The following is a 144,179-nucleotide window of genomic DNA, read 5'->3' as shown; positions in this document are numbered from 1 at the left end:
GTCCAAGGAGCTTCCCTGTAGGATAGAATGTCTCAATATCAGAGGAAACTGTTACGCAACAAAATTGCTGTGGGCCTCCTGAAGCCATGCAAAGATTTGTCCCTTCTAGGCCTAATGATGTTACTAAAGGATCAAGTCTGTCCATTTAATTTCCCTCATCATGAAGTGTAATGATCTTTTTATGAAAAGGGGCCACTGATTCTCCTCTGAGATATGGGTCAACATTATTTTTGCTTACTTTTAAGGAACAGAAGGCAGTATAAAGGTCTGTGCATGTGTTTCAAACCTGATCAGAAATGTTAGTATTGCTTCCATCTGGCTCTCACTGGGAACATAGCCACCATTCAGAACCAAGCCACCATGCCGTAAGGGAGCCACATGAAAAGTCAATATCAATGCCAGGTGTGGTTAACCACATCTTCAGATGATTCCAGCCCTCTCAGTTGATGCCAAGTGCAGCAGAGAGGAGCAGCAGTGGTGATTTCAGCCAAAATGACGGATGTGTGAACAAACCAAATGTAATTCATTTAATCCACTAAATTTCTGTATACTTATTATGTAGTGATGGATAGATGAAACAACACTAAAATAAATTGCAATTCAAACGTTAAGAACAACTTCTTAGATAAGCCTCCAACTCGATACAAATTTTGCTTTAGAACCACAAACCCAAAATGCTCTAATGAAGTGTGAAGAGCTGTGCCCGAAATTTACAACTGGATCGTGTTATCAGCAGAGCGCAAGATGCATAGAGATAGCCTAGAGCTTTTCCATGCTAAAGTATTTGCCAGTTACGGGCTTCTGGCTTCCTTTCCTGACCCCCGCATATTCTGTTCTTCATACAGCAGCCATAGAATATGTTTAAAATGTGAGTTAGGGGGCTGAAGAGATGGCTCAGTGGTTAAGAGGACTTCCAGAGGTGCTGAGTTCAATTCCCAGCAACCACATGGTGGCTCACAGCCATCTATAATGAGATCTGGTGCCTTCTTCTGGCCTGCAGGCACACATGGAAGGAATGTTGTATACATAATAAATAAATAAATCTTTAAAATGTGAGTTGGATTGTGACTTCTTGCCCCAGTGTCTTCAGCAGCTTTCGGGCTTACACAAAACATAATTCCAATCATTCCTCTGGCCAAATGCCTACACATGTTTGCTTCCCACCTACCCCGTTTCCTTTTTCCGAGTTCCACACTTGTTCTACTTCACCCAGCTGACATCCTGCCTGTCCCTAGAGCTTGCCAAGTATGTTTCTATCTTGGAATTTCCCTTGGCTCATTCCTGTCCATGTTCAAGATTACTTTAGTGCGGGAATTAAAAGATATCACATCAAAAAAAAAAAAAAACTCCCAAACTTTCTAGTACTTTTCTTCATAGTCAACCACCACTTGACATATTACATGCATATTATTACACATTACATGTTTATTTAAATATTCTTCCAATAGAATGTGGGTACCACAGAAGTGGGAACTTTGTTTAATGTTTGTCTGCAGGGCTTAGAACAGCATCTAGAACCCAATAACTATTGTTGGATTACAAATGAACATTTTTAAAAGAAAAGACAAACTAGGCATGGTGGTAACATAGAGTCATCTTAGAACTTTGTAGGTACAGGTCAGAAGATCAGGAACTTGAGACCTGGGCTATAGAGTGATTTTCAAGCCAGAGGCTCAACTACATAGCTATACCTTGCCCCCCCCAAAAAAAAAATAAAAAGAGGTACAAGATATAAACATTTTAAATCAAGTATCATTTACACTGAAGATCATGTGTGTGTTTGCATGTGTACTCATTCTCACTCTATTTATCAACAGGTATTATTAAGGGAGGTTAGTTGTATGATATAGGCTTCTGAATGCAAAACTTCAAAGACTACAAAAAATTGGGGATTTTTTATGAATCAAGTATTGCTTTTTAGAATTTTTTATACTTTATTGTTTTTAATGTTTTATACATTTTTCCTCACTCACCTTTCTCCTCCCCTCTCCTCTTCTACCCTCCATCCCTGCCCACCATGTTCCCAATTTATTCAGGAGATCTGTCTTTTTCTCCTTCCTAGGCAGATCTATGTATGTCTCTCTTAGGGTTTTCTTTGTTGTCTAGGTTCTCTGGGGTTGGGAACTATAGGCTTGTTATTCTTTGCTTTATGTCTAAAAGCCACTTATGAGTGAGTACATATGATATTTGCTTTTCTGAGTCTGAGTTACCTCACTCAGTAAGGTTTTTTTCTAGTTCCATCCATTTGCTAGCAAATTTCAAGATGTCTTTTTTTTTTTTTTTTTTTCCCGAGACAGGTTTTCTCTGTACCTTTGGAGCCTGTCCTGAAACTAGCTCTTGTAGACCAGGCTGGCCTCAAATTCACAAAGATCCGCCTCTGCCTCCCTTATTTTTTACAGCTGAGTAGTACTCCATTGTGTAAATGTACACATTTTCATTACCCATTCTTCAATTGAGGGGCATCTACTGTTGTTTCTAGGTATAGGCTATTACAGTTAATACTGCTATAAGATGGTTGAGCAAATGTCCTTGTAGCATCCTTTGGATATATGCCTAAGAGCGGTATTGCTGGGTCTTGAAGTAGATTGATTCCTAATTTTCTGAGAAATCGCCATACTGATATCCAAAGGGAGGGACTGTACCAGTTTGCACTACCACCAGCAATGAAGGAGTGTTCCCTTTACCCCACATCCTCTCCAGCATAAATTGTCATCAGAGTTTTTGATCTTGGCCATTCTTACAGGTGTAAGATGGAATCTCAGAGTTGTTTCGATTTGCATTTCTCTGATGGCTGAGGATGCTGAGCACTTCCTTAAGCATCTTTTGGCCATTTGAGACTCTTCTGTTGATATTTCTTTGTTTAAGTCAGTACCCCATTTATTTATTGGATTATTTGTTCTTATGATGTATAGTTTCTTGGTCCTTTGTATATTTTGGAAATCAGCCCTCTGTCTGATATGGGGTTGGTGAAGCTCTTTTCCCATTTGTAAGCTGCCTTTTTGTTTTGTTGATCATGTCCTTTGCTTTACAGAAGTTTCTCAGTTTCAAGAGGTCTCATTTATTAATTGTTGTTCTCAGTGTCTATGCTACTGGAGTTATATTTAGGAAGTGGTCTCCTGTGCCTATGTGTTCAAGGCTACTTCCTACTTTCTCTTCTACCAGGTTCAGTGTGGTTGGATTTATGTTGAGGCCTTTAACCCATTTGGAGTTGAGTTTTGTGCGTGATGATAGGTAGGAATCTATTTGCATTCTTCTAAACATCAATATCCAATTATGCCAACACCATTTATTGAAGATGTTTTCTTTTTTCCATTTCATAATTTTAACTTCTTTGTCAAAAATCAGGTGTTTATAGGTATGTGGATTGATATCCGGGTCTTAATTCGATTCCATTGGTCCTCCTGTCTGTTCTTATGCTAACTAATACCAAGCTGTTTTCATTACTGTAGCTCTATGGCAGAGTTTGAAGTCTGTTGTAGTTTGTTCCCAGCTGCTCAGACCACAAAATAATCACACAGAAAATATAATATTTAAATCACTGTTTGGACAAGCACTTAAGCATATTGATAGCTAGCTCTTACATCTTTAGCTAACCCATTTACATTATTTTATATTAAAATATGAAATAAATCTCTATATATCTAGAAAACCTAACTAAAATGACTACAAGCTTGACTATTATAGATGATTATCTAGTAACCAGTATTTCTTAACTATACATTACATTTTTAAATGAGCTGCACAAACACAATACCTTAATCAATATATATAACAAAATTAGCTTTAAATTTGTATCAATAAATCAAGATCCATACCAATGCAAGTCTCTATAGCAGAAGTCAGGGATTGTGATGCCTCCAGAAGTTCCTCTATTGTACAGAATTGTCTTGGCTATCCTGGGCTTTGTGAGTAGTTTGGGTATCACGGTAAATGTAGCCTCATAAAAAGAGTTTGGTAATGTTCCTTCTGTTTCTTTTTTTCTTTCTTTCTTTTTTTTTTTTTTTTGGAACAATTTGAGGAGTACTGGTATCAGTTCTTCTTTGAAAATCTGATAAAATTCTACACTGAAATTATTTGGTCCTGGGCTTTTTTTTGGCGGGGGGGGAGTTATTGATGACTGTTTCTGTTTCTACTTCCTTAGTGGTTATAGGTCTATATTGACAGAAGTTTCTGTCCTGCCTGGTACCACAGCCAATCAGTCCCAAAGAAACACACAGTGGCTTATATTAGTTATAAACTATTTGACCTATTATCTCAGGCTTATTTTTAACTAGCTCTTACAACTTAAACAATAATTTTTATCTATGTTTAGCCACATGACTTGATACTTTTCTCAATGCAGCATTCTCATCTTGCTTCCTCTGCATCTGGTTGGTAAACTGCGCCTCTGCCTTTCCTCTTTCCAGAATTCTTTTAGTCTGGTTGTGCCACCTATACTTCCTGCCTGACTACTGGCCAATCAGCATTTTGTTAAACCAATTCAAGAGACAAATCTTTAAAGTGTACAAAAGCATTATCCCACAACAGGTCTTTTTAATTTGCTTCCCTGGTCTTCCTTTAATTTTTGCATGTGGTACTTATGCAGAAAACTGCCCATTTCCTTTCATTTTTCCAATTTTGTGAAGTACAGGTTTTTTAAATAAACCTGATAATTCTCTGGATTTCCTCCATGTCTGTCATTATGTCTCTCTTTTCATTTCTGATTTTGTTAATTTGGATAGTCTCTCCCTGCCTTTTGGTTAGTTTGCATAAAGGTTTGTCTATTTTGTTGATTTTCTCAAAGAACCAACTCTTTGTCTCATTTATTCTTCATATTGTTTTTATTGTTTCTATTTTGTTGATTTTCAGCTCTCAATTTGGTTATTTCCTGTCATCTAGTCCTTATGGGTGAGTTTGATTCTTTTTGTTCTAGGGATTTCAAGTGTTCTGTTAATTCACTAGTGTGGGTTTGTTCCAGATTCTTTATGTAGACATTTAGTCCTATGAACTTTCCTCTTACCACTGCTTTCATTGTGTCCCATAAGTTTGAGTATGTTGTACAGTCATTTTTATTGAATTTTAAGAAGTCTTTAATTTCTTTCTTTTTTCTTCCTTTACCCAGTGGTGATTCAGTTGAGCATGGTTCAGTTTGCATGAGTTTGTGGGCTTTCGGTAATTAGTGTTGTTGTTAAATTCTAACTTTAAGCTATGATGGTCTGATAAGACACGGGAGTTATCCCAATTTTTTTATATCTGTTGAGATTTGTTTTGTTACCAAGTATGTGGTTGATTTTGGAGAAAGGTCCATGAGGTGCTCATAAGAAGGTATATTTTTTATGTTTGGGTGAAATGATCTATAGATGTCTGATAAGTCCATTTGAGTCATAACATGTTAGATCCTTGATTTCTCTGTTAAGTTTCTGTCTGACAGACCTGTCCAGTGGTGAGAGTGATGTGTTGATGTTTGCCACATACACATTAGTGTACGGGGCTTGATGTGTGATTTACAGCCCCCACTCCCACCCTGGATGCTTTGTGTGTCTGTTCCTCCTGCCCTCCCCTGCTGCCCCAGGCAGGTTTCCAGGACAAAGCAGTGCAGGATGCTGCAGTTCACTCTCTTACTATAATGCTATATAATCTCACTGAAGACATTTCCCCGAAGAATGCCCTACAAGGTAAATACTTGCTTCCTAAGAGAAAAGTCCATGCCCTAGGCCCTTTCAAGAATGTTTTTTCCATTCCTAACAACACACACAGGTGAATTGGTCTTATAAATTGAGTCACTTTAACAAACAGTTGGAAAGAAGTAAAAGAATCAAATTACACAAAATATACCGAAAAGAATTTCGATTGCTATAAATCGTATCCAGGGATGTTTAAGATTGAGTTCAAGCATGCTGTCTGTACTTGCATCACTCTAGGTGGAATTCCCAGTGTGTGGTCTTACAGTTGGAGCTATTCCCCACAGGGAAGAGCCTTTGATTTCTATATACACTTCAGGACAGAAAAACAACAATTAAAACAGCAATGCAGACAACCGTTTGTTTCAGCCACAGTGAAAGGAGGTAGGTCATGCAAACAACAGACCCGTAGCCTGAGCTACAACACCTCGTCTGCTCTTGGCTGCAAGCAAACTTGAAGCCCTCTCGCTAAAACCACAGAGTTGCTCAGTAGGAGCAGTTTCATCCCAAATCACTCCTGTAAATACACCTACTGATTATCCAAACAACCCTGATGCAGGAGAGCTGGGACTCGCTGTTCTGGGTGGTGCTTCCTGCTGCCAGGGGGTGGTGTGTTTTACCTAAAAGACAGCGAACCACGGTTCAATTACAGTTTTAGATCAAAACATTCAAGTGCATGAGACAACAAGAAAACATCCCGCTCGGGAGCAGCAACCTACTCTTCCTAAAATGTGTGTTGATTTGAATTCAAAAAGTCAGTACGAAAAGACTGGTCTGGAAAACTAATGAAAAGTATTTTAGTGGAGGTTTGACTGATGCTCCATTTAGAAACTTACTAGCACGGCTGACAGAACACGACGCTGGTAGTCAGGGGTGATGCTCTCCGCGCCTCGTGTGCTTAGTCTGAGCAATAACCTCATTGAAACTTATCCACCAGAAGTGATCAAGACCAAGGGCTAATTTGTTTTCAATCTGTTATATGAAAATCTGTAGCATTCACACCATAAATTAGAGGTATTAAGAGTCTCTAAGTATTCTAATATTTTTAAGAATTATGGACGATTCCAGAGAAAGCTAAGGAGAATAGGTACAGAACGTGTAAGGAGAAAAGACCATTAAAGGATGTATATTAGAAGTTGTTGCTATAACTGAATGCCTAAAAAGAAGCAACTTAGAAAAGGCGGGAGGTGGATTTCGTCTCACTGTTTGTTGAGACAAAGCCCATCAGGGCGGGGGAGGCAGCAGGAGAAGGCAGGCAGTCTGTCACACCTTGCCCTCAGGCAAGCAGCAAAGATCTTGGGGAGTAGGGCCCCCCACCCCCGCTATAGAACCTGAAGGTCCGCCTCCTCCAGAGATCTGCTTCCAGCAATGCGCAGCCTCCTAGAGGTTCTACAACATTTAAAAAGAGCACCACCAGAGGGACTTTCAAACCCGTGAGTCTAGGGGAAAGATTTCACATTCAAACTGACAAGCAGGTCTTTCAAAAAGGAAACTGAGATTTTAAAAAAGCAGGGGGCTGGAGAGATGGCTTAGTGGTGAAGAGCATTGCCTGCTCTTCCAAAGGTCCTGAGTTCAATTCCCAGCAACCACATGGTGGCTCACAACCATCTGTAAAAAGGTCTGGCGCCCTCTTCTGGCCTTCAGGCATACACACAGACAGAATATTGTATACATAATAAATAAATAAATAAATATTTTAAAAAATAAAATAAATAAAAGAGCAGTAATAAAGTCATGAATTGTGCAACCATGTCTGATGGGACCGGCAAAAGTCATAAAGCCAACACGGCGGCTTGACAGAGATCCGACAAAGCCGAGCCACATGACGGCTGTCGTGCCAGCTTTGGACTTCCTCTCCACCTGTTTCATATCTGGGTGACTTTTAATATTTGTACAGTTTGAAGATACTGGATTGATGGAATTTTCTTAGGAGACACTTATGACTTCCCCCAGCAGTTCTGCTTCTATGCTTCCCCAAGAAGCTACACCTGCTTTTAGCGAGGTATTCTTATCTACTCGAAGGTCTTCCTTACGCCTTGCAGGTTGTGACACACAGAAAGAAGCCAGAGGTCTCCTTATGAGGTGCTGAGATATTCTTGAAACATATGTCCCTGCACTTACTCAGAAACAAGACAATCAGAGCAAAGCAAACTTTGAAAGATCAACAAGATGGTGGGCCAGAGGAGTTGGCAGCAGATCAGGTTACAATCTCTTCCTCTTACACACTCAGGAGATTACGTGGCATATACAGCAACAGAGTTAGACTAGCTGAAGTCACCTCTGCCCTCCACAGTTCCGGTCCTGACTTCCTTAAATGATGGACAATGATGTGGAAGTATGAGCCAAATGATCCCTTTCCTCCCCAACTTGCTTTTAGTCATGGAGTTTCTTCACAGCAATAGAAACCCTAGCTAAGACAGGCACTGAAGGAGTGATGAAAGATCTTCCTCTCACCGGAGCAGTGGGGTATCGTGTTATCTGCATTGGGAGGCGGGGGGGGGGGGGGGGGGGGGAGAAGAAGCCATCTGAGGCTACAATATACATGTGCATTTGTGAGCAGTGGTAAATACTTGGTCAGCCTGTCGGTCACTAGGAGAAAAAAGATGGGACATGAAGACGGAAAGCAGGCATGCTGGGGGTTTGTCCAGAGAGAGTGAGGGGGTCAGAGGTGGGAAGAATCAAGATGTATGGTGTACATGTATAAAACTGTCAAAGAATAAATAAAGATCATTTTAAAGAAGGGAAGATTGCAATTCATGCTTTCGTTAGCAGAAATGTTTGTTAGTATACATTGTACAAAAGAATGGGTTTCGTTATGACGTTTCATGCAAGTACATATTGTATTTTGATCGTATTCCCAGCCCCGTTACTCTCTTTTGTCTCCCCTTCCATTTAAATGTTAATTTGTTTCATTATAGAGTCAATTCAGCCCAACTCTGACCTAAAATCATTTCCACTGAAGAAAAAAAAAACAGACTGAAGAGTTGTTTGCAATAACCAGTTCCAAGATGGTTACTGTCAAATTTGCTTTGAGCCATATTATTGTGATTATGACAAACGAATATTGGCTAAGAAACAACAACAAAAAAAAATCTGCATTTCAGTCCCCCATCTTACAGCAGACAGATCTGTTACGGCCCTGCCCGATTCCGTTTCGGAAAACTTGTAATTTTTTAGTCTGATTTTATAAATGGATTATTTCACGACCCACCACTCTGACCCATCCCCTTTTTGAGATCCCTACGAGGACCAAGCCACTTCAATTATTTTCTGTTTCTCCTGAGCCCTGGCGAGCCATGTAGAGGCTCAGATACACTTGAAGGTCCCTGGCCAGGACAGTTCTCTGGTGAAGTCAGAGTGTCTCCATCCCTCATTTGTCATCATCCACAGACATAGGAGACTACAGTTCCTCCAGGAACCTTTCTATCTCTACCTCAGAACCCTCAGAAGATTCTGCTGAGTCTCCACCACATCCCGTGCTTTCCAGCCACAGTGACCTTTCAGTGAGACCTAAATACCTCCCTGTTTGGGGGCTGGAAAGATGGCTCAGCAGTTAAGAGCACTGACTGCTCTTCCAGAAGTCCTGAGTTCAATTCCCAGCAACCACATGGTGGCTCACAACCACCTATAATGAGATCTGGTGCCCTCTTCTGGCCTGCAGGCAAGATACTGTATAAACAAACAAACAAACAAATAAATAAATAAATCTTTAAAAAAAATACCTCCCTGTTCTGGGTGCAGAAAACTCCCAGAGCTCTTAGCGATTAGGAGTCTGACCTCTTACAGATTCTTCTGTAGCTAAGTCTTCCTCCCCAGGCAACTGATGATCAGTCAAGGTGAATGGTGAGATTTTTGAAGGCCTAAAACAAAATGTCCACACTGGCCCATCAGGAAGAAAGGACTGTTTCCATCTCGGGTCTCAATCCCTAACCCCAACATGCAGCGGTAACAGGCTGCATCAGTTCATCCTGGACACTTCCATGCATGTTGCAGCAGATAGCTTCCTACACACCGTGGCATCCATTTTCCTTCTCTTCTGGCTGGCCCTCTTGAAAATGACAGCCTTCCTTGAGGACTTCCCAGAAAGAACTGGTGAGATGTCCACTTTCTAAAGCTTGACTCGACGTCAAGTGTTCTCCTCTTTCAACTGTTCTCCCTGTGCCAAGAAACCTTGCCGTACAGTGGAATGGTTCCTTTGAAAGTTGGTTCTGAGACCCTTCTGGATGCCTTGGACTCTTTCCCCCCAGAGAGATATACCCTAAGTATTAGAGGGACTTAAAAACAAAGAGTTAAAAAGCCAAATGACCCATTCACAATAAATTGGTATGCTTTGGGGGCTATAACATAATCTCCTTCTCCAAGAATTTGATCTTAGGAGGTTTCCATATCTCTGTTTTTACTCCATTGTTCAATAATCTTAGCCTCTTCTCTGAACCAGGTACTCTTGAGCCAGGCTCTAAAAGAGCTTTGCCCAACTCTCTCTACTCATTAGGGATAATTCTACTACAAACTGACCACGATTTTAATATTTCCTTCACAAAATGTGAAAGCATGCCATATGAGACTATTGCGTCCTTGAATCTCCTTAAATCTAACACTGCACAGGAATCCATTCAATTTTTACACAGCCTTCAGCATTTGACAATTTCTGTAAGGTTACTGGATATATTAAGGTTAGTTGTTTGAAAACCTTGGATTGTTTCTCTCTATTCTTATAATGCAAAACTGAAATTGATTCTCCATTAAATTCCTGTCTGAACTTGAATATCTCTATGATCTTTTTATTAAGTTTTTCTAAGGCCTGTATCTTAGCACTCAGATTAACCAACTTTTTTAGTGATAAAACAAAAATGATAATTCTGATAACGTTTACAATTGACATTATATAAATCCCATCTAAATTAGTTATCCTGTCATTTAATCATTCCATTTTCAAACTGTCTAGCGTATTACCATACAGAGACCCAAATCCCTCCATTGCAATGGTTTTTCCCATTTTTTTTTAATGTGGGAAAAGCTCTTTTTTTAAAATAATTCCTCCCTTTAAGCATTCCCAATTGTCTTACCAAATCTGCTGACAATATTGACAAAAATGTGAGGCTTATAGAACAGTAAAAGCCTGGATTTCAAGGTAGCTACCTAATTTGCCAGCAGCCTGAGAAGGGGGTTCAGGGAGAGCCCACCAAGAGAGAAGGAAGAAAACCCTAGCCAGTAGGGCAGTGACTCTGGTTGCATGTAGCTCTGGCCTATACCAGTGGCTATAAAGCCACAGGCAAAGAGTTTTTTCATGAATTCATACCTCAAATGTTGGGCCAAATGTAGTATGAATAATAAAAACCCAGAAACAGATATTGGAGTTCAAGATGAAGATCGGAAAAACAAAGCAGCTAACCACTAGACCGACCTTTTATCTCCACCAAATCCTCATACCAAAAGGGTGTGATACTGTCTCCACACTCCACTGTGTTCCTGTCTCTTCCCTTTTATGTTCCTCTCTCCGCCCAGCCATATCACTCTTGTCTTCATTTCTCTAGTGTTGGGATTAAAAGTGTGTGACTCCCAAACACTGGGATTAAAGATGTGAACCACCACCACCTGGGATCTGTTTCTAGATCAAACCAGGGTAGCCTTGAATGCACAGACATTTGTCTATCACTGTCTCCTGAGTGCAAGGATTAAAGGTGTGTGCCACACTGCCTGGCCTGTATGGCTGACTAGTGTGGCTGCTTTGCCCTCTGATCTTCAGGCAAGCTTTATTTATTAAAACACAAATAATACACCACTATATGGCAGTGTGGTTGCTAACCAATAGGGAGGAAGCTTCCTGCTTGCTTCTATGTTGGTTTTCTGTCTTCTGTGTTTGAAGTGTGTGGTGTCTTGAGCAATAAGATATGTCAGGCAACTGAACATAGCTTTGTTCCTCCGGTTTGGGGGCCTCTGTGGACTCCCTGGTTAACAATTTACAGGGAGTTATTTCATACCTGGACCTGGCAATCTAAAGATCAAATGGTTTCTGGGAGCAACAGTGGCAGCCCATGCAAGGTACCTCCTTTTGAACTCATTTTCCCTTATTTTTGAGATTTTTCACACATGTACACAATAAAATATGATCATATGTACCCCTTTTAAAATTAAAATTTTAGTTGAGCTACTAAGTTTCTATTTGCTTCCTTAAATCCTGAGTTTTGGACACCCCACCCTTCCGCCCCTACCTTTCCCCTCTTCAGGTACTCCCTTCCCTGCTAAACCTTTCTGTCTTACTGAGAGAAACAATAAATGGGCTCTCCTGAAACCGAAAAGCTTCTGTAAAGCAAAGGACATGGTCAACAAGACAAAACAGCAGGCTACAAAAAAGAATAGATCTTAACCAACCCCACATCAGACCGAAGACTGATCTCTAAAATATATGAAGAACTCAAGAAATTAGTCATCAAAAGAACAATTAATCCAATAAAAAAAAATGGGTACAGACCTAAACAGAGAACTCTCAACAGAGGAATCTAAAATTGCTGAAAGACACTTAAGGAAATGTTCAACATCCTTAGTCATCAGAGAAATACAAATCAAAACAACTTTGAGATTCCATTTTACACCTGTAAGAATGGCCAAGATCAAAAACACTGATGATGACTTATGCTGAAGAGGTTGTGGGGAAAAGGGAGCACTCCTGCATTGCTGGTGGGAGTGCAAACTGGTACAGCTGCTTTGGAAATCAGTATGGCAGTTTCTCAGAAAATTAGGAAACAACCTTCCTCAAGACCCAGCAATACCACTTTGGGGTGTATACCCAAAGGATGTTCAATCATACCACAAGGACGTGTGCTCAACTGTGTTTATAGGAGCATCGTTTGTCATAGCCAGAACCTGGAAGCAACCTAAATGTCCCTCGACTGAAGAATTGATAAGGAAAATGATACATTTACACAATGGAGTATTACACAGCAGAAAAAAACAATGACACCTTGAAATTTTTGGGAAAATGGATGGATCTTGAAAATATCATATTGAGTGAGTTAACCCAGATCCAGAAAGACAAATATCATATGTACTCACTCATAAGTGGCTTTTAGACATAAAGCAAAGAAATCCAGCGTACAACTCACAATCCCAGAGAACCTAGAAAACAACGAGGACCCTAAGAGAGACATACATGGATACAATCTACATGGGAAATAGAAGAAGACAAGATCTCCTGAGTAAATTGGGAACATGGGGACCATGAGAGCGGGTTAAAGGGGAGGGGAATGGCAGGAAGGGGAGCAGAGAAAAATATATAGCTTAATAAAATTAATAAAAAAAATTTAACTTAAAAAAAACTTTCTCTTTTTTGTATTCCTTCTGTCTAGTTTCATAACCTTTGGGCCTCACTGTCCTTCCTAGGACATATATCCTAAGGCTCCTTTCTTGCTTTCTGGCTGCTATAGATGTCCACTGCTAATTAAACACAGACATCTAAAACTTTGAAGCTAAAATCTGCAGGTGAGGCACAGCATATAGTGTTTCTCTTTCTTGGCTTGGGTTACCTCATTTAGCATAATTTTTTCCAATCCCATCCCATTCTTTCAAATCTCGCCTCCCTTACCGCTGAACAGAATCCTATTCCATAATATAAATGCCCACAATTCTCACCATCCTCTCATCAGCTAATGGATGTCTAGACTGAGTCCATGCCTAGCTACTAAGACTAGAACACCTACGCTGTGGATGTGTTGGTATCTCCACTATAGCACAGTCCTCTGGGTTTATGCTTCAGAGCGGTATAGCTGAACCATAAGGAATGTCTATTCTTAACTTGTTTCAGAACTCCTACACTGCTTCTCATAGTGGCTGAATTATTTTATACTCCCAGAAACAGTAAATAAAGGTCCCCCTTTCCCCACGTCCTTACCAGCGTTGTCACTCAAATCAGGGTGAGATGAAATATCAAAGCTTTACTTTACATTTCCCCATTGGCCACCAAAATTGAGCACTTTTAAAAATGTGTGTTAGACATTTGTATTTCTTTAGGGAACTCTGTTCAGATCCACAGTTCATTTTTTTTAATTGGGGTGGGGTTATTTTGATGCTTGTTTTTAAAAAGAAGTTGTGTTGATTATTGGCGTATGTGCATGCGTAGTGTCATAGCATACAATGGAAGTCAGAAGACAACCTCGTGGAGTTGGTTCTCTTCTCCTAAAACTTTTATGTGGGGTCTGGGGACTGAACTAAGGACTCTAGGCTGGCACCTCTTAGTGCCAAGCGCCTTTATCCTCTGAGTCATCTTGTCAGCTCTTAATTTTGAAACTCTTTATCTATTCTAGATATCAATAATCGGTCAGACATGTAGCTAGCAAAAGTGTATCTCCCGTCTTGTAAGCTGCTTCTTCCCTTAACTGACTCTTTGCTGTACAGAAAGAAATCAAGAAATGTAATTTCATGAGGTCTGATTTGTTATCTATTAACCTGATCTTATCAACAACTAGAGACCTATTTAGAAACTCCTCATCTGTAGCTATCTCTTGTATCGAACTCCCAATTTTTTTCCTATAGTGGCCTCAGAGTTTCAAGTTTCACATTAAGCTATCCGATTCATTTAGAGTTGATATTTGTGCAGACTGTAAGAAAGGGATCTATTTTTAATCTTTTACATGTAGATATTTAGTTTTCCCAAAACTATTTGATGTCTTTTATCCAGTGTGTACCTCTTGACAGCTTGTCAAAAATGCAGTTGTATGAACTCTATGCTATCTATTCTAATCCAGTTTATCTTTGTATTGATCTACATACCTATTTTGTGCCAAGCTGACTATCTACAACTCTGTGGTATAACTTGAAATCAGGCGTGGGAATACCTCCAACATTATCCTCTTCATTTGTGATTGTTCAATCACTGTGTGATATTTCGTGCCTGTGAATTTTAGGATTTTTTTTTCTTATTTCTGTAAAGAAGGACTCTAGAATTTCAGTTGAGATTGTACTGTATCTGTAGGTTGATTTTGGTTTATGATCATTTTCAAAATATTGATTCTTCTGATCAGTGAGCCCAGGAATATGTATTAGTTAATGTTTTATTACTGTAATAAAACACCATGGCAATGGCAACTCACAGAAGAGTTTTTTAGAGCTAACATTCCGAAGGGCTAGTGTCCATAACGGCAGAGACAGGCATGACAAAAGGCAGCAGGTATTTCAAACCACAAGAAGGAAGCACAGAGAGAAAAGTGTTAATGACATAAAGCTTTTAAACCTCAAGTAATACACTTCTCCCAGCAAGGAAACATCTCCTAAACCTACGCAAGTGGTACCACCAATTTAGGACCCAGTGTTCAGATTCCAACCCTATGAGGGATGTTTATTATTCAAACCAACACAGTCCACTTTGTGATCCCCATAGTCTTGTGGCCATATCATAACACAAAAAAGTTGCCTTCCAGGAACTGAAAATGCCTTATGCTCTCTTTCGTATGTTGGGATCTTAGTTGGGTGTTATGCTATCCTGAGGGAATCCTTTCCTTTATTACAATGAAGATCTGGCCTTCCTTTAATGGAGTACATTTCCTTAACAAGGACAGCCTCTTTTTATTTTATTTATTTATTAAAGATTTCTGCCTCCTCTCAGCCACCACCTCCCATTTCCCTCCCCCTTCCCCAATCAACTCCCCCTCCCTCAGCAGCCCCAAGAGCAGTCAGAGTTCCCTGCCCTGTGGGAAGTCCAAGGATCTCCCACCTCCTTCCAGGTCTAGTAAGGTGAGCATCCAAACTGCCCAGGCTCCCACAAAGCCAGTACGTGCAATAGGATCAAAACCCAGTGCCATTGTTCTTGACTTCTCAGCAGCCCTCATTGTCCGCTATGTTCAGCGAGTCAGGTTTTATCCCACACTTTTTCAGACCCAGTCCAGCTGTCTAGCCATAAATAAAGGACATTGAGCCTATAATTCGTGATCCTAGAGAAGCTAAATAAGAAGGTGAACCCAAAGAAAAACATATAGTTATTCTCCTAGATATTAACCTTCATCAGGCGATGAAAGGAGACAGAGACAGAGACCCACATTGGAGCACCGGACTGAAATCCCAAGGTCCAAATGAGGAGCAGAAGGAGAGAGAGCATGAGCAAGGAACTCAGGATCGCAAGGGGTGCACCCACACACTGAGACAATAGGGATGTTCTATCGGGAACTCACCAAGAACAGCCTCTTTTCAAACACAAGCCTTGACTGTAATAGAAGGCTTGCCAGTGTCCCTTTTCTCTCCAAACCGTACATTTTATATTTCTTTCTGACCCATTTTTTTATTGTACACCTATATATAAGTGATTCTTAATCATCACACAACAGAGTCAGTAGTAGGAGGTCTTGAAATCTCTTCTGTCAAAGAAATTAGTCCAATACTTGTACATTTAGCAACATGCAAATTCTTAGAACACAGGCAGAAAGCAACCACATATCTTTTTTGCCAAAATGCTACAGGATTAGTCTCAAGCCCAGTGGCTAATATGGTTCTCCTCTGAAAGCTCTTGAGTTAAGCCTCCATAGTTCTTGGCAGTACTGTCTCCCAAGCTCCAACAAAATAGCTCATAAAGTTCTGCTTACAACACTCAACTGGTTTTTAGGTCCATAGTTCCAAAGTCTTCCACATTTCTCAAAAACGAAAACAAACAAGAAAACAACAACAACAAAACAAACAACAAAAACCCAGCATGATCAGGTTTGTCATTGTGAGTTATCTAGTTTTATATCAACTTGACACACATTAGAGGTATCTGAAAGGAGGGAACCTCAATTGAGAAATGCCTCCACAGATTCAGATATAGGGCATTTTTATAATTAGTGATCACTGAGGAAGGGCCCAGCCCACTGAGGTTGGAGGTGCCCCTGGGTTGGTGGTCTTGGGTTCTATAAGAAGGTTGAGCAAGGCATGGGGACCAAGCATCCCTCCATGGCTTCTACATCATCTTCTGCCTCCAGGTTCCTTCCCTGTTGGAGTTTTTGTCCTTACTTTCTTCAATGATGAACAGAGTCATGGAGGGATAGCAAGGAACTTAGTGATAAAATTAACCAGCTCCAAATTCACATTAGCAGTTTAAAGAGTCCTAAGTGTGCCCTGGAAGAGAATCTTTTTTCCAGCAGCCACAGAGTTCAAGTTGTAGAAATCAAATCGAAGCTCTCATTTTAAGGTTGGCTGAATTACAGCAAAAAGTCAAGTCCCAGCCTCTGAGGGGATCATCAGTTAAAGTAAGGGTATTAATTGGGAGGGAATGGGATCATGTGACATGGCATGGGAGGCATGGGAGAACTTGCCTACTGAGGCTGAGAACTTGGAACCCTCAGACTCTCAAGGGTTTATCTCATTTGAGGAAGTAGTCTGTCCACCTCAGCAGAAGATGTCCTCCCAAGGTGGGAAGTGGTATCACACACCTTTAATCCCAGCACTCAGGAGGCAGAGGTAGGAGGATCTCTGTGAGTTCGAAGTCAGCCTGGTCTGCAGAGCTAGTTCCAAGACAGCCAGGGCTATGAGAGAAATTCTGTCAAAAATAAATAAATAAAATCATCATCATCATCATCAGATGTCCTCGCACCTCCATCCCCTGAAATATTATCTTTCCCACCTTTGACTGAGGACACTAGTCTGTCTCTCCCACAAAATACCACATTCGCCCACTATATTGACAACACGGGCTAACTGGATCAAGGGAGCAGCAGGGAGCAACCACTCTGGACTTGTTGCTAACACACATGCAAATCAGAGGACGGAGAATAAATTCAATCAAACTTCAAGGACCTTCTGCCTCACTGAAATTCTTAGGAGACGAGTGGAGGAGGCTTGCAGGAATATTCTTTTATTTATTTATGCATTTATTTATTTATTATTATGTGTACAGTATTGTCAGTATTCTGTATGTATGCCTGCAGGCCAGAAGAGGGCACCAGATCTCATTACAGATGGTTGTGAGCCACCATGTGGTTGCTGGGAATTGAACTCAGGACCTCTGGAAGAGCAGTCAGTGCTCTTAACCACTGAGCTGTCTCTCCAGCCCAGAAATATTCTTTCTAAGGTGAAGGTTCATTTATTCACCTGGCCCCTCCACCGCCAAGAAAGAAGCACGACATTCAGGGGAACTATCTGGATTCTGGGGATGGCACATTCCCTCACTTGGTGTGTCCCTTTGCCCCATAGATCAGGGACTTGGAAAGCTGCCAGCTTTGACTGGGGCCTGAAACAGGAAAAGGAGCCACAGGTTCAGGCTGCTGTGCAAGTTTCTTGGATGACATCATCCAACACGGCAGATGGGGTGTCAGTGGCAAACATCCCCAGGAGAAGCTACTAGAAACAGTAGAAAGCCCCATAGGTGAATCACAAAAGAGACCTTTAGGAGTTTGGAGCAAGGCTCTACCATTATCTGCAGACAACTATTCTCCCTTTGAGAGACAGCTCTTGGCCTGCTTTTGGGCCTTAGTAGAAACTGAACATTTGACACTGGACCATCAAGTCACTATATAACCACAGCTGTCCATCATGAGTTGGTTGTTATCTGATCCACCAAGTCATGGAGTAGGAAGTGCATAAAGCAATCTGTTATCTAACAGAAGTGGTATATATATGATTGGACTTGAGCAGGTCCCGAAGGCATAAGCAAGTTACATGAAGTTACCCAAACGCCTACAGTTTCGACTTCTGCTATAAAGTGGTCTACTGCCAAGAATGCACCTAGAGCCTCATAGATATGCAACATGATCTGTTGACTGAGGAAGGGAAGACTCGGGCCTGGCTTACTAATGGTTCTGTGTGTTTTTCAGACATCACCCAGAAGTAGACAATCTCCTCACTGCAACCCCTTTCTGGGCCAACCCTGAAATTGTCACAGTGGGCAGAACTTCAGGCAGTACACAGAATCCTACATTTTGTTTGGAAGGGAAAACGGCCAGATTGCTATTATTTGCTGATTCATGGGCTGATGGTCATGAACTTGGGATGAGTGCAGTTGGAAAACGGGTGAGAAAGACATCTGGGGAAGAAGTATATGGATAGAGATATATATCTTTCCTAACAGATTAAGAATATGAGGATACTTATGTCCCATATAAACACTCATCAACAGGTAACTTCAGCTGAGAAGGAGTTCAAGCATCAAGTAAGTAGGATGACATGTTCTGTTGACAGCCAGAATCTTTCCTCAGCCATTCTTGTCACTGCCCAAGAGGTCCATGAACAAGGAGGCCTGGTGGCCCAGATGGGGCCTATCCATGGGTTTGACGATATTCTACTCACCACTAGTGCCAGGTCTGCCAACAACAGAGCCCCAGCTAAGGCACTATTCCCCAGGGCGACCAGCCAGCCACCTAGTGGCAGGTTGAAAATATTGAATCAGTTCCTCTGTGGAAAAGACATTTTGTCCTTACTGGAGTAGATACATAGTCTGGCTATGGATTTCCCTCTCCTGCACATAATGCTTCTGCCAAAACCATCGAGGACTTACAGAAAGCCTGTCCACCATCGTGGTATTCCACAGAGTATTGCTTCTGACCAAGGAACTCACTCCACAACCAGAGAAGCATGACAGTGGACATACAATCACTAAACCTACGGTCTTAGCATGTTCCGACCATTCTGGAGCAACTGTCCTAATAGAAAGGTGGAATGGCCTTTTGAAGACACATATACAGTCCAAATTAGGTAGCAGCAGCCTGGATGACTGGGGCAAGGTTCTCCAGAAGGCAGTATACACTTTAAGTACAATTTATCTGATAGCCAGGATCCAAGGGTCCAGGAATCAGGGATAGAAAAAGGAATATTCTATTCACTATCACCCCTGTGATCCACTAGGAAAATTTTTGTTTCCTTTTCCCATGACCTTAAGTTCTGCTGGCCTAGAAGTTTTAGTTCCAGAGCAGGGAGAGCTCCTGCCAGGAACCACAATAAACATTCCATTGAGCTGGAAACTCAGACTTCCCTCCGGCAACCTTGGACTTCTGATGGCCCTAAACTAACAGGTTAAGATAGGAATAACAGTATTAGAAGAGGTGATAAACCCAGATTGCCATGGGAAATTGGATTGCTCCTCCAGAATTGAGGTGAGAGAGATAATGTCTGAAGTTCAGATCCTTTAGGGTGACTCTTGGGTCTACCATGACCTGTGATTAAAGTCAATGGGAAGCTACACCAGCCTAATGCTGGGAGGATGACAAAGAACACAGACCCTTTAGGAATGAAGGTGTGGGTCATTTCTCTGGGAGGAGTCAAGACCTGCTGAAATACTTGCCAAGCGTGAGGGAAATACAGAATGCAGTTATAAATACCAGCTAAGGCCCCTTAAACAGTTGCAAAAAAGGGATAATTGACATGAGTATGTCTGCTATATTTTGTTAATAATGTGTTAGTGCAATATTTTTTTCTTTCCTCAATTTCTTTTTTTTTTTTTTTTTTTTAGACAGGGTTCCTCTGTTGCTGTGGAGCCTGTCCTGAAACTCACTCTGTAGACCCAGCTGGCCTCGAATTCACAAAGATCCACCTGCCTCTGCCTCCCAAGTGCTGGGATTAAAGGTGTGCATACCACTGCCTGGCCTCAATTTCTTTATCATGTGATGTAACATCAATTAAGAGACCATCAATGGTTATCATAATTAAGTTTGAGATACTAAAAGAATGTCCTTCACAGGACATTATCACCTATTCTAAATTTATAATGCAATTGCGGTTGTATGAGGGTAGTTATACTACGTTAGCATAGTATAACCTAGTTAAATGTACAATGTGCTTGTGACTGTACATGGAATAGCTATGTTTAGTTGTTCTTACAACCTAATTATTGTGCCCCTCCTATTGTTTTACTTTGGAAATTAATTGACAAGAGGTGGGTTTGTGATGGCTCTACTTGGTTGTCAACTTGACTACTTCTGAAATAACTTAAAACACAGAAATGGGGGGCACACCTGCGAGGGATTTCTGCTTAATACGAAGTGGGAAGATCTTTGAAGTAGAAAGGCAAACTCTTAAACCAGATCTTTAGCCAAAATCTAATCTGGGCCACACCTTCTGCTTTGTAAGAACACAGAACAAGGAAGCTTTTGCTATTTTCCTGCTTGCTCTCACCTTGCTAGCAATTCCATTCCTTTATTGGCATTCTTTAGGATTCCAGCATATACTGTAGACCAGCTGAGATGTCCAGCTTTGTGGACCGAGAAACTACTGGATTCTCGGGCTTTCTGCTCATAGCCTGCAACTGTTGGATTAGTCAGAGCTCAGCCTGTAAATCATTCTAATAATGATTTACACACACACACACACACACACACACACACACACACACACACATATATATATATATATATATATAGAGAGAGAGAGAGAGAGAGAGAGAGAGAGAGATTCATTCTATAAATTCTGTTAGTCTAGAGAACCCTGGATATAAAACAGAGATCCAGGGAGCATTTTTTTTTCTTGATGGTGCCAGAGGTTAAACTTTAGACAAGCAATCTATCACAGTGAGAAATTTAGAGTTCCCTGGATGGGAGACAAGTAGGGGGTGGGCAGGCGTGAAGAGGAGGTAATAAAGGCAGTAAATTTCCAGCACCGTGGGCTTCTTCCCCACCCTCCTGACTTGAGACAAAAACCTGGCAGCTTAAAACAATGGCTTTGTAGGTTTCTGGCTCCCTCCAGCAGGCCCCCCGTTGCTGGACTGGCTCAGCAAGTTCAAGCCAAGATCACAACACGGTACACAACAGTCGTGGCCCAATCAACCATCCCATCCTTCGTCCAACTGACCAACTCTACATTAGGTGGAGGAAAACTCTTTTGAGAAACTTGTAATAAGCCAGCCCCAGAGAAGAGACATAATTTTTGGCTTAGGAGTAGAAGTCCCCTATTCTGCTTTCCAAAGGGCCTTTTTCTCTGTGTCTGTGCATACGTGTGTTTACACACACACACATACACACACACACACAGTAACTGCCTTTCTTCAATAGCTGATTCTGTCTGCTGCTGTCTATGGTGTTTGTTGAAATTTCTCTGATGTTATTTGTTGTGCTGGAGATTTTTCCTGCCTTCTAATTCTTTAACTGGCAGAGAAAATCAACCTATCAAGACCTCTAGATGGTAGCAACTGAACTAGCTCCACAAGAATATTGAACTTTGCCTGAAGGTTAGACTGAGGATTTTAATTCCTGTGAGAGATAAAACTTCCTGGAGAGAAGGTGCAAAGGTTTGTAAAATACACAGGAGAAAGCGTAATTAGTTTCTGCATTCAAGAACTACATATTTAATGAGCTTGTGATATTAATGTAGAACATTCAATAGTAAAACAGGAATAGCAAAATTTGTAGCTATATTTTTTTTCCATTTTACGTGTTTGGGTGTTTTGTCTGCCTGTATATACACCATGTGTATACAGTGCCTGAGGAGGCCAGAAGAAGCTAGATCCCCCTAGGGCTCTTTTTTCCATGTTGTGAGCCACCACGTGGGTGCTCGGAATTGAACCCAGAACTGTGTGGAAGAGCAGCCAGTGCTCTTAGCTGCTGCTCCCTGTGTCCAGCTCCTTAATCACTGATGACTGGATGTAAACAAGCCGGCCAACTACGATTCATGCATACATTATTTATGTACGCGCCTGTTTCTGTCTACAGAACGCCTTCAGTTTCTAACAATTTTCCTTTGAAAAACAAAATTGGCAGTGTCAAACACTCCTGATCTGAAGAATTCAGCCGGTTATAACGTTTTTAAAGCTCTCCCCTCTTTTGCCCTCCCTATCTGCCAAGCTCACTGCCAGAGATAACTGGTACGGTTTGTGGTTCCATCCCGAAACTTTGTATGCATATGCACGTACTTCCAAAGAAACGTCTTACAGTCCTTCTAAAGTAGACTTCTTAGCATTTCAACATCGCTGGTCTTTGAACTTTCAACACCTTCAGTATCAGTATATCGAATTCTAAAACATCACTTAATCTTTCTTTATTGGTGGACAGATTATTTCTCATTTCCCACTGTTAAAAACGTTACACCGGTTAACAAATAACTTTGTACCTTCATGCCAGGTATCTAGAACCCAGGAGTCTAGATTCTAGAAATCCAGCAAATCTTTTGTGACACTGACGAAAAGCTGTTTGGGGAAATCAAGTTCAAATCAGGGCTCTCAGGTATTAGCTGTTCACTATTGACCCCAGGTCTAATGTTTAGTCACCTGCCTAAAGGACCGAAATCCTTGTGGAAGTTTCTCAAACCTCTCAGATAGTATTTCCTTCTGAAACTCCAGACATTTGAAACAACAACAACAACAACAAAATCATCCTGGCTCTTGCTAAAAGGAACCGACACCCCCAGCGCCAAGCAAGAATTCTCCCAGGACAATAGGGAACTGTAATGTAAAAGAATCCCTGACGGGAGAGCGCAGCCAGCACGTGCATTCACTCGCGTCCTTAGTAGCATGGGGTATGCTGATTTTCAGTCCCAGCCTGGTGGGGGTGCCTGGAGCCCTGGGCAGGTCTCCGGGACGAACTCGCCGGCACCCGTCCCAGCTCACACCCCTCGTCAGATCACCCCAGAAGCCACGGCGCAGGCGCAGTCCCTCCTCCTCCCCACTTCCCCGGCGGCGGGGCGGGGCGGAGCGGAGCAGCCGTACCTTCCGGGTCGCAGACGGAAGTGGGCGAATTTGAATTCTGCGAGCCGTTGGATGGGGCCGTGCCGGGTGGGCGTACGGCAGCGCAGCGCTAGACGCGGGCGGTCACGCAGCGGCCCAGGGACATCTGCTCGGCGCCTGGTGAGGACCTGGCCGGGAGGGACGGAGGAGGGTCCCGGGCAATGTCGGCCGGGTGGGCGGACGCGGTGCGGACTTCTGTGTGCGCTGCACGCTGCGCACGGGCGCAGCTGCCGCCCCGCGCTGCCGTAGGTGGGCGAGCTGCCCTTTCGTAATGAAAGACAGGAGGTAGGGGGCGGGTGGCACGGAGGGATGCTCGACGTGGCTCCCAGTGGCTCCTCAGACCGGTCCCCCGCACCGCAGAAAAATGACAGCCTTGAAATGCCTCGTGGGGATTTAAGGTGAAATCTGAGTCTCCTTTGTGTTTCAAACCCGGGTATTTTTCTTTCACGGTTTGACAAGTCTCGTGTACCGCAAAAATCTGAGCCTCTTGGCTCATTTAAACTGGCTACAGTAACAGCGGTGGCTCACAGATGTGTTTGCTAACAATGGGGATAGGGGTCTAGCCTCTCCGCCTGCCTTTTCGCCCTCTTCATTCATTGACCGACTGTGTTATTATCGAATTATTTTAAGAGGAACTCAAGAATTGAGTTGTAGGGCGTTTTTGTTTGGGTTTTCTTTTTGTTCGTCTTTTATGGCGTACTGGACTCTTCACTAGCCCCGACGAAAACTCATACCTTTTTGAATAGCTCAGATGTGCACGGTAAATGTAAACTTTCAGCATTTCAGATGTATAGAAGTTTCTATATTTCAGCATTTCAGATGTATAGAAGTTTCTCTATTTCGCCTTGCTAAAAATTGTCAGATTAGTTTTTGTGATTTGTAGAAAAAAATACATAGAGATCCTTTCAAGGTTTTATTAGCAACTGGTTAGTGTATCATCAAAACATACATCTTTTTAAAAGTGCCACTGACATCTAAAATAAAATAATTTCTTCATCCTCTTCCATCCTTACTAAGGAGTGTTGTTTTCAGTGTTCACCAGGAAGAAAAAAATTTAAATAGTACAATCATTGAAATCTTTTTTTGTAAGGTTGCCACAAAGATACTGGCTCTCCTTTCCCAAAGATTGCAAACAAATCTTCTTCATACATGCTACCAGCAAGTTGCCTGTTCTAGATTTTCTGTGTCCTTAAAGTGCTTTTGCTCCCAGCCTCTTCCTTTGTTTTTCTTTTACGTGCATAGAGAAATGTCATACTTTACTGTGAGCATACTCCTATAAAGGCTCGGTGAATGCTGATGCCTGTACTTCACAGATTCTGACTGGTGGACTTGAATAATTGCATTTTAACAGAACAGTTAGAATATTCTGCAAGAGGTTTAAAAAACAGGTCTTCCTAGAAAAGCCTGGTAATGTTGCTTAAAGACATGCAGCAGGAACCAGACTTCTTTCTTAGTATGTCCATCGCTTCTTCCTTAGTTGTGTGACCTTGACTGATTCCAGTCTCCTCTGTGTAAAATGAGGATGAATACAAGCCTTCCTTGTGGGATTATTGTGGGAATTCAATGGACTGGTACATGTGTATGATACATGTAATTAAGACAGATGTCTAAAATATAGCTACTAAACATGGAACAACCATATTATATGTTTTTTCCTTAACCTTTAACAATGTCTATGAGGGTACCGACAGTCTTCAATAAGTAAACAAAGATTCAGTAGTTCTTATGTAACTAATTAAAGTTCCCAAAATAAATTTAACTAAGAAATTAAATTAGTGTGTGTCCACGTGTGCATGCGCTTGCTTTATGGAGGCCAGAGGCCTTGTGATCCAGTATGTAGAGACCAAGAGACCCTGTTTCCTGGGGATTGTCTGTCTTGAGAGTCATTTTTCTCCTACAACTCTGTCTCAGGCTTGGTGGCTGGAGCCTTCACAGCTGAGCCATCTTCCTGTCCTGAGATAAAAATTTCTGCAAGGACTGCTTCCTGTCTCCTGCTGCTTCGGCTTATAAAACTGTGGTTTCCCATTTTCTCCAATATATGATCCCAATCTCCACCTTCTTTAAAAAACAACAACAAAAAGAACTCTGCAGCCTGGCCACAGACAGCCTGATTCCAGACTGTTTTCAGGTGATACACAGTCTCTAAACAGCCAAATTTGAGACATAGTGGAGAACTTTCAAATAAGGAAAAAGATCATCAGTATGTGTTCACATTTATGACCTACTAGCTGTTTTATATGTATTCGCTCACTAAGCCTGATGACATTTTTTTAAAGATTTATTTATTTATTATGTGTATAGCATTCCTTCCATGTGTGCTTGAATGCCAGAAGGGGGCGCTGGGTCTCGTTATAGATGGCTGTGAGCCACCATGTGGTTGCTGGGAATTGAACTCAGGACCTCTGGAAGAGCAGTCAGTGCTCTTAACCACTGAGCCATTTCTCCAGCCCGCCTGATGACATTTTTGAACTGAGGTACCAAAAATATTTAATAATTTTTCAAATGTGTTCTTTTATATTTGATCTGTTTGTGAAAATGAGTGATGTACAGTATAACTAAATAAAGGGTGCGAGAGAGCTCCAAAGCAGCAGTTTGCTCTTCCTAACCACCTTGCCCACATTCTTTTCTGTAAAAACCTGTCCAATAATGTTGGGCAATCCTTCTAAAGATCGGGGGCGGGGTTATCTGGAGCATCAGATACCCCTTCTGCAGGCAAGGTGGTGTGCATTTTTTAATCAGAACTTGTGTACCTTAAACAGTCTAGATCATCCACATGATTTCTTCTTGAATTTTTGAGTTGGAATACTACAAGGTTTTGGAATGCAAACTGCAGAGATCCTTTTGTGAGTTAGGATGACATTAGAATCCCGAGCAGTGAGCATAATATGTAGAGACCAAGGGAAGCTGTTTGCCGAGAGCCGTTTGTATATGAAAATCAGGACACACTAGTACCTTGATTCATTTTCCTTTTAATTTAAAGAGATATCCCTAATACAAAATTTATGTGGTGATTCAGTTTGTAAGTAGTGAACATCGTCCTTCTTAGGGGTTCAGTTAAATGCAGTGTAGTGATCATATGCCATTGTACAAATATGCTTGCAATGTTTCAATCTGTCTTTGATGCATATTTAGGTCATTGGGTTTTTGGCCATTACAGAAAAAGCAACTCTGCTTCCATCCAATATTTGATAGAAATAGTTGTACATATAGCATTTTCTAGGTAAAATTCACATGAAATTAACCATTGTAAATACACAGTTCAGTGACAATGTGTTTATAAAGTAAAGCCATCACCTCAGCCTAGTTTAAAAACATACCATATCCCACCAGGGCAGGTGGCCAAGGTTTCATCCAGATGAGCCCCATTTCGTAGGTCTCATTAATTTTTGTTTTCTCTGTTGGTTACTCTGGCTAAGAGTGTCAATCATGTCGTTTCCAAGTAAATCATTTCTTTGAGTCTTTGAAGTGCATCATTGAGTTCTCTCTGTTTCTAATAATGTAAGCATGCATGGCCATGAGCTTTCCTCTGCCTTTCCTGTTTCTCTCTTAGGGACTAGAGACCCCCACAGGGCTTGGACCACGGAGCTAAAAAGCCTGACCTGCTTTTACTGTTTCTTAAAGCTTCTGATAAGTTATATTTTCATTTTTACTTGATTCTAATTTTTTTTGAGTTTTTAAATTTCATCATTCATCAATGATCTCGTGATTCAGCTTCATAATTTATGATCTTTCCTTTTTTTAAGATTTCTTCATGTATATGAATATTTTGCCTGCATATGTCTGTGCACCACATGCCTGCCCCGTGCTTGTAGAGGAGTTAAAGGTCGTTGTAAGCCTTTTTTGTGGGTGTTAGGAACTAAACTTGGATCTTCGACAAGAGCAGTGTTCTTAATTGTTGAGCCATCTTTCCAGCCCCCTCGCAAATCTTAATACAAGTTAACAAAGACTTTCTTGTTTTTTTCTAGAAATACACTTTTATTTTTTGAGACAGGATCTCACTGCAGTCTTGGCTGGCCGGGAGCTCACTGTGTAGACCAGTCTAGCCTTGAATTCACAGAAAGCCACCTTCCTCTACTTCCTGAGTGCTGTTAATAAAGATGTGCACCATCGTGCCCAGCCAAGATGTACGTTTAGATCTGTGATCCTGTTTTTGGCTTTTGATGGCATGATGTTATTAAGAACTAATCACACAGGTCAGGGCATCAGGCCTTGCCTACTGAAACATCAAAGTGAGGGTAAGCTGTGGGGGAGTCCTTACTTGGCCCTATGGAACTCCGTTAGATACTGATTCTTCAGAGAAGGGAAGAGTGACTGTTTTCTAAGACTGATCCTGGGAATGCTTTCGAGATACAACTAAAAATATGTGGGTAGACTTGTTGGAAATAAAGTGGTGGTGCAAGCCTGTAATAAGTAGTCTGTGGCAGGCTTGCACATTGGATGTTGCCTTGTCCAGTTTAGTCCCTTTCTCGGGACAAGGTGAAATGAACCCCATGGTAGAGCATTGGCCTAACATTTAGGGTGCCCAGGTTCTCGCCCTCATGTGAGAGGGAGATCCTAAATCTGGACTTAAAAAAGGAAAAGCATATTTCGGGATCAAAGAACAAAAATTCTAATGTTAGAAGTGTGTACTAGAGCTGGATGTCATTGCCGCACTGGGGACACAGAGGCAGGTGGATCTCTTGAGATTCCAGGGCCAGCCAAGGCTACATTGTAAGACCCTGTCTCTAAAATAAAAGTATAGACTATACAATTGGTATAATTTCTTCAAAATGTCAACTATTTGAGTAGCTGTTTTTACTTCAATCCTGGGGGGGAAAAGTCACAGGATTTTAAAAAAAAATAGCAAAAGCATACAACTTGTATATACCCTGTATCTTCATTCGTTTGCACGGACTGGCTTAAAAACACGAGTATTCTGACTCTGCAGTAGAAATACAAAGCGGAAGAACCAATAGGGTTTCTTACCGAACAAAACCAGATGACTGAAAGTACTGGTCTCCTGCTGGGTCCGATTGCATCTTTGGAGTAATGGCATTGATATGACTTGAAAAACTAAAGTTTGATACTGACATATACTGGGTAATCTTAGGCTACCTAGCAATGAACAGGGAACCTCTGACAGCTTTTTTTAAAGAAATTTAGGTAACATGACTGTTTAAAGAGTTGGTCAGACCTTTATGACATCATTCACCAAGAGAGATTCCATGAGTCTTTGTATTAGGAAAAGGCCAAAAATATGTAACCACAGAGAAATTGGGATCTCGTTATACAGAAATCGTGTTCTAGAATTACTATATAGTCGTATATACCAGTCACATTGAGCAAATAATGATTTGCAGCACACGGGATGATACGGTGATGCTACCCTCAGAAAAGGGCTGGGTCTCTCAGGTGCTGGTTTATTTTTTAATAAACCCAACAGTTAACAATAGCTGGCTGGGACTCTCAGGTGCTGGTTTATGTATTAATAAACCCAACAGTTAACAATAGCTGGCATCCATCACATTTGGGACAGGATAATGTAATTACAAGGGGACTTTAAAATTTTATTCTTACTGGTCTTTGTTTTACTTTTTAAACTACTTTAATATTTATTTAGGAATATGGGAATCCAGACAATTCTCTGTTAGGTGGAACTTTTAGGTGCACTGCAGGGCATCCCACAATCCTAGGATTTATTTTAATAATTAAATAGTCTTTCCAGTGCTAAAGAATCCTCAAATTCTTACACACTTTTTGATCTCTATTTGTTCTAAAAGTGAAAATTAACTACTATACTTTGAATGAAATGATTATAAATGACTTGATTGCAATCATGTACTGATTGAATTTAAGAAAAATGGTTAGAGATTTTTTTAAATTAAGATTAATGTTCTTACTTTCCTAGTAAAATGAATGAAAATAAGCCTGATGACTCACAAAATCTTGGTAAGTAACTATTTACAATATTTTTATTACAATAAAATTCATTTGAATAATGTCTAGCTATAAGAATGACTATTCTGATCATGCTTAGTATGTTCTATTATGATTGTCTTCATTTCCACATACTGAATGTGCTACCAGAGACATTTTTTCAGATTTATTTTTGTATATATTATGTGATTTGTCAGGCTTTGAATCTGTGAAAATTATTGTTTAAATTTTTCATGGTTTTTTCTTTGAAAATGAGGACAGTATAAGCAATAGACAAAAGTCTTTTTTTTTTTTTTTTTTTTTTTTTTTTGGTTTTTCGAGACAGGGTTTCTCTGTAGCTTTTGTGCCCGTCCCAGAACTAGCTCTTGTAGACCAGGCTGGCCTCGAACTCACAGAGATCCGCCTGCCTCTGCCTCCCGAGTGCTGGGATTAAAGGTGTGCGCTGCCACCGCCTGGCCTTTTTTTTTTTTTTTTTTTTTTTTTTTTTTGAGATGCGTCATCTTACTGAATATTGAACTCATTCATTTGACTCAACTGTCTAGCAAGGAATCCACCAGTTTCTGCCTCCTTGGTGTAGGAATTATGTACAACTGAGTCTGACTTTTTACAGGTGTTAGAGATTCAAACTTAGATTCTCATGTGTGTGTGATAAATATTATACCAAACGAGCCAACTCTCTAGTTACCTTAATATCCATCCTCTTGACGATCACTTTTAGTCTCTACCTTACTTTGAACAAGGAAATTTGTTCCTACCAATCCTCTATCCCCACATACCTTTGTCTTTTCTTGCTATGCCTCCTGAGTTATATCAGCAATGCCAGTAGTTTAGAAATTGTAGTGATTTATGTAATAATACTATTGTACACTTGCTTAATATACCCTTACTCTGACTTGGTTTCCCCTTGGATGAATACCTCTGGTTTTTTATTTAAATCAGTGTGCTTAATAGAAACCAGTATTTGTTCTGGTAAAGGTAATTTTTAAAAAGTAAATTTAATGAAGTAGCACAGTTTTAATGGATTTTAGTCTGCTATAAAAATGAATGCTTAATGGAGTATATTGGCCTTCTGGGCCCTTATCAATTCGACATCTTTCTAATGTATTGGTTATGAATGCACTCAAGGCCTCCAGCAGTCAGTTTTTGTTTTCTTGGGTCATCATGAGCATGGGCATGTCCATGGGTGCACACCTGACCCCTACTCTGCGGTATATATGTGAGCTTTTTAAGACCCTAACTCTTGTATATATCCATTGTCCTCCACTTCTTTCCTAGTTCTTTAGTCTGTCGATTGCTTGCCCTAGACTTCTGCAGCTAATGTTCTTATTTTAACCATAAGAGAATTCTGAGGCTGGCAAAAACAAACAGGCATTTGACACCATCCCTTCAGGAGCTACTACATAGATCAAAACATAATCACACTTATTTGAGAATGAGGTCTGTATCACTTTCTTTTGGACTGCCCTCTGAAACCATAGACATGAACTACCCAAGACCCTTGTCCAACTGGACAAAATTCTGCAGCTGGGGATTTGCAGTAGTGGGTAAAGTATTTGCTGTGCTCGTTCTGAACGCCAGAACTCACATGAAGTTAAGCATGGTGGCACATTGCTGTGCTCCTGGTGTCCCTACAAGAGGATGCGAGGCAGAGACGGCCTGGTGTGTGCAGCAGCCGATGGCAGAAGGTCCCTGCCATAAGCAAACTGGAAAGGGAGAGCTGAAGCACCCGAGGTTGTCCTCTGACCACCATTCACACGTGGACACACATCAAAGAAGCACTGATTCTATAAATTATTTTGTAATTTTAAGATAAATTTTATATTTACCTACTTTTTTGCTATTAGCTTGTATTTTCTGCCGAAAAAGTGATGACTGTCCCAATAAATACGGAGAAAAGAAAACTTACGAGAAATGGAATTTCAGTGTCCATTACTACTGTTTGGTAAGTAGACGCTCGTTCTAGAAGTGTGCACTAGAGAGGAAATAGATGACACTGACTTCTGAGAATTAGGTACATCACTTAGCTTCTGGAGCTTTTCCATATCTATATAAAATATCATTTTTATATTGGATTTTAAGGTCCTGAGATTACTTGGTGCATATAAAGACTTATCCTTACCTGTTTTATCTTTCTATTAAAAAGGAGAGAATGGTTAGAGCTCTAAGGGAAGTACCTTTTTACCACTTTTTGTTTCCTTTGTTGCTAGTGATCTGTCTCAGAAAAGACTTGTTAGACGGCTCAGGGGGTAGAAGAAAAGTATTTCATTTCATAGAGCAACTGGAAGGAGAAGCTCTGACCAAAGGCCATTAATATTAGTAGAAAAGAAATAGGCGGTAATGGGATTTGCTCAGGGGAAGAGCAAAGACTTCACTCGTAGATGGCTTCCCTTTGTTCCCCTTCGCTCTGCTGGCTTCCCATTTCAGAGAACCTGAAATGAAGCAAGTTCCTGGTGCCTTAGACCGTTAGCTTGCTATGGCTGCATTGAAACCAAGTTAGTTCTTTGTGAGTGCTATAGAAATTATTCCGAAATTTAACAGAAAAGCAATATTTATTCTCTGAATAGTTTTTGGCTGAGTCATTAATGTGACTCCAATTTAGATGTCACCCAGATACGTCTGAAGGCTTTACTAAGAAGCTGGAGAATCTCCCTCCAATGGCCGCTCATGCTTTTGGTCGTAGTTCCTTCTAGCTCCTTACTGCTAGACTTCTTAGAAGGACTGCTCACGGTACATCGTACAGGGGATGGGGGAGAGAGACCCTAGATGAAACCATTACCTGTCTAGTTTTCATTGTCATCATCACTTCTGCTTTATTGTCTGTGTTATATCCAAGACAGTGGTTGTTTCAGGTGCTTTTTCTGTTGCTGTGCTGTGTCCTGAGCAACTTGAAGGAGGCGACTGTGTTCTGGCCCCCAGTCCAGCCACAGTCTGTTATGGTGGAGAAGGCACAGTGGCAGGGCTTGAGAGCTGATCAGCAGAGAACAGAGAATACATACATACGTACGTACATGCACAGAGCTCAGCTCACTTGAGTTCTTCAGGGTCCCAGCCAGGGAACATTAACTCCCAATGCACAGGTCTTCCCACCCATGTTAGAGCTGTCACCATAATCGTCCCCGTTGACATGCAGGTTCTGTGACTGACAGTTAGCACCAGCCACTGTACTCTAGGAGTTCAGTATACTGGTAGATTCGTCTAAGAATCTAATCATTTCATACTGTGCCTTAAGAGAAAATTTCCACTTAACCTTTTTGTTTGTTTGTTTTGTTTTGTTTTGTTTTTTTTGTTTTGTTTTTCAAGACAGGGTTTCTCTGGTTTTGGAGCCTGTCCTGGAACTAGCTCTTGTAGACCAGGCTGGTCTCGAACTCACAAAGATCCGCCTGCCTCTGCCTCCCAAGTGCTGGGATTAAAGGTGTGCGCCACCACCACCCGGCACCTTTTATTTTTTTTATAAAGACTTTAGGAATTGTTTCTGTTAGTCATTTTCTTATACCCAAGTCTTAGACAAATATGTACTAGTTGTATTTCAGGATATTATTGAGACTAAAACTACTAATTGCAAACTCTGCTTTTATTGATGTGTTTTATATAGCATATTTACTAATATTAAAGCTTTAATTATAGTCTGACTTTTTTTTTTAAAGATTTATTTATTTATTTATTTATTTATTTATACAGTATCCTGCCTGTAGGCCAGAAGAGGGCACCAGATCTCATTATAGGTGGTTGTGAGCCACTACGTGGTTGCTGGGAATTGAACTCAGGACCTCTGGAAGAGCAGTCAGTGCTCTTAACCTCTGAGCCATCTCTCCAGCTCCTATAGTCTGACTTTTAATATAATTCTTCAAAAGAGTACTGTCTTAGTCACTGCTCTACTGCTGTGAAGAAATGCCATGAGAAAGGGAGCTCTTAGAAGAAAAAGCATTTAATTGGAAGCTTATTTACAGTTTCTAGGTTTAGTCCATAATCATGGCAGGGTACATGGTGGCAGGAAGTCAACGAGGTGTAGAGAAGTACCTGAGAGCTACACCCTGATCTGAAACCAGCCATGCACTTGGCTTGGGCTTTTTTTTTTTTTTTTTTAAATATTTATTTATTTATTATGGATACAATATTCTTTCTATGTGTATGCCTGCAGGCCAGAAGAGGGCACCAGACCCCATTAGATGGTTGTGAGCCACCATGTGGGTAGCTGGGATTGAACTCAGGTCCTTTGGAAGAGCAGGAAATGCTCTTAACCGCTGAGCCATCTCTCCAGCCCCCCTGGCTTGAGCTTTTGAAACCTCACAGCTCACCCCCAGTGACACACTTCCTCCAATGAGGCCACACCTCCTAATCCTTGTAATCCTTTCAAATAGTTCACTTCCACGTTGACTAAGAGTTCAAATAAATATATGAGCCATTCTTATTCAAACCACCACAAATGCTGATCTAGACTTAACCTTATTAAAATTGTATTTTGTTATGAACAGTATGAAAATCCTCCAGCACTACAGCGGACTGGAGTGCCAGGGTGTGGCTGATAAGGCTCTGACTGTCTGTTACTCAGATGTATACACCGTTAACATTCAGTGTCTTCAAAGTCAAGTGCTGTTAATTGCCTCTTATTGGCCATGAAAAAAATAGTAATGTATACATTTATTAATTCCAACCTTGTTTCTTGGAGTGCATTTCCTAATTGAGTATATATTCATAGTTAATGTCAAGTGGAATTTGGCAGAGAGGTAAAGAAGAAGAAGGAGTTTATGGCTTCCTAGTAGAAGACATCAAGAAGGAAGTCCATAGAGCTTCTAAACTGGTAAGTCATTGTTTTATTCCTTACACTAAGTTCCACAGATGCTGCTAGTGTTGCCTTGGAAAGTTTCTTTTATCAGTTCCTGTACTAGAAATTTATGGGTAAGGTATTTTATTCTAGTGGACATTTTTATCTAATATAAATTTTGATAAAACATTTTTATATTTTTGTAGAAGAAAGTCTAACCTACACTGATTAAAACTTAGCAGTAGGGAATTTCTAGTCGTCTTTTCTGTTATTTCGTTGACTTTTGGTTTTATTTCTAGTTTTTGAAGGAGGCCCACATGCTTTGCTCTTAGTCTCTTTCCCCCCAGCCCTCTTGTCTGCTTTCATTTATTCTATTAAAATTATTTTTATTGGCATATGTTAATTATGCATACATTGTGGAATTTTGGTTCATATATAATGTATTTGCCTCCATTTCCCTTGTATTCATGTGGGTCCCTTTTCACCAGTCCTTTATATTCATGTTCTTACTTATTCTTGTTTTTCCTGTTTACCTACTGCATTTTATTAAGATTACATAAAGCATCCGGGGTAAAGTTTATTTACAGGAGTTTGGGCTCCTTACAGTGGTATTACCACAAAAGAAAATCTTCCTTCTTCCTACTAACCATTAACTGCCTCTAGATACTCAGAAATGTATCCAAACTCCCTAGCTGCCTAAACACGCAGGGCATTGTAAGACCTACGAACTCCTCTCTCACACCATGGTAGGATGTTGACAGACCAGGCTTGTGCTGTGTGCTGATGGTCACAATTGCTGTGAGCGCGAGGACATGAGCAATGCCATGTTCCAAAGGTACCATTGTACCACAGTCTCCATCCGTCTTATGTCCCCGTGTTCTGTGATGTTCCCTGAGCCCACCCCCCTCTGGAACTATCTCTTACGGTTCCTGTCTTAGGGTTACTATTCCTGTTATGAAACATAACCAAAAGCAACTTGGAGAGGAAAGGGTTCATTGGGCTTATTCTCCCACATCAGTGTTCATTCAAAGAAGTCAGGATAGTGACTCAAAACAGGGCCAGAACATGGGGGCAGGAGAACAATGCAGGAGCCATGGAGGGGACCTGTGGGAGCATTCAGGCAGGAGGTAAGAATGCAGGGGCCATGGAGGATTGCTGCTTACTAGTGTGCTCTGTAACAATGAGGATGCCTGCTTGTAGGCGTTTCTGTCCCGCCTGGTACCCCAAAGCCGGCAAGCCCCAAAGAAAATCACACAGAGAGTCTGCATTACTTATAAACTGATTGGCCTATTAGCTCAGGCTACTTATTAGCTCTTGTAGCTTATATTAACCCATTATTCTGATCTATGCTAACCATGTGGCTTAGTACCTTTCACAGCCAGGGCAGATCACATGTTGCTTCTTCGGAGTCTGGGCAGGAGTGGGGGAATGGGCTTCCTCCTTCCTAGCTACATCCTGTCTGGTTGACCCACCTATACTTCCTGCCTGGCCAATCAGCGTTTATTTAAAACATGATTGACAGAATATAGACAATTCTCCCACACTAGCGCTCCTTCTGGCTTGCTGCAGCCTGCTGTTTTTATAGAACCCAGCATCACTAACCCTGAGGTGGCCCCACCCACATCAATCACTAATTAAGAAAATGCCCCATAAACTTCTCTACAGCTTGATTTTTCTGGAGGCCTTTTCTCCGTTAGGTTCCCTCCTCTCTAGCTTGTGTTGAGTTGGCATGACAGTAGCAGTTCCCTTTCTTTCATTTCTGTCGCTTTCATACACACTAAAATGAAGGATTTGCGTGTAAGAGAAAACACGCTGCAGTATGTATTTGCAGTTGACTTGTTTTGCTTAATGCAGTGGTTTCCATTTCTATCTATTTTTGTGCCAATGACAACAGTTTAGTTCTGCTAATCTGCAGTCCTTTAATGCAGATTCTCCTCACCCATGTACCTCAGTTGCTGAGACTGGAATGATGCTAAGGTAGAAATTACACAACTGTGTGGACTGGTGATTTTTTTTTTTTTGTCTCTGTAACTCTAATGATCTTTCTTTATGTGTCCTAAATTTAACTTCTTGCTTATTCAGTTGTTTTCGAAGCTTCCATATGATAACTATGGTATCTGCAAGGGAAAACCTAGTCTGTATTTGCTCTGAGTAGAAATAATGGCAGTTGAAGACTGAAAAGTTGAAAATACGAGAAGTTCTGAATGTGACACTTGAAATAATGATTTCCATAGTGAATAGCTTAGAAGATGTGATAATTTATCATTTTTTTCAAGTGGGGGCAAAGAACATTAAAATATTCAGGAACTCAGAGGTTGATACAAAAAATGCTGAAGCCACGAGTTGAAGTACAGAAAAAGCCTTTGATTGGGGTTCCAAAGTCTTGAGATGGAGGAATGTGTGCCATATGTGAAAATAAGGTGGATGGGAAGGTAAGGCAGTGTCATTCATGAAGGCTTGCAGAGGAAGCACACAAAAGCATTTATTGTAGTGGTGATAGTCACTGTTGGTGGTGAGTGGTTGGAATAAAAGGAGTTGATGGTAAAATAGAGTATCATGGGCTCTAGAGAAACATTGTGTGGTGGTTAGCATGAGCCAAAAGATCAAGGGTGCTGTAGGAGTTCCTACAGCCAGCAGCCTTTAAGTTACCCACCCACTTGGGCATGGCCTCTTATACTATATATGCTGATGTAAAACACACGTCCAACGTCTCTTCCGACTGAGGGATTTGGTTGCTTTCCCCGTTCTAGCAGAGAACTGTGATCTGTGAGTTTACCCCTAAATAAATAACCCTTTATTGTACTTAATTCTGAGCTAGTGTGGGAATTTTTTTTTTAGCGTCCATCTTCACAAGGGAGGATGCTATTATCAAAATTCCTTTACCTCTTAACAGCAAACTTGGAATTAGGGTAGTTTCCGTTGCATGTTTCTTTAGCTACCTATTTTCTTAAAACATCAAAATCCTCTGAGTACATTGGGCCTTTGAAAGCATCTTGACCTGAGCAGGAGTCCTCCCAACCCCATGTACTGTAAGCAGAGGTTTCTCTCCAGCCTGCCAGTTCCTGGATAACTTCTCAGACTTGATACTAATTAGAAATATTTGGCTGATGGCTCATGCTTATTACTAGCTAGCTCTTACATCTTAAATTAACCTGTGTTTATTAATCTATGTATTGCCACATGGCCAAGGTGTTTTCTCCCTGTCTTGCTTCCTCTTGAGTGGCTGGTGTCTCCCAGACTCCACCCTTCTTTGCCTGTATCTCTGCCAGGATTTCCCGCCTGGTTCTGTCCTGCTTTGCCATAGGCCAAAGCAGCTTTATTAACTAAAGAGAACAACACATTCACAGTGTACTGAAAGACCATCCCACAGCAACCTACCGTAGGATCCTCTCCAGGATCGTTCATATGGCCTGGATGAACCTATGAGATGGCAGTGAGTCTATAATCCCTCAATCATTGACCATTATCAGGGTTTCCAAGGTATTTTTAGGCTCAGATATATACTCGAATTACTATCTTCTGCATGTGCCACTATTATGGCACTTTTAGTGACTTTGGTCTTATTTCCCGGGACTGTCATAAGAAATTACAGAAATACAGTTCCTCACGAGTTTAGAGTTGAATGTTACAAAGTATAGTGTTGGGAGATTGGGAGCTTGCTAAAGATTATGAAGTGAATTCCTCCTGAGTGTTTATTCCCCTCCCTCCTGATGGTTGCTGGTAGCTTTCCATGTCCCTTGTTCACAAATAGTGTAACCCCAGGTCATCTTTTGTCTTCATATAGCCTGTTTTATTAGTGTCTGGTGTAGATGGAAGTTTTTGTCCTACCTGGTCCCAGAGACATTCAGTCCCAAAGAAACACACAGGTTTATATCAATTATAAACTATTTGACCTCTTAGTTCAGGCTTATTGTTAATAGCTCTTACAACTTAAATTAACCTGTAGTTCTCATCTGTGTTTAGCCACATGGTTTGGTACCTTTTCTCAGTAAGGCATTCTTACCTTGCTTCCTCTGTGTCTGACTAGTGACTGACTCTCTGCCTTTCCTTCTTCTCAAAATTCTGTAGTTTGGTTGCCCTGCCTATACTTCCTGCCTAGCTACTGGCCAGTCAGTGTTTTATTAAACCAATATGAATGACAAAACTCTACAGTATACAAGAGCATTATTCCACAGTACTTCCCCTTTTTTTCTTTTCAAAACAAGAGCCCTGAATCTAATCTCATTTGTTTAGCCTTTTTTCTGACCATTATCTGTTGTAAGAGGAGCGGGTCCTTTTGTTCCATCCTGCCCTGCTAGTTTACATCCAAAATAATCACACAGAAACTGTATTCATTTAAACACTGCCTGGCCCATTATTTCTAGCCTTTTACTGGCTAAGTCTCACATCTTAGTTTAACCCATCTCCATTAATGTGTATCGCCACTTGACTGTGGCTTACCGGCAGCATGAGTCTAACCAGTGTCCGTCCTGGGCAGGAGAACCATGGCGTCTGCCACATTGCCCTTCCCAGCCAGCATCCTGTTCCATCTACTCCACCTATCTAAATTTTGCCCTATCAAAAGGCCAAGGCAGTTTCTTTATCCAACCAATGAAAGCAATGCAAATACAGAAGGACCTCCTACACCAATTATCCATAACAACTTGTAACCAACACATGAAACAATGACAAACATCCATAATCCATTTTGGGGGGAATGTGTGCCTAGTTTTCTAGGCTACTACCTGATGATTGGGGACGCTAGTAATACTATGGGGACCCAAAGAAAATTTAGGACTATGGTCAAGTTCTGACTGGGGTATTCTGTGAGACTAGATCCTCTCAGTCAGCCTTGAAGTTGTTCTAGAACTCTGAAGACTACTGCAACAGAGATAACTCTGAAATGTTGGCTCATCTGGGCCATCTATTCCTATTGGAGATTTTTCACGGGGTCTTTCTTGATAAAACCTTACTATTTTTTTAACCCAGAATGAATCCACAGCGTATCATTTCCTGTGGAAGCAAAAGCAAAACAAAACCTCTTCAATGTAATATTCTTTTGACTTAAATTTTGAAGTCAAGGCATCAAAACAAAGGTTTGATTAATCCGGCAGCGTTAATAATAAAATGTCGTTTAGCAGCTATTGCTCCTTCCTCAGCAGTCAAGCAATTCAAAGACAATACAATAACATGCAGTAGCCATATTCTCTGTGTAGTTTCCATCTTTATGTGGCTTTTAAAAACTCTAAGTCTTTTATTTTTGTTTTTTAATTTTTGGTTCTTGATACAATGTTTCTCAGTGTATCTTTGGTTGCCCTGGAACTCACTCTGTAGACCAGACTGGCCTCTAACTCACAGAGATCCACCTGCCTCTGCCTCCCAAGTGCTGGGATTAAAGGCATACACCATCACACCTGGCTATTCTATTTGTTTTTTAGGACTTTCTCTGTCCTTTTTCTTTTCTCTACCAAGCCTACATATACTTTTTTAAATACTGTATAAACCATTTAGAGGGTTTTTGGGGCTTTATTTAGTCTTTATTGTATATCTCTTACCCTTTTGTGGCCGTATGAATCTTTAATGTGCTAAACAACATGGCTAGGATTAGTGGCAACTTTGGCGGCTGGCTCCACCACTCCTTGACTTCTTGAGAGTCTAGCTTCATGGTAGAGGTACTGGCAGGAGACACATTTATTGCCATAACTCTATGGAATTTCTAGGTCCATGCCAACACTAAGAAGCATGCTGCCAACTGCTCATAAACATCATTTAACTGTTTGGTAGCGGGGTCTCTTTAAAGAACTGTGCAGTTTTTTGCCACTGATGCTGAGTCAGGAAGTCTCTCTTAAAGGAGGTGTGCCTCTAACAGAGCCTACCTGAGAAAATGCTGCTACCAAGAAACCGTGCTTGACTTTATTCTTTTGTGTCTAGAATCCCTTCTCAAACTCTCTCAGGTTTTATGTAGGCGTAGTTTCCAAATGTTGGGCGACATTTGTAGATGGAAGTCCTGTAGCCATTCAGTCCCAAAGAAACACACAGAGGCTAATATTAATTATATAAACTCTTTAGCCTATTATTAGCTCAGGCTTATTAATTAGCTCTTACAACTTAAATTAACCCATAGTTTTTTGTTGTTGTTGTTGTTGTTTTTGGTTTTGGTTTTTCGAGACAGGGTTTTGTGGTTTTGGAGCCTGTCCTGGAACTAGCTCTTATAGACCAGGCTGGTCTTGAACTCACAGAGATCCACCTGCCTTTGCCTCCTGAGTGCTGGGATTAAAGGCATCACTACCGTGGCCCGGCTAACCCATAGTTCTTCTCTATGTTTAGCCATTGGCTTGGCATTCTTTTCTTGCTTCCTCTGCATCTGGCTGGTGACTGACTCTCTGCGTTTGCTCTTTCCAGTATTCTCTAGTCTGGTTGCCCAGCCTATACTTCCTGCCTAGCTACTGGCTAACAGCATTTTATCAAACCAGTATGAGTGACAAAACTTTACATTATACAAGAACATTATCCCACAGCAGTCTTGTGTTTTAACTCTGCCTTCATAAAGACACTAGTCAAAGGAGACCTTAAGATCTTGAATAATTATGTCTATAAGAACTGTGTTTCCATTTCCACTTCAGTTCACAGATACTGGCTTTTCTTTTTTTTTCTTTTTTCTTTTTTTTTTTTTTTTTTTTTTTTTTTTGGTTTTTCGAGACAGGGTTTCTCTGTAGTTTTGGTGCCCGTCCTGGAACTAGCTCTTGTAGACCAGGCTGGCCTCGAACTCCCAGAGATCCACCTGCCTCTGCCTCCCGAGTGCTAGGATTAAAGGCGTGTGCCACCACCGCCCGGCCAGATACTGGCTTTTCTAAATTTTAACATCCCTTAGGTGAGCAAGCCACGCCAATTTCCTTTCCAGTGCTGTAAGAAACGCCATAGTCAAAAACAGCGTGGAAGGGTTTCTTCTCTGTTAGCCCCGGCTGATCTCGAACTCAGAGATCCACTTGTCTATGCCTCCTGAGTGCTGGGATTAAAGGTGTGTGATAGTCATCGTCCCCGGCCAGTATATTTTACCTAAATTTCCATGTCACAGTCCAACTTGAGGGAAGGAACTCAAACAGAAACCTAGAAAAAGGAACAGAAGCCGAGTCCATGGAGGAATGCTGCTTACTGACTTGCTCTGCCTGCTTTCCTATACAACCCAGGATTACCTGCCCAGCCACCATAGGCTGATCCCCCAACACCAATCTCTGATAGTGAAAATGCCCCCAGAGTCTTGCCTGCAGGTCAATCTGATGGAGGCGTTTACCTCAATTGAATGAAGCTCCTTTTCTCTGAGCACTCTTAACGTCAAATTGACTAAAAAGAAAAGACCTACACAGCACATATCTTAGAATTTTTTCATTTGGATTAGGATAGAATATATTATCACTATGGCAATAATCTTCTGTCTCTCTACAAGGAATACTCATTAACTATTTGATTATGCTATTGTACTGATAATTTTAATATTCTCCTGTTTTTATATTTCTTTTAGAAGTGTGCAGTTTGCAAGAAAAATGGTGCTTCAATTGGATGTGTTGTGCCCAGATGTAAACGAAGTTACCACTTTCCCTGTGGACTTCAGAATGAATGTATTTTCCAGTTCACTGACAATTTTGCGTGAGTTATTTAACTGTTAATTAAGTGTTAAATATGAGGGGCTGGAATGATGAGTCAGCACTGTCTGCTCTTCCACGGGACCCAGATTTTATACCCAGCACCCAAGTGGCAGCTCACAACTCTCTGATACTTCAGTTCCAATGGATCCAGCTTTCTCTTAATGGCTTTTGGTGTCACCTAGCCTGTAATTGGTACAGAGATGTATATACTGGCAAAACATCTTGAAAACATTTAAAATTTTTTTAAGTAAGAAAATATAAATGTTAATAAATGTTAAAGAACAATGGTATAGCCGGGCGGTGGTGGCGCATGACTTTAATCCCAGCACTCGGGAGGCAGAGGCAGGTGGATCTCTGTGAGTTCAAAGCCAACTTGGTCTACAAGAGCTAGTTCCAGGATAGGCACCAAAGCTACAGAGAGACCCTGTCTCGAAAAAACAAAAAAAAAAAAAAAAAGAACAATGGTATATAAATAGCCCATGTAAATTTGCTTTTTAAAACTGTGCTAAATTTATAATACATACATAATATATATGTAAGATACATGATGTATTTGTATATAATATTGTATTGTATAATGCATGACTTCTTGGAGTAATTCCATCTGATCAAACTGCAGAGTTGCCATGTCTACAAAGGTCCTGAGGTTATTCACATCCAGCTTTCAACTCTAGAATGTACTAGGGCGCACATTTGTTTTAGATGTATTTGTAAAACAAAGGAATTTTCTGTAAATTACAGTGTTAACTGATTTATGGTTTTCTCCTCCTTATATATTCTTAAATAATTTCCATTTTTAGGTCATTTTGCTGGAAACATAGGCCAGTTCAAGCAATGACCTCCAATATGTATAGAGACTCTTTACCTTGTACCATCTGTTTGGAGTTCATCGATCCTATTCCTACTTACAGTGTCCTGCGAAGCCCCTGTTGTAAGAATGCTTGGTTTCACAGAGACTGTTTACAGGTAATGCAACTTTGCAGTTTTTGTTTCTATAATATAAAATCTGTTGCTTGCTTATTTGAATTTAAATCTGGTGCTGTCAATGTTATAGAATATCATAAAATATCAGAGTTACTGTCTTAGAGCCTATTTTACTATTGAGAGTTCTCAGTTTCCCTTAATAAATCTGTATTCGCTCTACTCAAATAAACAGTATAATAAAAACTGAAAATGGGGTCAGAGGTGTAGTTCAATGGTAGATTGCTTGCCAAGAGTGCACAAGGCCCCTGGGTTGAATGCGCATTAGAAGCCACCAGAATGCTAAACATTCAGTGTAATTGTAATGTCTTTATTTGGGGAAAATTCTTAAATATTTTGAAAGCGATACCAATTATTTAGTATTTTATATCTAATATACATATATTTGACATATATTTAGACAAAACAGTGCCAAATAACAAAAATTTACTTTTTAAAAATTGTTTTATAGAGCTGGGTGGTGGTGGTGCAGGCCTTAACTCCCAGCACTTGGGAGGCAGAGGCAGGCTCTAAAGCTACCCAGAGAAACCCTGTCTCACAAAACATAACAAAACAAAATATTGTTTATAAAGCTTAAATTTTATTTTATTTAGTAAAGTAAAATGTTTCTGGTCATTGTCCTTAATTCTTTTGAAAGGTATCAGGTATTAAATTACCCTATATTTACAAAAAAACTTAAAAGTACTAGAGTAATGAGGTATTGCAGCTTGACTGGTTTCTGCTTTTTTAAAAAATGTTCTCTTGAACGTTAATACTTAGGTTATTTAGTTAAAAGTGGTAAGTTGGAGCCTATTTTGTTGGAAATGGTTGTAAGTTTGTTCATTCTCAAACACAGATGTGTGTTAGTAGCAGGAAGTGCATTAATGAATGCCATCATGTTAGTAATAAAGCACAGAGAGGTCCTAGATTTGACCTAATGTTTTCATGAGTTTTAATAAAGACTTTGTCGTTGAAAAGTAGAAGCAGGGGCCTGGGATCTAGCGGTCTGTAGAGCTCTCTCTCACCCACCCCCAAGCTTGTCTGTGGTGAGATGTAAGACAGACCTTAGAAATAATGCTGCTAACAAAAACCATACTGCTGTTTTTAAAAAACGCATTTAGAATTCTATCCACATAGAAACTTGACTATTATCTGTCAATAAAGAGTTACTATTATAATTAGTTGCACACTAACTCTTCAGTCACTTTCTCTAAAAGGATCTATAGAGACTCTTGATTCTAGAGCTAAAATCAGAAATAGACCCGCTCTAGCTTACAGCACATGGTTAAACAATATCACTTCTAACTACTTGGATTGTCACATAGAGAAATTTGGTGAAAAGAGACTGGATATTAAAATGGCAAGAATGGTGTTTACTCAGTTTGTATTTCTCATCAGAGTCCAGGTGTCCTCCACGCGTTCTGTGCTTGCTGGTCAGTTTTGTCTCTGGTTTCTTTCCTTTTCTACCAGGTACTTTGTATCAGATCCCATGGTTAGTAAGACAGCATCTTCTCTCTGCACTAATTGAGGTATCCTAGCAACATGATTGTTCCCTCTCCCGTATTTCCTGTGTGTGCCCAACATGTGCTAGGCATCCAAGCTTCAGTCTTCTTCCTCTATTTCTTCTCCATCCTTCATCTGTCCCGCAGCCTTATCAGTCCAACTCCTATTTTTGTGTCTTTTTCTGTTGTAACCGCTGTCTCGCTGCTATAAGCTATTTATTGTTCCAGATACTGTATTTCTTATCAGTTTATGCTATCATTGAAGCTTTTCTTCTCCAGGATTTGATGCACCTGTTTAGTCTTATTACCTAGTTCAGTTTGGCCAGAATGTCATATCAAACATATTATTAATTACAGTATTCCTAATATCATGTTCTCTGTCTTGCCATGGAGACTTCTCTTAAAATGTCAGTACTTCCCTTTTAGGGGAGAAACAACACAGTTACAAATAAAAATAGTAATGCTTACATAATAATAAGCACTAGTTAAGTAACTGAAGATTTTTATTGTTTCTTCTTCTACTATGGAGGATAAAGCAATATTTAGGAAATGAAATTGTATTAACCGTCTGTGCTGGTTAGCTTTGGCAACATAACACAAGCTAGGTACACCTGGGAAGAGAGAGCCTCAGTTGTGGCTTCGCCTTCAACAGATTGGGCTATGAGCATGTCTATGGGGCATTGAGCACAGATGGTGGAGGAGGGTCCAGGCTACTGTTGACAGGGGCTACCCAAGCACACTTGCCCTGGGTTGTCCAGATCCTCTAGGCTCCTGCCCTGGATTTCTTCCCTCAGTGATGTGGGACCTGGGAATTGAAGACAAAATTCAACTCTTGTGAGTTGTTCTCACCCCTCTTTAATCATAGCAGCAGAAAGCAAGCTAGAAGAGTATTCAAGTTGCAGGAAATAAATCGGGGACTGCTGAAAGGTTAAGAATTAAGTGTTTGTGAGATGATTTTTAAACAGAAGGAAGTGCTCTCCATGTTGAAGGTGGTTGCTTATAGTTCTAAGAGCCATTGGCAGAGAAAATATTTTCATGCTAGAGTAAGGGAAAGATAGCATATGTTCTGTTAGTTATATGATTCACATCCTGATGAGAGATGCATTGCTAACAATAGATTTTCCATTTTCTGCTGTAGGTTCAAGCATTAAGTGCAGGAGTGTTTTTCTTTAGGTGTACACTATGCAATAATACCGACATCTTTCAGAAAGAGATGTTGAGAATGGGAATTCATATTCCTGAAAAGTGAGTAACATTTGGCTTTTTGACCAAAAACATTTAAATGTAGTATTTATTAATATTAAAAATAATTAATTTATATTTTAATAGTGATTGTGGCTAAGTAGCCATGTCACATGGTCAAGTGCCTTCTCCCAGGTGGCCAGTCTTGAAGAACAGGCACTGTGGTATCAGTGTCTTATTAGCTGCTGTGTTTCTTAGTTTCTCAGTTAAGTCCAGTTCTGCTGATTTATATAGCACCTTTAAGTTGGTATTCATAGATGACCTAAGACTGACTAAATGGGTTTAAAATGGAAAAGAATATTAGTAATGTCATACGACAAGAAATCCCAAGTAGTGGTTATAAACTTGAGAGGGGATCCCAGTCCTTGGGAGGCGGTAGGTGTGCAGGCGAGCATGGGCGGGAGTGAGAGGGAAAAAAGATCAAAACAAACACACTTCGTAATCCCAGCACTTGAGAAACTGGGGAAAGGTACTTTAGTTTGAAGCTAGCCTAGGGTATAACAACAAAATTAGAAATGAAATACTAGAAAAAATGCTAATACTAGGTCTTAAAAAGATTCTGTTTAACTTCTCACGTAGTGTTTGAAAGTTAGCTGTGAAACTGACTGTAAGGTAAAGTAGCAGTGGATTTCTATGTTCAGAAGATCAGCCTAAGAAGGCTAACTTTTGTCCTTGTTTCGAAATTATCAATTTCGTTAGACTAACACCTTTTTATATCTTACTTCATTATAGAGATGCATCCTGGGAATTAGAAGAAAATGCCTATGAAGATCTGTTACAGAGCCATAACCGCTGTGATGTTCGAAGATGTCATTGCAAAAAGGGACGAGACTATAATGAACCTAATAGGTATTTCCGCTGCGAGTTGCATTGCCTTTAGTTCTAACTAATACTGTAGATTATCTCAATAGTGAAATAGTTTTCCTCTTAGGATGTTTGAAGTTTTAGCTTAAGATCAAGTATGTTTATTAAGTACATATGTTTACAGAGAAATTTCTGTAATCAATATATTAACTTTTTTTAGTAAAATTTCATGAGTCTGTTCCAAGTTGAGGGGGTGCTATCAATGTAAATTACATACCACTCCTGTAACCAAGTGAAGACTGGGTGCTTCTTTAGAGCTAGAAGTCCAAGACCTAGGGACCTCTGACATCATCTTTAGAAGCTTTCCCTGGAGGTGATGCAGGTGGTTCCTCCTCATGTGTCCTCATTGTTGTCTCTATTATCTGTGGCCTAATCATGCAATAGTAAAAATATGTTCTTGTTCCTGCTAATGTAGTCTCCCTTAACATAGAAAGCTTAGGATGCTGAGAATTGTTTATCATGAAGTGATTCTCTTGTATCGACTCTTGCTTGTGAAGAATCATTGAGCACTGGCCAGCCTTTGAAGCTTCCTGTATATCGCAGGCCCCCAATCTACATCTCCTACCTGAGATTGCTATCCTTTTTTTACCTTCCCTCGTGGGACACATAAAGCTGTTCCCTGGATGCTTGCTTTATATTTAATTGTACTCCTTTCATCCTACTAAGACAAAGGTGGTATTGGTAAAAGCCAGCTTAGTGTGGTGTGGAGCGTGGGTCTAAAGCCAAGGTGACCTGGGTTGGAAACTTCACTCTAAGTATGAGCTTAGAAAAATTAGCCTATGTGATTAGTTTCCTCTTAAAGAATATACGTGACAGTGTTCTTTCCACTTTCAAAGTTGTAAAAGCTCAACATGTTATGTAAAGACTGAGAAGAGGGCCTGGTCTGTTATAAACTCTTCTTTTAGAGGCATGAGTATGACTGATGGTTTGAGGAGGGGTCAGGTACCAGTGCCCACACATACATGGGTTAGAAGACAGCTCCCTGACTTGACACCCATGTTTCCATATATTCAGGGAATGTATTTGTTTCTGCATTCTCGTAGCCACACAGTGTGAAAGAAGCTTTGTGTCCAATACCTTTGCTTTCTACTGTGTGCTGGCCAGTTTTATGTCAGCATGACAGAAAATACTCTTGAGAAGGGAGAACTCCATAAGTTTTCTTAATTAGTAATTGATCTGAGAGACCCACCCCATTGTGGGTGGTGTCATCCCTGTACTGGTAGTTCTGGGTTCTCTACGAGGCTGAACAAGTCACGAGGAGCAGTCCAGTAAGCAACACCCCTCTATGGCCTCTGCATCAGTTCCTGCCTCCAGGTTCCTGCCTGGTTCTCTCAGTGATGGTCCTATAAACACTTTCCTCCCCAAGTTAGTTTTGATCTTGGTTTTATCACAGCAGTCAAAACCCCTAATTTGTAGACCTATGTGGAGACAAGGAGAGGGGAACAGAGATGAGAGAGAATATGAATATGAGCCAGGAACAAACTCTAGATTTGACTGCAGTGCACGAAACCTGATGTCAGAGTAATACTTATTTGTTTGGTTTTGTTTGGTTTTGGAAATACTGAACAGTAGTTTGTTTCTTTGAATGTAATCTATCTCCAAATGTAAAGGAAAATGTTTGAGCCCTATTATAAATCTTTCTGATATTTGTATTCTTTCTGTGTGTGTGTGTGTATGCATGTTTTCATTTAGGTTTTTAAGTTCAGGATGTGTAGTGGAAGAGATTATAAACATTTAATGAAAGAGAGAAAATATTTTAGAGTCAGATGTGATAGGGCATTCTAGAACCCAGCACTAGGGAGGATGAGGTTGGAAGATCACTGGACCTGGAGTGCCTCGCTAGACCCTGCCTAAGTCACTCAGTACTTTGTGGAAGAAATGAAATCTTACAGGTGTAGTCTTTCCTTCCGTTGATAGGCTGGTATGGTGTCTGACTGGGCTGGACTTGAGGTGGTAATCGAATGGCATCCGGTCTCCCAGACATGCAAATAGACTTTTCTTTGTGTCCTCAGCAAATGGGAAGTAAAGCGCTGCCAGTGTTGTGGCTCTAGCGGAACACATGTAGCCTGCTCCTCGTTGCAGTTACTGGAACAAAACTGGGAGTGTTTGGACTGTAGAAGAATCAGCTACAGTGCAGGTAAAATCTTGTCTTTTTGAATAAAGTTGCTTTTGTTTAAGTGCATGTTGTTGAAAACGTTTGCCTGTGTATCTGTTAAGCTAACCTCAGGATTTAAATATGTAGATTTCCGAAAGGCCCCCAAACACCCATTAGCCAACTCTACTAATGTGACAGTTACTGATTGCCTGTTGGAAGAGCCGTCATCTAAGCTCCCCAGACAGTCAGCTGGAACCCATCATAAAGAATTACAGAGGTATGCGTTTTAATTTTAGAAAAATACAAAAATCGCTATGAAGGAAATTATGACTTCAGGTGCCACACACACTTAGGATATTAGCTGATTATACAGTTGTTTAGAAAAATGATTTTTCAAGGGTAGGACCAAACATGGGATGGATAAAGTCAGGAAAGGTGGGAGGAAACAGAATACCTCGGCATGGTCACATACTAGGGTCTCAGCTGCGTAATGAGTTTGAGACCATCCTGGGATACCTGAGGACACATATCATAAAGGAAGGGAGGAGTGAGTGGGGGAGGAAAAACAGAAAGCAAGGTAGCAGGCTACATTAATCAATTTTAGTAATTTTCTTATTTTATACTTTATACTATAAATTAATTTTAAAGATATAAACTGGAAAATATCTTTACAACATTATTTGATTTCAGACTAAAGCAAGACGTTCCGTTTTTAAGCGCACAGCGTCCCTCTGTAACAAAGTCGTGTTTAACACCAAGGTTGGTTTCTTGATGTTACAGCCATTGTTTACGTCATACACAGTTAATGGCAGGATACTCAGGCCAATAATTTCTCTTTGCTAATTCAACTGAAAAGCTCTCTCTAATAATTTGTTACTTTTAAATGAAAATGATTCATTGTGTTGTATTTATATAGTTTGAAAATAATTTTAATATTTAGATTTGCAAAGATGTTGCAGTACAGATAATTGATTGCTTGTTTCTGTTCCAATGTCCAGTCATGGCTTGAGGAGCAGCATTGACATTCCCAAGGATCAAGGAATCAGCTGCAATAATAAAATACGGCTACAGTCTTTGAGCAGGACAGTGTTAGAGAGATGATCCGTGCACATTGAGTTCTCCCTGCCGATGGAAAGCATAACTCGTGTGCTTCACATGCACGCTAACCCACAGAGGTTCTGATTGTGCAGACTTCACATGCACGCTAACCCACGGAGGTTCTGATTGATTGTACAGACTTCACATGCACACTAACCCACGGAGGTTCTGATTGTGCAGACTTGCCTTGGGGCTCACGCATTTGCCTTTTAATTAGTTCATAAATGATGCTATTGGTCTAGGTCTAGATACATAAGGGAGTGTGAGTTCTGTTGATAATTTCAGCTATATTATCAATTATAGCTGTACTATGGAAAGAACATTATTGCTGCAATCAGGTTGTTTTAGCTACTGGCCAGGAAGTAAAAATTTGAACTTCATACCCTTAAATTTGAGTCCACTGAATTAGATATTCAAATAATCATCAGTATTCTTGCAAACAATTATAAATTATTAGATGATTAGATTGGTGGAATTTAAAAGTAGGTAATCAGATTAACATTTTTGGATTTGGTTCTAGTATCATCAAAAGACTATCTCTTTGAACTTAAAAACAGAACAAACAAAAAGAACTGCAACTTTAATGTCTATCTGTTGTTTCACATAAACTGCTTTAAAGTAATGTTCTTTATTCAAATTTGTGTTTTCTAGGCAAGGCAGCAAGTTTAAGAGAGACATTTCAACAATATTGGTAGAATTAGGATTTCAAATTAAAAAGAAAACTAAGAGATTATGGATCAACAAAGCCAGTGTGTGGAGGAGTGCCTTAGAGCAGTTCCAGAGTCAGAAGTTTAACCCTTCATACACCATTGAAGTAGTATATATTAATGAAAATGAAAAATTTGGAAGAGAACATCCTGTATCAAAGCAGGAATTTCTGAGTCACTTAATGGAACATCTTGAAAATTCATCTTTGTTTGAAGGGTCTTTGTCAAAGAACTTGTCTCTCAATTCTCAAGGTAATTATTTATTATTATATGATGGTGAAACTCTGTCAACCAGTCACATCTAGTTAAGGTGTGGCTACCTGGAGCCCAGGAAAGAAAACTGGGAGGACCCAGATGCGCGCTCTTCCTGCCCACTCCCTCCGGACAGATAGGAAGTCGGACCTCCCACTCTTCCAGCATGAGTTTCCCCTTATAACCATTAAAATATAATTGTTATTCTTGAGCTGGCCTGGTTATTTATCGTACTGACCTAATTCTCAACACTTATACATACTGAAGATAGCTTGTATAGCCAAAACCAGAGAGTTGGTTTTAATTATGATTCTTTAGGTATATCTGGAATAAATAATTTCCATTTGTTGGTGAATGAGAATTTGATATTTTTAAAATAAAGATTTCAGAATATCTGGTTGGAGAAATGGCTCAGTGATTAAGAATGCTTGCTTTGCTTGCAGAGGACCTGAGTGTATTCCCAGCACCCACATCAAGCCAGTCATAACTACCAGAAAGTCCTGCTTCAGGTGGTCCAGCACCTGTGCCCTCTTCGGGCACCCTCTACCCTTATGCACACATGTAGACAGCATATAATTTTAAAAAAGCAATTCTTTTATCTGTATTATAGTAATCTGTTTAATGATTTCGTAACTATGTTAAACTTTATTTCCTGAATATCATTTGATTAGTGTCAGCAGATGAAATGGATAACTATTTGGAGTCTTCTTGTACATTTTGGTTTTTTGAGACAAGGGTCCTTAATGTAGCCTTGGCTGTCCTGCACTTTCTCTGTAGACCAGGCCGGTCTCATTTAGAGATCGGCCTGCCTCTGCCTCCCAAGTGTTGGGATTAACGGTGTGTGCCACCACACCTAGCCTTTGTTCTTTTTTATAATTAAGCATTGTGTGTGTGTGTGTGTGTGTCTGTTTACAACATGGAATTTGTGTTTAATTTTTATTATTCATGTGTAACTTGATTTTTTTTTTAATGCACTGAGAGGCATAGCCTAGAGTCTTGGAAACGCGAAGCAAGTGTGGGGCTGTTACCTTGGGATTGAGTCTTATATGTATTTTGTATATAAGGTTCCTCCCCCTTTGCTTTTTGTTGTTGTTGTTTGGTTTGGTTTTGTTTTGCTTTTTTGTTTTGTTTTGAGACAGGGTTTCTCTGTGTAGCCCTGGCTATACTAGAACTCCTCTGTAGACATGATTGGTCCTCAAACCCATCACAGAGATCTGGCTGCCTCTGTCTCTAAAGTGCTGCAATTAAAGGTTTTCTTTCAAAGATTTCTTATGTTCCTTTCTGCCTTTGCTGTTGGTAAAGATGTATTTTGGTTGAAATAAACACTTGAAAACAACAATTCCGTGTTCTTAAGAGTTTTTCCTACAACAAGGAAATTGAAAAGGAGTAAGATTTATTACATTTCAGTTTCTTCCTTTATCATTAACTGAAGCATAATTATTTTTTCTATTTATAGTGTAAATTTAGTTCTTTGCCCTCCCCCATACAGTGCTAAATAGTTATGTTAACTCTCAAGGTAGCTTTGGCACAGCGTAAAGCACAGAAATGTACTCTAAATCCTGATTCAAGTCTGCATGTAGCGACCTAGTAGCTTTCATTTCATTACCCTCTGTGCATATAAGTCTTTTCAGCTGTGGACTGTAGCTACAAATATGATTATTGTCAAAAATATACTTTAAGTGTTAGTTATTAATAAATTGTTTTAAAGAACTATTAAAGTATAAGCTAGCATTTATATATCTTTCTCAACCATCATAGTTGCTAACACATTGTAAATAACCTATTTAAAAGGTACTTAATGCTGTAACTGTGTGATATGGGAGTAAATCTATAAACAACCTTAAAAATGTTCATATCCTTTGATTCCCTAATGCCATATATATGAATTGATCTGATCAGATGATGTATTTGAGCAAGAATACGTAAACCGATAGTGATTGCAACATTATGTCTCACAGTTAAAAATGCCATAACCTGGATAGTCACAAGTAAGGGATGCTTTGTACTGCAGTCTATTCTAGTTTCATGCATCTAATAGCTATACTTTTTAACTTATTCAAGTTTCAGATCTAATATAGCAGAACCCAACTATGTATAAATTTAATGACAGACAAAAGTAAGCCAGAGGATTTACATTTATTGTGATACAATTAACTGTAATCACATTTTTAAAGATTGTATTTTTTATTTCATGTGAATGAGTATTTTGCTTGAATGTATGTGTGTATACCACTTGTGTCTGGTGCCTTCAAAGGTCAGAAAAGGATGCCAGGTCCCGTTGAATTGGAGTTACAGGTTATTGCGAACCACCTTGTGTGTGCAGAAAGTAAAGTCGTGTCCTCTGCAAGTGTCTTAACCGCTGAGCCATCACTGCAGCCCCTGGTTATAGGTAGTTTACTTTCCCCGTAGATTTACACTTTGTTCTATAGTTGGTTATCTATATCCAGGGTGAAGCTATTCAACAGAGTTCTTGGGAAGGTCCATATATAGGATGGTAGTTTCTTATGGTTATTTTACAAGTGCTTAGATTTTTAAATTAATTTTTAGCTATTATCTATGTCTTCATTTTAAATGATGGATTTTTTTTTACTTTATTGAGTTATTTTTTTTATCTGTATTTACAGCTCTGAAAGAGAACCTTTACTATGAAGCTGGCAAAATGCTTGCCATTTCCTTAGTTCATGGTGGTCCTTCTCCTGGTTTCTTTTCTGAGACTTTGTTCAACTGTCTTGTTTATGGACCAGAAAATACCCTACCAATTTTAGATGATGTTTCAGACTTTGAAGTGACACAGATTATATTCAAGGTAAAAAAAAAAAAAAAGATCTGTTTATTAAAATATAAGTTATATTCTAGCTGCATTTTAATATAAGTGATGGCTCTGTTATGTTTACCCAAAGAGCTCAGAACCAATTCAGAAATCAGTCTGGCCTCTGCATGGTTGAACATGTCTATACAAATTTCACCATTTAAGAGTTCAATTTTAAGAGCTACAACTTGAGATCCTGTCTTGTAACAAAAAAGAAAGGTAAGAGTCAGCTAGATAGAGATGAACATTGTGATAGGTTCCATGTTATTTAATATTACATAGATTTACAGTCAGAGTGGCCAAGACTGGACAGATAGTCTGGCAAGTTCCATAATGCGTCCTAGAAGCAGATAAACTTTCCTTTGTAAGGGGAGACCTGAGGATAAGGGTTTGTCTGACCAGTTGGTGTTTGTCATTCCTCGTGTATGTGATGAGGAGAAATCATATGATTCACTAAAGGAACTGAAGTGATAGAGTGAGTATTTATGTTTTTTTTTTTTTTTCCTGGTTGTTTCGCTCTTGATGGGCAGCCCTTGATGACTTTGAAGAGTAGGCTGGCCTCAAAATCAGAGACCCACCTGTCTCTGCTTTCCTGAGTGCCGGAACTGGAGTGCTGGCATGTCTAGTGGGCCTTGAATATAGCATTTTAAAAGGAGATGCAGTTCCATTTGCTTGCCAGGTGATGTCCAACTCATTTAACAGTGAATGTCTCACTTGAGAGGCAGCAAATCCTTTCGTTGTTCCGTACAGAAAGGTTGATGCCTTAGTCATCGCTATAGTCATCTGATACTAGAGTCCTTTTGGTTTTATTTTTGATCTAGGTCCTCTGTAGCCCAGGCTGGTCTGACCTCTTAATCTTTTCCTCAGCCTCCCAAGTGATGGAATTTTAGATAGGTATGTGCCACCAGGCCTTGCTAAAATCACAAGTATTTTTTCCAAAGATTTCCTTTTATGTTATATGTGTGTATCTCTGTGTATGTGCCACCCAGTGTGGGCACTGAGAGCAGAACTCCCACCCTGAAACAGCAATAAGTACTCTTTACTGCTATACCTATCCTTTGTAAATTTTAGAGTGAGGTTGCCAAGCCCGGCATGTTTCTGTTTTTACATATATGTGTATGTTGCGTGCTGTCGTGGCACACATGTGGAGGTAAGCAGTCGATACAGCTTTTGGGAGTCAGTTTTCTCCCTGTACCCTGGGACTCGGGATGGGATTCACGTCTTTATCCTTGTGTGGCAAAAGATTCTATCTGCTGAGCCTTCTTGCTGTTATAAGACAAAAGCTAATTACTTTCCCCCAGTCCAAAGATTTTCTTTGCTTTTTTCTCAAATACTTATTTATAAGAAAAGGGAGCATTTTCATTCTTTAATATTATATTTTCCCAAGTATATCCTAGTTATTAGTATATAAAAGTGGCATGTCTGACTTTCATTATTTCTAGTGAGACTATATCAAACTCAGATTTTTTTCTAATATTTCTTCTACTGATTCTTCCAAAAGTTCCATTTTGACTATATCCTGTTTGCTCATTCATTTAGTTATTAAATGCTATGTGTGCTGAACTGGTTTATCATTAAAGACAGAATGCTGAATTAATAATATCTTGATCTCTGGCCGGGCGGTGGTGGCGCACGCCTTTAATCCCAGCACTCGGGAGGCAGAGACAGGCGGATCTCTGTGAGTTCGAGACCAGCCTGGTCTACAAGAGCTAGTTCCAGGACAGGTTCCAAAACCACAGAGAAACCCTGTCTCAAAAAACCAAAAAAAATAAATAAATAAAAAAATAATATCTTGATCTCTGAATTAAAGTTGTAGAAAAAGCACAGAAGATGAGCATTAATGTAGTATACCGCCATACAGTTTGACAATGTTTAGGGTATGTATACGATGCATAGATGTGCCGGGCAGTGGTGGCGCACGCCTTTAATCCCAGCACTCGGGAGGCAGAGGCAGGCGGATCTCTGGGAGTTCGAGACCAGCCTGGTCTACAAGAGCTAGTTCCAGGACAGGCTCCAAAACCACAGAGAAACCCTGTCTCGAAAAACCAAAAAAAAAAAAAAAAAAAAAAAAAAAGAATGCATAGATGTTTGAAATCTGCACATGATAGCCTGTAGTACTTGTTGGATGTGGCATGTGTTCATGCCATAGTGCACATGTGGGTGTCAGAAGGCAACCTGTGCGTGTTAATTTTTTCTTTTTTTCTCTTTCCATCATATGGCTTCCAGGGTGGTAAAGGACTTCTCTAATTTATTTCTGGGTATAATTTTATTCCACCCTGTTGTCCTAAAGAGTTGAGTACAGGACTGGACGGGTGGTCCAGTAATTAGAGTGCAGGCTGTGGTTTGGAGCAGTCGCTGCACACCTTCAGTTCCAGCTCTTGGGAGGCCGAGGTGGGCACATTCTGTACTCATGACCAGCTGCTCTGCATAGAGAAGTCTAGGCTAGCCAAGGTCTCCAGTTAGACATTGTCTCAAAAGACACATAAAAAGACATGGTGCTGTTTTTAGCAGAAGATCCAGATTAATTCCCAACATTCATGGCAGGCAAGTCACAACCACTTTAAACTCCAGATCCCCATCGGCATCTGTATTCATAGAAACCCACATACGTACCCATTTTTAAATGGAATATAGAATATGTATCATCTTAAATTTGGTCTCATTCAGAATAAATGTTTCTTCTCCTATTACAGATAAATGCTGCAGCCGATATGAACAGCTTAAAGTCAGCAATAAATGAATGCTATAGCTACCTAGAGAATATTGGATGCTTAAGACTTATAACAACATTAAGTGATAAATACATGCTGGTAAAAGACATCCTTTTCTACCATGTTATTAAGAGAGTCCAAGAACCCTTGAAGAGGTAAGTGGTTTCTATGTTAAAGATTCTATTAAATTTAATTTAAAGTGGTTTTTGGTAATAAACATGAAATTTCTAATTTCAGAGAATGTTAATGCTATTTAAAATGACACTTTGTAAAGCTTAGCCTCCCACCAGAAGTTCCGCTCTAATTCTGTTCAGAACTCATGAATGCGATCGTCAAGGAGAAACAATCAGCACTTGAATTAGTTGCAGTTTTCTAATGGAAACTCACTGTAACCACTTGAACTGCTCTCTCTACTCATCCATGTGATGACGGTTGGACTCTGTCATCTTCTGGTAACAGTACTAACCATTCTTTGATTGAAATACTGAGCTGATTCTTGCTCTTTCTAAGGGGATTTACACACACACACACACACACACACACACACACACACACCATATATGGGTGTTTCCTTGCATGTATGTCTGGTGCCCACAGAAGCCAGAGGAGGGAATGAAGTTTCAGACAGTTGTAGTCTGCTGCCCTGTGTGTATTGGGAATTAAGCCTGGTTCTCTGGAAGAGCCATCTCTCTAATTCACTCTTCAGAGCATTATTCTTAACCCTTTGTACTTTCAAAAACTTGAGAGTTCTCAAGCTCTTCCCAACCTCCTCCTTTTTCCGATAGGATCTTTACTTGTTATGTTGTGTGTGTAGAGTAGACTGCCCTCAAACTCAGATCCCTCCACCTCTGCTAACGTTTAAGGAAATGTGCTTCTACACCTGGCCAGAATTCCTTTTGTATTTGTTCTTCCCTCATGTGTCCTGACTGCAGTTCCCTTCCTCCTCTCCTCCCTGTCCTTCCCCATCTCCCCTCTCCCCCAGATCTTCTACTCTTCTTCCCTTCATAAAAAAGCAGCCCTCTCACAGATAACAACCAAACACAACAAGTAACAATAAGACTAGGTACATACCTCATATCAAGGCTGGATAATGCAACTCAGTAGGAGGAAAAGGGTCCCAAAAGCAGGCAAAGGAGTCAGAGACAGCCCTGCTCCCACTGTTAGGAGTCCCACAGCAGCACCAAGCTGCACAACTACAAAATGTTTGCAGAGGACCTCGCTCAGACCTATTTAGGCTTCCTGATTGTCAATTCAGTCTCTGTGAGCCCCTGTGAACCCTGATTAGTTGATTTTTGTGAATCTCGCAGGATTGCCTGAACTTCGCCCAGCATTTGGCTGTGGGTCTCTGCTTGTGCTCCCATCAGTTGCTGGATGAAGGCTCTGTGACAATTATCCTAGACTCTGCTCTGTGCCTAGAAAAGTGGGAAAGCATTCGGAATCATTTGTTCTGTCGTAGGTCTCTGGGCTGTTCAGCCTCTGGTTCCTGGCCCTCCAGGCAGTGTCAGGTGTGGGCTCCCAATCCCGGTGTGGTCTCCAGGTGGACCGTTCTTTGGTGGCCACTTCTAGAAATTCTGTGCCACCTTTATCCGCACACTTTTTGCAGGCAGGGCAACTGCAGGCCCAGATTTTGTGCCTGGGTCGGGGTTTCAGTCTCTCCCCTAGAAGCCTTGCCTGGTCCCTGCAGATGCAGGTTCAGGCTGCATACCCGAATTACTAGAGTCTTCTAGAGTCGCCTTTGTAGATTTTAGGGGCTTTCCATTGCACTAGTTCTACGGCACTTCTAAAATGTCCCCCAATTCTGGTCGTCTCTCCCAGAATTCTCTCTCCAACCCCCCTCACCTAATCCCTTCTGTTTCCATCTCAACCCACCCTCGTAAAAATATTTATATGGATGTTCCTGAGAGTACATTTGTGTACCATTTGTGTACAAGAGCCACAGAGGTCAGAAGAGGATTTTAGATCCCCTGGATTTGGTGTCATGAGTGCTGGGGACCAAACCCAGGTCCTTTGCAAGAACAGTAAGTCTTCTTAACTGCTGAGCCATCTCTCCAACTCCTTCATTTAAAAAAAAAAAAAGTAAATATATTTATTACACACACACACACAACCACCCAAATCAATCTTGTTCAGCTTTACCATTCTTTTTGTATTGAGTCTAGTATTGGTTTTAAACAAATATGTGATGTATCTTAATCAGTATAAATATGTTTGTTTATATTTTGAAGCTATTCCTAGGATTACAGGTATGTTCCACCATGTCCCTCTAAGCTTGCTTCTTTTGAGCTCTTTTAATGTTTGATGCTTGCTTTTCTAGCCAATGTGACAAGATTCTTCCTTCTTTGCTTCTTTTAATGCATCATAGCATCAAGGTGTGAGCCAATACATTTGGCTTTAGCTACTTTTCCTTCCTTCCTTCCTTCCTTCCTTCCTTCCTTCCTTCCTTCCTTCCTTCCTACCTACCTACCTACCTACCTACCTACCTACCTACAATTTGGACTGGGGACTGGAGAGATGGCTCAGTGGTTAAGAGCACTGGCTGCTCTTCCGGAGAACCCAGGTTCAATTCCCAGCACCCATATGACAGCATATAACTGTCTGTAACTCCAGTTCCATGGTTCTGACACTGTCACACCAAGACACATAAAATAACAACAACAAAAGCTTGGCTGGTCTCCAACTCCTTACATTGGATGACTTTGAACTGTGTTACTCTTTCTTCTACCTACAAAGTGCCAAGATTACAGATATGTGCTGTCAAATCTGGCTAATAATCCCAATTCAATCCTAATTCTTAAGGATACTATAGTATTATGGGCTAGAGCATTGATTCTTAACTTTTCCTGATACTGCAACCCTTTAATACAGTTCGTCATATTGTGTGTTATGACCATGTCACAGAGTCCCCCCAAAACCAGCTAGGAGACCAAGTCCTGTATATAAAAGCTAAGATCATTTATTCTTTTTTTTAATTTTTTTTAATTTTTATTCTTTTTTAATTAAAATTTCCACCTGTCCCCGTTTCCCATTTCCCTCCCCCTCCTCCCAAATATTGCCCCTCCCCCCACTCCCCTTTCCCTATCCCCACTCCTCTTCTCCTCCCCCCACTCCATTCCCCCTCCCTCTCGATACTGAAGAGCAGTACAAATAAGATCATTTATTCTTACACAAGTTCTTGAACTTGGACTCTCCATGTGTTCAATGTATTAGCTTGATCGAAGAGCCCCTACTCAGTTGGGGTGGGGTTTTTATAATAAGCAGAGGTTGGGGTGAGGGATTTCTAAGATTCAGAACCCCTGATTGGCTGACATTTGTTAGGGGTTTCCTGGTGAAAAGGGAATGGGTGTGTGCTGGCAGTTGATCCTATCTACAAGGTTTGGAACATCAGGAATTTCCTTTGGATGGTCTGATGGTTCCTAGATGATCTCAGTTTGTGGTCTTTCTTGGAACCAGGTATTGCCTTAGGGTAAGCTACTGAGACTCTATTGAACTTGTCATGGCTGGGTCCTACATTGGTGACCTCCAAAGAAAATTATTTCACTGCTACTTCATAGCTAATTTTGCTATTGTTATGAATTGTAATGTCAGTATCTGATATGTAGGATGTCTGACATTTGACCCTCAAGGGTGGCAATTCACAGGTTGAAATTGCTAGATTAGAGACATGATTCAGCACTGGCCCCTGAGCACTGTGCTTGTATGGTGGACAGACATGCATTGAAGCAAAGCAAGCCATACACAACAAAAGAAATCTTTTTGAGATTTTTTGTTGTTTGTTTGTTTTTAAATGGATACTGGAGAAGTAACAGTACAAAATAATTACTTGCTTGATTTAATTCAACATTTCATAAACAGAAGTCTCAGAAACAATAACATGCTTCTGATGTGAAGACCTGCTTTGCAAACTCTAGCTTCATCTCATATATGTATATGGGGGGATGACCTTATCTCAGCTCCAGAAATGTGCTGTGTTAACAGAATTTGAACAGATACCCTGAAAATAGTCAATTAAAGAGCTTGGGAACAGGACCATAAAATTTAACAAGGTCCAGATACTCCTAGGTGATACCTTGAAGATACCTTGTCAGTAATTTGTGGCTCTTTGTTAGGTTTTTGTGCCCAAAACAGACCAATAGTTTCAGAAACTACCTTATCCTATGCTATCTTTATCCAGTCCCTAGACGACAGACATGAACTTCCCTGATTACGGCGTTTCCCCTTTAAAAGTTCTACCTTCCCAGGGCTCCCCGCCACACTTTCTGCACCCACCATGCTGGAGTGCTCAAAGGTGTTGGTCCAAACTTGAGTTTACCTTTGTTGTGGTGCCATTTATTCTACGTGTATTTTGAAGATATCTAAACTTCCCTCTTGTCCCAGCTTGTTTTTTGTTTTTTGGGTTTGGGTTCTTAAAATTTTATAGTCCTGGTGATCTACCCTAGGATCTCAAGCATGCTAAGCAAGGTGTATGTGTGTGTGCAACCGAGAGCAATGTCAAGAGTCACCCTATGTACAGGGAATTACTCAGGATTTTCCATTAACAACCATATTATAAAGGAGCAGTTTGTCAAACTATGATATTTGCCACTTTGAATAAAATACAGTTTTTAAGATAGTGATTTAAAATCATCATTAATGCATTTCTTCTTGATGAGAAAGTATATTCTAGTAGTTTATCTTATATCTAAATGCATGTAGTTTTGTGGGACTGTTTTCTTTTTTTAATCAGTTTTTTATAAAATGCCAGATAGATTTATTATAAAACTTATATGTATATATGTATGTATGTTTGTTGTTTGCTCATTACTTTTTTTCTCCAGTTTTAAGCAGGGTCTGAAAATACTTGGTGTTTTAGAGAAGATTCACGCTTACCCAGACGTATTTCATAAAATCCTCTGTCGTAAACCTGAGAATCTCTCTGCAAAAACCCTTAGTGATCTTTTCACAGTCCGTGGATTGCCCAATGGACAGACCTTGAGGTTCTGGAACAGTTACTTACAGGCTGTAGAGGGTATGTGAATTCTTTGCAATATGTTTATTAGGGTTTTGTTCTTGCCATTAAGATGACTTAATAAGCTGTTATTTGTGTTTGCAAAGGAAACAAGTTATTCCATACACGTCTAACACACACACATATAGTTTAAGCTGGAAAGTGATTTTCTTTAAAAACAAAAAACAAGCAAAGAGCAGGCTTAAACATCTCTACTTAATCTTTTTCAATTTAAAGTCAAATTGGTGATTATAAACTCTCTGCTTTATCCACTGCATCATTAGTATTTGTCAACATTAACTGTATTATTCCATTCTTTAAAGGGAATTTTAACTTTCAAGTTGTAATTTTCTTACATATAGTGTTTGCTTCAGCATCTGTTAATTATTACATAAATGAGGGTGGGCTGATTGATTTTCCTACACTGAGATTCAGCTGATTGATTTTCCTACACTGAGATTCACTTGCTGACTGTACTGCTTAGCATGCTTGTCCTTGGTGGACGCCGGACTATTACTGTCAGTCCTCGTAGTCTGATTGAGAACGTGTCTATTCGACAATAATATGTTTTGCAGATTTAATTTTCTTTTCTCTTTAATTGCTAACTTTTCAGATGGTAAATCTACAACTACAATAAAAGACATTCTTATTTTTGCAACCGGCTGTAGTTCCGTTCCGCCTGCTGGGTTTAAACCCCTTCCTTCAATTGAATGTCTCCACGTGGATTTTCCTGTTGGAAACAAATGTGATAACTGCTTAGCTCTGCCGATCACCAACACATTTCAGGAGTTTCAAGAAAGTATGGATTTTGCCATAAGAGACACTCTAAGACTAGAAAAGGAAGAAGGGTCTCGCTCACTACCTTGGACATAAATGAAGAGATGTTTCTTTAAAGGCTGCTATTGATAAAGTTATTGCTATTAATCATCGCTTTTGAACATTCTGGCCAGCTTCTTGGCTCACTAAAATTTATGACTCTCTTATAAAGGGATGTTTTGGCTTCTGAACCACTGAAGGTTCGGTCAAGACATTCTAGTATCCAGTGATAGCTTCCTATGACTATGCTTTCTTCATAACTTCAATATGAATCTTTTTTGAATGGTTGTACAAACTATTCTGCTGTACAGGTGCTCGGCTATATTAGCATGACATAAGAAAAACCTGTTCCCTTGCTTTTTCAATTAGGATTCACCTTTATAGAATGACACAACTTTTGGAGTTTTCATTTTTTTTTTTTGTCTGTTCCGTTTGTTGTATGGTATTTGTTTCTCTGTGTTGTCTGCTTTCCTGGAGTTGATCATGTAGAAAGGCTGCCACATTTCTATATTTTAAAGCATTGAGTAGAAAAGTTAGAAAGTCATCTCATAAATCAGAGCTATGCATATGCTTTTCTTGGATTTAAGTTTTAAATGTTTTTGTATTATTTTGTATTTTGTGAACAATACAACAAACAAGGACTCATTGAAGGTCCTATATAAGAAGCAGAGCTAGACAAATAACTCTGGAGTCTATGGGTGCTCCGTAGGCTTACAAGCACTGCTGCTGGCTCTTCAGTTGTACTTCTAAGTACGTTAGGATGTACATCTCATTCTGTATGTCTCTTGACTGTCGGGTTTGGCTAAATTACAGCTATTTATTATCAAGATTGTCTTAGGACTGGTAAGATCTCACCACAGCATTTCGTAGTTAACCTTCTTTGCTTTCAAAAGATACATTGTATAAGCAATGAATAAATTATAATTTAAAACTACAAATAGTTTAAAAAAAACACTCTAATTTTGCCACATAGATATAAGTAATGTATTTTGTATATTCTTTATAAACTATTTATTTTTCAATCTTTTATTGCTTTGCGGTAGGGTCTGTCTATAGAGCCCCACCTGTTATAAATTTGCAATCCTCATGCCTTAGTCACTTGGGTGTTGGGGTCATGTTGTACACCAATGTCCCCAGCAGTGGTTATCTTTTGATTGTATGAATCTGCCACGAGCAACAGGGAATCATGTTCTTAATCAGTTCAAGGTGTAGAGAGTCTCTAGCAAGGTATCATGGCACACACCTGTAATCCATGCTCGGGGGGGGGCTGGGAGCTGAGGCAGGAGGGTCAGGAGTGACAGAGCAAGGTCAAGACCATTCTTAGCTACATGAGACCCTGCCTTGACAAACAACTAAGCAGAGGAGCCCCTCATAGGACCATTTTTATGTCTGTGGCTTTGCAAATCTAGTGCCTGAATCTATTAGCAAGGATAGGGAAGACAAAGCCCCAAGTTTCAGTCCGAAAAATCATGGGAGGTTAAGGAAAAAAAAGTCAATTTTTTCTTGATAGACACAGCAGGTGTCTGCTCTTGGTCATGTACTGTTAACCCCGGGAAACACCCTTAAATAACAGGATCTTAATGCCAAAGGAAAAAGCCCAAATGTAATCACAGTGTCATTTTTGCTTGTTGCTTCAGTACGCTTCAAGTTGTACTTAACAGAACTAATAAAGTTCCTTTCTTTTTTTTAAACGAGCATTTAGTCTTAAGGCATTTCTTTATTTTGTGTTACATTTTGCTAGATTTTCAAAAGTAATTTAGTGACCCATTATCAGATAGTTCAAACCTCATCTCAGCAGGCAGCTTTCATTCCAAGTGTGTTGATTGATAAATGGGATCTTTACATCTTAACCTATTTAGTTCTCATGACGTTTTTAAGACTGTTAAATCCATGTAACGTAAATGCTATTTTGAGTTAATATTTTTCCTAGGATAGTAACGAGGCTAGCAGCCCTCATACTGTGTTGTGTTGGGGTCTGGAGGTATACTGTACTGAGATAGTTTGGGCTGCCTACAAGTAAAAGTAGTGTTTCGCTTCCGTAAATGTGGTCTTAGTTGTGAGATGGTATCATTAACAACAGGATATTTATTTCTTAAAGTGAAACAATCAGATTTTCAAAGATATTCTAGTTAGTGTGGTCTGTAGGTTAATCTTTACACTTGAGGCTTATTAGAGAAACATCAGTGTTACTGTGTTGTGCTTATAGCATGTTTTATAGCATAGTTCTTACATTGAATTTTTAAATACATAGTTTCAACATTATGAAGCAACAGTTTTTTTTAGTTGAGTAAAAAGAGTGCACTATCATGGTCTCTGTTATCTATGTTCCCCCTATTTAATTATATTGGAAGCTTTAGGAACCTGTACATTTAATGTTGAGATGCTATATAAAGGGACATATAATGGTAGGCTTTCCCAGTGACTTTGGTTTAGCATTCGGTCATATTAAAATAGTAATACCTAGAGTCTGTTGATAAACATTACCATTATGTCATTGTTACAAATTAATGTTGTGCTTCAGATAATGCAGTAAAGCATGAAACACTTGATCTTGAATTACTTGAATGTATATTATCTATAACCTAGAAATTGTATAGCCCCTGAAAGAGACCCCATGTTTAGTTCTGTTTTTGACCATTTTCAAATATCCAAATATACCTACTGCACACCAGATACCGTACTGAGATAGTTTATAAATTTGTCTATTTAAAATATAACCAAATCACATAGTGCTGAGGATGCAGCCCAGCGGCAGAGTGGTTTTCCTGGCGGCCTGTGTTAGGACCTTGGGTTTCATCCATAGTGTCACCATGATTTTAAGAAAAAAGTTTACAATAAAGTTTCTCAATGTTTTTGTGCCACCAAATGTGAAGTGCTCATAAATGAAGGCTTCCTGAGATCTACCTCGGGGTCACTATTGACTTCCTGGCATCCACCTCGGGGTCACTATTGACTTCCTGGCATCCATCTCGGGGTCACTATTGACTTCCTGGCATCCACCTCGGGGTCACTATTGTGGTAATGAAACACCATGGCCAAAAGCGCCTGGTGAGGACGGGGCTTATTTTGCTTACACTTCCATGTTTCTCATGGATGGAAGTCAAGGCAGGAACCTGGAGGCAGGAGCAGATTCAGAGGCCATGGGTAGGTGCTGCTCCCCGGCTTGCTCTCCATGATTTGCCATTTGCTTTCTCACAGAACCTAAGACCTCCAGCCCAGGGGTGGCGGCAAGCACAAAGGGCTGGGCCCTCCCCAACCAATCACTCATCAAGATGTCCTGCAGGCCTGCCCACGTTCTCAATTGGGAGTCCTTTCCTTGGATGTCTCCAGCTGTGTCAAGAATCAAATAAGTACTCAACTCTCTATTATAATTCATTTCTCATTTTTCTTTTTTTCTGGTTTTCCAAGAGAGGGTTTCTCTGTGTAATGGAACCTGTCCTGGAACTCACTATCCTTGAAATCACAGAGATCCGCTTGCCTCTGCCTCCCCAGAGGATTAAAGGCGTGTGTCACCACTGCCCAGCTCATTTTTCTTTCTTATTAGCTTATAATAATTGTACAAAGCAATGTTTATCATGACATATCTATACATGTATGTAATAAACTTGGGTCACTTTTTTTCCCTTATTGCCTCATACTTAACCCCATCCCCTTCTCTTGCTAGTCTCTTTTTTTTTTTTTTTTTTTTTTTTTTTTTGGTTTTTTGAGACAGGGTCTCTCTGTAGCTTTGGTGCCTGTCCCGGAACTAGCTCTTGTAGACCAGGCTGGCCTCGAACTCCCAGAGATCCACCTGCCTCTGCCTCCCGAGTGCTGGGATTAAAGGCGTGCGCCACCACCGCCCGGCCTCTCGCTAGTCTCTTAACCTAATAGTCCATTTACAAGGTTAATATTCTTATTAAGTGGGTAAAATCCAAGATCTTTTATTTTCCAAGCTTGAGAAATCTTGGAACTCCTAAGAAATGAATTGGTTTGGGCTATTCTATGATAAAACTATCACCTAATGTTTAATTATTTAAGCCAAAAAAATTGAAGTCATATATATACAGTTAGTAAATTAACACTCTGAAAACATGGTTTTTACTCTGTAATCATGCAAGGTAAGTTTAAAACCAAGATAAAATATTCGTATTAGCTTTGCAAGGATTTTTTTTTATATAGCTACTCTTCTGTGGGGTGTATTTTGCTATCCCCCACTACACACTCGACAGAAACACTATGAATGTTAGCATTGTCTTGGTGTTTTATGTTAATGTGCCTTATAGTCTTGGAAGGAGTTTGTGGTGGAAGTTAAATGATTAAATTGTAAATTTGTATTTAAAAGTGGGAATGCTCATGTGACTAAAATTGAACTCACTGGAAGATGGAAAAGCCATTATGCTTCATAGTTCATGGATACTAGAATCCAGAATACTTCCCTCAAGGCAGAAACTGTTAATTTCACATTACAAGCTAGGTTGTGGGAGATCCCTTTAAAATATTAGAGCTGGAGAGATAGCTCAGCGGTTAAGAGGACTGACTCTTCTTCCAGAGGTCCTGAGTTCAATTCCCAGCAACCACATGGTGGCTCACAACCATCTACAATGAGATCTGGTGCCCTCTTCAGGGGTGCAGGTACACATGCAGGCAGAGTATTGTATTCACAATAAATAAATAAATAAACAAATAAATAAATCTAAAACAAATTAGTGATGGCACTGAAGAAAACCCCAGTAAACATTCTATTTGATTTCTTAATGCATGTGTCAGCCATAAAGTAAAAGATAATGTAATTCTTGCAGAATCCTGATTGTAGGTTAAGGTATTTTCTGGTAGATTAAAATATAAAATAGCCTGTTTTCATCTTACAAAATTAAATCTTTCTATCTTTCCAGTGGAGCGCATGTTTTTGTTATAAAATGTAATCTTGACTTTAAAAAAAATAGGAAAAAATTTACTTATGTAATCTTGAAGGCCAAATTATTGAAGGTTTGATTTTTATCACAATCTGATTGTTCAAAATTAACCCCTTAATGAAATGTCATCAGTGAACTCATCGAATTGGTAATAAGTTGTCATTGTATATATTTTTGACAATAAAATTTATTATATATAGATGGCCGCTATGGGATTTATTTCATACTCACGGAGTTTAAAATGTACCACCAGAATCATGGTGGTGGCGGCTTTTATTTTTATTGTGACCCCAGCCTTTAACGGCTGAGCCATCTCTCCAGCCCTAGTGGTAGTTTTTAATTTGCACTAAAAGCAAGAAATTCTGTAATTTGGCTCCAAGTTGATTTTATAGCCTAGCCGATCAAACCCATAAAGCTAGGTCGCTATGCTGTAGAAATGGGGCTGAGAATTTTGCAGCGTTTGTAGGGAAGTTTTTGTTTTCATAGAAATAGGGAACGGACACTTCTGCTGTAATGCTTATCAAGAAAACGGTGTCCAGCGTTCAGGTTAGTCCTGAGTTTTGCGAGGTTTTAAAGCCCGTCGAAAGAGCGCAGCAGTCACTCTGGAGCCCCGTTGCACACGCCCCCGCCCAGAGAGGCGAATGTCAGGAGCCTCGGTCCGATTGGTCGGAAACACTCCTGGGAAATCGGAAAACACCAATGGCTGGGACGAAGGGCGTGGTCTGGGACGCAGGAGGCGGGTCGATCCTCCGGTCCCGCCCCCTGATTCTGCTTCCGGGGCGGGAGGGTGGGCCACGTCATCTTCGGGCTCCCAGTGCCAGCCGGGCAGTGGATGTTGGGAAGCAAGATGGCGTCCACGGCCAGCATTCGGGAGAGGCAAACAGGTACTCGTTATTTCCTTCTCTGCAGCTTGGGCCTGAGCAAAGCAGCGACCTGTCTCTTGGCCGCCTTCGCTGGTTGTTCGTGCAGCTCGAAATTGAGCTTCTTGAGCTGCTCCACTTTGAGGTGAAAGGAAGAAATGACTTTAGTTTTACAGCTTTTCCTGTGGTACAGAGCGGCTTCAGTGGGCTGGTTCTGCATTACTGAGCTCCAGGAGGCCATCCCGGCAAGGGCTGGCAGTTGGTCTTTCCTTTCCTACGTTGTCATTTGACGAGGACTCTAGATTCACGTTTATTCATAGTTCAAGTCTCGCAGGATGGCTTGGTTTTCACTTTCAGGTCTGATGGTTTTTTTAAAAAACCGACATTTGCGCCGTAATTACAAAATCTGAGTATTCTTCTCAGAGCTCCTTACTTTATGCCGTGTTCTTTGTACCAGTCTCGGGAGAACCTGAAGAAAAATGATAATCACTTCCTCCTGCAGCTTGCTTTAAGGGAGTGGAGACTGTCAAATTAGCAGCGCCCCGTTTCAGTTGTTCCACAGATTAGTAATCTCAAAGTGGTATAATTGTATATTAAGTGAAGCACATTCATACAGCTTCCACTTAATTCACAAAATATAAAGGTACACACTACTTCCCTTGGCTTCTTTATTAATATGAGATACTCCTAATTTTCTCTAAGCAACTCTAGTAACTTGATAATTGCGCATTGGTCCCCAAATAATGATTTATAAATAGCTATATACAATATAGTTATGTTATATTTGATTTATATATACTACTTGTGGAGCCCAAATAATGATTTATAAATAGCTATATACAATATAGTTATGTTATATTTGATTTATATATACTACTTGTGGAGAAACCTTATGCCAAAGAAAATAGAAATAGGCCACGAACCATCAAGAATGTTTATAGTTTAATTCTCTTAAAATTATGCTTATTTGTATGAAAAATATTTGGTTACAATCAATACAGCATTCCAGAAGAATTTAAACTGTACCTGATTCCCTTGTCTTAAAAGGAAGAAAGAAAGAAAAGAAAAATAAGATAAAACTTCGTAGACTTGAATGTAGCATACTGAAATGTGCTTTACGTTTCTCAGTAGATATTAGTAAAACCTGTGAGGCACACTAAGGCATAACTTAAATATGGGAAAGTCAACAATGGTTTAAGCAGTGCTTAAGAATTCATCTTATTTGCAAAGAAATAGAAGTCCAGGTTTTCTTAGCACTTCGGGTCCAAGAGCTTAATAAAACTAAATGATTTTACTACCCAGCAGCAAAACTGTCCTGAATAAAGGGAGCCTTTTAAAAGTTGAATTTATGTAACAGTACATTTTAATATGCACTGTAAAACATTAAAATCTACTATTACATTTTGTCTTTCAGTGGAAATTAATTTCACTGCAGCAAGAGTCCACATTTTTACTATATTGCTTATGCTACATCAGTTATTAAATTTGTTCCCTAAGTGGATTGTTTCTTATTTTCAGAAGAATAAAATCTTTTGTGTTACAACAGTAGAAGTAGCATTTCCTTGATTTCTATTGAGAATATTTTGGAATAACAATCCTCAAATATTCTAAGTAGAATGCTCTGATACAAAGTAGTTTGTAGTCAATTTGGATGGATAAGATAGTAGTTTGTGCACTGAGAACTTATTATTGTTTTAGGTGGTTTCTGTTGTTTCCTAATTTCACAGATGAAGAAACTAAGGTACAAAGGTGTTAAATAACATACCTGTTTCTTGCTTTGTCCTCCTGAAATACCTCTGTAACCTCAGATACCACCGCTTTGTGAAAGCTTCCTTGATGACTTTCTTCTCTTTTCTATCCTCAATTCAACAGTCAGAATAAGTTGCTTGTTGCTGTTGCAGGTTCTTGCCTATCTTCTCAGTGTTGCACAGCCCAAATCAACTGCTTTTTCTCTTATTGTGACCCCATCTGGCCTCTTAATTTTAATTATTATATATGCTGGTATCTTGATCAGTGTTCTGTTGCTTTGAAGAGGCACCACGACTAAGGAAACGCTTATAAATAAAACATTTAATTTTGGCTTGCTTATAATTTCAGAGGTTTAGTCTGTTATCATGACAGGGGCAGTGGCAGCATGCAGGCTGACATGGTGCTGGAGAAGTAGCTGCCAGTTGTGCATCCAGATTCCCATGTAGCAGGAACAGAGAGTCTCTGGACGTGAAGTGGGCTTTTTGATACCTCAAGGCCCAACCCCAGTGACAGACTTCAGCCAGCAAGGCCACACCTCCAATCCTTTCATATAGTGCTGCTCTCTAGTGTCCAAGTATTCAGATCCCTGAGCCTAAGGGGCCACTTTCCTTCAAACCTCCACAGCTGGTGATTCCCAGGTAGAGGGCTCTGAATGCAGGCCACTTGGTTCTTTGTGTTGCTTATGGAAAACTCCTGTGACTGTCTCTTTTTTTTCTTTTACTTTAACTCAGTTCAGGTTTGTCCGTAAGTCATTCCATTTTTCTTTAACTCCGGTTGTTGTTGTCGTCCTCCAGCGCAGTCTCCTTGAGTTTGCACGATAACTTTCTGTCTGTAGTTTTTGCTTTTACAACCTTGTTCCCTTTCATTCTTTACAGACGCCACCTGCACTAAACATGGCACACATTTGCCTAAAACTTTCTAATAGTGTCTTCTTTTCATTGTGGTATAGTTGATCTCCAAAGTTCACATATGACCTAGGTTCTGCTTACTTTGCCCACTGTGTTACCTTCCTTGACCCCTCACCTGGATGTTCCTACCCTTTGTGTTTGTCTCTTGGTAAGTAACTTGTATGGCTCACTTCCTCCAGGTCTTTACTCAAAAGTGTTTCTCAGGAGGCCTTCCTAATCACTATTTATGATTACCCCACCTCTCTTTTCTCCTTTCGTGGTCCCATTCTTCTTCACAGCATTTAGTATGAGCTCATACATTACATGTTTTATTTATTTTGTAAATGGCCCTCATCCTCAACAAGGATGAAATGAAAACTGAGGACAGGCCATTCTTATCCATCTGTTTGCCTCTGTGTGATTGATCCCCTATATTTAGGGCAGAATCTAGTACATAAGCATTGTCCCTTAATGCAGTACAACAAATGGCCTGCCATTTCCATTTGTCTAGGTATTAATAGCTAATCTAACCATGACTTAAGGGAGTCCCCTTAATGGTCTATAGCAAATACTATATACCATTTTGTTTTTAAAAATATTATCAAAAAAATTTATAATTAAGTGAGAGAGACTTGAGCATCCAAGAAAATTTGGTATCTAAGGAAGCTTCTGATGGTGGTTGCCAAACCACCATTTGAAGTAAACTTTTTTCAGTACTAGTGCTGAGCAGTATCTCAACCTTTACGTGTTTATTAGCTGTTCTTTCAAAGGCGAATGTGCTCCGAGGTTATTTGTGTATTATATAGTACTGTATTCTTAGTTTGTTGTAGACAGAGACTGCGCTTTGGTTTCCCGGCCACCCAGACCCGAATAATCACACAGAAGCTATATTAATTACAACACTGTTTGATTACTGGCTCAAGCATATTTCTAGCTAGCTCTTTAGTCTTAAATTAACCCATTTCTATTAATCTATGTATTGCTACAAGACTGTAGCTTACCGATAAGGTTCCAGCATCTTTCTTCTTCAGCAGCTGCATGGTGTCTCCCTGACTCCGCCTTCTTTCTCTCTGCATTCAGTTTAGTTTTCCTGCCTAGTTCTATTCTGCCCTGCCATAGGCCAAAGCAGCTTCTTTATTAACCAGTGATAATAAAGCATACAGCATACAGAGGGGAATACCACATCATCTTGGATTGCAGATTATTCTGTATTACCTAAAATTCAAATGCATTTAAAAGTCAAAGTAGCCTGGCATGGTGGCACATGTCTTTAATCAGGAGGCAGAGGCAGGCCGAGCTCTGTGAGCCCTGTGTACATAGTGTGTTCTAAGGCAACCAGGGCTACATAGTAAGACCCAGGTAGATTTTAAGGTAATCAGGTTTTTTTTCTTTTATTTATGTCTTTTATATCGTGTGTCTTGATCCCATTCATTTCCCATCCCTTCACATCCATCCTCCGCCCCTGCACCCCCATCCAACAAAGCAAAATTAAGAGAAAAAGGAAAAAATTTAAAAGGGGGGAAATTAAAAGCCTGGTCATGGAAGCTTGTGACACAGTGAGTCACCCCATAAACCCCTTTGCCCGTACATCTTAACTTGTAAGTGTTCATTGCAAAGAGTCACTAGTCGGGTTCGGGGCCTCTGCTTTCTATTACACTATCGATAACCTAGTCTTGCCCTGGGTTGTGGAGATCCTACAGCTGTGGGTCTGTGAGTCAGGCCCCTTCACATGCTCCAGCAGATCATAGATGGCGTGGATGCTGGGTCTTGGCCTGGGCAGCTGTAGGGTCGGTCTACCAGCCAGTTCTCCCCTGTCCTCACCACCAGGGTGAGCTCTCCAGTGTTGCAGCAGTGAGCTGGGAGTGGGGCCAGTTCTCATGCCCTCAGGGTCGGTGCTCTCACACTTGCACCCTTGGGGCCAGCTCTAGTGTGTTGCCCAGGCGAGGTACAGGGGCTACTGCAGCTGGTGAGAGGTAGGGACAGTCCTTCCACTCTTAGGACCCCAGGGCCAGCTCCTCCACTCTCTCAGGCTTTGATGGACGGGAGGAAGGGGAAGGGCATCTCTTGTCCACCCATGAGTAGCCGGTCTTAAATCATCTGATTTATACATTTTCTTGAATACTTGGCCGGCTCAATTTCAGGTGCTTGCATGCAGGAAGTCAGGTTTACTCTCCAGCACCACTTACAAACTAGGAGGGATGGGCAATGCATGCCTACCTGTATCCCAGTATTTAGGAGGCATAGGCATGGTATTAGAAGGTCAAGATTATCCTCTTGAGACTGACTTAATGAGACTATAGCTAAAAAAACTCACACAGATACATGCACACACAGAGAACACCAGCATAGTAGAGTTTCATTTTCCTTAGAAAATGTTTATCTGCTGTGGTCAATGAACACATGAGCAATAAAAGCCACGTAGCACTGTAACATATAAAGCATGGCTGCTCTGGTTTTTGAAAGTGAATAACTTCAGTCATTATCTAGTACATTATGAAGTCTCATTTTCCCCTAGGACTATAAACTAATTAAACTGTATAACCTTTGAGTGGATTTATTGGCTTATACTCTGGAGTAACTAAAAAACAGACCTACTGTAGTGGGTTTCCATATGAAACAGTTAAGCATGCTATAGACAATCTTTGTAAAGATTGTTCTTACCTTTGCTTTCAGCCAAATAGTAGACAACAGTAGCGGTTAGCTATTAAGACTGTCGCAAGTTCACGGTCAAAGCGATTTCTTTTGACTTTTGTATAAAAGGCAATGTGGGGTTGTCAGGAGGAACAGAAAGTGCCTTTTCAGGAATGTGTGGGGTTTTTTTGGTTTGTTTTGCTTTTGTTTTCGGTAATTTGAGACAGGGTTTCTCTGGGTATCTCTGGCTGTCCTGCAATTTGCTCTGTAGACCAGGCTGGCCTGGAACACACAGAGATCCCCCTTCTCCCTCCCCGAGTGTTCGGATTAAAGGTATGCACCCTCGTTGCCCGCACAGTGTCAAGAATCAAACCCATGTGGTCTGAGTAAGAGCTGTACCACTGAGCTACGCCCCAGACCCCGGGCACTTTTCACCACTTATTTTGGGACAGGTGCCTTTTTTTTCTTGCTTCGTAATGGATGCCAATTGGCTGTTGACGAAATTGTCTTACAAGATCTGAGCCTAGCTTTACACATTCAGTCATGTCGTTAGTCAGTTTTGTTAGCATTCATTTATGTATTTTGTTTGTAGTGAGGAAACAAACAAAAGCCTGCTCTAGATAACTGATGTTGTAAACTTTGGTTTTCAGTGGCTCTGAAGCGAATGTTGAACTTCAATGTGCCTCATGTTAAAAACAGCACCGGAGAGCCAGTATGGAAGGTAAGAGCTGCGTGGTACGAACTGTGACCTTTCTCTGAACCCTAAAATGATCGTAAGTGGAAGAAGTTTCTTGTAAATCTAAAATTAGTCTGTTTTAATTAGAATTTATGAATATTTTTATTCTCTTTATTATCCCCTAGACAATATAGTTATTTACATAGAAGTGTAGCATTCAAGAGGATCATGTAGGACATGTACAGTGCTCTGTCATTTTGTAGAAGGACAATCCTTGATTGTCCAAGGATTTGGTACCTTGGAGGGTCCTGGAACCAAACCCAAGACTGTGTATGTATGTGCCTCCCCTCCCTATGTATGTCTAGTGGTAGATGAGGTACAGAAGACATTACCAGTAGTAACTACTGTCAGCGACTCTGCTCCTGTGTTTTCAAGGATTGAAAAGTAAGCAAAGGTCACGGGAAAGTAAGCACTATGGTAGCGTGGCAGTTGATCTGATAACGACAGCTCTGGGTGACTGAGGAGTGGAGAGGCGCAGTGGACACAGAGGTTGTCCGTGCCGTGGGCAGTGTAGAGCAGAACTGCAGAGCCGCTGGTGGAGTGGAATAGGACGTAGGAAACTTCACGCTGGGTGTGGGGGAGTTACATTACGGGATATTTATTACTGTAATTCTCCATTTAGTATTTCCTGACCGCGGTTTCTACAGATAACAGACTGCAGAAGTAGAAACTGGGTAAGGGACTACTCTGTATTTAAGGTTTAAATAGAAAGAGTCTTGAAAGATTGAGCACCTTTTAGAGCCACAGCAGAAAAATTGTAGCTTCTCTTAAGGAAATTTCTGGCATTTAAAAATAGCATGTACTAAGCCGGGCGGTGGTGGCGCACGCCTTTAATCCCAGCACTCGGGAGGCAGAGGCAGGCGGATCTCTGAGTTCGAGGCCAGCCTGGTCTACAAGAGCTAGTTCCAGGACGGGAACCAAAAAAGCTACGGAGAAACCCTGTCTCGAAAAATAAAAAAAATAAAAAATAAAAAAATAGCATGTACTAACAGTAGCAGAATTCATTTCACCCCAAGCAGTTTCTTTCTCTTTAAAGAGTCACTTCGGACAGTTGGAAACCTAACCATTGAAGATCTCATTTGTTAGCCCAACCTCCACAGCTAACAGAGTTAGGCTGACATGGAGTTCTATATTCAGGAACATTGGTTTTATTTGTGGTTGATATTATTAAGACATTGCTTTGAACTGTAGGCTAAGCTGGCCTCAGACTCACTGTGGTCCCCCTCGGTCCCTGAGTGTGCTGTTACAGGTGTGAGCCACTGTATCTGGCTTAGGGACTTCACTTTTTAAGTCAATATCTATTTTACCTAAGATGCTTAAATTCCTAAATTGTCTTTATAATGTTGGAACTTGTGATATTTTAGGGGTTTTATTTTATTTATTTTTTTTTTTTTTTTTGGTTTTTCGAGACAGGGTTTCTCTGTGGTTTTGAAGCCTGTCCTGGAACTAGCTCTTGTAGACCAGGCTGGTCTCGAACTCACAGAGATCCGCCTGCCTCTGCCTCCCGAGTGCTGGGATTAAAGGCATGCGCCACCACCGCCCAGCCTAGGGGTTTTATTTTACGTGTATGGGTGCTTTCCCTACATATATATGTGTGTACCATGTGAGTGCCTGGTGGTTGCCGAGGTCAGAAAAGGATGTTGGATCCCCTGGAACTAGATTTGCAGATGGTTGTGAGCTGCCATGTGAATGCTGCGAATCAGACCTGGGTCCTCTGAAGAGCAGCCAGTCTCTTAGCACTGAACCAAACCTCCAGCCCTGTACTGTAGTTTTAAAGGGGGCTAAGTTTTTTAATCTCATCTTTACAGGGTCTTAGAAAGGATATATATGGACTAATATGAAAAAAATAAGTCAAGTATGAATTTGCTGTATGTTCAAAGTTCTTTTTTTTTGTTTGTTTGTTTTTTTTTTTTTTTTTTTTTTTTGGTTTTTCGAGACAGGGTTTCTCTGTGGTTTTGGCTCGAACTCACAGAGATCCGCCTGCCTCTGCCTCTGCCTCCCGAGTGCTGGGATTAAAGGCGTGCGCCACCACCGCCCGGCTTTCTTTTGGTTTTTTGAGACAGGGTTTCTCTGTGGTTTTGGAGCCTGTCCTGGAACTAGCTCTTGTAGACCAGACTGGCCTCGAAGTCACAGAGATCCACCTGCCTCTACCTTCCGAGTGCTGGGATTAAAGGCATGCACCACCACTGCCTGGCTCAAAATTCTTTCTTAAAGGCTAAAATAAGCACTTTGTAGTCTGATATTTTTGGTTTTTCAAGACAGGGTTTCTCTGTAGCTTTGAAGCCTGTCCTGGAACTAGCTCTTGTAGACCAGGCTGACTTCAAACTCAAAGAGATCCACCTGCCTCTGCCTCCCAAGTGCTGGGATTAAAGGCGTGCACCACTGCCACCTGGCTGTAGTTTGATTTTTAAACTTAGAATATTTTATAAAAAGTTTCTAAAATTGTTGCTTTATTTAAAGCTAACTAGTAATAATGTCTTAAAGACTACATAACTATATGGATAGTCGTTTGAGTAGTGGTGGAAGTACGAAACTAAACATGGAAAAGAATTCAGTATACTGATTACTAAATGAAATTGACTTCAATGTTATCTTAATGTGGGTTCTCAGTTGACTGTTCATTAATAACAATGTTTAAACATACCATTTTTTTAAAGGTACTCATTTATGACAGATTTGGCCAAGACATCATCTCTCCTCTGCTGTCTGTGAAGGAGCTGAGAGACATGGGGATCACTCTGCATCTGTGAGTGTTCGCAGGTTTCTAACAGTGCATTTATCTTCACATTTATTGAGAAAAATTTATTTCTTTGGTCACCTTGAAGTGAAATTTTTAAGGTCTGTTTGCAGAGAAAATTAATGTTAGGCCACAGTACCTATGCAACCTTCTAAAGTTAAAAATAGTCTCAGTTTGAGGCCATATAACTCCAGAATTTAAATGTTTTTATTTCCCAGTATGTCTGGCTGCTCTCTGAAGAAGAAGAGCGAGTGCTCTTTGGCATCCCACAACCTCTAAAAGATTTCACCTAATTTAAATGTACTTCAAAAGAATCTAAATTAGTTCATCAGTAACGTGAGCATTCTAAGTGTTTAAATGAAGTAATAGCCATCAAATCATTGCTTTCTTGATTGCTAAGTTTAATTGTTTGATACATTTGATGATAAATTGCACTACTTTATAGACACCCTGCCTCTGCTTCCCAAGTGCTGGGATTAAAAGCGTGCTCCACCACCGCCCGGCTCTTAAACTGACTTTTTTAAAAGCATCTGAGGGGAGACAGTGATTTGTTGTCATTTCTGTATTCTAGCCTTTTGCACTCGGACCGGGATCCCATTCCAGATGTTCCTGCAGTGTACTTTGTGATGCCGACTGAAGAAAATATTGACAGGATGTGCCAGGTGACAGAGGGAAGAGGGCACCAGATCTCATTACAGATGGCTGTGAGCCACCGTGTGGATGTGCTCTTAACCTCTGAGCCATCTCTCCAGTCTGACCAAGGGATTCTTATTTTAGCTGAAACCTAAGATTACCTGATTGTTTGAATATCAAAACAGACTTATTTCTTTTAAAAACACAAATCTTAGATGTTCATTATAGAGAATCATTAATTCCTTTACCAGCTTCCACTTTGATTTTTTTATACTATCTTTTAATTTTAATAGAGTAGATTCATGTTTTTTGACTGGAGAATACTTTATCAGTAAATACTAAGTCTGGCCTTTATAAATCTCCTTTCTCTGACAGTGACAAGCATGGTTCCCGACAGTGATATTTTATATATGTTTTAATAAATGAAGCTTGCCTGAAGATCAGAGGGTAAAACTAAGCCACCTGAGGCCAGGCAGTGGTGTCACACGCCTTTAATCCCAGCACTAAAGGGGAATATAAGACTAGAGGAGACAGGCTAGGGACTCAGTCTGCAGTCACCTAGTCTTGGTAGAGGGAAGACTTCTCTAGTGGCTTGGCTCTTTTGCTTTTCTGATCTTCAGGCAAGCTTTATTTATTAAAACATGACTAAAGTATCGCTGTAGTTCCCGGTAGCAGTTACTCTGTCTGCCCCTCGGCTTGAACACTCTTCACCTTTGCTACATCACTTGTCCTCACACATACTCCAGCTCGCAGTAGACATCTTAAAATTGGTCACATAAAATTGTAATAACATTAAATCTTTTTTTTTTTTAAAGATTTATTTATTTATTATGTATACAACATTCTGCCTCCATATATGTCCGCATGCCAGAGGAGGGCGCCAGATCTCATTACAGATGGTTGTGAGCCACCATGTGGTTGCTGGGAATTGAACTCAGGACCTCTGGAAGAACAGCCAGTGCTCTTAACCTCTGAGCCATCTCTCCAGCCCATAACATTAAATCTTAATGTACATTCATATATGCTTGAAAATGCCTACTACATCTTATATGTGTGGACGTATTTAGATATCCATACCTAATGTCTAAAAATATTTTAAAAACTGATTACGAAATTGTACAAATTAATTCTGCTTTTGGGTGAAAATAAATACTTCTAGAGTAAGTATTTGGAATGAACACATCTGTACAATGAAAGAATTACTTCTTAGGTTATATGATCAAAGAAATCCAAATATAATCAGCATTTAATTATGTTAGCTAGTATATTAGCTACTTATAGATTTAAAATAAAACAGCTTGAGACAGGATTTTTCCATGTTTCCCAGCTGGCCACACTCCTGTGATGTCCTCAGCCTCCTTAGTACCTGGTTCTGGGGCTGCCACATGGTGCTGTGTACTTCTGTGTATCAGAAAACTGCAGATTGAAGGTGTCAGTTTTGTACTATATATAGCTAATGGGATTTGGTTGATAATATACTTGTATAACATAGATTATTAAGCTATATTTCAGTGGCCAAGTAGCTGGCTTGTCATTACTTTATTCTCATATTTTGTTATTATCATTTATTTATTCTGTCTTTCAAATGTGTGTCATCTGCTCCAAAGCCTGGCGTTTAGTATAAGAGCTTTGTATTTACTGGTTCCCTGTCTACTCTCAGAGTGACGAATTCATTCATTATATTTATAGGATCTTCGAAATCAGCTCTACGAATCCTATTATCTAAATTTTATTTCTGCAATTTCAAGAAGTAAACTGGAAGACATTGCAAATGCAGCATTGGCAGCGAGTGCAGTGACGCAAGTCGCCAAGGTAAGAGTCACTTGACTGAGTGCATTTTTAGTGTAAGAGCCAGCCGTGTCCGAGAGCTTCTGACTGTTACAGCTAACCTACGAAATAGTTAGACTTAAGTCTTCAAAAATGAGTTTATTTAAATTGTCTTTAAAGTAGGGAAAGTAAAGCAGAGTAGAAGAATTTACTGCTCACTGACTTGTGAGACAGAAATGAGAAGTAGATCCAGATTTGTGTCCGGCTGAGATTCAAGGGATCCTTGGAGCTCACTTTAGAAATAAGTTGGCAGCCTTGTTTTACATTGCTTGTGTTCACTACAGTCCGTCCCCACATCATCTCCAGATCTTCTTATTTAGGAAAGCAGGTCCAGAGAGTCCAGAGAGCGTCCTAGAAGGGTGAAAATGTGCAGCAGGCCAGCGTTCCCGCGACGTCCTCCTCAGCTCCCATTGGGGTTAACAAGCGCACTCTCAGATAACCCTGGCCTTACCCTGCTGCTCTGTGTGCCTCTTGAGTTTTGAGAGGGCACAAGTTAAAGTTGTGGACAGGAGGGATGAAATCACACCCTCAGTACATCTTAGAGAGAGCCTGTTACTGTTCGTGAGTGCCTTTGAAGGCTCCTTCCTGTGTTCTCATTCATTTCATACAGAATCATAGGAACTCTTTTCAGTTTTTAGCTAAATTTAATATCTTTCAGGTAGTTTTTTAGAATATTTTTAAAATTTTATTTATGTGTCTCTATGTATGTATGTATAGATGTAGGTAGGGACCAGAAGAGGGTATCAGATCTCCTGGAACTGAAGTTACGAGCAGCTGTGAGCCACCTAATGTGGGTGCTGGAACACTAGCTCTGGTCCTCTGGGTAAACAGCTTGGCGTCTTAACTGCTGAGCCGTCTGTCCAGCCCTTGGTAGTTTTTTACCTTCTGGACTTGTCCAGAGCTGCAGTAACTTCCCTGGTGTGTGTGTAAAGGCTGTGGTGCAGAAACAGCTGCTGTGTGGGTGTGAAGGACACCTGGTCACAGAATAGAGGAAGATACATTCCTATCACAACCACGGTTTTTGTTTTCTGAAAATAATGCTCTCTTTATTGCCCCAAATTTGTTTTCATTGTTTAAAAATGTTTTTGTTTCTTTGTTTTTTGTCTTTATTATTCTTAACCCCCTTTAAAAAAAAAAAGACATTTTAATTTGTGTCTGTGTGTGTGAATGTGTGCCGCATGTGTGTGGGTGCAAGTGGAGGCCAGAGGAAGGCAGGAGCTATAGACAGCAGTGAGCCGCCGGCCATGGGTGCTAGGAGTGAACCCTGGTGCTCTGGAAGAGCAAGCAAGCACACTTAGCCACTGAGCCATCGCTCCAGCTCCTGTGGCTAATTCTTTACATTTATGTAGGCAGGCATCCTGCTACACGTATAATTTTTAATTATAACTTTTACTATTTTTGTCATTCAGTGATTCAGCCAAACTAAATTTTTAGTATTGCTATATACTAAAGTTGGTTCATAAGGCTTTTGTTTGTTTGTTTCTAGGTTTTTGACCAGTATCTCAATTTTATTACTTTGGAAGATGACATGTTTGTATTATGTAATCAAAATAAGGAGCTTGTTTCGTATCGTGGTATGTAAAGACACAAATACTACAAGTCATTTGTAATGTTACAAAGTGAGTGGCGTGATGGGAGAGAACAGTGATTCTGAATGTGTTTACAGTAGTGTATCCTAAAGTACAGAGGAGAGAGAGCCTCAGCCTAAATTGTCGTAGATAAATAAGACAATAAATTTGTTTTGTAATGCAAGTAAGTACCAGTTCTTTGACCTGCGAGGAATCCCCAGAACAGCTTGTCAAATGAGACAGTGTTTCCATGCAGGGAAAGCTAGCACTCCAGTAGCTTGACCTTAGACAAAAGTCACGTGCTTACTTCTCTGTACTTCCTTCAGTTCTGGCCCAGATTGTGAGCTTTCTGAGACAAGGCAGCATCATTCTTTTGGCTCACTGAGAACTCTCATTTGTTTTCTTATTGAGATTAAAGAAAAATTTTAAGAGAGTATATCTATTTTGGAGACAGGGTCTTGTTTTGTAGTGTAGGCTGACCTCAGAGTGGGCTTCTCCTTCCTCAGCCTTCCAAAGGACTTGCAGGCGTCTGCACTGCCATCCTGGGCTTCTGTGAGATTTCTGACGGTGGTTTTTATTCACAGAAGTCTGTTTGTATTGTGTTCATTTTTCAGACTAATTACCACCTAACCTTGTATTTGAAATCTCGTTTCCTTATAGCCTTTACATTAAACTTAGGAATTTTATTTATAAATCTAATAAAAATTAAAACAGATGTCTTCAATTTTTTCCTTGGACAATTAAATTGCCCAGACGAGCCTGCTGTCGGTCCTGCTTATCAAGCGTGGTTAGAACACATCACTGCTTAGTTCCACTAAGTACTCACCATTGCGCTTATCAATATGTACGTCATTCTTCCTTTAAAAGTGATTCAGCCCATCCAGGCAAATTTACAAGTCTATTAAGTAAGACTGCTGAACATTAAGTCATTAAAAATAACTAAATTTGAATAAATATGAAGTCCCTTAAATACTTGTACAGTAACACTGAATAGAATTTCATTCCTGTCTTTTTACTTCTAATGGATGCTAGCATTCTTACCCAATACAATAAGCGCACATCTCAGTCAAATGGAAATCATCCAAGACACGGAAGCTGGAAGTCATTCATCGGGTTGGCATTCCTGATGGGACTTCTGCCAGCTGCTCAGGTTGCTTCTTGCTCATAGACATGGCCCTGGCTTTTAGGACCCAAGGGCTGTGCTTCTGCAGAGATTTGACTCCTGCTTGACGATGGCGCAGAGTTCATGCTCAAGTGTTCTCCAGAGCACTTGTTTCATGCAGTTTGACTGGATGACAGTCCGCGACACCTCAGCGAGAGTGTGTTTTCTTGGTTCTTGTATGGCCTGGTGGAGTTGCTGTCTTTATCTTCTCTGCTTGGGCAGTTCCTTAGGGACTTGGGTACCCAATTTCCTCTGATGCTGATCACATTACATGGTTTTTATAATTCGGGTCGGTATCTGCTTGTTGTTCTATATGTGCAAGCTTTTTAAAGGTGTAAATTTTGATTGCCTGTGTTGTCCTCTCTCTTTTAGCCATTAATAGGCCAGATATCACAGACACAGAAATGGAAACTGTTATGGACACTATTGTTGACAGCCTCTTCTGCTTTTTTGTTACATTAGGTACGTTTTTAAGTCTGTTCCTTCAAAGTAACTAATCACTTAACTCATTTGGAAATATTATGTACTGCAGATATTTTATTTTTTATTTTTGAAGTCAGGGTCTCATTATGTAGTTCTGGCTGTCTTGGAACTCACAGAGATCAGCCTGCCCCTGCCTCCCCATAATGAAGTAAAAGGTGTGCAGGATCACGTCTGGCTATAATACTGTTCTAGCCTGTTATGTAGAGAAGTTTCTCTGAAGTTGAGAGAAAGCATGCATTCTATAATAGGAAAATAAAATGCTTCTTCTAATAACAATATGAGTTAGCGTTCAGATTTATTTTATTTTCTTAAGATGAGTTCTCATAAGCCTAGGCTGGCGTCTATGTAACCTAGGCTAGCCTCCCAAGTGCTGAGCTTACAGACACATATCACCATACCCAGCTCAGCAGACCTTCTGAATTAGCTCCCTAGATACTGTTGGTAATGCAGCTCCTTACCGTATTGTTAAGGTGGTTTGTTGATGGTTCCTCCCTATTGTCGGCCATTTTCTAGTTGTCTTTAGTTTCTATCAAGAAGCTTTCAAACATACTTCTGAATAGACAGGTCTGTGCATGGTAATTATCAAGACAAGTGCAAAAGCTTTCAGAAAACACGGAGGAAAACTTGTACAAATTCTTGGGCTCCTTCCTTGTAGAGATCCACCCCCCCACACACACACCCCACCCCCCCCACCCCCGTTACATCTTAGCCAGCAAGTTCCTGTGTTTTCTGTTTTCAATCTACCTATCGATTGATAGATAAATTTTTGGTTTTTTGAGACAGGGTTTCTCTGTAGCTTTGGAGCCTGTCCTGGAACTAGCTCTTGTAGAACAGGCTGGTCTCAAACTCACAGAGATCCCCCTGCCTCTGCTTCCCGAGTGCTGGGATTAAAGGCATGAGCCATCACCACCCAGCTTGTTTTGTATTTCTTTGTAGCCATATATCTCTGTTTTGTTTTGTTTTTTTCCAAGAGTGTTACCTCCATTAGGTTTTAAATGTATTCTCACTACCCTGCAGGGGACTCAGGTCTTGGTTGTTTGTTGGTTGACTAGATTTTATGTATTGAGTGTGAAATCCGAGGCTGCACCAGGTAGACAGTGGCCCCCAGGGCTGCGTCTCCAGCCTTTGTTTGCTCTCATTGTTAAGAAAACTGCAGGTGTGTTACCTGTAGTCCTGCTGTCCTGAGCTCTCCAGTCTGATCTGTGGTTGTGGTTATTGTTAACAGATAGCAGGAGTTATGCTTTAAACCACTAGAGTGGAACAGATGTACAAATGATAATTTTTAGGACACTCTTAATAATATCCAATTTTTGCCTTAATACATACTAAACAGTAAATAGAAAACAATCTAAAGAAATTGTTGTTGATTTTGTTTTGTTTTTTTTCTCAGAGACAGGTCTTCCTATGTAGCTTGAGCCCATTTTGAAGCTCTGTCACCTCGCTCCTGCCTTCTGAGTGCTGGAATTGCAGCCTCCTTGCCCAGATGGCTAATTCTTTTTATTATTATTATTAAAATTTTTTTATTAAAAATTTCTGCCTCCTCCCCGCCTCCCTTTTCCCTCCCCCTCCCCCCACTTCCCACGCCCCACTCCCCTTCCCCTCCCTCTCCAGATAGCTAATTCTGTACTTCTTCCTTTTTTTTGTTTTTGGTTGGGCATGATTCTGTTGAGGTACAGGATCTCATATAGCCCAGTCTACCTGGTCTGGAATTCTTGAATTTCTTGTCTCAACTTCCCAAGGGCTGGGATAAAGGCATATGTCACCATGCCCAGAATTTGTACAAGTATTTTTTAATTTTTATAACAAGCTTGCATAATCCAGGCCATCAGAGGAGAAGTTTTTAAAAATTAATCAGTATTACACATTTTCACTTGACAGTCTGCTTCCCTGGAAAATGAAATGCTGCCATGGCAACACATGGGGACCGCAGAAGATAGTCTGTCTGTCTCCATGCGTGAAGTCTTCCTAGAGGGGTTGAGCCTTAGGTAGATCCTTTACTATGTCATAAGGAAAGAAATGAGGAGGTCCAGTGAGTTGACGTGGACATGGGAAGAGACATTGAGGGTCTTCACAATAGTAAAGAATGTGTTTGCTGTAATCATTTAAGTTGGTTTTACAAAGGGATAACCATCATTTGCTATTAAATAATTATTATTATTATTATTATTATTATTATCATCATTATTATTATTATAGTCCCAAACTGTTGTAGTTCCTAACCTCTTTTTATTATTTTAAAACAAATTAAAGTAACTTCTGTGACTAGAGGGTCGACTCATCCTTGGAAACTGCAGTTGGAGGTCCACGTGCTGGCGTAGTCCATCCCTGCTCCAGTTTAAAATCCTCCTCTTCTGGCTCTGCTTATTGTTACAGAGAAGGTTAATTTCTGAAATCTTGCTTTCAGTCTTGAGATTTCCCAGTCCTGTGTTTGCATCTTCACATCTGCTAATTTAAAGTATACATTTTAATTTGTAGCCAAGGTCATTGCTAACATTTTTTGTTAAAATAGGTGCTGTTCCCATTATCCGGTGCTCAAGAGGAACTGCCGCAGAAATGGTGGCAGTGGTGAGTCTCGGCCTGAGTGCACAAACACAGCCGTGTGAGCTGCTCTCTCCCAAGAGTCTGGACAGTGGTGTCATATGTGGCGAACCAATGCAGAGATTTGGTTACTTTGGGACTCCTCATCCCCACCTCCCCAAATGAAAGGCCACCTCTGTGCATGTCTCTGCAGCAGAGTAAAACCGCCAACTGTGCGTGCTGTCCTAGTCCGCACGCACTTTTGCAGGTTATTTTACTCTTAACTTCCCCCAAATTATTCTGCATTTAGCTTCTTTTAGTAAGTGCTTATTAGCAACAAACACAGCTTTAATATTGAATTAAAGAGAATTTTCTTTAAAGATTAAAAGAGGGATTAGGAGAAACAAAGAATTCCTTCAAACAAACAAACAAGCCTGCAGTGTACACAGCATGGAAAGATGAAGTATAATGAGCTGGGCTTTCCGTACCCTACACTTCTTGCCATCCCCACCCTTCCAGACCAGACTTTTCTCTTTACTTCAGTCGTGCTAAGAGAGTGCTGGTCATACTGAAGAATGTTTATTAGTGGTACCAGGGCTGAAGTACATTTTTTTAAAAAAAAAAAAAAAAAGAAAAAATTGGTTTTTTTGAGTGCAAATTATGATGGTATTGAAATAGTTAAAATATTTAGGTTCTGAATTACCACTTTATAAAGAAAGTCAAAGTTTCTTGATTATGTACTGAAAAGTTGAATATTTAATATTATATTTCGTATTTAATGTCATATGAAAGTATTAACAGTTCATCTAAAATTTGATTTTCAGAAACTAGATAAGAAACTTCGGGAAAATCTACGGGATGCAAGAAACAGCCTCTTTACAGGTGACCCACTTGGGACTGGCCAGTTCAGGTGTGTGGCTGTTAGTTTCTATTTTGATTTCCTTGTGTGATAAGAATGCTTTTATCATCAAAGAATGATTTCTTACTTTTTCATCTGGTGTCAGAATCAAGGTTTTGACTTAACTTGAAGCATAAATAGATACAGATAGAAATTACCTTCTTTCAGTAGACATGTCTTCATGCGCTTCCGCTGTAGAAGGCTTTCTGTTTACATGGCTTCCAAGGTTTGAGGCTACTTCCTCTCAGGGATCAATCTTCTTGGTTATAAGGAAAATGAACATTCTGTAGTTCTAATAACTTGCAAGGTATTTCTGTCTTCGGCTGAGCAAGTAATGCCAAAGTCGCTGACTGTTCACCGCCTATTGAGTAGGAATGCTAAACCCATGCATAGCAGAGTGCATTTTGATTTTGTCAGTGGGAAACATTGTTGAAAGAAGTAGAGAAACTTGCTACAATGTCTAAGAATTATTTAAAGAAGAGACAAGTGAATTCTTACCTACAGATTTGGCTAATTAGTAAGACCTGTCAAGGCAGAAATAGCTGTCTCTAGCAATGAAAGCATCATCTGCTTGTTCATATGCAGTAACTCTGAGTTCTTAGCCTTGTGCACCGCTGTGCTGTCAGTACTGCCCACGCCGGCCGGCTCTGTGTTACTTGTTTGGCAGTCTCAGCCCTCCACTCCCTCACGCCTCATCTGCCTTCCTTGACCGTCCTGAGCGTCGTTCATCTGTTCTCATTGTTTGTTCTTCACACTCATACCGTACTGTTACTGTTAAGTCTCCTTTTATGCTATGCTGTGTACCCTAGGAACCAATAAAAGGGCACTGCTTTATTTTGTCAAATTTGGTTTCTTCACACTATTATGGCATTTTATCATGGTTGAATATATTTTGAGTTAGCAGTTTGTTGGATGGGTGTTAGTTATGTTTAAATCCAACCATAGACTAGTGGTTGTCAGCCATCTTGATTCTGCTGCCTGTAGACATGTGGTGAAGTCTGGAGACATGTTTAGTAGTCTTAACCAGGTGTGTGCCTCCAGAATCTAGTGGTGTGTGTTGTAGCATGTCGAGAAGCATCTTAGAATGCTAGACTTGACCATGCACACCACAAACCATGGTGAGCAAATTATGTCAGCAGTGCCACAGTGAAGAAACCCTGCTGTAAGCCATCTTCCTCCCTCTCCACGTGCTCTGGAATAATAAACTGCACTCAATAGTAAGGGCATCGCTAACGTTTAGTCTGGAGTCAGTGCAGTTAGGAAGGCCCCTAGCCTACGCCTGTGGGGCAGAGAGGCACTAATGTGGACCTGCGTAGCTAGTATGACAGCTGAGGTGCCCGCAGCTGACTGTAGTAGAGGTGTTACGTGTTCCACAGCTGTAGTAGCCGCTGCTCGTATCACAGTGGCACACTGGAAGGTACTAGGAAGTTTGAAATGTGTACGTTACTTTCACGTTTATATGATGTTCTGACACATTTGCAGCTTCCAGAGGCCCTTGTTAGTCCTTGTCGACAGAAACATTGATTTGGCGACGCCCTTGCACCACACGTGGACATACCAAGCCCTGGTACATGATGTGCTGGTAAGAGGCTGCATACAGCACTTTTTATTGGAATGTGGTAAATTCAGTAGTTTCCTTCATTGTAAACTAACATTGTGGCTACAGACACAAAGTTAAGTGGGATAAAACTGAAAAATACAGCTAAAAATAGTGCTGTAGATGCTAGAGAAGTAGGGCTGAATCCATGGTCTCTAAGTATGGGGTAAATCAGTGCATTGTTGGCAGGGATGGGGAAGAAGCAATGAAGAAAGTTAAGCGGCCATATTTTCATGTTAAGTAAGTAAAATTTAAAATTTGAAATCATTTCCTTTAGAAAGAAAAACTAATTCCTTCTTCAGTTAAACTTCATTTAATAGTAAAATTGAACAGCATTTTTGTTATGCATTATGTTTTCTGAAAAAATTTTAATTGCATGCTTAAAATTTGGTATTTGACTATGTTCACAATCATCCACTAAATGTTTGTTATGTAATGTATAGAAATAAAGCACAGCCCAACCTTCGTAAATTCATGCATACGTAATTTCTAGAAAAACCAATAGTAAGACCACAGTCTCCACTTTATAGACAGAGGAGGTGAGATGCAAGAGAATACAACCTTGACGTTCAAGGCCTGCATGGGCTAAGTAGTCCAGGACAACCTGCAGCCACAAATGAGACCTGAAAGAAAGAGAGTTGAGAGAATTTGAACCCAGAACATTAGCTTTAAGACAAGCATGCTAGTTGACAAGCTTCCAGGGCCATAGCCTAGCATCCTCAACACAAGGTTCCATATAATGTCATATGAAGAAGAAATGAGGGCACATAGCAGTGCATTTCCTTGAAACCAAGATAGTTTAAAGCATCTGCTTAAATCATATGCAGGAGTGTCGGTAGAAACTGTCAGTTCTACCTGTGCCACAACTTGGGAGAAGGTCAAGGGAATACTGGTTAGCCATTCAATACAGAAAGCAAAAGAAACCAGAGAGCCTCGGAAATGAGACAAGAATGCCTATCATAAGAGGCCAAGTGAGAGGGTGAGTGAATGGACAGATGTTTTGGACCCAGGCTTCAGCAGTGATTAAACACACACACACACACACACACACATATTCCTGTCTTCCTGCAGTTGCATTCTAGCGAGAAGAGACAGGTGATAAATAAACAAAATACGTAACATTAAGAAAGTAGAAAGTACTCTAGATGAGTATAAAGTGCTGATGAACAGGACTGAGATTTTTAAACCAGACAGATCTCACATATAAAATGACAGGTAATGATGATCTAATATAATAATATAAGGAATATAATAAACTGTATAGCTTCATGGGGACAGAGCACTCTAGGTAGAAAGGTTCAGGTGTGTCTGAAAAGTGGCATGGTAGCCTAGTAGCCACGGTGAAGTAGTTAGTATGGGGGCCAAGTAAAAGGAAGCAGAAGAGTACAGATCGTCGACTTAATTTGAGGAGCATGAGAAGTCACGCATCAATTTGAGCCAAAGCTATTTACACAGTCATGCTAACTGTTTTGTTGGGGGTGGGAGAATTGGGAGTTCAGGCTCATTCTCAGCTACACAGTATGTCCTAGGAAGCTTTAGATACATGAGACCCAGTCTAAAAAAACTTAAGCAAGAAAGAAGGAAGAAAGAAAAACAAAAGATGTTTAGGGTCAAAACCTGTTGAAGCAAGTTTAAGACAGATTTCAAAGAGAATAGTTTTAATTCCATATTTTTTTTCTTGACTAGAGAGTTGGAAAGGAGAGTGATTGCTGGAAGGATAATGTGAGGTCCAGAAAAGTGAGGGAAAGTCATCATATTTGTGACCCAATCAATAGTTAATGATGTAGAAAGACTGTCCAGCAGGGGGCAGTAGCGAGTAGTATAGCCCTTGGTATTAACATTTGGGGCTTATCATTCTTTGTTGTGGGGAATTCTTAGACATTATGTTTGCCATCATCCCTGGCCTTGGTCATTCCTCCATACACCTGTAATACTCCCTCAATTTAACAACCAGAGTTTCTTAGCACCGTACCAAATGAACCCTGGGGAGAAGAGGTGGGAAACAGCAGTATCTGCCTCTGATGGGGAGCAACTGTTCCTGACTAGCCCAGTGAGTTTCCAGATTGGAGTGCGTCTAGGGAGGAGGACAAGTAAACCAGTTGGAAATAGCGAAGAAGACAGTCCCAGGTCCAAAACTGTGGAGCGGGGGAGGGGGAGAAAATTATCTCCAACTGAAAGAGGTAGCTGTTTGCAGTTCAAATAGAGAACAAAACCACAGGTGTTTAGAGCGATGTTCAGAATGGCTGTGGTGGGGACCCAGAAGTGAATGGTCTTAGTAAAAGCAGGCCCTTTAGGGGTCACCTCGTCACCTCTTCTCTCCTGCATCCAATGGTGTGGAAGCTCTCTAGAGCTCTGAGATATCTTGTGATCTTATTTTATTTTTGGTTTTGGTTTTGTTGTTAAGACAGGGTTTCTATGTATAGTCCTGGCTGTCCTGGAACTCACTCTGTAGAATAGGCTGGTCTTGAACTCAGAGATCTGCCTGTTTTGCCTCCTGAGTGCTGGGATTTAAGGCATGGCCACCACCGCCCTGCTGGGATCATTTCCAATTTGATGCGTTCCTAGGTTCCTTGACTCTCCTAGGTGTAGGAAATTGAAATACAAAGTCCTGTGAGTTTGAGAAGTAAGACATAGATGCCCATAATTTCAGCAGGAAAGATTACTGCCCAGTCCTCGTTAGAAGACAGGAGCGTAGACCTGAGCAAGGCTAACACGGGTTCCTAACGAGATTTCCTCATCCACGAGGAACAGATTTTTTGTGCTGCCCACTGCTGCACTTGTTTCCCGCATGTCCTGTAGTCACTATTGGATTGCTGAGAGCCTGGGGACAAAGCAGACATGGTGCCTCCCACTCTTATTCTAGCACTTCAGAGGGAGAGGCAGAGAGGAGTGGGTGGCCAGCTTAGTTTTTCTAGGGTCATCTTGTGAGAAAGTTGCAGTCCCGTAGAGATTGCTTAATAAACTACACAAGTTTCAGGGACCTACTTCTGTGCATGTTATTGTAGTTTTTAAATTTTTATTTGTTTAGTTTTTTGAAGCAGTCTCACATCATAGGTTGATCTGGACTTAACTGACAGCCATCCTCCTGCCGTCAGCCTCCCAAGTGCCAAGGGTGCACATACGCACTACACCCCAGCTTAATACCATCTCAAATATGAGCAGACTGTAAACACGTGCCACAGGTTAACAGATTATAACTGTGCCATTATCTGGCCTAAAGGGAAACCCTCCAGTGAACATGCACTATAAATCTTGACAGCGCCCAGAGACACTAACGGAGAAGAAAAGAAAGCCTTGCCTGGAGAGTTAAGTTGGCATGGTGTCAGCCACATGATGGGGAGCCCCTGTATCAGAAAAAGCACTTGGGCTCTGGCTGGCATCTGCTGGGAGACAGAAAAGAAGAAGGAAAACTCAGAAAGATAAGACTGACCCAATGGAACACCATGGCAGCTTGGAGGGACTCTTATTTATTGAATTTTTTTAAAAACTACTCACTTTGTATTTTTCTTCAGAGTTTTCAGAAGTCTTTTTTTTTTCTTTTTTCCCATTTCCCTCCCCCAGAAGTCTTAATAATTAATACCCATTGTCTCCACAAGATGGAGTAAAACTTCTAGTTTGCAAACAGAGTTGAAGTTTGATTTTTTTTTTTTTTTAATCATTTCTGTTTGTCTGGAATAACCTAAGCCACTGATAATTATTTATATATTAGATCTTGGAAACAACTGTGGTAATTGAGAAAGCTTCCCTGCGTGTTAAAATGGTTAGTTTTTAAATTTAATTTTTTTTAATGGGAAATATACTCTTAAGACAAAAAAACCTTTGTAATATCCCTTCCCTTTGTGAGAATATAAGAACCAAATAAATGATTAGGCAGTTGGGGGTTCGTTGAGCCTCAGCACTTGGCAGGTGGATATAGCTGTCGTCCTGGGGCGAGTGCTCACCAGGGTCAGCAGGGGCAGGATTCAGCATGGCAGCTTCTCCTTCACAGAGCTTTGTTCTCACCTTTTACACACCACTCCTGATCTAACTTTCTGTGCCGTTTCTGTCTTCTAATCACTTAGTGAAAACATTGTTAAATTTGTTTTATTGCTGTTTTGCTCCTCTTATTTCCTAGTTGCTTAGAAATATCATGTAAGAGTTATCTATATGTGATAATAGAGCATTTTACAAAGGTTTTCTTTTTTTACTTTTAATTCTTTTCTTTAATTAAATTTTCCTATCCCTGTTTTGAGTCATAGCCTTCATCCTCGCTAGCATTGAACTCTTGGAAATCCTCCTGCCTCAGTCTCCTAAGTGCCGGGATCATGCTCATCTCATTATTTTCTGCGTTTATTTCCTCTTCCTACTTGTCATCATTGACCAAGGTTTTATAGTTCTAAAACAATACTTTATAATCAATATATTATCAGCTGCCAATGTAAATTTGTGGTTTTCTAGTAGTCCCACTAAAAAGATAAAAATAAAAAGCTGAAATTCATTTTAAGATTATGTTTTATATAATCTTGCCAATACAAATTTTAGCTTTCAAAACACAATTAATTTAACATTAATATTTTATATTTCCTCCTTTATTTATGAAATTCTTTAAATTCAGATTTAATAATTTATCACATCTCAGTTCTGACTAACTGTATTCCAGGTATTTTATTTCACTAGGGACAATAGTATTGTACAGTATACTTCTTTATCATAAGTTTTAAGACTGAATAAAATGCCTCTTAAGTTGTCAAATATCTTCATATTGCCAGCAGTGTATCTATGGAATAGGGTCCATCCAGTTCTCAGATCCTAGGGTTATGAGGAACTCTTAAGAGTAAGCAAGCTCCCTAGAGACACTGCTGACACAAGATACCTTGGGTTCTGAACTAAGATAACTAGATTGTGCTCACCATCCTAATCACCGTTCAGATCCCAGTGGCTTAGTTAAGGCTCTGTTGTTGGAGACCGCTAATGTGAGCATTCCATCTGTATCGCCCTCTTTTTATCTAACTCTTCTCTCTCTCTCTCTCTCTCTCTCTCTCTCTCTCTCTCTCTCTCTCTCTCTCTTTCTCTCTTTCTCTGTGTGTGTGTGTGTTTTTCGAGACAAGGTTTCTCTGTCTCAGCCTTGGCTATCCTGGAACTCACTTTGTAGACCAGGCTGGCCTCAGACCCTGAGATCACCCTGCCTTTGCCTAATGTTGCCATCTATATCTCTTAACAGGTGATAGGCTTAAATACATTTCCTTACTAACTGCTGAAAAGAAATGTTGAGTCTGTTCCTTTACTTGCCAGTTTAGAAAATGAATTCATGTCTTAGCAATCTGCAGAAACAGTTAACAGTGTTGTTAGATTTTATGGGATAATGGATTTTCATATTTGAGATGTCACCATCTGATTATAGTCATTCATTTTGATATTCACATCATCGCATCTTTGCCCTATCATTTGGCCAGGGCATCTATTCAACATGACCCTATTATCTGACAGTGTCCTGGTTTTCAACCGTCAGCATTTTCTGTCCACTATGTCCGTTTTTCTGTCTCAAGCCTACCTGCAGTCATTTCTCTAGAAGCCATGGTTCCTATTTAAAGAGCATCATGTCATGTGCTGGGTCTATTGCTTCTACTGGGTATCTTTGCTTGTAGACATTTTCAGTGGTGAGAAAGATCATTCTGAGAGTGAAGAATGTGTTTTGCAATGATTTACTGCAGTAATATTAAACTTGTAACATTACATTAGGCAACCATTGGTTTTCTGTACATTTTCAAAACATCAGTGTGATCTCATTTTTTCTTTCTTTTGAGTATGTTGTTTTGCTTGAGTTTTATTTGACAACCTGATTTGAACCAAGGAAAACTTATATGGCTCTTATAAAAATAAACTATATGAATTTCAGTTGTAAGACAATTTAAAATCTGAGAAATAACATAACAATAATAATAATTTTAAGTTAAAAAATAGCTTAAAATCTTCATATCGTTATTCTGATATTGTTTTATCTGCTTATTCAAGAGAAGAGTATGGTTGTAGATAGATATTTATATAACTTTATCTGGAAACTCAACTTCTGTAACGTGGATGCATTTGTTCTGAAGGTATTTGGGGCCTGGTGTGTAACTTCAGGTTCTCTCCCATCTTGTGGGCTCTTACTCAGCAGTGTAGGCAGAAGACGGCTTACAAATGCATAATTGAGTTCTCAGAAGTAGAGTGCAGTGCCTCACACTTCCTGGTGTTCAAGGCGTTGTCCCCGAGTCACACAGCACAGAGCAGTGTAAATGTGCACAGCCTTCCTTCTGCTAGAACTTGGTGTCTAAAGTTTACCCTCACTGGACTTAGTTTGGGGGAAGACCTTTGAAGATTTTGTTCTTTGGATGATGCTTTAATCTTTCAAGAATGAGCGGAAGCTCTTGTAAATGTTGCCGTGAGATTGAAAACCTCATGTGTTCACCTGTTTAATTTTTTGGAGATTGTCTCTTCTCTTTTCACTGCCTTTGGAAAAAAATGATAAAACTCAGCTTTTATGTAACTAGTAAATCTTGTCTGAAGGAATAGCTGTGGTTTGCAGGAGAGGCGCTCACCCACTCTGCATGTGAATCATCATTTCCTTTCCAAAGGGTGGCGCCCGGTCCCCAAACAACATCCCTCTCTGGGGAGCTCCGCTCGAGCACATGGAGTTCTTAGGCTCATGGGCGACACATTTCTTCTGTCCTAGAGGGCAGCGCCAGGGTAGGAGCCAGAGCCTTGCAGACACGGAGCTCTTAGGTGCTGTCTCACATGCCTGTGTTGTGTCCACTTCCACCATGACCAGGAAGCTGTACTTCCCCATCATCGGTTAGTAGGGGCAAGTCAGGGGTCTCTCAGTGGGATTTTTAGTATGAAACCTTTGGTTGTTGACATTTTATTTTTGACTCCAAAGTACATCAGATATTCAGTGAACTAGTTATTCGGTAATGGCATTTAAAGTTAAAAAGTTGTAAATTCAGTTCCAGGACAGCTACAAAGCTACAGAGAAATGCTGTCTCGAACAACAACAACAAAAAAAGTGATAAATTCTTTCCAAAATAAAAATTATTTGTGTTCTTCTTTGCTTTTGTTACATTGGATATAAATCTTAGTTCTGAATACATAGGTGTCATCTATAATTTTGCTCACATGAGCTGTCTTTGGCTGTAGAGATAGATTTCCTTAGCTTGTGAGAGAGGACAAGGTCACTGAAGGCTTCTTGGTGGTTTTTGGCACTTCCTTGAGGGGTTTATTTATATCTGGTAATTTTGAGGCACCATTGTCTAGCCTTTCAGATCTGTCCGTGGAAACAGCTTAACTTCTGCTGTGTGGTTTTTGATGTTGGTGTCCAAGTGTTGTTTCTTTCGTATGGTTGAGTAGAGTACAAACTGTTTTAGCCTCCCAGTTTTGGAGATGAAAATGAGCTTTTTTATTTGCCTTGCTGTTATGTAAGCAGTGGAAATGTTCTTTCTGCTGTTGTTACTTCTCAGAACTCTTGGCATCATTCGTCCCCTGGTCTTGTGTGTGAGATGCTCTTTCCGTCTCCAGTGAGACTGTGCTCTCGGGTTCTTAGAGCAGCGTCTTCCTAACCAGGCGCCTGTGCTTGAGTGCGCTGTGCGCTGCCGTGGGCATAGTGCTCACTGGAAGTTCAGGCAACAAAGCTTAGCTGTTTAAAGACGGGTCCCTGCTGTTTTCAGGGGTGACTTTCAAAAACTGCGCTTCTCACATGCAACTCTTCATGTTTATTCACTGTTGGAGTGTTCAGAGTGTGCTTTACTCTGTGTGGATGACTTTTATGCAAAGTGCAGATTAAATATTAGAGTGGGAAACTGAGAAGAATTTAAACCAGTCCCTAGTTGTTCTTGAACTTGTCATGTGGGTAGTCTTTCAAAAATCGATTAAAGGTTGAAATGTAAAACTTTATTCTTTGGTTTTTGAGGCAGGATTTCTCTGTGTAGCAGCCCTGATTGTCTTGGAAGCCTGGTGTTGAATTTACAGAGATCCTTCTGCCTCTGCTTCCTGAGTGTTGAGATTAAAGGCGTGCGCTGCCACCACCCGGCCAACAGTTTATTCCTCTTTATCATCCTGGACATTCATTGTCACTCTTTCTAGCCTTTATAGTAAAGGATCTGACTTCGAGTACCTGTGCTCTGTGATAGACAGTTGTGTGGTAGAGTTAGCACGTTAAAGTCAAACTGGCTGGAGTTTGTATGACTTGTAAGGGTTCTGGTAAGGATATATATCTGGTACAGTACAGTCCCGAGAATAACACCTTCCGTATGCAAGGAAGCTGTTGTATGTGGTCCCTCTCTTTGATGGATTTCATGTAACAGTAAGAGAAGGCCGCTTCGTTGATTCTGTGATTTATTTAAGAGAAAATAGACATGTTTCTCCGCCTGGCAGTTTAGGCATCTTTATTTCACCCTTTCTTTGTATCAGAAGGACAGTAGGCTTCAATAAGCTGTGGTGAAGAATCAATTTGTAAAAGTGAGAAAGTGCCCTTGAGGATCCCAAGTCAGCACCGATGGCTGTTTTATCTAGAAGAGGTCAAATTGTGCTCCGTCGACTTGCTCAAACCTAGAAAAATCATTGCTACTTCAAAACCAAGATAACTGCATCACAGTAATACCTGATAATTCCCTTCTGGTCACCATTCCTTCTGTCACCTTCAAACAGCCATGTCTTGTTTTTCCTCCTCCCCAGCCCATAGAAGGGGTGGATTTATTTGGCTTGTGGTTTGAGGGGGTACAGTCCATGGAGGCAGCGAAGGTGACAGGACCTGCTTCTGCCATGGCATCTGCTTGCCGCATCATGTCAGCATCTAGGAAACAGAAGGAACTGAAGCCGTAGCCACGGGTAGACCCACTTCCTTCAGCATTTTGACCTTATCCCCCCAATGTTTCACAGTCTGACAAAGCAGAACCACTAGCCAGGGACCAAGCATTCAAATATGTGAGCTTGTGGGGGACATTTGATATCAAACCATGTTTCATCTCTTAACTCACTGCTGTTGAACAAAGTGGACTCTAAGATGTGAAAGAAGCCACAGGCATAGTGTGAAAGGGGAAGAGAGGGTAGCAGAGAGTTACTTTAGTTTTACCTGTTGTGTGGATGAATTTTGGAAAATAAAGCGGGATGAGGGGGAGCTATTAAGCCTCACATTAGTAAAATTAGCCCAGAGCAGAGAAATTTAGACAGTGCTAGTCTGACCCACTCTTAGGATTTATGTGAAAAGAGGCACAATTATTCTTGTAGCTTTAACCTTTATTGTGTTTTAACCTTTTTTTATATTTATTATGTATACAATATTCTGTTTGTGTGTATGTCTGCAGGCCAGAAGAGGGCACCAGACCTCATTACAGATGGTTGTGAGCCACCATGTGGTTGCCGGGAATTGAACTCAGAACCTTTGGAAGAGCAGGCAATGCTCTTAACTGCTGAGCCATCTCTCCAACCTTTTAAAAACAATCATAGCTATAAAAACATAACCAAATATGAGAGAATATTATGAAATGTGTTTGAAACTGACAAAGGAGATACAAAGGATGCACTTGCAATGTAATTCTATTCTTAAAGGAAATGTTCTCTATAAAGAAGTCTGTTTTTCTTGGAGAAACTTAATAGGACTTTTCTCTGTGTTTGAGATTTTGATTGCTTCCATTAAACTCATGAACAGTGAGCATCTGTGGATGGACGAGGGCAGGAAGGGTACCTGTGAAACCTTAGTCTGTGTTGCACGTGGAAATTCTGGGAAGGCCAGCATGACTGGTTATTTTCCTTGTCTAGGAAGAGTTGTGGCTCTTAAACCCAGAAGGCAGTTACTTTAAACTCGTTTACTGTTTCCTAGGACTTCCACTTAAACAGAGTAAATTTGGAAGAATCTGCAGGAATGGAAAATTCTCCAGCTGGTGCTAGACCAAAGAGGAAAAACAAGAAGTCTTACGATTTAACTCCAGTTGATAAATTTTGGCAGAAACATAAAGGAAGGTAAATGAGAAATATTAGTAATTAAAAATGTTTATTCTTTAAACAGAACTGAAACGCTGCCTGACCTAGGATGCAGTCAACACAATCAGTGATTTTTTTTTAAAAAAAATAATGATCCTCATTGATGAGTGTCAATATTGCTCCATTTCTTTCTTTTCTTTTTTTCTTTTTAACTCGGGATGTATTTAGAGAATTTTGAATACCAATGGTTTTTCACAGATACTATGTATGAAAGAAGAATACATAGTATTCTTTTGTTACGAAAGTCATCGTTATTCTCTCATATTTTACTTTGATCATGAATCAAAACTGAAGAAACAAATGAACTCCCATATGCCGAGCTGTACTACTCAAGTTTCATACCCAAATGATTCCATTCTTACCACAAAGACCTCTGCATCCCTGTTATCCATACAGCAACCACAGTAGCAGGGAAACACGAGATTACACATCCACCAGTAGATGAATGGATGATGCTAACATCGTGTATTCTACATGCTGGGAACATACTCAACCATAAAGAAAACATTTTTCTTGATTCCTCTGGCTTCCTTAGATGTTCGTAGGACCATGTCTCTTCAGACGCTCACCCTGAACACTGCACAGGTCTTTCTGACCTTGAGTCTGACACACGGACCTGTCTTTCATTTGATTGTATGATAGAAAAACTTTGGGGCCATATTTTTGTTCATGTTGTCCCTTATACTAACCCCATCCTATATACATGGGGAGGCCAAGCCTGTGTCTGAAGTCCAGAGATTTGTTCAGTCATAGGAAACAAGGAGTGACAAGATTACCGCGATTTGCCTCATGGCGTAGGCAAGTGTGGACATCCCATTATTATGTCCTTTTCAAGTACCTTATGGGTCAGTAAATGCTGTAAAAATTACCTAGTTGTCGTTGTATCCAAAGAAGTTCTAAACAAAGAAAATTATTTCTCTAAGAAATAACACAATGTTTTTCATTAATGATTTTGCAAGTATTTTAAATGTGTGTCTGTAAAGACACAGGTGTGTCTCTGTCCTTGATCTGTGTGCTTTGTGGCCTCATCGTCCATTGTATTTAAAGAGAGTAGAATATAGCTGTACTTTAACATGCTGGAGGGTTTTGTGTGTTTACGGTTTTTTTTTTCTTTTTACTTAACACTTAAAAAAAAAAAAAGCCGGGTGGTGGTGGCGCACGCCTTTAATCCCAGCACTTGGGAGGCAGAGGCAGGCGGATCTCTGTGAGTTCGAGACCAGCCTGGTCTACAAGAGCTAGTTCCAGGACAGGCTCTAAAACCACAGAGAAACCCTGTCTCGAAAAACCAAAAAAAAAAAAAAAAAAAAAAATGTAAAGAAAGCCATGTGGCTGTAACAAGGATTTGGCTTCTCAGCAGGAAGCTGTTACTGTCTCTTTTTTTTTGACTATGGTAGTTTGAGATACTATTAAAATTTTTAAGTAATATCTTTACTTTGGAATTGGTGTCTGTTTTCTGCGCTATGGTGGCATATCATCAGAGAGGCCTTCAGAGAGTGTAGAGAGTTAGGAGTGCTCTTCACCGGAGCACACTAAGAGCGCTGAACTAAGGGTGCTGTTTTTAAAATTACGCTGGAGTAGTCCTCTGATATTGCTAATTTCAGTAGCAATGTTTATTTAATGCTTAAATATACTTGTCTTCCTTTGGTTTCAGTCCTGTAATTAAATAATAAGATATATTTTGTTTAAACAATTTATAATTGAAGAGAAAATGTGATTTCATTAATGAGAAGGCTGGAAGTAAAATTTAAGTTTGTTTAGACTTCTGATCTTGATACAAACTTAAAATTACATAGCTTTATTTATGTTCGCTGTTTTCTACGCAAGGTATATATAAAATATATTCAAAACTATGTGCTTTTAAAGTAATACTCTTGTATGTATTTCAAAATACACTTGCAAAACATGAATCTTTTACTTTTACAGTTAATCTAGTGCAATGTCGTTTCAGCCCCTTCCCAGAAGTTGCAGAATCAGTCCAGCAAGAGCTAGAATCGTACAGAGCCCAGGAGGATGAGGTGAAACGGCTGAAGAGCATTATGGTAAGATCCTGTTTGCATCCCGGAGCAAAGGTGGAGGAAGGACAGCTTCAGGGGGTTAGCAAAAGTGTTCACTTCCTTTTCCCTTGGAAAAGTTCAAGGCCATTTATTACCTGAATAACAAGATAGTCTTCATCTACTCAAGGGTGATGTTTTTGAGGGACTGCCTCACCGTAGCACAGACTAGCCTCAGACTCATGGCAGTCCTGCCTAAGCTGCCACAACCAGCCTTAATATTCTTTTTCAAAAACAAATTAAATATTAAGAAGAAACTGTATTTTAAGGCATGGATTGTGATTTGAAATAATACAAGTAATATTACTTTTAGAGATGTGTACACCAGGGTTGCTTGTTCTTCCCTACTGTGGACAGAATTCAGCTGTGAGCCTGAGTCCTGTGTCTCGGCAGCCAGCGTCTGGGCATTTCCTGTTTGGCAGTGCCAGCTGATCCTTTACACACTCCTGCTAAACTGGTGGCCACTAGAACCTTTCTGTAGTTGTCAAAGCGGGTGTGCTTACACCCCCAAAAGGATACTGTTCATGCAGGTGGCCCAATTTATTATTACTTATCTTTATCATTATCTTTGAGGTGTGTTGACTTTTCTGCTTGGGCCTGGTGATGGTACAGTTCTAAGAGCTTTTTCCTCCCTTCACAGGGTCTAGAAGGAGAAGACGAGGGAGCTATCAGCATGCTCTCTGATAACACTGCCAAGCTCACGTCAGCTGTCAGGTGAGTGCATATGTCCCCTTTGCAGTCTTCCCCATGGTGGGCTTTACTTTGGAAGATAAAAATCGTGAATAACTTCCACAATAGGAAACAGTAGGCATCAGCAGCTGCGCCTCGGAGTCTGAAGACGTGAAGGCTTTGAGCACATTTAAGCTGATCTCTGTTCCTCAGCCACAGTAGAGAAACTGCCTCTGTGAATAGTTAGCAATTTCCAACTCAGGTAATTTTACTAGGAAAACAGTATTAGTAATGAGTGGAATCAGTCATTGTTATTTTTTGCTATTGCTACCACTATTAATTCAGTTGGAACAGGTTTTCAATACTTTTAGAACTATAGGTAAAAGCATGTTTCTATTAATCTCGTTTTATTCTAAACCCCGAAACGTCGGAAGCAGAATGTGCAGCTGTAGAAGTAATGAGTTGGCAGCAGGCTATTGTAAGCTAGTGTTCACCTGTGTTACTAGAGTGATGCATATGGTCTGGGGTCAAGCCAGGGCTCTAGTTGAGTGGATAGCTTAACTTGTCACTTTGGTTCAGTGTTCTGAGTTTCCTCATGAGCACCAGACAGGGGTTTTGTTGAGGTCTGTGTTACTTTCTTAGAAATTTTGTGGTTAATTTTCGATTTTTTGTAACTTATAGTTCTTTGCCAGAACTCCTTGAAAAAAAAAGACTTATTGATCTCCATACAAATGTTGCCACTGCTGTTTTAGAACACATAAAGGTAAATGTAACTTTTTCCCTCCACAATCCACTGATATCTGTTTCTCATTGAGCGTCTCTTAACATTGTAAGGTATAATTACAGGAGGCAGCAGGGCTGTGTTCGTGTTCTGCAAATGAACCTCAGAATCCAGGAAGACCACTTACTAACTAGTGGTTGGGCTGCAGAATCGCAATACTAGCTCTACATTGACTGTTCTTACCGGTAATAAACAGCCATGTATCTAACCATCGGCAGTGCAGATTTTTAATTCTGCATTGGTGGTTGTTCTTTGTGTTGGGCATGGTTTCACAGTGTGACTTGGGCTGACCTCAACCTTAGTATATCCTTTTCTGTTGTGTTCGTGTTGTTACTTCCCTTCTTGTCATCATGGACCGAGGGTCAGTGTCTAAAGCAGTGTTTCTAACCATAATATAATATCAGCTGCCAGTGTCATTTTAGATTTTTCTAATAGTCACATTAAAAGGGCAAAATAAGGAAAATTTGAGTATATTGTACATAACCATAATGTCCATAATATTAGTATTTCAACATACATTCTGTTTATAACATGAAATTTTATATCCTCTTTTATATATGATATCTGATAAGTTCATAGTATCTTTATGGGCATATCACATCTTAATTCATATCAGCCTCAAACTCCGGATCTCCCTGACTTCACCTCCCAGGTACTGAGACTATGCACTAAAGTGCCCAGCATAGGAATCCTTTTTGATGTGATACTGCTTAAAATACACTAAAGTACACTAATTACATGACTCATTTGTGTAACTTGATTCTGAAGTTTTTGCTTTAGACATCAAAACACTTTGCTTTCTCTCATAAGACAGTGACTTTTGAAACAAATACATTGGAGCTGATCAGTATTGTCTTCATAGCTCTTTTCTTACTTATAGTTACCACACATGAGCTTGTTTGAGTTCTTCAGTATTCTGCTGTTGTTAGTTCTCAAGACATCCAGTTAAATCCTGTGGCCAGACAGACAGACTTGCTTTCCACTCCGTGTGATGCATTTGAAACGCTGAAAGATGAGAGTATGTGCTGTGTTGGGGGCTGCAGACCACCAGACCCTGAATTCCTGTCAACAACTTGTTTTCCTCTGCTCTGTGCAGCCTGCAGCTGCTCTGAGCAGGAGACCCTGATGGCAGGGGAATGGGTTCTGATGAGTCTGCAGCTGAAAATCCCGAGAGCAGGGGCATGGCCAGAGCCTATATAAGCTGTCCCTGAACACAGTAAAGGGGCATTCTTGTTTCAAGGATGGCCATGTCTCTGTGTGTTTAAATCTCCAGGCCCTTGCCCGAGGCTCACAAACTGTCTCTTATAGTGCAGGTGCCATAGTGCAGGCAAACAGTGCAGTGCTGCTCACCAGAGATGCAGAGAGTACTTTGATTGGTTTTGTTTTTGTTTTGAGAAGGGACTTAGACATTTTATTTGTTAATCATTTATAAAGCCAAAAAGCACTAGAAAATAATTGATACATAGATAATGGACATTGTGCAGTATGGAATTGAGCCTGTATAATTTCTGTTCAGCTGACACTTTGATATTTTTGATACTCAGTATTTTTCACATTCTTATAGATATGAACTGTAGCTGTGAAGTCAGTGTTTCTGTTAGTGTCTTCACTTCCGTATGTTGCTCCTCTATTAACTGGAAAAACCTTTTTCACCAGTTTCAGTGAGGTCATTGTCTGCTGCAGAGATAACACAGTGTGTACAACCAGGGAGAGTTATTCTTTTCTCCTGGCTTATGTATTCTTCCACCATGTGTCTTTATGAATATGCTCTTTAACAGTAGGCCAGGCTAGAACTTCTGGTTTTAGAACATTTTGGTTAAAAAAGCTTACTTATAGTATTCAGTCATGTTTATGGATGTGACTATATCTTTGGTCATGCTCTAAAAATCTCTAGTAAATATAACAATTTCTTCTTTCTAATAGAGTTTATATTACAATGAAAATAAAGTAAATATCATGGAAAAAAGATGTCAAGAAGTGATGTTAGAACAGCAAAGAAGACGAATAAGAGGCAACAAAGAGCAACTGTCAGGCCAGGTCTGAGGTTAAGTGGTTAAGGAAGTAAGTCAGCCTTGATGGATGCCAGGTTAGTGGAGTTCTGAATCACTAGAAGCAGCCAGTTAGTGGAGATCTCAGAGACGGCCATTCTAGGCAGGAGTAATAGCTGTAAAGTAACGGGCATGTTTGAGAACCTGGAGCCTGCTGGGCTTTACTGAGGAGACAGTGGTAGAATAGGGAGTCCAAAAGGTAAGGATTTCATTATGATGGAGTCATGTGATGTATGTTTCAAATGGCAAGTATGTTGAGGGAGAGGTGGAGATTCTGAAAATAAGCTTGAAGTAGAAAACTATAAGAAAACGGTGCCGTGTAAAGTACACTTTGCATGTGATAGCCCTTGTGATTGTCTTTTCACGCTATGATTTGGATGCATTTATGCCAGTGGACGGTGTCTGTGTAAGATAGTTTACTATGCCATCACTCCTGGCCTAAGCAGTTCTACCTGAATGACCCTATGCTTTTGGGAAAGTGCTTTGTCTAGGATTGTTGATTCTTTAGAAAGGACATCTTAGGCTAGAAGCTAATTTGTCACTCAAGAACTAGCATGCTTTTATATGTAAAAGACTTGTGTGCAAGTAAACTGGTTGATCAGCCATCAGGAAGTAGGAGAGCCATGTGTGTTAACAAAGAAAACCATCACTCAGAGCTTTAAAATACAGAGTCTGTAAAATAAATGAGCATTCAACAATAATTCTTTATTAAATCAAAGTGAACTACTAGCGCCACTTAAACCCTCAGAAGATTAGTAAACTTCATTGAGAATATTTCCCCAGTCCTTATCCAGCTGAAGTGCCTTTTAATGTTCCACTGAAACATCGATTAGAGGTGATGGCTAGGACTTCTAAAGAAATCAGTTTCCTTGTGTCCTGCCTCAGAAAATGAACAAAGGGGATATATAAAGCAACTGTACTCTAAACGTGTGTGTGTGTGTGTGCGCGCATATGTACATACACATACATATTTATAAGTAAAATAGCGACAGGCAGCTGTTGAAAACAATGCTCTGTGTAGTTTCTTCAGATGGGGGCAGGAGGGCTTTGAGAAGGAATAGTCATGTATTGGCTTCCTGGTCCTGCTTAGTTGTTCTAGGTGCATATTTATTTTCCATGTCTACAGATGAATTACAGTCCTGTTGAGTACATCACATATGTACAAGTTATCCTGATGTAACAAATTCTATTAAAATACACGTATAGCAAAATTTAAATTTTTTTGGTCTGTCAAGAGCCCTTTTTTAATGTTGGCCATCTTTTTTATGTTCCTAACCAGTAAATATTTTTTATTGTCAAAACATTATGATTTTTATGTAGAGTTCTCAGCGCATTCTATAATTGAGATCTAGAAATTGCTCATAACTAAGCATGCATACCACTCAGTAGACAATGCCCCATTCCCCTACACATGGTTACTACTCTTCTGGCCTGTTTCCATTAAGTTTGACTTTTTAGAGTTCACATATAAGTGACACGTGTTAGGTTGTCTCCCTGGTTTATCTGACAGCATCGTGTTCTCAGTTCCATTCATTATATATGGTTTTTCTGTACCTCCTGTGCTTGTTGTAAATGCAGGGCTTCATACTCCTAACAGTATATTTTAAGCACACACAAAGTGTACTCTTTTCTTTTGACATTGTTCTATATCATAAACATGAAGGAATAAGAAGGGAAGTTTCAAAGGACATCACATATGCCTTTATTAACTATAGCCCTCTGTTTATTGTCCTTTTTTAAAATATGTCTTTTTTTTAAGTTATTCTTATTTATGTATTTGTGTGTATGAGCACATCCATGCTGGTGTTGTCAGCTGCCAGAAGAAGATGTCAGATCTCTGGGAAGTGGAGTTGCAAGTAGCTGTGAGCAGTTGGGTGTAGGTGCTGGAAACTGAACTTGATCCTCTGCAAGAGCAGCGGACACGCATGCTTGCTGAGCCATCTCTCCAGTGCTGTGTCTTTGGGGTTTAATTATGAGCCTTCGTTTATTTTAGAGTAGTTTTAAGTTTAAATTGGAAAAAAAGAAAAAAGATTGAGCTTGCCTAGCATGTGTAAGGCCATAGGTTCAATCAGTTGTACCACGGTGTGGGATTAGATTGAAATATAAAAACAGTTTCTGCATACCCTGCCACTCTCATCTAATATAATATTACTGATAGTTTCTCCCACTAGTAAGAGTTTGCATTAGTGTAGCATGTTTGGTAAATCAGTATTAATATTTATGCATTCTTGTTAGCTTGAGTCCTCAATTTACCTTGGAGTTTATTTTTGTGATATATATTAACTTTAAGTTTTGATGACTGTAGGATGAATTATATCTACAATTACAGTACCAGATTGGGTAGTCTCAGGATCCTCAAATCACCCCTGTTCCACTGTTCATCTTTGCTTCTCCCTGCAGCCTCATCTTCCGCTGGAGACCTAACAGCCGTTGATCACTGTGCTGTTTTTATACTATCACATTTTCTAAGATGCGTGTCAGAATCATGTAGTGCACAGACTTTTCACATTGGCTTCCTGGTTCAGTCCTTGCAGTGGCTGTCTGTGTCTTTGGGAACTGTTCTTTCTCTGCTCTGTACTGTCACTGTCTTGTGTCTCAGGGAGCCACTGAGGTCTCTCTTGGCCTGCTCTTTTTTTTCTATTTTTTAAAATGATTTTATTAAGCTATACATTTTTCTCTACTCCCCTCCCTTCCTCCCACCTCCCCTTCAGCCCTCTCTTATGGTCCCCATGCTCCCAATTAACTCAGGAGATCTTGTCTTTTTCTACTTCCCATGTATGTCTCTATTAGGGTCCTTATTGTTGTCTAGGTTCTCTGGGATTGTGATTTGTAGGCTGGTTTTCTTTCTTTTATGTTTAAAAACCACTTATGAGTGAGTACATGTGATAATTGTCTTTCTGAGTCTGGGTTACCTCACTCAAAATGATGTTTTCTACATCCGTTTGTCTGCAAATCTCAAGATGTCATTATTTTTTCTGCTGTGTAGTACTCCGTTGTGTAAATATACCACATTTTCCTTATCCATTCTTTGGTTGAGGGGCATTTAGGTTGTTTCCAGGTTCTGGCTATGACAAATACTGCTATGAACATAGCTGAGCACATGTCTTTCTGACACGATTGAGCATCCTTTGGATATATACCCAAAAGTGGTATTACTGGGTCTTGAGGAAGGTTGTTTCCTAATTTTCTGAGAAATCGCCACACTGACATCCAAAGGGGCTGTACCGGCTTGCATTCCCACCAACAATGCAGAAGTGTTCCCTTTTCCCCACAACCTCTCCAGCATAAGTTGTCATCAGTGTTTTTGATCTTGGCCATTCTTACAGGTGTAAGATGGAATCTCAGAGTTGTTTTGATTTGTATTTCTCTGATGGCTAAGGATGTTGAGCATTTCCTTAAGTGTCTTTCAGCCATTTGAGATTCCTCTGTTGAGAGTTCTCTGTTTAGGTCTGTACTCCATTTTTTAATTGGATTATTTGTTCTTTTGATGACCAATTTCTTGAGTTCTTTGTGTATTTTGGAGATCAGATCTCTGTCTGATATGGGGTTGGTGAAGATTTTTTTCCATTCTGTAGGCTGTCGTTTTGTCTTGTTGACCATGTCCTTTGCTTTACAGAAGCTTTTCAGTTTCAGGAGGTCCCATTTATTGTTTCTCTCAATGTCTGTGCTACTGGGGTTACATTTAGGAAGTGGTCTCCTGTTTGGCCTGCTCTCTTGGTCCTCTCTATGTAGTAGCAGGCTGTATTTCAGAGTTCCACTGAGGTTGCGAGGGATAAGAGGGTTTGGGGACAGAGTGGGGCTTAACAGCTTTCAAGGTCCAATGGATGGAATAGGGCTGTTGGAGCAGCCTACCTGCAGGAAACTCACCTGCTGGCTGGCTAGAGAAGCCGAGCCATTTCCGTTTTCTATGGCACATCTTTTCTTACTTTTCTGGTAAGGTATCATTCATGGATCTTGTCTTTGGTAATGTATCTGACAACTATAACCATATCCAAGACTCTCTAATTTCTTGTAATAAACAAGGTTTTTCTCCTTCTAGTTGTTTTAGATGTTACTATATATATGGTCCCTTCCAGTCTGTGCCTAGCTTGTGTATGTGACTGTTTTACTTTTCCTAACACCATTTATTGAAAAGAGTGTCTCAGTTGTGTTGTTTTTATCAAAATTTGATTAACTATATTTCTTTGAGTCCTTTTGGTGGGATTTCTTTTCTCTTAGAATGAAGTGTTGGTCAATTATTTGATCAATACCACAGTCAAATGATTATGGTAGCCTCTCAAATCTTGTAGTCAAGTAATGCCATTCTTTCAAATTTAATCTCCTTCCTTAATTTGTTGGCTATCATACATCTCTTGCCACTCCATGTCATCACAAAATTATTTGTCAATACCTACACAATAACTGACTAAGCTTTGTATTAGGACTCTTGGGTCTTTGTGTCAAACCAGAAAGGACTGGCAAACTGACAGTGTTCGATGTTTTTCTCTGTGATCCTTTCTTGAAGTTTTTGATGCTAATATAATTGGTAGTTGTACTTTAGGCATTCAGTTGTTCATGGTGCTATATAACTTATATCCTACAATTTTGCCAATATTTACTTTTTAGTTCCAAGACTTTTTTCATGTTACTTATTTGGGCAGTTTTGTCCTCTGCAACAGAAAGTTGTCTTGTTCCTACTTATTCAGTATGCCTTTATTTCCATCTCTAGTTGACTGACTTGCTAGGCCGTACAGTCAATGGCAGTGCTAAGACATTCTTGCCTTGCTCTGGACCTTCTCATCACTACCGTCCTGTTTTTTTAGAAAAGACTACAGATATTTGTTTTTTTGTTTGTATGTTTGTTTGTTTGTTTAGTTGGTTGCTTTGGATTTTATGTTGCAGTTTTTGTTGTTGTTATTTTGTAAATGTTTAGTCAAATTTAATAGTATACTAGTGTTCCCTTCAGTTTCCAATGTCACAATGGGTGGGTGCACCCCTCGTGGTCCTGACTTCCTTGCTCATGTTCTCCCTCCTTCTGCTCCTCATTTGGACCTTAAGAGCTCAGATCGTTGCTCCAAATTGAGTCTCTGATTATATCTTTTTGAGTTTGTGGATACACAGTTGTTCAAAATTCATTTTTATCTCCTTAATGTTATTGATCCCTGAGAATAACCTTTCCTTTATCATTTCTGGTCTTAGGAATCTGTCCAGTTTCTTGGATTTCTTGTATATGACTATAGGAACATCAGTTTAATTGGTCTTTTCAAATAATTAGCTTTTAGTTCCTATGCTTTTTGTCTTCATTTCTTGTTTGTTTGTTTTTCCCTAGGTCTTCTGCTGCTTTGGTTGTGATTTTCTGTTCATTTTCTAGGTTTACCTTTAAGTGTTCAATACATTGCTTGAATATATTTAAACCAAACAGTTTCTGAAAGCCTTAGCAGTTTATATGTTTTCATAAAACAGTATCGATAATTAATATTTATTATTGTTCTCTCAAACAAGACAGTGCATTTCTAGAAAGTCAAGCCCAATGAAGAATGTCTAACTTCAACTTCTGTTACCTAACTTCTGTTAAGAGCCTTACTGAAAATCTGTTGTTATTATTATTATTTAAAGAATAGGCAATCTTTCTACCTTAGGGACCCAAAATCCTGTTCTTAGTTTAAGAATAATTGGAAGGCTATAAACTTAGACCATACTACCTTAATAAATCATGGGACTGCTCTCATTAAATTGTATTTTAATGTCATATCTTGGCCATTAAAGTTGCCTCACAGAACAGCCACATGAAATCCATAAATGTGAATAGCACTAAATACTGCGTTCTTACACTAAACAGTTCACTCTAGCTTAAGACACAATGTAAGTAAAATATATATATGTAGCATACAAATATATATATTTAAAGGCAGTGTTTCACTATGTAGCCTGGCTGGTCTGGAACAGGTTGTGTAGGCAGGGCTGGCTTCAGGCACACTGACATCTACCGTCTCTGCCTCTCTAGTGCTGAAATCAAAAGCATGCAATCACCATGTTGGCTAAGTGGTAGTTTTTATAATGTGTCATAAAGTAAAGCTTTTTAGAAAACCTTTCTGACAGGAATTTTCTTCAGTTGTACTACTCTCTACCCTGAGAAAAGTGAGGTAACGAAGAGAGGATTAATTTTATTCAACAAACTGAAAAATATGGGGGAAAAAATGAATACTTTTAGGAGCAGTGCAAAGTGACAGTTGAGAGACGGGCCTTCCCAGGGTTACTTCTCTGTGCTGTCCTGTTGTGCAACACTGTATGTTTATGTGTGCATCATGTGCCACAGAACGTGTGTGGAGCTTAGAGAACTCGTGTCAGACATCAGCTCTCCTGTGGGAGTCACCAGGCATGACAGTAAGCACCTTTAGCCAAGGAGCCATCTTGCCAGCCCCATTTTTAATTTAACTGTGTGAGTGCTTCAGGACTTTAAAACTATGGCCTTGTGTTCCACTGCCTTTACTGCTTCCTGATGCTCACACGTGAAATCCATTCCTTGATCTGCCTCTCTTCAGATGGCTCTGTTCTGTTGTGTCCTGGGATGATCCGACTGAAAACAACTAATCATGAGTCTCCAGATCACTTCAGAACTCAGCTCAAAAACAATACAAACAAAAAGACATGACAATAAGGGATCTTGCTTGTTGAACGAACACTAGAAATATAAATATAAGTAGGCTACCTTTCTGTCTGGTTAGGTTGAATGTGTGGATCCCCATGCTACAAAAGTAAACTCACAGTCAAAAATAAGAAACTGAACTATGTTTAAATAAACATTTGCTTATGTATTTGATCATAAGAAATAGAAATTTGTTAACAGAAGACTCTTACTATATTTTTATTACTTTATATTTTTACCTAATGTTTATTTTGAAACAGGCAAGAAAACTGGATGTATATTTTGAATATGAAGAAAAAATAATGAGCAAGACTACTCTGGATAAATCCCTCCTAGACGTCATATCTGACCCTGATGGTATGTGTCATAAATTTGAGCTAGGGATGAATCTAGCATTTCACTCCAGACAAAATTCAGGTAGAATTACTGTATCAGTCAGTTCCAGTTCTAATTACAAGATAATTAAATGAGCTATTTTTCTGCTGAAAATTTTCAACATAGCAGTTCTTAAAATGGAAAAATTATTTCTAATTTAGTTTTTCTTTGGTACTATTTGTAAATACTTTGTACTTAAGTCTTTGATATAGACGGCTATCAGTTTCTACTCTTTCCAGGAAGATTTGAATGAATGAAATTGAAAACAACATCTTCAGGGGTTGTTTTTTACTTCATTTTGGTTTGTCCCAGAGAATATCATGGGAAAACAGTAACTAAAACTGAGTTCTACTTTAAATGTTCAGGAAATACACTCTTACAAACAGTGTGGCGGGCTTCGCAAACCGCACCGAGGAGACGGCCTGCAGGGTGGAGCGCTTGCCGTCCATCCCAGCCGACCGTCTGAGCAGCGTGGGGCTCAGCAGAGCCTATCCTCCTAGCGCTGGAGGAAGAGACGGGGAATCCTGGGACTTGCCAGTCGGGGGGGCTGGGAGCAGCTGCACCCCCATTAGATTCTGGCTAGAAAATAACATTTCCACTGCCACCCAGCTCAGAAGAGGCTGACTTACTGGATAGAGTAGGGGAAATAGAAAAAAGGAGTAGAACATTTGTTGTGCCAGGAAACAAATAACAACAACAACAAAAAAGAAACGTGTCAAAACGACCTAAACATTTGAAGAGGCTGCAGATCATGATCATTTGATCATCAAAGTATAAAGATAATAATAACTCATGGGTTAGAGCTCACAGGATAAAAAGAAAACCCTGATTCCATATAGAAAAAAGAGGTGACATAATTGAAATTTTATAGGATGTTTACGTAGTTTTAGAGCACTGTGTTTATTAATGAGACTTTGTCACTGTGACTGACACATGCCTGAAACAGTTTAAGAGGAGGGAAGGTTTCAGAGGTCTTGGTTCCATTGCTCTGGACCTGAGGTAACACTGAGCATCATGGCTAGTCACTGGTGGTAGAGCACAACAGCTCACTCGATGGCCACCAAGCTAAAAGAGCAGTGTCTCTAGGCACCATATCCCAGAGACCTGGTTCCTCCAGTTAGACCACCTCCTGCTTCCCATCATTTCCCAGTGGTGCCGCATTTTGTGAGTCTGTTGGGTCAGTCGCTCTCAAAGGCCTGTCAGCTGGCAACTGGTACCCTAGTACATGTGCTTGCTTGGGACATTTCACATTCAAACCATAGTATGTCCCTACAGATACTTGTTAATTATAAAGGGAGAAGTAGAAATTTTACAATAAAGAACCATAATAAATACCTCATTAGGTAATCTTATTTAGCGCTGTCGGTAATGAAATAATACCAGGGTGGTATAAACCTAAGAACTTGACTAAACCTGCTGCTGAGTGCTCACATCCAGAAACTAAAGATAAATTGAAGAGTGTCTGGATTCTAAATCCCATGACGCTCTATGCTTCATCGGCTGTCACAGTTAAATCAAGTTTTACTATTATCTTGTAAATATATTCCATTTCATATTCTAATATAAAAGTGTGGTTTTCATGAACCTTGTAGTAAAATAAATCTCCTCGGAGAGCACAGGTTTAGGAAATAAGACTTTGGGCTCAGCTAGATGATTTCATTTAACCAGCGGATCTCATAACCACACACCTAGTGCGGCGATGCCTCTGATTCAGACAGCCCTACTTCCCAGGTATCCTGAGGTAACGTGCAAGCCATCCTTGCCATCTGAAAAGATGATGTTTATAATTGCACGCTTACCCTGTCTGTATCCCTTCTTTGCTTTTGTAGTTTATGCCTGAGGATAATCTTAGCCTCTAGGCAGTTGGGAGATCAAGGAGGTGTTTTTGTGGTGACTCCGCTAACCCACTTTTCCCCTGTTCAGTCTCACATGCTTGAGTCTTAGTACTTCCTGCTTCATCTCAGTTGAATAAGAACCACATTTTGTTTTGTTGTATTTCTACATGCCTTGACTTTTAAAGTTCTTCTGAGTTTTAATTATAACGCACAATAATCACAATTATAAGTCTTTTTTCATTTCCCTTCTCATGTAGCGGGAACTCCGGAAGACAAGATGAGGCTGTTTCTTATCTATTATATAAGCACGCAGCAAGCACCTTCTGAGGTATGTCCATTGACACTGTTGAGAGGAAGGGTGCTCATTTGCAGTTGCCAGCTAGTTTCAAAATAGAAATGAAGGATCATTTATTTTTTAAAAAAAATTAAGGCAGATTCTGTTTACTGCAGAATTTTATATCAATATTTTTGTCACCACTTGGGAAGTACCTGACCACTTTTAAGTGCTCAAAATTCTTCGGAAAAATAACTGGTTTAAACTAATTAGTCCAGTTTTCTGGGCTTTTCTGAAGGTTGGCTTCTTATAATTTTATACTAGATTGATTTAAACTAGTGACTGTTACATAGCATACCCTGTTCTAGATGTAGTTCTGTAAAGGAAAGTGGATTGGAGACCATGGATTCTTCCTTATGTTAACCAACTGTAGCTTTGGACAATAAACTGCAAGCATAAGAACCTCCAAGATACCATTGAGAGAATTCTTAGTACCAGTTTGTTGTTATTAAGTTACAAAGCTTCAAAATATTACTAGCATGTTAAATCAGTATTTATGTAGGGCCCTTTTGCTTTGCTGCAGACTGTTCTAGAAACAGCTTGCTCATCAGTGAAGACTTATCTGTTTTTTAGATTCTGATGTCCAATTTATAATATTTTTAAGGATATTTTTTCCAAACCTAATATAGCTTTAATTGGACTACCTGATTTTTAGTAAAGACTTTCATAAACTCTGGTGATCACTAAGAGGCTTACATCATGATTACCAATATCAGCTTAATTGTCCTAAAAAAGCAAAGAAAGATCTCTCGTAAATGATGAGCTTAAAAGTTTTCTCTTGGCAGACCTGGGAGATGGCTTGGTCGTAGTATGCTTGCTTATCATGCAGGCGTGATCCTAGCTTCCATGTTTTAAAAGAAGCCAGGTGTGCACCTGCAATCCCCGCATTGGGGATGGGAAAACAGGAGGATCCCTGGGGCCTGCTGGCCACCAGTCAAGCTGACTCCATGCCTCGCGGTTCAGTGAGAGACCCTGTCTCAAAGAAGGCAAGGAGTGACTGAAGAAGCAACTGACTTCAGTCTCTGTGCCCCACACTCAGACACAAGAACACATGCAGTCCTCACTTCCTTTCTGTAGCGGAGTCACTATGGTGCTAGGCTCCGTTAACTTACACAAACTCAACTGGACGTGCTCATCAGGGGATAGAGAGACTAGGGGAGGAAGAAACAGTTTAAAATGTGAGGACAGCAGTTCTTCAGCAATGACTCGGAGTCCTACAGTGAAAATGAGAAGAGAAGCCTGAGGCCAGGCCCTCTCAGGCTGTGTCGCTCTTGATATTTCTGATTTGAAATATTTTTGGCCAAACTGAATCACTTCTTTAGAGCTTGTTCTGAAGAGAGGAAGTCCATTTTAGCGGTAGAGAAGAAAGGTGATGAACTCCTGGGGCATGACGGAATATCATACTTAACACTTATAGGGCTACCTTCTCTTCTGTGACTTTTGTTCCAGATACTCACTTGGGTAGTCATTTACGGTACAGCTCCACCTGGTGTGGGTGCCTGGCATCTAAACTCATGCATTTTTATTACCATCTTGATTACTCAAGTAACAGCAAACACAGTTTTCTGTGAGAAGTGTGGTGTTTATCACAGAGTTCTTTTCTTTTTGCAGGCTGATTTGGAGCAGTATAAAAAGGCTTTAACAGATGCAGGATGCAACCTTAGCCCTTTACAGTATATCAAACAGTGGAAGTAAGTTGTAGCTCCTTTTCCTTTCCTGTTACTTAAGGTCATAATTCGAATTTTGTTCCCAAGAAAGTAGGAATGCTAGTAATAAGGCTGAACAGTGTCATGGTGACTTCTTATGTCTAGTGCATAGCATTTCCTTGTCTGGCCCGCCATATGCACAGCTTACAGCCACATAAAATAGGGACACCTTTTATCTTGGGACAAGCTCTATACTTTCTTTACTGATTAATATGTTGAGAAAGTCAGAGACTGAAATCTTTTTGATCTAATGTCTCAAAACTACTAACTAGCAACCAGGACAATACCAAATTTAAAAAACATTGTGCCAAGGAAATGGAAAAATTAATTGGTGCATTTATAATCTGCTAGTAGGAATATAAATTTTGATGATTTTCCAGAATGCTGTAAAAGGTTTTGACCCCCTACCACTTTTAAGGATTTATCCAAAGAAGTTATTGGAACTATAAAATTTTAGCAGTGAAAACCAACCTAAGTGTCCAGCAGTGAACTGGGTAAATAATGACGGTACTTTAGGCTGGCATGGTTCACGTGGATTATGAAGCACTCCTGTAATCTCAGCATCTGAGAGGCCAAGGGGGGTGATTCATCACAAGGTCAGTAGCAACTTGGGGTATTTACATAGCAAGACCTGGACTGTCCAATCTTCCTACAATTGTAGCATTTTTATAAGATAGAATTCAACTGGATAACTGAAAATCATGATAGAAGAAGACTTAATGATTGGAACCATTTTGAGGATCCTGGAACCAAACCTCATGAATGCTAGAGGATGATGTTTCCTAATTGGGAGCTTGATGGGAGGACCTGCACTGTCATTGAATTTACATGTGTTAAAGGAACAGTTAATACTCAAATGAAAGAATGATGTTAACGATACTGAATGATTCAGACAGTCAAACTGAGTGATAAGATCTTAGCCAATGGCTGCCTTTGCTTAGCAGAGAAAACTTCTAGGTAGGTGCATTTGAGCCAAAATCAGGTTGACATTTGTACAGAGTGACACCTGTATGTGTTCACACACGCATCCATTTGGTCGTGTAGCTGAAATGCACGCACCTGCCTGTAGCTCCACGTGCATCTGTTTCCTTTGGCTGCTTTTCCTTTCAAATCTCTACGACAAGCATTGCCTTCAAAATGTTTTTTTGCATCACTTTTCAGAAAATAGATAATCTCCATTGCGTATAGCAAAAGAAACACACCAGGTTCTTAACAGTGTTTTTTTTCTCTAGAGGGGCTGTGGAGGGCCCTTTATTATCCATGCTTTCGGTGACATTTTGAACTTTTCTTCTATTTGACCATATTCTTGCAATAGAAAAAGCAAAAAATAGATCAAAATAGTTGACTGTGGGGCAGTGTGTCATTGTTCCTTTTTTGTTAAATGTGAAGTTTACTAAACAGTGTTCAGAGTTATTATGGGAAAGACAATTGTTTCATGCAGTTAAAATATGTTTAATCTCTAATTTGTAACATTTGTTTACTTTCCAGTTGTAAACAAATAAAATTTTAGGAAATTGAGAAAGATATAAAGAGGAAAAGCTGAGTCAGCAAGATGGCTCAGCAGGTCCAGGCACTGTAATGTAGAAACAGTAATAAATATTTTTTTAAAGAAAAGGAAAATTGTATTTATTCCAGAAATCATGGTACAGCCTGTAGTTCCAGCACTCAGGAGACTGAGGCAGATGTCAGGGACGTGGCCAGCCTGGGCTACATAATGTCACTGTCCAGAGAGTAGGTGATGTTTGTACAGCCGCACTTTTTGCTGAGTCGGCGTTGCAGCCTCCTTGCTCCAGCAGTCCATCACCTAGAGGGCCCCTGAAGCTGGTGTTGTCAGAGTGCTCCACCCTCCTCCTGGTTAGGTTCAAGTAGAGAAAGCCCCTTGACGTTTTCTATTTATAGCTTTGTTTATGGCCCCATTCATGAACAAAACTGAAAGCTTTGCGTTTACTTTGGATTTCTGTCTTGTTACTGCTAGACTTTGTCAGGACAGAAGGCGAACATTTTTAGCATTTTAGCTACGTTGTTAGTGATTCCTTCTTTTTTTCACTCTTAAAACACCCTTTGGGCTCTGCCCACCTTCTTGTGCAGAGCACATGAAGTAGCTAAGAGCCATGAAAAAGATATGTTGATATAAAGTGTGTAGTATGCTAATAGAATGTAATGGACCAAGATTGCAAAAGGATGCTGCCTCTTGTCTTACTCATCCGTGTTGCATTTTGTGCACATCTGTAATGGGAAGAACATACATCAGCATCTTGCAGCTGCTTTCCTCGCAATGCCGAGAGTCTTCGGGGAACATCCGGTATTTGCAAATTATGTAGAGAAATGTGAAAATATTCTTGGAGGAAGGCATATTTTTAAAGTACACCTAAGTGCTCTCTTTTCCTCCAATTTTTAGTTTCCCCAATCATACTTAAGAGAGATTCTAAACTTTTTAGAAAAACTTGAAAATATATAACCATGTGCAGTTACATGTAAAACTGCGTGGTTTGTAATGTAACTGGAGGGAGCCCATCTCTATGTAGTGACTGATGGGGTGGGCTGTGAGCAGAGTCCCTAGAGAAAATGTGGCATTTCTTCTCCTGAACTCCCCAAAGGACAGCCTGAGCAGGGGTCTGCAGGGAGCAGGAGTGTGTGCTGCCCAGCAGTGAGCTGAGCTTAGCTGCCTGGGTCTCTTGGTAATGCTCACATAGGAAGAGGCTTCACTTCTGGCTCCTGCTTGTTCCTGCAGTGCTGGTGCCTGCTGTGGTGTTCTGCTGCTGAGCTGCACCCAGCCCTGCACTGGCGTGTTTTAGGGAGTCTCACTGTTCGAATGACGGCTGTAACATAACTACTTGAAAAACAATAATATTTTTAAAGATCTGCACATCTTAGAAGTTAGCCAGTAAATCTTTTTAATGCCAAGATGCCGAATGATAACTCTGTCCACTTGTAAGTATAAACCTCTTTGTTTCATAGGGCTTTTGCCAAGATGGCCTCAACTCCCGCCAGCTATGGCAGCACTACCACTAAACCAATGGGGTAAGTATGCTGATGATGTTGGTCCTTCGTACTCCAAACATTCATGTCTTAAAATCACAGTATCTGCCACATTCCAGAAAATTTCCTTAAGACTTGCTTGAGTAGTTTTCATTCTCTCTCTAAAATGTAAGGGGATGTCTTTCACATGGTATTCGTTTCATATGTTTCTGTCACACCTTTCAGTTTTACAAACTGCGAGGCTCAAACTATTTTGTATTGCTATTGATAGCCATAACATAGATTTTTAAAGCTAGTTGCTCAAGACCTAACCATGACATATTTAGTCCTGCGGGCTGGGGAATGACTCCTCACCCTAGGGCAGCTCTCAACCCATGGGTCACAACCCCTTTGGGGGTCAAATGACCCTTTCACAAGGGTCCCATATATATCCTGCATATCAAATCATAACTATCAAAATTATAGTTAGGAAGTAGCAACAAAATAATTTTGTGATTGGGGGTAACCACAACGTGAGGAACTGTCTTAAAGGGTTACAGCGTTAGGAAGGTTGAGAGCCACGGTCCTAGAGACCGCTGTAGTATTCATGTGGTTTTCCAATTTGCTGAACAAGGCAATTGTGGCTACTCTTTTCTGTATCACACATATTTCAAATTTCTAAATTTTTTTTGGTTTTTCAAGACAGGGTTTCTCTGTGGCTTTGGAGCCTGTCCTGGAACTAGCTCTTGTAGACCAGACTAGTCTCGAACTCACAGAGATCCGCCTGCCTCTGCCTCCTGAGTGCTGGGATTAAAGGCGTGCCACCACCACCCGGCGATTTATCTAGTTTTAATGGTTTCAGCTGGCCTCCCCTCTGGAGGTCACTATACGGGTTGGCCTCCACTCACGGAGGTACCTGCAGAAAGGACGTCCCTTCAGAGCCATGCATCCCATCCTGGGCACTTCTCTTATTTCTGTTAATGGAGGATTTCTATCCTGTTCCTCTTAGTAACACAGGGGAGAAAGGGCAGGATAAGAGAAAGGAAAATAATTCCTATAATTTTAAAAAATAGATTTGCCAGCATCGTGTCTTTAAATCATATAAAATATATAGAGCCTGAGGTTTCTTACATATTTTGTATTTGAGAATATTAATAAAATATTATTTAAGAAATAATGTGCTTTAAGAAAATCTTGGCCAAATTGAAAACTGTTCCTAGCTTTCTTATACAGTGTAGAATTATTCTTATAAAGTATCCTTTGATCCTCATATGAGACTGTGAAGCAAAACTGTTAACTGGTGTGGCAAATAACTGTGAGCATTGTTTGTGCTTGTTCAGAGTTCACAGTTGAAGCAGCAGTCAGTGTTTATTGTGCTCACCATTTTTACATGGTCAGTTTTCTGTCCACATGACAGAATCGGATCCAGCTGCTGTGATAGAGCCCAGCAACACTTGACAGGCAGTGTAGTGTGTTATGTGTGAGTGAACGCCAGAAGCAAAGTCTGAATTACTGTTTTTCCTCTGATTGTTTTTGCACTAAAACAGTCAGAAAGGTGGAAGATTCTCAAATTATAATTTACCAAAATCTATGAATAAGGATAAGCAATGAATGTTTATATTGTTTATATGATTATTATTTAACACCATTTTATTAAGTAAAACTGCAGCAGCGATATCCGTAGAAGCGGAATGCCCACAGTGTTGTTTACGGAAGTAAGGTGCAGCACAGTGAGCAGCCCGTGGTCTGTAATCGACCACCACTGTTGGAGGAGCAAACTGTACAGCGGCCGAAACTCAGTGTGTCTTCTTTGTCTTTCGCCCTACCAGACTCTTATCGCGAGTCATGAACACAGGGTCACAGTTCGTGATGGAAGGCGTGAAGAACCTAGTACTGAAGCAGCAGGTGAGCGCCCTTCTCGGAAGGCATTCCTTCCCTGGAATAGATGGCTTTAGTTTTTGCTGAATTAGTATTCATCTCCGATTACTCCCACCCACACTAAAATTCCTAGAATTAAGAATTTACTTACAAATCAAAGGGTATGGACATTTTAGTTACTCCTAATACATATTGCCAAATTATTCTCCAGCAAAGTGTCTGTCTAGAAATGTATGTTAAACTCATGGAAGCCCATTGTGACCCTGCACTGTCCTGATGCCCAAGTGTCTAGGGGCACTTGCGCTGTGGGGGTCTAGGATTCAGAAGTAAGAGGCATCAGAAGAGACTGCAGAGATAGAGGCTTAGAATATTGTAACTGTTCTGTTTACATCTATAAGGATTGTTTTGGCTTTTTAATTTTTTAATTTTCATTATGGAGGCATATGTGGAGTTGGCTCTCTTTCCACCTTTCCCTGGGTTCCAAGAATGGAACTGGAGTCACTAAGCACCTTTACCTGCTTGAGCCTTTTCATCGGGAATAAAAAGATTATTTTGAATTGTTTTTATCAGAATAAACATTGTAAGCTATATAAATATCAACTCTCACAATAGACAGTGGAATAAAATTTACAGACTTGAATATATTTTTGTGAGAATAATTACACAAGAATGTGGTGATAATATAAACACAAAGTTGCAAAATTTAGAAATCACCACTAACTGACATACCTTTAAAAAATGAATTTGCAGGAAATGAATTTACAAGCAATGGAAATGTACCAGCTAAAGCTGGAAAGACAAAGCTGGTTGCAGCGTGTGATCTCTGTTGAGGATTATTATTTAAGTGATCTCTGTTCAGGATTATTATTTAAGTAAGAAAACTCAATTTTATGCAACTGAAAATTTGAACTCTGAATATTGTATAATAACCATTTCACAGTATAAGTGGATATCATAACACTACATTGTATAGTTTAAATGTCGAGCATGCTTCACTAAAGTGAGCAGGAGTAGAGATAAGATCTTGATCGGCTTCCCTTTAAACCCAGTGGCATTTGGGACAGAGAGTGAAATATGGGTAGTCTGTCTAGCAGTGGCTTTATGGTAAGGGCTTGTCTCAACACTCTGATGAAATTGGGTGTGTGGATGGGGACAGATGTGGACCCAGATAGTCCTAGTTTGTTCATTTTTATTGCTATGAATACACAGTGATTGAGAAGGAAAGTCATATCATATTTATGGCTTCCTCATTCATGATATGAGCATTGGAATTAGTCTGTAAATTGGCTTCTAGAACACTGATATTTATCCCCTGGCATCTATGAATCTGCAGCATCTGCATATGTTCCATCTTTACTCTCTGTCTGAACTCCACATAGGAATTGTCACTTTCCAGCACCCTAATTGGAACAGCAGCGACCCTGTCTCCAATCCTGCTCCCTCATGGTCACCAGAGCATCTTCCCACACCCAAAATTACAAAGTTAGAAATGGCTACCATGGAGCAGTCAACCATGTCAGAGAACTAATTCTAGGAGACTTGGAAAACCTTCCCTCCTGTGGCTATGCAATATTAATATCTGGGGTTTGATTTTTATGAATATTTTCTTTTTTTTTTAAGTAATTACATCATTAGAGAGGTTAACATGGTTTTTTATCTAAATATTTCCAGTAACTAAAATTATAAAACCAATCTTAGGGAATAGATTTCCCACTGTATATATATTTTTTGATAAATTTCTGCTTCATGAATTATTTCTACTTCAGATTTTAGAAATAACTCAAAAGTTATAATTTGTTATGAATGGAACTCTTCCTTTCAAGTCTATGTCTTAACCTTCTGGCAATTAAAAAAGAAAAAAAAATCAGTTGCCAACTAACACAGTAGTGTTTTCTGCCAGACATGCTAGCCCAGGCCTTTAATCCTAGAACTGGTGGGCAGAAGCAAGTGGATCTCTGTATTTTCCCGACCACCCAGGAAATCATATGGCGCAAGCCCCAGGCCAGCCAGGGCTACATAATGAAACCCTGCCTCAAAAACAAAAGAAAAAATAAAGTGATTTCCATTTTATTTCTAAACAGCAATGTCTGAGAATAAAGAGAAATATGCTCAGAACACTTTTCATTTAATTATTTTCATCTGTGCTTTGTTCAGTGAAGTCTACAAACTGACAGCTGCTCTGTGCACAGAAGAAGACTGGTGTGTTCTACTTGCTGTGGTCCAAGTGGCTACAATCCAGCTATCCAGTTTTGCCTAGAACTCAGAGTTCTTCCTGCCTCTGTCTCCTAAGTACTGGAATTAAAGGTGTGCACCACCCAGCCAGTCCAGTTTTTCCTTCAGTAAAAGTTTGTCCCGGCTCAGCTTCAGCTGACATTTAGCACAGCCTGGAGTCTTAGGGAGTCTCAGTTGAGAACTGTCCAGGTCAGACTGGTCTGTGGCCTCCTTTGTGAGAAACTATCCTGATCATGTGGGAGGGCCAGGTTCACTGTGGGTTACTGAACCATCCGTCTTGAGCTGTATGATAGCCAGGGGTGAACGTATCAGCAAGCAGCCTTCTCCGTGGGTTCTGCTCTCCTCTTGAATTATGACCTGGAAGTGTAGGCCTCATAAACCCACTTTTCTGGGTTGCTTTTGGCCAGAGTGTTTATCCCTGCAACAGAGAGGAAACCAAAGCAGAGTTCTGTGTGAAGAGACTCAGTGTGTAATAAATTTCCCCTTTTTTGGTTACTGAGACAGGGGTCTCCCCGGTACCCCAAGCTGACCACTATCATGGGAGTCCTCCTTTCTTAGCCTACAGTGTGCTGGAATTGCAGGCATGAGCCAATACACCCGCCTGCTTTGTAAATTATTAACCCTAGCTCTCATTTACAGAGAGAACAGCTCGGGAATGTCAGTTGGTGACATCGCCATTGTTTTCATAAGCACCGTGCCTTCTGTCTGTGAAGATGTTTCCTTCCTGTTCTCTACAGCTTGAAGGCTTCCCTTAGTCCATGGCCGTTTGTAAATACTGACAGAATGGTGAAGCAGTAGTAGTTCTTTTCACCAGATAGACCATGGGAAAACATGAGAATTATTTGTGAGCTCTTAAACACTTTTGCTAGGAAGACATTTTTCTTTCTTTCTTTTTTTTTTTTGTTTTTTAAACTTTAATGATGTAAACAAAAATATACCTAAAAGCGAAGCTTCTGGAAAAACCATTTGTTCTTTCCTGTCTTGTATCGTTCCTCAAATTTGACCTTGGCTTCCTACCTTGCCTTTCGTTTCAGGGCTGGGTCCCTAAAGACATCCTTGTTGACAACAGTTTTGTCCAGGGGGATGTCCACAGAGTACCTTGTGGGCATCAGGTGGTTGTAGTTATAAACCTTCACAAAGGACTTGATCTTGGATCTCTTGGCGACTTTCTTCTTGCCCATGGCAGCCGTCACTTTTCGGGGATAGCGGTCAATTCCAGCCACCAGGGCATGGCTGTAAGGGCGGTCTGAGGTGCCATCATCAATGTTCTTCACGATGACGGCTTTGCGTCCCGAGTAGCGTCCAGCCAGGACGAGCACCACATTCCCGGGTTTCATGAACTTGCCCATTTCGACAGCGAGCAGCCGGTTCCCCGGAAGACATTTTTCTTAATTTATAATGTGTCATCATTTGTAGCATGGCTATCAAATACAGAGTGAGATTTAGTTGTACCTCTCTGAAAATCTCTTATGGTACAAGAACATTCATCATAAAATTCAGCTTAAATGCCCAAATTTCTAGTATTTTCAGACTTAAAAGGAAACTCCTGACTTTTTACATGCATTTTCCACATTTCTCCGTACTGCACAACTCTAGCTGTGCATTCGTATTCAGAAAGGTGAGTGAGAGCAAGGTGTGGAGGGAGAACGGGACGGGCAGCCTTCAGACTTAGAAAATGCTTATGCTTTCCTGCCCTGGAGCCCGTGTGTCTTATTATTATGTATGTGTTTGAGTATTGGCTTGAGCAGGCCACAGCACGTATGGCAATCAGGAGACTAAAGGGCTCTTATACATAATTGTATTTTTCAGTGAGAACTTTGGATACTTAGGTTGTTTACACCTGTGACATCTTAATTATGTACATAAACTTAGGATGTGTTTAATGGAAAGGTAAGCATGTTTAACTATGGAGTGATTGGGATTGGAGAGATGGCTCAGCGGTTAAGAGCACTGACTGCTTTCCGGAGGGCCCGGGGTTCAATTCCCAGCACCCACATGGAATCTCACAGCTGTCTGTACCTCCTGTTTCATGAGATCTAACACCCTCAGACAAATAGCCATGTGGGCAAAACACCAGTATACATAAAACAAGTTATTTCAAAAAACTAGAGTGATCAAGTTGTTATTCCAGCATCTAACAAAACACTCATGTCTTCCACAGAATCTACCTGTTACGCGAATTTTAGACAATCTCATGGAGATGAAGTCAAACCCTGTAAGTAACAATTCATTATGTAAATTCTTGGATGTATCAAACTGACTGAAAGGTGATAAATCCAGATTGACTCAGTTGTGCTCCTAATTACTACTGAGCATGTGCGAGAAAGAGTCCATATTCCCAATGGCTTCTTTCAGTCATTGTCACAGATACACAGAACTGGGTTTTCTTGGCTACTATAACCATTCTGACTAGGTCTCCTCTGAATTAAATATATACTAAATCGTACATGTTTTAATGTTAATACATCCTTAAGAACACATCTATAAGTGAAAAAGAACCAGTGACCATCAGGTGGTATAATGTTGATGTGGGATCCCCTCTGTACCATTGGCTAATAAAGAAGCTGCTTTAGCCTATGGCAGGGCAGAATAGAGGTAGGCAGGAAAACTAAACTGAATGCAGGGAGAAAGAAAGTGAGGTCAGGCAGATGCCAGAGCCTTACCAGTAGGTCACAGCCTTGTGGTGATACATGGATTAATAGAAATGGGTTAATTTAAGATATAAGAGCTAGCTAGAAATATGTCTGAGTTATGGAACAAACAGTGTTGTAATTAGTATAGTTTCTGTGTGATTATTCGGATCTGAGCAGTCAGAAAATGAACAAGCATTCTCTGTTTACATGATGTAAGGAGAAGCAGTGCAGTTTAAGGAAATTCTATTAGGTGAGAAATGTATAGTAAAACTTCTGAGTATTTCGGATGGCTCTAAATTCCTCTGGGCCCAACAAGTAAATCAAAAACAATTGTTGGCAGAATAAACAACAGATAGTTAGCATTTGCTTGACAAATAGTTTTCCAAACTATCTATCAGCTGGGCACTCACGGAGGTGACTCAGAACGCTAGCACCATATTTCAGCAGCGACAGCTAGCGAGGTGGTTTTCCAGGAGTCAGCGCAGAGCGGCATCCGTCAGAGCTTACTTTAGTCAGGCTGCTGTAGACTTGGCAGTGAGGTGAGGACTTCAGACCTGAAGAAATGAGAACAGAATATTGAGACCAGTGTGACTCTTTTAGTAATTGTTAAAATATGGTTATGGAAACTAACAAAAACAATTTTTAAATTCACTCATGTGGAAACTGAAACACCATAAAATGGGCAGCTGCTGTTATGAAAATTATGGTAAAATTATATGCAATAAACTTAAAAAGATTCTTGTGTTTAAGAATCTGTAAATGGCTGGACAGTGGTGGTACACAACCTTAATCCCAGCACTCGGGAGTCAGAGGCAGGTAGATCTCTGTGAGTTTGAGGCCACCCTGGTGTAGAGTGAGTTCCCGACAATCTCCAAAGCTACAGAGAAACTATGTCTCAAAAAACCAAAAAGAAAAAGAAAAAAGAAACCAAATCTGTATTGATGGTAGTGATATACAGTGCAATCTGTATAGATGATATACAGTGCAATCTGTATAGATGATATACAGTGCAATCTGTATAGATGGTAGTGATATACAGTGCAATTGCAACTGACCTTGACTCCTAGACTAAGAGGCCCTCAAAAAGAGGCGTGAGTTTATGACCATTTGTCCTAGGAAACACCTCATAACGCTCAGTGTCCATCTGAAAGATGGCCCAAGCATAATAAAGGTCAGAATACAAATGAATGCAAAACTCCAGGTGACAAGTGCATAGGATGAAGGCCTCTTAGGTGACTTGTTATTGTTCCCCATCCTGATGTTCTGTGCAGACCACTAACTATGATAGCAGGTACATGTATGTGTGGGGATGTGCCAGGAACCACTCAGCGAATTCGTACCTTAGAAGTCATTGAATCCTCAGTTAAACCACTAAGAAAAGTGCTGCTTTTATTCTACTTGTGTTATAGACAAGGAAAATGGAAGATGAGGTCAGTTGACTTGCTAGGGGTTATACCACTGATAAAATAGCAGTTTGGGGGTTTTCTGAGGCCAGAGTTCTACCATTATACTGTTAGTAGGAACCGTGTGCCCTTCATAGACTCACAGAACTAGAGAGGTCATTACAGGTCATCTAACAACAGAAGAAAGGTAGCAGGAGACAGGTGGCCGCTTATGCAGTAGACTTGAGATCCAGCCCTGCTCCTCATCCTGGTCCTAGTCACAGCCATTCCTTCCACGTGCTTTACGATAAACACATGGATGGCTAAATTTGAATGAGTCTTACACAGATGTTTCTCTGAGCTGTACAAGTTCACTTATCAGTACTGTTGAGTTTATAATCACAGGCGGATCTTTTAATTAGAAGAGATACTTTTTCTGTTTTGAAAGCATTTCATCATCCATCTGCTATGTAAGGTAGCTGTCTGCACTCCCGTTCCTCCCTTGTTTGTACAGTAAGGTAGAGCTGGCAGGTGATACAGTGAATGACTGGAGCATATCACCTTAGCTGCTTTCAAATTCTGGAGCACGGACTGGCATGTAGCTCAGCTGATAGACTGCTTGCCTAGCATGTGCAGGCTCTGGGCCGATCTCCAGGACCATGTGAACCTACATGGCGACAGATGCCTGTACTCAGTACTTGTGAACCTACATGGCGACAGATGCCTGTACTCAGTACTTGTGAACCTAGCATAGCGACAGATGCCTGTACTCAGTACTTGTGAACCTACATGGCGACAGATGCCTGTACTCAGTACTTGTGAACCTACATGGTGACAGATGCCTGTACTCAGTACTTGTGAACCTAGCATAGCGACAGATGCCTGTACTCAGTACTTGTGAACCTAGCATAGCGACAGATGCCTGTACTCAGTATTGGAAGGTAGGAGCAGGGGAATTTGGAGTTTGAGCTACACAGTTGGAGGCCAGGCTAGGCTATATAAGATGCCCTCCCATTCTGATTACATTTGTGTGTGCACACACATACATTACACATGTAGTTAGAGGACAACTTGTGGCGGCTCTCTCCTTCCGTCACGTGGGACCTGGGGATCAAGTGCAAGTCATCAAGCTTAGCAGCAAGTGTGACTTGCTGGTCACTTACACTTGGTAAGTGTTCTCCTGTGTTGATCTGAGTACTGACCACCAGGTCAGGAAGTCCAGCTGGGAGGAGTTCCCCCAGTGACGTGTGAGGAATCCGACCACAGTTGGGGTGCTGTGTTGATCTAGGGTCAGGACTGAGTAGTGGCAGCGTGTGTGTGTTTGTCCTTCACCAGGTATCGGGGCGGGCCTGAATTGTTCAGTTTAAAGACAGATCAGGAAGTAATTATACCATGAAGTAACGGACTGTACTTCACAATTCCTTTACTATCAAGAAGCTTCCAATTTAGCATAAAATTCAACAACTTCTAGAGTCGGGAAAACTTGAACAGCTAGAAGAGTGTGGGTGACTCGGTCTGGGCGGACCTCACCTGGACTAACCTGAGGACATGAATGTTAGCATAAAACATTTAGTTCATGTATTTATCTGTAGAAATCCTAATGCATTAGGTGGGGAAATGTTGGCCACATATACACTTGATATCTAGTATTATCTAAATTTTTAATTCTAAAATTGATCTGGTTCCAACATTTGCACATAAAGGACTGAGCTTCTAATATGCATCTGTACACTCGGTAAAGTTCTGGACACAGAATGACGAAGTCCAAAACAAAGACCCTGGGCATTAAAACTGCATGTGCAGGTGGTTCACATCCTAGAGTTCTTACCTTTATTACTAAATATGTGACCACAGAAAAGTCACATGGTCTCCTATCGTCCCAACTTGCCCATCTAAAACTGGGCTAAAAATAGAACTGCCATAGACTGAGGATTAGTGCGTGGTTTCATGTAAAGGACTGAAAATACAGCTTCTTAACACATAGAGACAGTCATTACAATCTGTGAAATTGGAAGGTGTGTTACGATCAAATTCTGTGCTGTACCATGACCTTCTAAACAGACACCTCATAGTCATGGCAATGTATTTTATTTTTGTTTTTAATAGGAAACTGATGATTATAGATATTTTGATCCCAAAATGCTGCGGAGCAATGACAGGTAAGAATCTTTTCTCTTGGGTGGTATTTGTTGTCTGTTCCCTCTGAGAATGGAATAACGTTGTAAAGACAGTCTGCTTTCTACTAACATTCTGACTGTGGGAGACCAGTTAAAAACAGTGTATTTTAATCTCCTTCAGAGCTAATCACAGGCAATTATGATTAGTGTCTTGCTGTTTTCCCTTGGTGTATATACAGAGAAATAAAGTTAGCTATTTACTATTTGTGAAATGGTGTTATCATAAACAAAATGGGGAACTTAGAGAAAATATTTTTAAACGAATATGATTACTGGACTAAATGAAAAGAAAATAACTGTTGGAAACAGATGTTTAAGGTGGTGGTTTGTTGTGTGAAATCAATGCAGCTTCTGTAAAAGGACTTTAAGGCAATGAAACAACTCACGGTATAGTGTCTGCATTTTATGGAAGACATGATATGATAATTGGCTGTGCTTATGTTACTTTTCAAGGGCTAATTCATGGTAGTAAGAAAAATAACCTAAAAGACAGCTGGCAGAGAAGGAAATAACTGGATATCCCTAGCAGTAAAACTTTGGGAGCAAATTCCTTCCCTGTGCCTGCTGTTGAGACCTTCAGCACTTTGTATTTGTCCTTCTCCCAAGCTTTCACATCTTTGTGGGTTGTCAAGACCGATGATCTAGCTGCTAGATTATTAGGTAATTTCAAGTGTTCTCTTTTCTGAACTTAGCAGAAGTGCTGTTACGTAAGAACTTCCAATAATAGCTATCACAGGCAAGAGAGAAATTTGATAGCAAATTATAGAACAGGGGATGGGGACTGAGCGCCAGTGGGACAGGGTTTCCCTTTAGGAGTGATGAGATTGTGAGATTGGATACACTAAAACCCACCATCTTTGCTTCACAAGCGGATGTGTAACTCTTCCTGGCAGTTGGCTAAACAGGAGCCATAGAAGCTGAGGACTGTTCAATCCTAAGTGTATCATATATACGATAGTCAGAAGGAATATTAGCATTGCAAAGCACACAGGCTCAGAGCTTTCTTTTTGCGGCCTTTTCCTAAGCTAGCCTATCCGAAACCATGGTTATTAGTAACTCGTGGTACTGAGCTATTTAAGTCTACCTCCCGTCTATCTCAGCGGAGCTATTGAGAATTTGATCAGGTGGTCATCTAGCCATTTCTGTGGTGTGTGAACTGTTCAGGCTGTAGATGTGAGGAAAGATGGCGGAGGTGAGCTTAGCTAAACAGTTACCCTCCTAATCACGCTGTCCACGCTTGTTTAATACTCACGTGTAACTCTGACATGTGAAGGCCTGGAAAGATGTGTTTAGTAAAGAGTTCGCAGATGCCAGCGCAGTGTTTTCACAGTGTATGACCTGTGATCAAGAAGAGGCTAGAGCAGTGTGTCTCCTCCCGTCTTCCCTCCCGTCCTGAGGAAGATGCCACAGGCTGTGTAATTGTTTCAGCGTGGTGAAAATTTAACTCCTGACCTGCTTTATTGCTTTGCCTGATCCCAGCTTCCTTTCCTTGGCATAGATGCTGTTGGTCAGGCTTCTAGAATTCATGTCAAAGTTGCTAGTAGGTCATCCCATTCCCTTTTAGACATTGAGATGTCTACCTTCTAGCTCCTTCCTCTACAAAGCTGAAGAACCCCTGCTTACCCAGAAGGTGGACCTGGATACCTTCTTAATGCTGCTCACACGTGCACACGAAAATGTTTTCCTATACCCGTCTTTCCTGTAATAGAAGCCAACGATGAAATTTTCAGTGCAGTTTCTCTTTATTGCAGCTCAGTTCCTAGGAACAAAAATCCATTCCAAGAGGTAAGTTTTAAACAACCTTCTCTGCTCTTAGATATTAACAGTAGTCCTGAGGCAGAACGAGTTTGTGATCAGTGCTGGGCCATTCAGGTCAATCCAACTCTGCACATCCAGGATCCTGCCGTCAAATCCTCAGCAACTCTGTTCCTCTGCTTTTCTAAGAATGACAGGATAGCAGGAAAGGAATCTTTTGTATTGCAGTGAGAATTTTACATGCGGAATTTCAGCATTGTGAAGATGTGAATACAGACACTTCTCATTTTGAGTGCCATGCTGAAGTTGTACCATGGGCTTTCCAGTCCTGCCTACAGCAAATAGTAAAGATTCAGAGCTAGCCTTCAGCAAAAGCAATCTGCCCTCAGTTTCTGTTGCTTGACTGGATGATGCAGTTAGACTTGGAAACAGCCCTGAACTTGAGTGCAGCCTTATCTCAGTTTTAGGACAGGTCCCAGACTAAAGGCCTGCTGCTTGAAAATTAAAATGCTTTAACTGTTTCTTCACCTGTTCCTTCCACTTGCATTTTTAGGCCATTGTCTTTGTGGTAGGAGGAGGCAACTATATTGAATATCAGAATCTTGTTGACTACATAAAGGTACAGTTGGGTCATCTCATCCTATCACTTGGTGGTGTCAGTCTCATTGTCCAGCACCTATCCTCACCTCTGCATAACTACTTTCTAAGAGGTGTCTTTTAAAGTTCTGTGTGTGAGCAAGACACAATGGCACAAGCCTGGAGTCCCAGCTACTTGGGAGGTCAAGACAAAAGGATCACTTGAGCCCAAGAGGTCAGGGCTAGTCAAGGCCACATGGCACGATCTCATCTCATAAAAATAATAAAAATTAAAATGCCATGTATAGAGAAAATTGCTGATTTGTTTTCCTGTTACATTTACTTTTCTACTAAAATTATACTGGACTAGAAAATAATATATCATATGGATATTAAGTATTTGGGTGCTCCCTTGATATATACTTTAACTACTTAGAGACCTCAAGCTCCTATTCTGAGTGTTGTCTCCCTTGAGATAATTTATAGAATTCATTTACCTAACACATGCGTTACACTTCAATCGTATTAACATCAATCAGCAACACACTTCTAAAAAGCATTTCAGGTAGCAAATTAGAAATAATGAAATCCTACCTTCAAGTCACGAGTGACAGAAAACTAAAAATACATGAAGCAGGAAGCCTGATTTGAATACCAAAAAAATCTATAAGCTGGAGAATTAGCTATTATATAATAAAATGACATTTTATAGTTATTCAGTTTTCGTTGAAGTATGATTGGTCATTCTTCACCTAAGGCATTAATAGAAACTATGGTATAATGGGACCACATACCTCCCAGGAATTGTCACTTGATTGCTTGTCTTCGTTTATGCACACGAATGTATTTTTAAGAATCAGTATGGGGGCCCCCAGTCTTGCACACAAAAAGGCTTTATTTTACATGCACACATATGTGCAGGCTTAAGAATAGGTTTGTACTGGAACATTTGGTAAGCTAAATTTCTTTAAAATTACACCTGATTTATTAGCTATTACAAGTGATTAGTGTTTTGCTACTTACTGTCTTTCTGTTACATAGCTGTTAGAAAGGGGCTACAAACATGGTGTGCCGAGCTGGGGAGAGGGACAGAGCAGAGCAGGCCTCTCAGCTGGTCTGCTGCGGCCCTGTGTCCAGACCTGGACAGAGGGGACCTAGTTCTGTGCTAGGATCCAAAGTAGACGAGGGCAGCCTACACTGATGCACTAGTGTTGTGTGCTAGGAACTGGAAACGTTAGTGGTTTGTGACTGTTCAGTACTCATGGAGCCTGATTTTGTTTACATGGTCAGAAAGAAGTAAATGGCTTCTACATGAGTAAGACCAGGGTTCTTCTTACTCAAGCGTGTGTAGAATATTTCTTGGTGAATGAAGTGTGTCCTGTACTCCTGGATGGTACTTTGGCATATTGTCTGCCCTTGCAGGAATATTCTGTATGGCATCAAGAGTCCCAGTCATGTGACCTTTTGCACTTTGCGTACCATCCCTCCTCCCTTTTAAATGTAACTAAGCTACTGCTCTTGTTTCATTTGTTCCCGGAGATGGACCAACTAGGACTGGGTTTGTTTTTAATTTTTATTTATTTTTATGTGTATGGGTGTTCTGCCTGCATGTATGTGTGTGTACCACACTGGTACAGTGCCTGCAGAGGCCAGAACAAAGCAACAGAGCTCCTGGGACTGAAGTTACAGACAGTTGTGGGCTGCCAAGTGGTACTGGGAACCAAACCCAGGTCCTCTGCAAGAGCAGCAAGTGCTCTTAACCACTGGTCCGTTTCTCTAGGCCCAAGTACTGGACTTTTGGTTTGTCGATTGGTTGGTTAGTTTTTGTTAATTTTTGTTTTAATGGGGTCTCACCCTGTCCCTCAAGCTGAACTAGGACTTGAGGCAGTCTTCCTGGCCCAGCCTCTCAAGTGCTCTGGTTACAGCCCTGCCCTCCATATTCTGCTTTTGAGTCATCTTTTGAACCAACATCTACTCAGTTTATGTGTCACAGAAAAATTACTTTCTCTTGTGTTAAAAAACCACCATCTTGTTTCCTTGATTTTATTGAGCTATACATTTTTCTCCCATCTTGTTTCTTGATGGATTACCAAATTAATTTGATATAAATTTTGCGTACTGTAAAGAGGAATCTTAACTCAGCTTGATGATAATGTACTTAAAGAGTATGGGCATAAAGAACTGACCCTCATCAGATGTGGTTGTGAGGCCTATCACTCGGCTCTCAGCAGGCTAAGGCAGGGGGAGAGAGGTCAAGGCCAGCTTGAGCTAAATAACAAGATCCTGTCTCAAAAGAAGAAAAGGTACATAAATGAAATAGTTGCCTGAATTTTGTATTTGCATCCTAATATTCTATCTACTTCAGAAATAAAATTCAGGTAGAATGGATGCATTAGCAAATGCGGTATTACACAACAGGACTGAAGATACAAGCCCACGTCATCTTACTTTCAACATTAAATTCTCTTATTTTCTTCAGGTAGCACAGATCATACCTTGAAACAGTATTTATCTATGACTATATAGAGAGTTGTTGGTCCTATGAAAGATAACAATACCAGCATGACATAATTTACTACTGTGAAGGAAGAAAAAAGCATCCTTGTGTCCACTTCACCATCTCAATCCTGTTTAGGCAGTTTAGGGTATGGGCACTTTAAATATACCACCACCACCTGACAAACAACTTTTAAGAGTAGCCCCCTCCCCAGAATGCCCAGCAGGCTTTTTTTCCCTGATAATGCTTACACTAACTCTTTTTCACAGTTACATCTGAATTCTGTGTCTGCTTTTTACAGGCAAAGCAAGGCAAGCATATTTTATATGGCTGCAGTGAGCTTTTCAATGCGACCCAGTTCATAAAGCAGGTAAAGTGTGCCTCTGTAGTTTGTTCTCAGAGCCAGCACAAGTTGCTGTTGGCTCTCTCCTTTGAAAACTATCACTTCAACTGAATTTAAATCAGCTTAAACGAGACCTCCTCTAGCTCTAAGTTTCACCATGGATATAAAGACGGCTCCGGTAAGTAACATATTTAAAGGGTTAATAATCCCAACTCTTTTGAAAAGGTAATTATTTAAAGTTAAAATATCCAAGTAGGCCAGGTTGAATTCAGCATTTCTAATATTCTGTCCATATGTCTGCTGGCGGGCATATCATAGTTGGGTCTCAGAACTCTTCAACAGGATGTGCTCAGCTGATAGAATTGTGTCCACTTGGAAAGTTAATGGCAGCTGTAGCTGTGTCCATTTTCCTATCGTTCTTCAAGTATCGTTCCCACTAATGTTCTCAGCAATTATATTGATCTTAGCTTTTTTAAAATTGGTATGCACATGGCCTGATCAAAAATGTCTAAGTGTCAGCATCTGGGGGTAGAGGTAAAGGAGATCCAGCTTCTCACTGTCACTCTCAGCCTCTGGAGTTCCCTGTGATTCTAGGGACAAATTCAGGCCGAACTAGGATTCACAGCTTTGATGATGAGAAACTGGAGGACTAACGAGTTTGTGAAACAAGACTTGGATTCATGGCAGATGTTTTACAGCAGGGAAGCATGGGGTTAGACAAAGAGAGGTGTTCAGAGTGGTGCACCCTGGGAATGTGGGTGTGGCCTAGCAGAGTGAGGCTCGGGGAAGTAACAAAATACTTGATTCTGAGAATTCCGCACATGTGTGTGCACTTTGATCATATCCAAGAGTATCCTTGATCATATCCAACAGTATCCTTGCGCTTGTCATTTTCGCATTTTTACCTTAGTGGAAATTTTTCAAACAAGCAGAAAATTGAAGAGAATTTGCAGTTTAGGTAACCAAGGAAACTCAGTTTGGTTTTCTTTTCAGTGACTCAGCTGTTGTCATGCTACTTCTCTGTTTTCATTGGTCTTTAGAATGTTTGCTGTAATTGCTTTATTGTGTTCTATTCCTAGCCTTCCTGAACTGTAAATATAAGTTCAGTTCTAATCTAAACTCAGTATTTAAACTGTAAGGTTTAAGTGCCTGGCCTGTGTCAGCTTCATTCAACACATTGTCTGCTCTGTGCTTTTATTACTTTGAAATATTTTGTAATTTATGTTGTGATTTATTCTGTAGCCCAGAGTTTGTGGTTCTGTTCTCTATCAGTTCCCTTACTGTCATAGAACATTCCCCTGTTTTAAATAGGGTGTAGTTTCTTTTGTGGTCCAGCCTATGGTCTGGTCAGGGTAGCGCTGCTCAGATTCTGTGTTTGTTTCCCCTTCAGTGGGGGTGTCCTCTATCGTGTGATGAGAGGTGTTCAGGTTGCTAACCAGGAGCCTGATGTGCTGGCTCACTCCTGTGCATCAGCCCCTCAGAGCAGGAGGAGGCAACTTCTAGATGACTTTGAGCTGTGTAGTATGATCTTGTCTCAAAAGAAAAAAATTATTAGAATTATTGAATTCTTTCTCCTCTTAGCTCTATCCATTGCTGCATTTGGGTTTTATTGTTTTTTGAGACAAGGTCTTATGTAGCCCAGGCTAGCCTTGAACTCACTTTTCCTCTCCCCTCTCCTTTTGGTACTTGTTTACGACTCTGGTCCCAGAATTACAACAGTGCTAGGAAATTCCTGTTGCCTAGTGATGCTGGTGTAAGCAGAGCTACTGTACGCTAGTCCCAGGGAAGCGTAGCACACACAGTTTGTATGATAGTTGATAATGGTAGCCAGTGCTCAAGTGCAGCTCAAGCAGAGAGTGTTTCAGAAGTCTGCAGCTAGCTCCTGAGCCTTCACATGCTGGCCCCTGGAGTCCTTCCACGCTCCATTCATGGTGAACGCACAATAAAATGGACCACATTTAATCTTGTTTGTGTGGATGCAGGCATACAGCTGTAATTTAATGGAAAGGTTACGTGGGTGTTTGTACCCCTGTGAGGCCAGAGGCCAGCCTCAGTGTCTTCCTCATTAGCTCTCAACTTGTGCTTTTGAGACAAGTTCTCTGACTTAACCCAGCAGCCACTGATGCACTAGATGCAGCGAGTGCTGAGATTAATGGTGTGCACCACCAACTCAGCTTCTCCAGTATGCTGAGGGTCTGAGCTTGGGCCCTCATGTCTGCACAGCAATCTTGCCAACCACACTTTTTATCTTTAATACTGTGTTTTTACTGTACTTAGGCATACCATAATATAATAACTTACTAATTTTATTTACAGTCTTGGAACAAGGTAGCTGTGTGGCAGGCTTATCCCATATAGGTTTCTCTTAGAGTATACTCTGGGGTTTTCCTGATAATGAAATCACCTAATGCTGCATTTCACGATGTGTCTCGTCATTGAGTACATGCTTTATATACTGGCCCATAAACTGCTCTCAGAGTAAACCATTTGTTTCCTCTCTCCCCGTTTTAATAAATTCTTCTTCTTCTTCTGTTCTTTTTAAATAAGGTAGTTAGCAATCCAGAATTTTTGTTTGGGTTCTTTCTTCTTCTCCTTTAGTTTTTCTCTGCATGTATGTGTATATATATATAATTTTTGTGAGCCTATTTTCTTTTACTTCATCAATGGTAATTATTGATGCTTTTATTAACATTGTAAGTTGTGACTCGTTAGAACATGTTGAATTTTCATGTTTTTTTTTTTATTACTTTGCTTTCTGAGATTCATAGATTTGTGGTTTGATCAATGAATGCCGTTTCTCTGGAGAGTGCTGACTTAGGAATTCATTAAGCAGTTATTTGGTTATACTCACTTTACATCTTTTCTCCCTTTATCCCTCCATGCATCTCAACCCCACCCCCTTGGCTCTTTCTTAGATGCGTGGCCTCTGATCTCTTTCATTGTTGCTACATACATACATACATATATGTTCATTCTCTTCTAAATACAAATGGTTCAGTCCGTATGATGTTACTTGTGTGCTTATGATTTCAGGGCTCAATGAGATCCCCCCATACTGTTTCTTCAGTAGCAGCTCAGATCTAGGTCTCTCCCATCCAGGAGTGGATTCAGGATAAGTGCGCACAGCATCTGCCACACACTGCTTTCTCAGATTTCTCCCTCACTTGTTGCCTTAAACACTGCTCTGCTTCTTCAGGCGAGATAATCAACTGCAAGATTTCTGTCAGGGGTCTGCCTGCCTTGTGTAGCAGCAGTTATGGCCTCCTTTTAGACCAAGAGCCACAAAGCAAGAAGTCACCTAATGTTTCCCTCCTCAGTTTAAGTCATCTCTAGAATCTTCTTGTCTGAAGTTGTCCCCTGCCTCTGGGGAGTTGACTTCTGTGGTCTTACTAAGCCCTTCACATTGTTGCCTCTGAAGAGTTGGTCTGATAAGAGTTAATCTAGCCTTCACAAACTGAAGTGCATTTGTCATCTGCTTTTAATGACCCTTTAGGAATATAGAAGTATATGACACACTGTTAGTGCGTTTCTCTTTATATTTTCATACTGAGCTTAATATCCATTACTTATGCCCAGGGTTTGCTTGTGATGTTTACATTTCTGTGCCATGACAGTGTTACTTTTGAAAAGCATATGTTAAATTATGTTGTTTGTTGAAATTAATGTTCTAAACCAGGCGGTAGTGGAGCACGCCTTTAATCCCAGCACTTGGGAGGCAGAGCCAGTCGGATCTCTGTGAGTTCAAGGCCAGCCTGGTCTACAAGAACTAGTTCCAAAGCTACAGAAAAACCCTGTCTCAAAAAAAAAAAAATTAATGTTCTAGAACTAAGTTTTTGTGATTCAAAACTGGAAAATTATATGTATAAATTTTTTCCTTTCATTTTAGCTGTCACAGCTTGGACAAAAATAACACAGAAGAACCGTAGTGGAGCCGTCGGTTTGGATAGATGTAAAAGGAGCCAGATGTGTCCTCCTCCATCGCACCCTAACAGTGCAACCTGTCAGAATCATTCATTTTTAATAAATTCTATACTTCATAGACTGTATACTGATTAATATAATAAACCATTTCAGAAATAACTCGACTTATTCTTGTTACAGATGAAAGTGTACATTGGAAACAAGGAGAGCCCTATGGAAGACATTACAGTAGGTTAGGGGTTAGGGGAATCAGTTGGAGTTGGTGCACGCTGATGTCACACACTCCAGTGTTCCTTGAGGAATCCCCTCCATCTATTTTCATCATAACTCTACCTTCTCCAGTGTTTTCCACGTTGCTTCTGGATCTTTAGGTGGAGACTTTAACAGCCACCTTACTATGTCTTCCTCTTCTGGCCTGCCTATTTACTTTATCAGTAAAGACGGCTGTTTATAGTGCAGATAGAGCAACATGCATCCCTGAGAGCTCTGAGTAGCAAGTAAAAGTGTGCAGCTCCAGGGAGAGCAGAGGCTGCTCCTCTAGTCACCGTAAATCAGACACCGAGGTTCGATAGGACTGATAGTTACAGTCTGGAGTGAGATCTCTGTAATGAAACATCCATTTCAGGAGTTAAAGGCACAGCAGAAATGTCTGCAGATCAGGCACAAAATTTGAAAGTATATCTTAATAAACTTTCTGCACTCGATTACGGAATGCGGGACATTTTAAATGCTGGCCGTGCTGTGAAGCCGCTGGGATAAGTGGAGTCATTCGGAATCTTTTCACATCGCCATTTACATTATGGCCCAATACTGACTGATGGTTCAGAAGACTGTCGGGCAGTAGAGGCGTAACTTCCAACTCAGTATGAGAAGACTCTGGAATGAAGGCTGGAAAACACCACATACTAAAATGGTCTGTTCTTCGGTCGTCTTTATAGGGCACGGTTCAAAAGAACGGGAAACTGTCTGATACTTGTCCATCATGAAATAGAGAAATCCAGATTTTAATATGACTAAGAAAGGACCAGAGAGATGGCTTAGCGGATGGGGTACCTGCTGCCAAGCCTGTTGGTCTCAATTAGATCCCAAGGAGCCACGTAGAAGGAGAGAACTCACTTCCTCTCCACGTGTGCACACAACAAAATTTTTAATGGAAAAATGTTTGACTGGAAAAAAAGAGGAAGTACTAAAACAGAATCAGTGACACTACTGTGCACTGAAATCTGTCCCCTCAAGACTCACAAGTGAGCCCTGATCCACCGTGAGACTAAGACAAGGCCCTCAGCGGAGTATATGTATAAGTGAACTCATAAGAGCGGGAATCTGTATAGTTTAAAAAAATCAGATACTGATCTCATACTCATCACCAGTATGAGAGGAAACGCTTGCCATCTCATCCACAGCGAGGCTTCCCCAGAGGCCAGCCCAGTGACACTTTGGTCTTGGACTGTAAGAACATATCTGATGAAATAAGCACATTTGTTACCTTGTTAAGGCAACCTGAGTTCACTGATGCAGAAAAGTGATAGAATAACACGAAAAGACACAAAACCCGATCTCAGGATAAAAAGAGGCTCAGTGCTAGGACCTCAGATGTCCGAGGAAGTGTGGGGAAGTCGGTACCCTATGCCAGGATTGAGCGGTAACCACCAGATTTATCCTCCCAGCATGATCACTTTAAAACTGAACAGAATACATGGAATACCTGCCTTTAAGATACTGGAAATTTAACAAATCTTGTAGACCCTACAGAGAGAAAGTTGGGAGATTTAAAAGATTGCCTCCACTTCCGTATCAGATGACATTATAGCTAGAAATCATTAGTCTCTCTTATTGAGGCCGTTCTAGGAGTCAAGATAAACAGGGATGGCCATAACACTCATAACAGAAGGGCTGCATAGCTCAGGTTCAGAAGTGCTGCTCATTCCACAGAGGACTCTGTGTATCAGGGAAGAAGGTATTTGACTTTACACAAACGGTGGTGCTGGGAACTGAACTTGAGTCCTCTGCAAAAACAGTGCACTCTTGACTAAGCCATCTTTCCAGCCTACAGAAACAGTTTAAGAATATTTACTAAAATATACAATATTTTACAGGAATGTTTACTAAAATATGTCCTAGGACTTTCAATTTTTTTTAATTTATTGAAATTTTAAAATAAATCAACGATAGATATCTAGAGCAATTTTCATAGGGTTAGTTCCCCAGAAAACAGGCTCAGACAAGGACCAGCAAGCTTAGTCAGTTTAGAGACTTGATCAACACCTGCGGGAGAAGGGCAAGGTGCAAGAGGAAGGCAGGTGGCCATCTGAGGCACAGCAGACCCACAAGAGAATTCCAGATGAAGTTTGCCCCCTTTTCACAGCCCTTCACAAGCAGTCACTAACACAGTGTTTGCCCTTGGCTTAGAGTGGTTCCCTAAAGGGAAATTGGCCCGTGTTGTACTGCAGAAGCTGTGCTCCTGTGACAGCATGGAGGAGTGGAGAGGGAAAGGAATTGACTAGAAGTGTAGGAAGTTGCATAGCCCATGAATCAGCTTTGTCTCACCCTGCCTACACCAAAACAAAGCTGTATCCTACCTAAAGCAACTAAAGCAGGACTTCCAGAGAAAATGGAGACCTCCCAACCAAGCTGAGATGTAGAAGAGCTAAACTGTATTCCCATTTCCTCAGTAATGGAGAAGTTAGCATGACTAACATTTGCTCAGAAAATCCTTATCAGGTAAAAACTAAACAAAAGGTATAGGAGATAACCATTTCAAAATAAGTTGGAAAGAAGTAACTTTACCAATAAATATAATAATTTTCAAACCTGCAACTGCCCCACAGGACCCTTCAGCAACACTTCCAACCACCCCACTTGGTACCCCGAATTCTCACATCCTTTTCCAGGGTCTAACCAAATGTGTTCTCCTGACCTCACTAGCCACACCTTATCCTCAACCTGCCAGATCTAGCCTGGGTTTCACAACCAGTGAACCTGCCTAGTCTGGCCTTCCCTGCCTACACCATAAAGGAGCTCTATTTTTGGGCCAGGATCCTCCCTGCCTAACCCCCAAACCAAAGGACCCAGCCAGACCAGGCTTAGAACAGAGGCAAATCCTGTACATCAGTCCAGTAGCCTCTGTCCACTCAAGTAGCCTCATTCTACTTAAGCCATTTCTAACCTCTAGTTCATACTCACCAACATCTCTTCTTCCTAAGCTGCTCTGTCCATAACAAGCTCAGAACTAGTAAAAAAAAAAAAAGTTGGTGTTCCCAAATCTCATCACAAAAACCCCTGTTATATGAAAGATCATGCCTGTATTATCTCTCTAAAATCTACCAGTCCTGTGGAAATGAATGCCAATGAGAATTGCTGAGATTAATTCCAGAACACAGAATGTAAAAGAACAATCATAAACATCATCAAAAAATTATGGAGTTCAAGTAAAAGACAGAAAAAGTTCAATGAAATTGAGAATAAATGTCTGAGTGATTTTCAAGGAAAGAGGCTATTAAAATACAAAACCAATGAAAAACAAAAATAGGGCTAATAGAAATGACAAAGACAACCCAACACTTGAGAGTAGGATTCCGACAGCAGATAAAAAACATTGAAGAAGAGCTGAGCTGAAATAAAGATGAAATTGAAAGATCCAGAAGCTCAACTAGAAACATCAAAGCCTTATAAGTAGAACGAAGCAGAACTCGGGACTCAAAGATAAATTAGATGATCTAGAACAAATAAATATCTAAAAACACAGACACATAATACAACAACACAAGAAATATGGGGGAAAAATCTTTGAATTATAGGCATAGATGGAAAAGAATACCAAGTCAGTGGTGTAGAGCAGATCTTCAACAAGATCATAAAAGAAAACTTCCCTAAACAAAGGAAAACACCCATACAAATAGAAGAAGTACACAGAACATGAGACAGACAAGCTCAGAAATGAAAAATCCTCATGGCATGTCATAGTTAAAACACTAAGCATATATAACAAAGAACCTGTATTCAAAGTGGTAAGAGAAAAAACGAGTCAAATATAAATGAAAATTCACTATAAAAACAGCTGATTTCTTAATAGAAACTTTGAAATCCAGAAGAGCCTGGGGCAGTGAATTTTAAGTCCTAAAATACATTGATAGCCAACCTAAAAATATACCCAGCAAAACTATCCGCCATTACTGAAAGAGAAAAACTTTCCACAACATAAATAGACTAAAAGAATAATATCCAACAAACCAAACTAAAGAAAATACAGGAAGCATTTTAGGCTGAGGAGAGGAATGAGAGAAATGGTAAAGCCATAAAAATACCATTGAGAACAAACAACACCGAAAAATCAATAACATTATAACCACAATTAACACACACATTTCTATAACTTTAAATATCAATGGCCTCCACTTTCTAATCAAAAGACACAGACTGACTGAATGGATCCAGAAAAAAAAAATATCTACCTGCTAACTACAAGAGACACACATCCTAGTTTTAATGATAGGCACTGCCTCAGAGTAAAAGGATGGACAAAAGTACCTCAATTGAATGAGACCAGGAAGCAAGAAGGTGTCACTATCCTAATAGGACAAAATAGCCTTCAAATTAAAACTTACCTGGAGAAATAAGGAACACTTCATTCAACTCAAGAGTACAGTTAACCAAGAAGACATTTTTATCCAAAACATAATTGTACTGAATTCTGAGATGTCCAATTTCTTTTTTAAAAATCTATGCCTGGATTTAAAGACAGATTAACATCAATTAACAGCAGGTGATTTCACTATATACAGCCTATTGCTGTTACCTTTGCTTGTCCCCTAGAGGTAGAAGGTAAATCTCTATTGCTGAAGATAATATGCACTTCATAGTGTAGAGACCCCTGAGCTGGAACTAGCTGGAATGCCTCCTCCCTGAGGACTAGTTTTGATTGTGCCAGAAGGCACTGTGCAAGCATTGAAAGGAGGGAGGAAATCAACAATCCTACCCAGCTGTGATGCCTATGAACCACATCAGTGATCAGCACGACACAATAACCCTTAAGGGTGCAGAAGTGGCGCACACACCTTGGAGGTACCCAGCAGCTCTCTAATTGAACTTAAGACCTGCTCAACAAATGGGAAACCATGCCTGCTACTGGAAAACCAGCTAAATATTCAGTACTAGTGAAGTGGATTTGGAGGAGACTGTAATAATTTACTAAACAAGCAAAATCCCTAACATCAATCAAAACATTTCTCCTTATACCAACAGATAAGTGAAGTTTTCACCCTGCATCAAGGAAACTTTGCAACAGATGGAGACCAGCATAGAAATCCACAACCAATCAAAATACAGAGTTGTGGAGCCCAATCCCAGTGGACACAAGTACAAGACAGTCCCAGACTTAAGGCTCAAGGAGCATTGCAGAAGACAGAGTGCAAAGATTTAAGAGTCAGCAGCTTCGGGGAGTTTACTTTGAGATTGTGTCTCCTAGGACTAGCAGAAGCAACACCCAGAAAGTATTGCCAAGATGACTGCCCAAATAAGAGCTGAACAAAGTTGACACCAATGGACATGCCAGTGTGGACCAGGAATAGCCACCCATGAGGCCTCAACCCTACACAGCTATAGGCAACTGAGGGATGCTGGGAAGGGAGAAATGGTCTTCCCTAGGAAGAACACGCCAATTGGCTATCCAGTAACAAATAGCCCTGAAAACAAACATCCAAGTAATGGGATAAGGACTAAGCAGCTATGTTTAGTAATTTATATGTGTATGTATATATGTTTATGCATTCAATAACAACTCATGAAAAAAAAGAGGCCATGAACTTGAAGAGCATATGAAGGGATATATGGGAAGGTTTGGAGGGAGGAAAAGGAAGGGAGAAATGTTATAATAATACTACAATCTCACCAAAAAAAATTAAACTAGTTTTCAAGGTTGCCTTAAATTCACATAAATACTTTGTCTTGCTAGAGGCAAAGAGGGTTATTGTGAGGGTTTTACGGTAGGAACCTTTCCTTGGCCCTATAGCAGTTCACGGCTCTCTCTTCGTGTAACTCTTTGGGGACAGCTAGACCTTTCTCAGACACAGCTAGCTCCCTCTGCCAATCCTGGTATGGATTACCACCAAGGTCATCCTAAATACTGTCAGGGTCATTCAGGCTAGACAGATCATCAAAAACATGTACCGGCATGCCCGTAATGTGGCTGATCCAGAATAGTTTTATTTGCCTCCCCAAATGGACTTCACCTTAGAGAACTGGTTCCTGTCTCAGGAAATCTCAGCAGAGCTGGAGGTCACGGGAAAGGTAAATTTATGGAAGTTATATCAATTTTCACAGTAGCTCCAATTTTTATAGCTGGAACAAGGTCAGAGAGGTTAAATACCACTCCGTCGTTTTTGGTGCATGATGAAGCCAAAGAGGATGTACACCTCTCCCCCAGTCCACCCCTTTGCACTGACCCAAGTTGCCTGGCAAGAGAGTGGGGGCTGGGAATCTAGCTCACCAATCAGGGGGCTGGAGAGATGGCTCAGCAGGTAAGAGCACTGACTGCTCTTACAGAGGTCCTGAGTTCAATTCACAGCAACCACATGGTGCTTCATAGCCATCAGTAGTAGGATCTGATGCCCTCTTCTGGCATAAAGGTGAATATGCAGATAGAATACTCATATACATAAAATAAATCAATCTTTAAAAACAAAACAAGACACCAGTCAGGCTTAAGTGACTCTCCTAAAAACCATCCCATAATGAGCAAGAATAAAAGCAGATGACAAAAAACTCACTGGTGAATGCAATTATAAGACAGACATGCTGTCTGAGCAATTCATGTCTTTAATGTTAAGACTTTCTAAATTAAAATAATTGTATTTACATATAAAATATAAACATAGAAAGCTGAATAGCAAATAGAGATGCAATAGAGAAAGACATGGGAAATGAAATATCTAAAAATTTTTATGTGATGTAAATGTGAGGAATCAGAATTACAAAGAATGGACTCTACTCCAGAGAGAACGAAGAGTTTGAAATCATAGAAATGAAATGGGACAGCTGAAAAACTCATACAAGAATGGTGGCATGCGCCCTTAATCCCAGCACCTGGAAGGCAAAGGCAGCTGGATCTCTGAGTTCAAAGAGATCTACATAGTGAGTTCCAGGACAGCCTGTATCAAGAAAACAAGAGAAAGAAAAAGAAAAAAAGAATGGTATAACTAAACAAAGTGGGTTCAATGGCTCCAGCCATCATTCCCACCCCCACCCCCAGCGTGTGTGAGGGGAGGGGAGGCCTCACAGGTGAGCCAGGCTGTCTTGTTGGAAAGATACTGGCATACCCACGGGACAAGCTTATATGCTCATAATTCAGTTCGGCGGTTTGTAGGATCCGGTCAGCATTCAAGAGAGCCCCTGTCTAAGGTTATAGAATTGAAAATAAATGAATCACAAGTCAGAGGGCCTGAGGACAACTGTCAGCAACTCTTGGCGGAAGAGAAACACAGGAGGCAAATATGGAAGGGAGGAAGACTGCCATGTTTTCACGGTACATACCAAGTCTCCTGTTCTTACAGAGTATGATGGAACACAAAGAAAATATCTCCTACCATCATGTAGCCCCTCACAGCATATATCACACTGGTATAATCTGGATTGTATTGTTTTAGAATATTTGGTCTCAAAAGTAGTTCACTGAGTTCCTGACTTGTGTTTAATTTAAAAAAATAAATAAATGCATTTAGTCCTGGGACTCCTAGCCGTGCAGGATACAGAGCCTGAACATCTTCCAGGCAACTTCCAGTGTCGGGACTGGGACATCAACCCAGCCACAAAACTTTCTACCTGCAACTATACCGCCTATAAGATGTTTCTGTAGGGTGTTTTTCCAGACGTACACTGTGAAGATATTTTGCTCTCAGTGGTTGATAAATAAAGCTGCTTTGGCCTATAGCAAGGCAGGATAGAGCCAGGTGGTAAATCCAAGCAAAGATACTAGAAAAAAAGGATGGAGTCTGGAAAACAGAACAACATGCCAGCAGACTGGTAACACCATGGCCACATGGCAATACTTAGATTAATAGACATGGGTTAATTTAAATGTAAGACCTAGATAGTAATAAGCCTGAGCCATCAGTCAATATTTATAATTAATATTAAGCCCCTGAGTGGTTATTCAGGAACCGGCAGGCAGGAGAAAAACTTCCATTTGTAAGATGTACTGGGATAATGTAGATGCAGAAGTTATGGGAGTGGCCAATCAAGGACTGACCTAATTTGAGGCCCATGACTCAGAGAGGGTGCCCATGCCCGACACTGCCTGGATGACCAGGAACTGGAGGAAAGATAGCCCAGAGACCTAGGATTTAAAAAACAAAATGTATAAAATGATTCCTAATGATATACTGTACTGTACTCATAGATAGGTGCCTAGTTCAATTGTCATCAGAGAGGCTTCCCCCAGCAACTGATGGGAGCAGCTGCAAAGACTCACAGCCAAACATTAGGTGAACAGAGAGCCCAAATTGGAGATCGCATCAAGTCCCTTCTGGAGCTCAGGTAACCCCAAGGAAGAAGGAGAGGAAGAATTTTAGGAACAAGAGGGGTCAAGGACACCAGGAAAACAAGACCCAGAAGTTCAACTAAGCAGGGCTGATAGGG

General features: G+C 40.3%; 3 protein-coding genes across 6 annotated transcripts; 2 read left to right on the top strand and 1 right to left on the bottom strand.

Annotated features, from left to right (window-relative positions):
• Positions 1 to 23,245: 23,245 nt before the first annotated feature.
• G2e3 (G2/M-phase specific E3 ubiquitin protein ligase) lies at positions 23,246 to 63,299 on the top strand. Of its 4 annotated transcripts, none has more exons than XM_057782524.1 (16): positions 23,246 to 23,385; positions 29,153 to 29,193; positions 31,026 to 31,123; positions 33,878 to 33,979; positions 41,442 to 41,566; positions 42,366 to 42,531; positions 45,166 to 45,272; positions 46,002 to 46,118; positions 48,146 to 48,270; positions 48,376 to 48,505; positions 48,919 to 48,987; positions 49,978 to 50,285; positions 52,910 to 53,091; positions 55,788 to 55,960; positions 60,620 to 60,810; positions 61,403 to 63,299. In XM_057782524.1, the coding sequence occupies exons 2-16, from the start codon at positions 29,157 to 29,159 to the stop codon at positions 61,660 to 61,662; spliced, it is 2,190 nt and encodes a 729-aa protein (XP_057638507.1). In that variant the 5' UTR covers positions 23,246 to 23,385; positions 29,153 to 29,156; the 3' UTR covers positions 61,663 to 63,299. The 4 variants fall into 4 exon arrangements, with proteins under 4 accessions (XP_057638507.1, XP_057638504.1, XP_057638505.1 ...); XM_057782521.1 differs by lacking the exon at positions 23,246 to 23,385 and adding an exon at positions 23,429 to 23,663; XM_057782525.1 differs by lacking the exon at positions 23,246 to 23,385 and adding an exon at positions 27,295 to 27,389.
• Positions 63,300 to 67,285: 3,986 nt separating this feature from the next.
• Scfd1 (sec1 family domain containing 1) lies at positions 67,286 to 135,721 on the top strand. The gene is made up of 25 exons (XM_057783419.1): positions 67,286 to 67,381; positions 73,275 to 73,345; positions 76,018 to 76,106; positions 76,669 to 76,759; positions 78,420 to 78,542; positions 80,044 to 80,131; positions 81,660 to 81,749; positions 84,280 to 84,335; positions 85,112 to 85,197; positions 86,668 to 86,767; positions 96,612 to 96,751; positions 98,721 to 98,811; positions 99,464 to 99,537; positions 100,174 to 100,255; positions 109,207 to 109,303; positions 111,414 to 111,484; positions 113,102 to 113,181; positions 116,155 to 116,217; positions 117,984 to 118,059; positions 122,426 to 122,479; positions 126,386 to 126,438; positions 128,208 to 128,241; positions 128,765 to 128,830; positions 131,586 to 131,654; positions 135,514 to 135,721. The coding sequence occupies exons 1-25, from the start codon at positions 67,330 to 67,332 to the stop codon at positions 135,535 to 135,537; spliced, it is 1,920 nt and encodes a 639-aa protein (XP_057639402.1). The 5' UTR covers positions 67,286 to 67,329; the 3' UTR covers positions 135,538 to 135,721.
• On the bottom strand, positions 121,141 to 121,640 carry LOC130883159 (60S ribosomal protein L27-like). Its single transcript, XM_057783420.1, has one exon. The coding sequence runs from the start codon at positions 121,611 to 121,613 to the stop codon at positions 121,278 to 121,280; it is 336 nt and encodes a 111-aa protein (XP_057639403.1). The 5' UTR covers positions 121,614 to 121,640; the 3' UTR covers positions 121,141 to 121,277.
• Positions 135,722 to 144,179: the final 8,458 nt, after the last annotated feature.

This window comes from Chionomys nivalis, chromosome 10 (assembly GCF_950005125.1).
Source record: "Chionomys nivalis chromosome 10, mChiNiv1.1, whole genome shotgun sequence".
Classification (NCBI taxonomy): domain Eukaryota; kingdom Metazoa; phylum Chordata; class Mammalia; order Rodentia; family Cricetidae; genus Chionomys; species Chionomys nivalis.
This window is presented reverse-complemented; position numbering and strand designations above follow the sequence as displayed.

Excerpts from the sequence above, each read along its gene's own strand:
- LOC130883159 (XM_057783420.1), bottom strand. The coding sequence starts at position 121,613 with ATGGGCAAGTTCATGAAACCCGGGAATGTGGTGCTCGTCCTGGCTGGA.
- Scfd1 (XM_057783419.1), top strand. The coding sequence starts at position 67,330 with ATGTTGGGAAGCAAGATGGCGTCCACGGCCAGCATTCGGGAGAGGCAA. Across the intron at positions 109,304-111,413 it reads CGTCATATCTGACCCTGATG|CGGGAACTCCGGAAGACAAG; the intron begins GTATGTGTCATA and ends CTTCTCATGTAG. Across the intron at positions 116,218-117,983 it reads ACTACCACTAAACCAATGGG|ACTCTTATCGCGAGTCATGA; the intron begins GTAAGTATGCTG and ends TCGCCCTACCAG.
- G2e3 (XM_057782521.1), top strand. The coding sequence starts at position 23,575 with ATGCTCGACGTGGCTCCCAGTGGCTCCTCAGACCGGTCCCCCGCACCG. Across the intron at positions 23,664-29,152 it reads ATGCCTCGTGGGGATTTAAG|TAAAATGAATGAAAATAAGC; the intron begins GTGAAATCTGAG and ends TTACTTTCCTAG. Across the intron at positions 45,273-46,001 it reads GGAATTCATATTCCTGAAAA|AGATGCATCCTGGGAATTAG; the intron begins GTGAGTAACATT and ends ACTTCATTATAG.